The 122,337-nt window shown below is 39.3% G+C and overlaps 5 protein-coding genes across 7 annotated transcripts; 3 read left to right on the top strand and 2 right to left on the bottom strand.

The window, feature by feature from the left end:
* The first annotated feature begins 7,550 nt into the window (after positions 1 to 7,550).
* On the top strand, positions 7,551 to 8,620 carry LOC128739884 (uncharacterized). Its single transcript, XM_053835386.1, has 2 exons — positions 7,551 to 8,131; positions 8,197 to 8,620. Exons 1-2 carry the CDS (start codon positions 7,551 to 7,553, stop codon positions 8,618 to 8,620), a joined length of 1,005 nt encoding a protein of 334 aa, XP_053691361.1.
* A 14,343-nt stretch (positions 8,621 to 22,963) lies between these two features.
* Positions 22,964 to 23,806, bottom strand: LOC128743438 (uncharacterized). Of its 2 annotated transcripts, none has more exons than XM_053840012.1 (3): positions 23,739 to 23,806; positions 23,280 to 23,672; positions 22,964 to 23,221 (listed from the first exon to the last, which is right to left on the bottom strand). In XM_053840012.1, the coding sequence occupies exons 1-3, from the start codon at positions 23,760 to 23,762 to the stop codon at positions 23,057 to 23,059; spliced, it is 582 nt and encodes a 193-aa protein (XP_053695987.1). In that variant the 5' UTR covers positions 23,763 to 23,806; the 3' UTR covers positions 22,964 to 23,056. The 2 variants fall into 2 exon arrangements, with proteins under 2 accessions (XP_053695987.1, XP_053695988.1); XM_053840013.1 differs by having other exon boundaries at positions 22,964 to 23,218.
* A 7,512-nt stretch (positions 23,807 to 31,318) lies between these two features.
* Positions 31,319 to 101,453, top strand: LOC128742174 (trichohyalin). 2 transcript variants are annotated; one of them, XM_053838431.1, is made up of 8 exons: positions 31,319 to 31,851; positions 58,910 to 58,939; positions 80,846 to 81,114; positions 82,652 to 82,878; positions 99,090 to 99,413; positions 99,475 to 99,608; positions 99,665 to 101,220; positions 101,287 to 101,453. In XM_053838431.1, exons 3-7 carry the CDS (start codon positions 80,920 to 80,922, stop codon positions 101,191 to 101,193), a joined length of 2,409 nt encoding a protein of 802 aa, XP_053694406.1. In that variant the 5' UTR covers positions 31,319 to 31,851; positions 58,910 to 58,939; positions 80,846 to 80,919; the 3' UTR covers positions 101,194 to 101,220; positions 101,287 to 101,453. The 2 variants fall into 2 exon arrangements, with proteins under 2 accessions (XP_053694406.1, XP_053694405.1); XM_053838430.1 differs by having other exon boundaries at positions 99,665 to 101,453.
* An 814-nt stretch (positions 101,454 to 102,267) lies between these two features.
* Positions 102,268 to 103,039, bottom strand: LOC128743784 (uncharacterized). Its single transcript, XM_053840450.1, has 3 exons — positions 102,893 to 103,039; positions 102,635 to 102,736; positions 102,268 to 102,573 (listed from the first exon to the last, which is right to left on the bottom strand). The coding sequence occupies exons 1-3, from the start codon at positions 103,031 to 103,033 to the stop codon at positions 102,268 to 102,270; spliced, it is 549 nt and encodes a 182-aa protein (XP_053696425.1). The 5' UTR covers positions 103,034 to 103,039.
* Positions 103,040 to 114,927: 11,888 nt separating this feature from the next.
* On the top strand, positions 114,928 to 117,903 carry LOC128739883 (uncharacterized protein DDB_G0271670-like). The gene is made up of 2 exons (XM_053835385.1): positions 114,928 to 115,398; positions 117,202 to 117,903. Exons 1-2 carry the CDS (start codon positions 114,928 to 114,930, stop codon positions 117,901 to 117,903), a joined length of 1,173 nt encoding a protein of 390 aa, XP_053691360.1.
* The last annotated feature ends 4,434 nt before the right edge of the window (positions 117,904 to 122,337 follow it).

Raw genomic sequence — 122,337 nt, 5'->3', positions numbered from 1 at the left:
ACAAACTTAAGCTGGTAAATCTACATCGGCTGAAAACTCGGCGCCTGTCATATGTCAGATTATCTCAGATGTGTTCGTTGACGGCTTCCGACCGATAGGATGTAAGTTCGAACCCGGGTGAATAAAAAAGTATATGGCAGGCTTGATCAATTTAGAGTCAACCAATGATTTTCTACTAAAGTCTCTTATTAAATTATAATATATGCATACAAAAATGGCCATGAAAATAGCGAAACCCACAAAATAAAAAAAAATACTTCCTGCATATTTTTTTCTTTTTGCTTGTCTAAAAGTTGAACTGCTGTGGAATAAACGTAGCTTCAGTGTCATCAGCAGAAGTTTAATAAACATATCTATACGTACTGAATAAACATTTTACTATACGTTGCTTAACAGTCATACAAACGCATCTTCCACGCCCATATTCAGCACTGTGCTGCTTAAATTCTCCAAAACCAACTGTATAAGCATTGAACAGAGGTGTTTAGACATACTTGAAAAGCAGCTATACAGCATGTGCTGAATAAAAGCTGTCGGTTAAACGTTTAATAAGCAAAAATTGTTCCTTGGGTATACCAATTTGATATCTGTGCTTGGGAAGTAAGCCAAAACAAGTGACCAAGTTCCCTCATTTCAACAAGATTTCTTAACACCGCGGTTCAACCTAGACCATTTTGATGTCCTTGCTTGGGAAGTACGCCAGGGAGAGTGACAAAGCCCCCTCGTGCCAACAGATTTCTTACGAACGCTATTAAACCTAGTCCAATCTGATGTCTGTGTTAGGGAAGTGTGCCAGAAAAAATGACACAAGTTCGTTGTCCCAACAGATCGCAAATTCTTTACTGCGAGACGATTAAATCTCGGCGAATTTGATATCTGTGTTGGAAAAATGTGCTACAGCTGTAGTGTTCGGTTATAATACGGCTCTGTATGAATACGCATGCTTGCCGTTTCATTAGAAGTGTAGTGAAAAGATGTGCTGTTGATAAAATAGGATTGAATTGGTAAAATCCTTTCAACGTGGGAAACCATGGATAATAAAAACAATCTTTAATTTCAGTAAGGTAGCAGGAAAGTAATAGTTTGTGTTCCTGATTTTGTTAAATTGTTTTCAAATGCACAATCTTTTGAGAATTGAACGTATGCAATGTTACTACTTTGATAAATGTTACATACAACGCATGTAGCATGTTTATATGTTGCATATAGCATGTATACATGAAGAATCGAATGATTAAAAGCATGAATACATGCTACTATCACTACAAAGAGACTTACGTAGTCCTGTGTCACCTATGTATGCGGTCGTGTCTTGTACACAACCCCTCTGATTTTTTCTTTCTCTTTCCTGCATACGCGTTGGATAGGTCGTCTGCTCGATTGGAATGACACTGACAGATAATTATCATTCCAATTTTGACATTGTCGCCACTCTGTATATAGTCACTCTACATTGTACATGTCCCACTCATTGGTTTTGGTACTTTTGGTTCTGGTGCCTACTTAAAGGTTTATTTATTTTAAGATTACTGAAACTAATTAGAAAGCAGTTAAACACAGCCTTTTAGCTATAATTTAGCTAATATTAGTTGTTATTTTCTGTAAACTAGCTGGTTCCAAATTGTCGCCGTCTATGGATGTTTAGTCCGCAAAATTTTGACAATTTCACACTCCTGGATGGTTCTAGTTCGCTATATTCGTGATGACTGATGACAGTTAAGGAGAAATGAGTCGTCATTGTCATTGTATGTACATTTCAAAAGCAGTTTTTTTTTGTTTAGCAGAAATTCTGTTCATAAAAATATATTCTCTGTGTTCAGATTAGCAAGAAGAATGCAGTGAATGCATTTTTCAAAACAGAACCCTTGATTTGGGCCCAAAAACTGCTTCCGAAATCGAGCGTTCCCCACACTTATCAAATTTTAAACCTAACAATTATATATAGAACTTTTCATGTTACTTAAAACATTACATTTATTTGCTTGAATATAAATATCAAAAGAAATTTTTTATTTATTATGAGGCAGCCAAGTAGCCGGCAGGCAGCCATTTTTTCGATGCCAACATGTTAGCGTTAGCGTAAACGAGATATCATATATTCGCCACTCTTCACACAAGTTAGCTCTTCATCTGTCAGTGGGGCCCACGACTCCTAGGCAGAGATGCCAGAAGTGGAGACATGTCTTCGTTTAGAAGACACTTTGGTTACAAAAAAGTGAAATGTCTTCGCTTGAAGACATGCCTTCACCATGCAATTTAAATGAGCGGAAAGCCGAAAGAAGACAAATGAAGACATTTTTCCTTATTGATTCATGAAGACTTTTCAAAAAATCACCTGGCGTCCCTGCTCCTGAGCCCGCAGTGATGTTAGCCCTTATCAACGCAAAGCAAATAAAGGTGCGAGTTAGCCGGGAGGCAGCCCACACACTTAAAAATTTTTACCGAACATCGCAATTTTTTGACGAAATTAGAACTGCTGAATATTCGGTAAAAATTTCGGTGATGGATATCAACGTTTTCGAGCCTTTAGTAACGTTTGACATCACCGAAATTTTTACCTAACATTCAGCAGTTCTAATTTCGTCACAAAAATGCGGTGTTCGATAAAAATTTTTTAGTGTGCTTAAAAGATATATGACTTAGAAATTATATTTATGTGTGAACTGCTATAAAAATTATGTTTCATCATATCCTATCCAGCTTTTTACGAGCCATAATGGCGGACGTGTTCGTAATATTTGAGCAGCATTTTTGACATTTCCCTAATACATCGCACGTTTGCTTTCCGTACATTCCTTTAGTTTTACCGTGAATGTGCGGAAAGAAAACGTGCGATGTGTTAGGGAAATGTCAAAAATGCCGTTCAAATATTACGAACACGTCCGCCATTATGACTCGTAAAAAGCTGGATAGTCGAAAATTATGTGCTCTTGTACATACTTTTAATGGAGCCATAAATCTTATTCATGGCGATGCAAATTATATTTATGTGCCTCACACATATTTGTCAGATCAAATTGCAAAAAATTATGTAGTTTCACACATAAAGAGTCATCCGGAGTGAGATTGTGCCAAAAACCAAAAATGTTTATTTGTGAAAATTTATTATATCTATAGAAACTGGTGACCTAAATTCAAAATGATGATGAACATAACATATTTATTCATAACTTAGAGTGGAACACAGATAATATTAGCAAACTATTTAGCCTAAACAGGGTTTTAAAGTTCGCGATCAAAAATACGCGGAAATAACGCTTGTAAAAAATGTCCCGCATAAACCAATCCAAACAAGAAATCGCATCAATTTGCTACTTTGAAGGTAACTAATCATTTACAATGTATTGAAAGGTTTTATGCGTTGGATAAGTATTGATTACGAAAGTAATATTTTTCGAAACTTTGTACTTTTTGAGCTTCACGGGGTAAGATTGTGCCAAGCCATAGTGAACGATCCAATTTGAGGATTTCACATACACAACAAAAATACGTCAGTATACACCAGCACACTCACATTCTTTACTATTGAACACAAATTTTTGACAGATTAGATTGCATCATCCAGTCTGGAGCAAATTTTATGTCACATTTCAAATCCAATTCCAAATTTCATTTCGAGTCCGACTTCCACAGTGAACGTTCACTGAGCTACTAATACACTAAAGTATTGTAGCACCGTAAATACAAAACTTACGGCAAAACTTTAATCAACAAAATTGTAGATAATAACTAATTCTACAAATTTCTACAAATATAACTTTATCGAATTTCGATCGGGTCAAATGGATGAAAATTGAGTCAATGTGATCAATGCATCCCTGCTTCATGCCCGATCTCGTGACCATTTTTAAGTCCGGTTTGAAGTAAGCGGAGAGTGGCGGAGGCGTATGAATCACCAGCTACAGGCACTGCTTGGAGAGATTCCCATCGTGCTCCTGGCGAAAGTTGGGAGATTACGGTGGGCCGGCCACGTCGCAAGGATGCCGGGCGACTGTGCAGTGAAATCCGTTCTCTTCAAGAACCCTACCGGCACCAGGAATAGAGGGGGCCAACATGCTAGATGACTCGACCAGGTTGAAGCCGACTTGTGTGTGTCGAGACGCGCAACCTATTGGCGACGAGTAGTCACATTACGCATCTCTTGCATTTGTCTGATTTTCGGTGTCTATCAAACTACCACCCCAGCCGCAGAAGGTTAAGTCCAAGTATAAGGGCCATATTCTGTAAGTCATCTCGATTGTCACTTTGCTCAACTGGTCTACTTTTGGTATTATGTAAGTCACATCGATACGATTTTATCCAGTAACTTGACTATGGGTCGACCGCTAAAAAGCTGGTGACCCAGTTGTCTGGTAATGACGTGTGGGTTTGTTTTATTTTGGACGTGCATCGGACTGCTGCCCGGTTTTCCTGCAATCGACACTCGACAGTGACTGAGTTGATTCGAGTTGCTCGACATGAGTTACAAAATAGGACCCTACTTTCTACTCCAATTTAAACTTTAATTTTAAATTCATTTGCATCCGAAAGCCTGGAGTTTTCAGCCTAATCGGTCGGTATTTTTGTGGTAAACAAAAATAGATCCGCCATCCTGCGATTAACTGTTTTTTCCGAGCCTTAAATTGTTATAGGTTAGCTTCTGTTTTGCGCACTATAAAGTACACTGTTCACTACTCGTTTTACGTTTACGGACGGTTTACCGAGATTTACTATAGCTATTTGACTTTAGCAATAGCCCGTGGTAGATCAACGGATCTCGGGGTTGCTCAAGGGACTTATTTCTTCCGTCGGCGATAGCCCGATTGGGGTCGCATTGAGTACTCTAAGTCTGAAGTCAGAATGGCTTACTTTATTATTTCAGTGGTTTGCTTTTATAGTTAAATTTTGGTGGAAAATATCGGTAATGCGTATCGATATTTTCCTTATTCTAAATGCATTCTTAAAGCTAAAAAGAGATAGACTACTGGGACAGAAAGATTCTTTGTTCGATACATTTGGTTCTGTAATTGTAATTCGAATCCTTACACCGAGTCACACAGGCCACCGACAGGTCGCAGAGCCAGCTCAGCAGAATGCGTGCACTTGTAAAGTGTATGCATGGCGCTGGTGCTTGCGTTCGGTGCCCGCCGTGTGTCTCAATATGTCGGAGTTGTTTGTTTTGTTTTGACCTGTTGCATAATATTTATTTACATGATGATGTGTATGGCTAGGGTAGAGTACGGATAGTACAGCACGCTAGTTTGCTAAGTAGTGTGTTATTGAAGTCCAGAACCTTTTAACGTCCTCGAGAGCCCCTAGCGGGGGCAAGTCTGACCAATCACACGCTACGGAGCTGGTCATTAGCATGGCGAGTCAAGTTCTACTCATCGTGAATCATTAGTTTGCATCATATAAATAAATGATATTTTTATGTATTTGCCTCTTATTCCGGCGCGGAATAAGATGTGATATTGCTACAACCTCTGGTGAAAACGATTGAATTTCTTGCAAATAAAAAAAATCAATAAAAATATCATTAGGTATTCTAAAAATAAGAAACGGAGTACACTGATTTTTGTATTTAGCATAAGTAAAATTTTCTATCTGATTAGCCAGTAAAAAACTTCTACACTCGCCAATAGTAACGAATAATCCCTTCAATCGCTCTTCGCCTTGGGCTTACGTATCTGAACGGTGCCACTGGTGCTCTTGGAACTGGATACCGTGGTTGGTAGAAATTTCCGAAAAATGTGTTCCACGGTATTTGTGGTGACCGGTAAATTTGTCGGTTTACGGTCTGTGGGCCACGTAGTGATGGTCGTCCCATGAGATACCAGTTTATTAGCACTTTATTACACGTAGAAGGGGTGCTCGTTGGATTCACTACGACCGGTGGTTGAGTTATGACTTCGTAATTGTAGTTGTAATCATCAGGTTCGGTCGTATCTCCATACCCGTATTCGTCTGGATAGCCGTATTGATCTGTATTTCCGTAGTCGTCTGGATATCCGTAGTTGTTATTATCTGTTGGATATTCTTCATAATAATTATCATACTGTCCATGTAACACTGTCTGAAATGGAACATATTTCTCATTAATTATTTTAAATGCAGTATACTGGTGTTAAAATATTACCAGTAGACTAAAACCACACAATAGTATCCATATGTTTCTACACATCTTTTTTAAGATTAGAATCCGAACTGAATTATATGCAGCCAGTCGAGGACCATTTATCGCAATGAATAACTCAATTTGCATCAATTCGTACCTTGAAAACAGAATTTAACTGGCAAATAATTGAAAATTGATGTTATGATAACGAGTTAACGATACTCACAGAATGATAAATTATTGTCGCGTTTGTCTCAAAGACAATCAACCAAACAATGTGTGCAAATGCGATCCCCGTGGTTTTGTGTTCAGCTAGCTGGCATGGAGGTATTTCACTCATGAATTTTTCTTGATTACCATTACCATTAGAGCACGGTGTCAGTTAGCCGCGATGTACGCTGCTGGTCTAACAGACCCGTCGTCGCATTTTCAAACCTGAGCTGGGAGTAACTGTTGGAGTTAATAATACTAACCCCGAAATTGTGCTTTATCCTCCAACCGGTTGCAAAATCTGCCGAAATGGTAGGTAGAATCTAGCCTTTTCTTTTTGCGATGTTATGTCGTTTTGTTTTGTATTACAGAAAATGAAAAATGTGCCAAATAAACGGTATCGAGATTCTCTCAAATATTTAATTGGTAGAGAACGTAATATTCAGAACCCGGAGGCAGCGCATCAAAAGAAAGCCTCGCTATTTCGGATTCGGTCAACCGGAAGCTGACTATTTTTTCTGCATTATACTGATTATACTGATTAAATTTTCAAACAGAAGAATAAATTTAATTTTTCATTAAAAACTTTAATCAATTTATAAACTTTCTTCTTTGTTCAAGCTTTTGTAACATCCTTTAAAACATCATATATCACATATTGGACTCCAGAATTACAATTAAATACTTTCTCCAACCCCCCCAATCACAAAAAAATATGCCCACGCCACTGAGGTAGTCATAGTCATGGTGTTGCGACAAGCAAATAAATCCATATCGATGTTAATAACATAGATGGAGTATCAATAATACCGCATCTAATTAATCAATAAATATGAAACATGAACTCTCTTACCTGTCGATTGTCAATGCATTCCTTCTTCGTCCTCGCCGATAATAACGTACGTGACCATAATATTTATAGTTTTTGAAGGGAACAATTAGAATACTTTTTAAAATGCATATTAAAATAATTATAATATTAGATGCGTTGATTTGGAAGTTGTGTTGGGGGGTTTGGTTCCAAAGTAGGTTTGGTGTTACTGGTTTACCTGACAATCATACACACGGTTTGCCGAACCGACCATTAAAAGTAGGAATTGTCGAATTTAGACCCTTCACGATTATTGAAGAGATCGACGGGAGTCCGGTATATTCTGGATTAGAAGTTACGTACATTCGGACGATTGCTGAGCGACTAAACATCACGATTGAATTTTTCCGGCCTCCTAGTGATGAAACGTGGGGTATGCTAAAGGAAGAGAACAGCACCGGATTGATGGGAATGATCCAGTCGAATGAGGTAGATTTTGGCATAGGATCAATAGATCGTTCGCTGTTACGAAATACAATACTGCAAGCTGGCGTGGCACATGTAGACGATATAGTGGTGTTTGCGGTTCCATCTGGAGTGATGTATCCAACTTTGAAGAAGCTGATAAGACCATTTTCAACGTACACATGGATTGCAATTATTGTAGTGGCACTTGGGATGTCTTTGATTTTGGGAGTCCATTTCATTGTGCTCCCGGATAGATTGAAATTCAACAGGATTAAAAGACCGGTTCTAAATGTTTGGCAATTATTATTAGGTGGCGTACTTACCACTACACCACAATCGAGTTTTTGTAGATTAATAGTAATTGGATGGATTCTTTCAACGCTAATTTTAAGAACGTGTTATCAAGCAGCATATTTTGAGTACCTTCACAATGGTGTTGATCTGCAACCCATTCTTTCGCTGGAGGATATAGATAGTGCAGGATTACACTATTATATGTACGATATAACCAGACGACTTTTTGTTTGCTGTCCACATATTTTGGAAATGTAACATATACATTTATAATATCATGATAATCTCATTCGAAACTTACAGAAATTTGTAATTTCAGGTCCAAAACAATCTCGGAAGGGACAAATGGACATGAAGTATTAGCCAATATAGCGGACGGCAAATTAAAAGGAGTGTTTCCTTTACCTCTTCTATATATTGCCTATTTTAACGAGAATAGACAGGGAAAGGAACTAGTCTACATAAGTAAATATGTGATCCAGAGCTATGCAGTTGGCATATATTATCCGAAGAATTCATCTTTGGCGTCTATATTTAATCCTATTATTCTTCGAATCCATGCGGCAGGATTAGCTCGATTGTGGCGTAAGAAATATGGACACGTCAAATATTTCCATAGTACTCAGTTCAGATCGCTTGGCATTCAAGCGTTCATTGGAACATTTAAAATTTATGTAGTTTTATGTGGAAGCTCGATTATTGTGTTTGTTATGGAAAAACTTTTTGGCAGCAAAATGATGTAGTTATCGGATAAGCACGTATAGAAAATGGTGCTAAGGTTAGTATTATTAACAACATTTAGTGCTTCTAATATTAAGTTTTGTGAATTAGTAAAAATTTTGGATTCATGCATCTCTGTTTTACTTTTGTTTTGCGGATATCTCATGCTGTGTCAAGAGTTATTTCCATTTAACTTAATTTTAGATTGTTTTATACCAGGTTGCTCCAACTCACGGCAGCCTATTAACTTTGGCGCGATATGTGCAGTTTCATAGAGGGTGTCCCACATTAAATTGTAAAACAAAAAAAAAAACGCTGTAGAAAATTACCTAGTTGACCGATCCTTTTCAAACTCTCAAACAATAGAATATAACCCATTAGTAAGCTTTTAGCATATTTATATCGTATGCTCGCACCTATCGCTTAACTCCACTCATTAGGTTCTGTACAACATCTGGCTGCAGCTTCTTCTGTACGGAAACCCACTTTTTCTTCATGCTTGGGATGCTTCCGTACTGTTTGCTTCATAATAGCTCAGTGTTTTCGATGAGCCTTAGTTAAGATGGGTTGGAGGGGGGGGGGGGGGGGGTCCATGTACTTGACTGCAAAAGTGACCCCGGTGGCTTCGTACTACTCCAGCACATCCTTTGAATAGCGGCACGAAGCTAGATCCGACCAGAAGATCGTAGGGCCCACGTGTTGCCCCTGTAGACACCCCTTGAGGTAGATCTGCCCGTTTGCAACGTGAGCAGATCGCTTGCCAATTCACTTATTTTTTGGTAAATTTTGAAAGTTTCTGCTTCCTAACTTCCTCCGGGACATCAAATTAATGCTGGGCGGTGAAGAACAGTAGCCCCAGAAGCTGCCCGAAGTCCGCCTTGACGTAAGTGTCATCATCTATGATGAGACACTGAGACTTCGTCAGCATCTGGGTGTACAGTTTCCGGGCCCGTGACTTTCCAACCGTATTTTGCCGTTCGTCAGGATTTGGAGCTTTCTGCACTTTGTACGTATGCAGTCGCTCCCGGTCCTTCGCTCTCTGAACGAAAGACTTGAACAGATTCAACATTTTGGTCACATTCCTGTCCGAAGCATTGGGATTCCGTTTAAGCTCCTTCACGACACGCTTGTGATCCTGATCACTAAAAGAAAATTCATTCTGATGTTTTCCCGACGTCCCAATGAGAGAGTTGAGAATTTTCCAGGTGCTTGCCCAAAATCAATTCGCGACGTTGCTTTTCGTAAAACTGACAGCGATAAAAATACAGTGAAACAATACACTCTAAATCACTACTACTCAAAGTTCCAAGAGAAAATACCCAATGGGTAATTTTCTATAGCGTTTTTTCCGTGACGCGATTAGATGTGCGACACCCATTTTCCGGTCCTCCCTCTGTGGAGGTTTTTGGCGTCCTATTGAGCCCCTAGAAGACAACAGGTCTAATGAATATTTCGTACAGAGCCAAGTTCGTGCGGCGGATTGATTTAAGCAGCTTCATTGGTTTATTCTTAGGCCGCTTGACATCCTTCCTTCGTAGTGAATTCTGTATTTACCAACAATTAGGCCTCTTGCCAAGGCAAGTTATGACAATGGTACTGGCATATTAGAAAACTCGACGGTCCTGTGCCACCGTAAACTACAGTAGAAGCTGAAGAGGAAGATCGAAAGTAAAGTGGCATCATGGTTTCGCGCTTTGAATCGGGTGGTCGGAGCAACCGACAAAATGGCGAAGAAGTACGTGGCAAAACATGGACATTTTTATGGGGAAGTATCCGTCAAGGCCAGTCATTTCTGAGCAGCAAGCAATCACTCAGCAGAAGCGGCTGAAGGTACCGGTGAAATCCATATTTACGGCGAAGTGTGACGTCCTACTTGACGCTAGACATCAACAATTGGCCAGGGACCAGGTACTTTATGTTCTCTAATCCCCGTACCAATGAGATAAGTGATAACGTTAAATATAATTTCCACACCAAGTTCCCAAAAGAAGGTACTTCTGTGGCTGACGATTAACGCGAAGGAAATATCCAAGCCACAGTTTGTTTCTTCGCGCCTTGCGATGAACAGGATAGATATAGGTACAGTACGAAGTTGCCGCCTTCATCAAGAAGTATCACGCGAAGGAGGATGTGATCTTTTGACCGGACTTGGCTGCGACCTATTTTGCCAAGAAATCACTGGAGGAGATGGACCGGCTGAAGATAAATATTGTACCGAAATTATGCCTTGTATCCGTAAGCCTTGCATCCATATGCCTTGCGTCTAGCATTGGGCGATACTGTATCTGTATCGAAAAAATCGATACTTTTGAGCCGATACATCGATATTTTGGATCGATACTGAGCGTCCCGATACCGGCCAGTATCGATGCTAAAACGACGATATTTGTATCGATACCTTTATAGTAAATGCTAGAGAAACTAAAATACTTTACTTATCCTAATGCGATGTCCATTAGGATTTCACCTGCATAACAATGTTCCGCCAACAAACTCGATCCATGGCTGTCCGCCTCCAATTTCTCGAATGTCCCACACTTTCCAGGACTTGCTCCATATGGTCTAACCGTCAAGCACGCTGCGTACCTCTGCGCCTGGTACCAACCGAATTCGAGGCAAACATCATTTTTACGGGATTGTTTTCCGGCATTCTCACAACACGTCCCGGCCATTGTACTCTTCCAGCCTCAGCAACTTTCTGAATACTAGGTTGGCCGAAAAGCTGCGCCAGCTTGTGGTTCATGTTTTTCCTTCATAGACCGTACTCACGTACACCACCAAAGATGATCCTAAGCACACGACGTCCAAAAGTGATCAGTCTCCGTCGAGCATTGTCCACGTTTCGTGCCCGTAGACTATCGGGCTTATTTGCGCTTTGTACATGGTACATTTGGTACAGGGATGAAGCTTGCCAGATTTTAGGGTCTTGTAGAATCCGTAGTAAGCACGACTTCCGGTAAGAATACCTCTGCGTATTTCTCTGCTGCAGATGTTGTCCGACCACCTCGAACTCGTAGAAATTAAAATAAGAGGTGTACCTAATTAATGCGGCAGCTAATTTTTTTTTTTCGATACATAAACTCTGCAAAAATAGATGCATTCCCAGTTCCAGTCTTAAATCAAATTTTAAGTAAAACTTCAATTTCAATTTGAAATCTAATTTAAAGTCGGATTTCTTGGGTGATGTAAAAAAATCAAATTCAATTTCAAATCCTATTTCAAGTCCAATTATAAGTCCGATTTAACTCCAATTTCTGGCAAAGTTGTAAGTATAATTTCTAGTCAAATTTTACATCCAATTCACTATTAGTTACTAGTAAAATTTTAAGTTCTTTATTATGTCCTATTTCAAGTTCAATTTCATGTCTCATTATAAGTCCTATTTCATGTGTAATTTCAAGTCCAATTTATATATTCTAGTGAGAATTGGTCCAAACTTGAGTTTAACTTCGCGTCCAATTTTAAGTGTGATTTGAAGTCCAAATTCAAGTTTAATTTTAAGTAAAATTTAAAGTCTTACTTCCAGCTCAATTTAAAGTAAAGATTCAAGTTGAAATTGATTCAAACTGAAGTCGAATATCATTTGATCATCAATATCAATTTGACGTTCAATTTTAAGCATAATGCCATGCTCAATTCTAAGTTAAATTTCAGTTCCCATTTCAAGTTCAATATCAAGTTTAATTTCAGGTTCAATTTTAAGTAAAATTTCAAGTGCAATTCCAGCTCCGATTTTAAAATTAATTTCAAATGCGATCAATTAGACAACTCACAAGTTGCTGAGTGAAGCTCTGCTTTCCTCAATGGAGGTAGCTGTCTTGGCACTCGAAGATGGATGTGGTTGGATACGCTAGACCGTCAATGAAGTCGCAACTGCGTTGTTAAGTGAAGAAACCCTGAGTGCACGAAATAACTTTTGACGGAGATGAACTGGAAGGGGTTGATGAATTCATAAATTAGGGATCTCTGGTAACCGCCGTCAATCATACGAGTAAGCAGATTCAACGACGCATTCTAGCTAAGTCAGGTCTACTTTTCCCTTCGTAAGTCATTTCGATCAAGGAGCATAAACCGTACGCAAAATATAAAAGCACTTGCTAGCGCTTGGCTGAGTGGTCGATTTCTGGTCGGCCCGGCCGGTTTTTCACTTGCAAAGCCGGTGACCGATCAATCTGGCAAAAAGTCGGTTTACCAACTTAAAAAAACGGATTTATTCTTTTTTGTTCGATTTTTTAAATTTATTTTTCATTTCCATCATTCCACTAGATTTTCTAATAAATTTTGTAGCAATCCTGAGCAATTCGTTGCAGTTTCCGGTCAAAAGAGTTTAAAACCGCAGGCCTGACCAGTCCGACATCAGCTATTATTTCGTTCCTAACGAGACTTCGTATGAGAACGAAAGAGAATCAACAGTAGTAAAAGCACACGCATATAATTTTTTAAAAAATTAAGCTAAATAATAAACAAAAGTGTGGTTTTCGTTGCACCCTGTCAGTGTATCGATACTGATATCGATACCAGTGGTATCGATACCTGCCGCCCGATATTTCAGCGGGATCGATACCTTTACAAAAATTGTATCGATATTCGAATATCGATGCTTTTCGCAGTATCGCCCAATGCTACTTGCGTCTGCTTGTGTCGTGTCTCATCTTTTAACTGTTCTTTTATTGCTTTACTGTATTGTATGCCGTTGTAAGGTTGATGAACTTGTAATTTTAGGGTAAAAGCAAAGCAAAACAAGGCTTTGGTGCAATATTCTGTATTCGTAGCTTGAGGCAAATGATTTTCACCCATTGTTCTGGTCTCCTTTCTTTCTTGCAAATTTCGGAAATAACCCAGTACAATAATGCTTGGATATTAATCGCCAATAATGTCAACCTTCACTCTGATGATAATGGTCAAGAGATTTACGGGATTTGCTACAACAGCAAAGTTTGTTATGTTTTTTTGGTTTGACTTAATCATGTGTTTGAGCGAGTGGTAATTTAATGGCATGGATATGAATCAATTTTGGTTTAACTTGTTTTTTGAAGCCAAACCCTTCAGCTCGATACACTAACTTGTGACTCTGTTTTACTAATATTAGACTCTACCAGATAATTTCGTTAAAACGATTAATATAAATTGAATTTTAACTTACATTAGCCTTGAGAGCGATTTCTTTATGAAAATAATAAAACGGAGAATAGCCGGTGATTTAAAAATAATGAGCAATACGATTCACTAGTGTTTTGCATTTTAGTTTCTGTTATAGTGTGATGCAGTATTCCGTATCAGTTGTACCTCTGTTCGTAGCATCGATGGTGGTGTGTTGAAAATATCGTTTTTAAATAGGCAATATAACATTTTATTTATTTCTTTTTTCATTGAATATAGATCCACCAACAAATCACTATCGCATCGTACATCCCAACTTACAACGGGGTGCTAAGAAGATATGATAAAAGTGCCATCAATACATGTGCGATGGGAAACGTAATTAGCCAATGGTACAGAATTCCGAAAACAAATTATTTTAACAATGTAGATGGAAGTTATTACTTTAACTCAAATTTTAATGACTACAATACACCCTGCTGGTGGAAGCGATACAATGGTGGAGGGACATCTTTCGTCGACTACAGCAATGTAGGATATCCGTTCAACTATGATATGCCGGGATGGAACAGGAAGAGTGCATGGAATGCGTTTGGTTATTGTTATTATGATTGCTACCCTAATAATTATCGAACAACCACTAAGACCGATTACAGTTACATTAGACAGTGGCAGCATGTATATGGTTATGATGAATATTTCTTTAGATTATATGCTTGAACTTTGTCAATAAATCTATTGTTTCGCCAGTTTCATATCTGTAGTGAGAAATTATATATGTATCCCAGTGATGGCCAACTGCGGCCCGCGGGCCGCATGTGGCCCTTTGAGACGATTCGTGCGGCCCGCGGACTGATTTGAAAGATGGTGGACTTACGAGAAATTTTTTGATAACATAGGAGTCCCTCAGTTTAACCGTTATGCCTCGCGCATGTTGTGAATCTGAATGCTTTGCGGTTTAAATATCATGGTGATTCCTAGAAAATGGTTTTTGTTGTCACCTATTTTGCATTTTGTTATGCACAGGAATGGCTAGAGATTATTGCGGCCCGCGGCATTCATCGGCGATCTGATTTGGCTCGCACCATGCATATACCTGGGCATCACTGATGTATCCGATTTTTTGTATCTTAATGGGAACAGCCACGTTATTGGCTATTTATCGCAAGTTAGCAAAGTATTACTTACTCGTGATGACTATAAAACTGTGAGAGACGACCTGATAAGGTTGCACAATGAGGAATAGCGTGCTGTCCCAAGTATGCTTTTTCCAGCCATCATTTTGCAATTTTCATCGGTCCTGGTCAATAACGGAGTAGCAACACACGAGCGGTATCCTATACTTATGCTTATGACTATAAAACTGTGAGAAATGAAAACAAACATTTAAACAAAACTGCTGCTGAATCATACTGATTACTTCTAAACCACCTGCTGGCAAGTTTCTAATATGGTGATTTTGATATAGCAGAGACCAAAATATATTAAAATATTAATTTCAATCTTTTAATTTATTTATTACTTTAAGTCTTCGGCCAAGGCAGTACAAACATATCTTATCTTAATTTTAATATTTCATTCTAAAACCTAATTTTACAAAAGTTCGTGGTTCACTTCAGTCGAAACAGCCGATAACACAAACGCAAAGGATTATTTTGGCCATATGGAGTTCGATGGGCCGCAGTCCAGAGGAGAACTCAACTTCGGAGAATGCGACGGGGTACATTTAAGTTGAAATGAAATAAAAAAGAAAACTTTCCAATTCAATTCTAGTATTTATATTTATTCGTGACAGACTTTCAGGCTTCATCAGTATCTGTTTTCCAACAGCCTGCAAGTCGTTGGCGAGATACGTATCTGTCACGAATTAATATAAATAGTAGAATTTAGTTGGAAAGTTTTCTTTTTTATTTAATTTCAGGTTTCGTGTTCTACTAAGACGCTTCAAAAACTTCAGTACATTTAAATTTAATTTCTCCAATAGATTGCTTCAGTCCAGTATTCCCATCAGTAGGTCAAAGATGATTAGTCTCTGAGGAGTTCGTCTTCTCTCAGCAAGCGTGCTTATGTTTATCAATCGACAACGATTTTCGTAGGCAGAAAGACGCAAAGGATCCTGCCACGGTAACTGACGCAAAGCAAATTGAATGGAAGATCACCAGCAATCCGTCGAATTGAATATAATTGCGTCATTTGAGTTTCCATCAGTGCATCTAATCTATTTATATAAGAGGTTTATGTCTGTACCGAAAACCAGGACTCTGACAGGACGTCATAAGAGGTTTATAGCTAACTAAAACAGGCCCAGGACAGAACATCATGCTTTCGTAGCAATGGGTTGTATTTTCAGTCACCTCAGTCACTGGTTGATTGCTAGACTGCTCGACTGGACTGGTCGCTTAGACTGCTAACTACTCGATTCGACTACTTGACACATTTGTTCGACTTGCTACTCGACCCGACTGCTCGACTTAATTGCACGATTGAACTGCTCGACTGGACTGTTCGATTCGGCTGCTCAACTGCACTGCTTGACTGGACTGGATTGATTCAACTACTCGACTAGATTGCTCGTCTCAACTGCTTGACTTAACTGTTCGATTTGACGCTTGACTCAACTGCTCGATTCAACTGCTTGATTCCACTGCCCGACTGGACTTCTCGACTCAACTGCTCGACTCGTCTTGTCTACTCGACTAAACTGCTCAACTAAACTACTGGACTCAACTGCTTGACTCAACTACTCGATTAGACTATTCGAATCGGCCGTTCGATTCAACTGCTCAACCCGATTGCTCCATTCAACTGCTCGACTAGACTACTCTATTTAACTGCTCGACATGACAGCTCGACTCTTCGATTCAACTGCTCGGCTTTACTGTTTGATTCAACTGCTCGACTGAATCGCTTGACTCGACTGTTCGACTAGACTGGTTGACTAAACTGTTCAATTCGAGTGCTCGACTCAAATGCTCGATTCAACTGCTCGACTGGACTACTCCATTCAACTGCTAGACTGAACTGTTCGACTGGACTACTTGACTCAACTGCTCGAATAAACTGTACGACTGAACCGCTCGATTCAACTGCTCAATTCAACTGCTTGATTCAACTGCTCGATTCGACAGCTCGACTCAACCGTTCGACTTAACTGCTCGACTGAACTGCTTGACCCGACCGCTCAACTGGACTGCATGACTATATTGTTCGATTCGAGTGTTCGACTCAACTGCTCGACTCGTATGCTCGATTAAACTGCTCGACTGGACTGCTTGATTGAACAGCCTGATTTAACTGCTTGATTTGACTGCTCGACTCAACTGTTCGACTCGAATGCTCGACCCAACTGCTTGCTCGATTGCTTGATTCGATTGCTCGACTCGCCTGCTCAACTCGATTGCTTCTCGTGATATCATATGGTCGGTGTTAAATCAGACCGGACCAAGTCGCAAAATTTTAAAAAATGAGTTAATGACAGCAAACGATCAAGAATTTTCTAAGGAACATTTCACTCTAATCAGACTACATAAATGTTGCAAACAGCCAGAGTTATAAGATGATTTCGAATGCAGTAAACTTTGCGTTTTTCTCGAAGTCAGAATTTTGTCACTCGGTTCTGTCTGACTGAACACCGACCATATGAATCGGTTCGCGGCAGACGGTTCAGAGCCTCTTACACAAAAGAGCCATATTGCCCACCTATAGAATCAGCACAGTGGAGGTAATGTTTTTATTCATATAAATAAAATCCAATGTGAGCATAAAAACTATTTGTTTCAGTTTCCGGTTGACTCTTTTATGTACAACACCTTAGAGCTATTTTATGCAATATAAGAACTCAAAGAACTAATACAAAGATTAAACATCTTCGCAAACACTGGCTAATGGAATGTATCCGCAGTTTTCTGAATTCTGAACAGCCATTTATATTTTCTAATAATTAAGTTCATTTTTCATTCTGATATCCATGTACATGTGCATTATTTAAACTTGCCACGACCAAAGTTTTCACTGTACAGTAGGAGGTGCTTGATGAGCTAAAACAAAACAAATCATTAGGATAACATATTAGGCTTACCTGGCCGTGTGGCTCAGCCCTCTGCCCAAAATCGCAGTTTTGAAATCAGGCAGCCGGGAACCACGTAGCATCGCTACTTAGCTACTCAATTGAGCATTACCGGGCATGGTCGCGTGGAGGCGCTAGGTAGGGGTTTGAGATAGCAAGAGCTATGTTGGTCGCTTTCTTGTTTGCCTTCCCCATTTCATACTCCGTACGAAGCCAAGTACAGCATAAGCTTTTAACATTACTATACTGATGTGCTCGTTAAATTTCAACTTGGTGTCAAGTGTATCTTTGATAGAGCTGCAACGTTTCATTTCACTTCCATTCATTTGACATGTAAAATGTTGAGGGTTATGGAGGCGGTAAAAAGTAATTACCTTACATTTGGATACATTTACCCCCATACCGTTTGTAACGCACCAATGTACAAAGTTATTTACAGCACGCTGTAGAGCATCTCGATCAGGAGAACTTGTGATGGTACGAAAAAGTTTGAGATCGTCGGCGTATACTAATTTTTCGGATTCAAAGCTATCAGAGATATCATTAACGAATAGTACGAAAATTAATGGCCCTAGAATGCTGCCCTGAGGTACACCAGAAGGTATATCGAAAGTGTACGATTCAGTTTCGTTAAGATTTACAAAGGCAGTGTGACCAGTTAAATACGAGAGTATCTTAGCAGTGGGAGGCAGCTTAGCAGGGGGGCGGGGCAGCTTAGTAGGGGAAGTAGCTTAGCAAGGGGGGCAGTTTGGCATAGGGGGTAGCTTAGCAGGGGGGAGGTTGCTTAGCAGGGGGAGTATCTTAGCAGGGGGGTAGCTTAGTAGGGGGATAGCTTAACAGGGGATAGCTTAACAGGGGGGTTGGCTTAGCAGGGGGAAACCGAAGAAATTCTCCTTTTTATCATTTTCAAGTGCTCGTATCCGATGTAAATTCTAAGTAATGAATTCTTTTTTGCGGTTAAAGGAAATAACCGAGTGCGTCGGTGTAAGGATAAGGAAAACAAGGAAATAAGTTAAACAGTATGTGTCTAAGATTGCTGCCTTGTGGACGCCAGATTGATTGCAAAATTCAGTAAAACTTGTGTCGGATTTATCCATTTTTTATAAGCACTACCAACTCAACTGTACTTTAACTCGTCTGTCTCCAAACTAACCAAAGTTGATGCACTTCAGATCCTTCTCCGTCATTTTCAGTGTTCTTGACAGCTTAGATGCTGTTCTCTCTTTTCTTTCGCTTTACTCTCACACATTTTTTTCATATACAGTCAAATAGTCCATCTCTTTCTATCTTGAATTCAAATGGAAGTATATGTACGCTAAATCGATATTATCAAATTTGGATATTTATTAAATTAGAATTGTTATTCATTTTTTTTTACTTTTTTTTTTATCTAAAACATAGCGGTGTTAATGCCTTTTTAAATTATTAACATATATTACCTACAACTTGAAGGTTAGTTTTACTGAGAGGTGGCGATGAACTATGTATGGTTTCAACCAGTTAATACCGACCTGCTACCGACATGAAGGACAAAGGTCAGCATAGCACTCAGTTGCAGTTTCACTAGGATATCTGCCCAAGTGACAATGTAAGTCACTCTTATTGCGAATTTTGTAACCAAAAACCAAAAGTCATCATAAGTGTTATAAAAATAAAGTTTTTGCTTGGGAGATGGACTTTCTTTACCGCAAAGGAAATGGAAAAAATCACCAGCACTATGTCCAATGCCATAAGGGATACACACAAAAACCTGACATGTTTAAAGGCAAGAAGAGAAACTTGACCACAAGCGAGTATAACATGGGGAAGGCAATTAATATTTCATATTACCTTCCACTGCTTAGTTCAATAGCGGAACTAAATGACATTTATTTTGGCTCATAAATAAAAAAATAGAGTTTATGTAAATTTAGCTAATATGTTTTTGTAATATTTATATATATAGGTATAAGTATATATTCATTCACTCACTATGCATAGGATTATGTATTTTGGACATGCGTTACGCGTACTCTATTTTGGACATTTCCATTTGATTTTGCCGTAAATGGGCAAAATAGAGTACGCGTAACGCCTGTCCAAAATATATAAATCACCCTAGTAGACTTCATATAATCACTTTGTTTTTTCTTGAAACGTTAATTTCTGCAGGCCACTACACAATACCAAAGTTGTGGTAATGATGTTTTGATATAATCCATTGCTAAAAATTTGCGGATATACTAGAAAGGTTAACTTGTATTTCCTCAATTACTGACAGTCATATCATAGAATAGGCCCAAATGAAAGTTTGCAGTAGGACAATTTAAAACTCGTTCATTTGCCATTTTGGTTTAATTTAAGTCTTCGGCTCGAGCTATCTCGCAGTAGTGTTAATCTGCAATTGAATTTGGTAAAATGAAGTTGAGTTACATTTTTTGGTCTGTGATATATGTATTGAATTTAGTGCATCTGGTGCTTAGCCAATATGATGACGGAGACTATGAATACGAATATTACTATGAGGATGAATTGGATACTACTGTTGCCTTACTAACTAGTAAGATATCATTATATATAAAGTATTATTTTAATTGGACACTTATAGCAAATAATAGGTACAACTTACGTGTTTCATATCTTTTAAAATAGAAATAAAGTAAGCTTGACAGTTTTATTTTTTCATTTTAGCGACAATCATAAAATCACTGCTTGTATTATTCTAGTTTTTCCTGTAGTTTAGTAGGTGAATGAATATATGTAATTGTTAAATGCATGCAACTAAATTTGATTGCGCATTTTAATTCGTAATATATTAAAAAATTTAAATAATAGAAAAAAAATAAGAAGAATAAAATTTTTATAAAAATAAAAAGCATGAAAAATCGGGGAGCCAAAAAATAATTTGTCGGATATAAGTCAAACTTTTTTATATAAAATCATTGGGCCTACAGAACTCGAAAAATGAGTATTAACTACAGCTTACAGAACTGGAAATTTCGAACAACGGAATTACCGAAAATCAGAAACAAAAATTTTGATCCGATTTTGTCTTTCTTTTCGTAGGGGTTTGCATGAAAAAAAAAAACGTATACACGTAAATACATTTCACAACACCTATTTACAAAAAAAAATTCATTCTGATAATCGAGTCCGACCTGTATATAAAAGGCAAGAATAGATTCAGTTTTCACGTTTAAACTTTAAGTAAAAATGTTTAAAACGTAGTTTTTTTTTGGTCGAATAAAAAAAATCTCTAGTTGGCCAACACCGGAGGCCCAAAAGCTTTTTAAAATATTTGTAATGAACTAACTGACTTGAAAAGTCAAAGATAAACACAAGAAGACATTACGGATCGGAACAAAAACTACGGTTGAAAACTCAGAACATAGAACTGTAAATCACTCTTACTAACCTTAATCATACAGCTTCGAAGTTGTACTGCTGTAAAAACTTTGTCGGACAGGACGGAAAGTATTGAAGAGCGGGCCTTATGCGCCTACCATCTAAAGGGTATTTCGATCAAAATTCGGTTGACTTAAGCATATTTCTTTTAATCGTGCATTTATAAAACCTGAACATTTAGATTTTGACGTTTCCCAAGGACTATTTTTATTGTATAATGGTGCCAGTTGCACGGGTATTTGTTATCCACCTTTCCGCGTGCGTAATGGCGGCTGGTGGGTACAACTTTCGGAAAATATTAGCATGCCTTTGGCAACTTTATTCACGTCAAGTTAACAGTTTCACCCTTGTTTGTTGTTGTAGAATTATCAAGTGAAGCGTGCGTGTGCGGAGTTGCCAAAAGCAAAGTGTACCCACTAGTCGCCATTAAGCGCGTGAAAAGGTGGATACTATAGTTGAATAAGTAACTCTTAAACAAAAATGTTTGTTAGGTTGCTCTTCAATTATCGAAATGGTGGGAATAAAGTATCAAAATCTTCTTCGAACCTCATAAAAATTCGAACTGCGCGCATGTCGTATTGGCGACATCGTTAAAAGTGACCAAATGCAACCCCAGTGTTCGAGAAGCATTTGTCGATAGACAGGAGGCATGTAACAGGGAAAGTTCGAAAGCCGGACGCCATCACTACTTACTTGAGTAATTCTCGTTGCAAAGGGGCCACTACTGATACGAGGTCTTCAAATTTGGAAACTTTCAGGATAGCACTTTCAAATGAAGTGAAAAAAATTAGGCGGCCATGTTGGATTATAACAAAAATTCGCCATTTTCGCCATGATCCCCCCAACCGATTTTTATTTTAAGACCACCACTTGAAAGCTGAGAAAAAATGTTTTAGACGTTGAATCGAAAGGTTATCGAAAGGCTGAGAAAAAATGTTTTGATTAGACGTCGAATACGAAAGGTTATGAGGGACAGAGGGATAACTAATAAATAAATGGTTGATCATCAAATAGAAGATATCAATGCTAGATAAACTACGTGTTAGAATAAGCTTTCTTACTGTTTTGTTCTAGCTATAATTTCAATTTCAGTAAATCGTAATGCAAATATAATTTAGGACAAAGATCATATAAAATCAATGCAAAGGATCAATAAAAAAATATATTGAATGTATCTTTCTATCTCTCAACAGCCACCACAACAAAACTACCTGTTACTACGAGAAGAGGTAATTTACAAAATACCCCAAGATCGCAGTGCAATTCAAGGTCCTGTGCGAGTTATCGTAAGTTGTTGTTGTATTTCTTTTGCCATAGTAATGTAATTGTAACTTTACGAAAATCTTTAAGAAGAGTATGGGCTGCCAAATTTTGTTGTCAACATTATTGCTGGATTGTATGGCCTACAGAGCACGTCGCCGAACTACAGACGCAACAACGTAGGGTACAACTATAACTATAATTCGGCCTATTCTTCAAGATACGGACAACCATTTCAGTACTGGTATGGAATACAACAGGGTATGTATTTTCTATGCTTGCTTTTATGTTGATATGTTTACAAATAATACTTCAATTTAATATTTTAGTGCCCAGAAGAGGTAGCGTTATGGACTACGGCAACAGCTACAACAGAAACCAACCTAACGCGTTCTATACAGACTATTATGACAGTTATTATGGAGGTAGAACACAAGTCAACTCAGGAAGAAGACAATCAAACAGGGCTGTGTTCAACTTTATTTTGCGTGCCCTTGGTTCTAACAGATAAAGCAGGATTTTAGTAAAGTTCAACGTTATATTATGTACATCCACGTATACATATACAAACAATGCCGTACAATAGAAGTATCGTCCTTGAAAATATTAGAGTATAAGTTCAAGAGTGGTATCCAATTGCTTGTCATCTCTAATGCAATTCGTTAATCTCCGATGTTGCCTCAAAGGCGAGTCGTTCTGCTTCGCGTTCTGCTGCAATTCTGGCATGCTCTTGCGCAATTTTTTCGTAAAGAGTAAAGTGTCTGTCCTTGGCTTTAGTTACTGCTACCGTATCCCGAGGTAGCGACACTTCCTGCTAACGATAGAAATATGTAAATTGTAAAATGTAAATCTTTAAGTAATTTTTTTACAACCTGTTGGATATGTGGATTGGCTCGTTCCTCTGCGATCTTTGCATACAACGCATAATGTTTTTGAGCTGCTCTATCAACAGCTTCTGTTTGCTTAGGATATTTTGGAGGATGACTCAACCGCGGATAGAATCCATGAGCGTCTGCAACATACTCGACGGTTCGCACTTGATGGCTCGGATCAACGTAGGAAAATGAACCCTGAACAACGCCGCTACCATCCGATGACTCGCTGTGTGTCCGATCTATATGTCCCGGATAGCGGCCAGCTGCATAGCTGAAAGCATACGGTCTCGGAGGCGGCGGAAAGGTGGTTACTTCCTCTTCGGTCACAACTTCGCCTAGCACATGAGACACGTCGCAATGCACCTGGGCTAGCGAAAATACCGCAAAAACCTGACGCGATTAAGTATTGAAATACTTTATTGATTATATCACTCAAACAACGAAATGCGAACTTACGGTGCTCAAAAACAGAGAATGCATGCTAAATAGATGTCAGTTGAATGCAACACAGAAAATCACTCCTTTCCACATCAAGCTGCTCAAAACTACTGATTGGGTGGAAAGCAGAAAAAAGTGTTGGAAGGCCAAGATATACTACAAACACCTTATGTAGATGGGTACATGTGAGCAATATTATACTGCGAAATAAGCCGAAGTTAAGCTGTTTGGCCGAGCGCTTGATTGCGTAGCTTATTTTTCCGTTTATTCATGAAATCAGCTGCCAGATGATCCCATAAAAGCTTGCTTACCATAAAACGATTATTTGTAAAAACTAAGCTTTCACGTTTTGTTAAAAAAAAGGAAGTACGATTTGATTAAGGACTCATAAATTTTTATCACAGTTTATTTTCAAGTTATTGTAACAATTTTATAATATTTCGCTTTGTTAATTTCTAACAATTAGGTATACTTTTGTGTTTTCACATAGAATCTGCATACTTGCAAAATCATGCTAGTGGTGATTGAAATATGCGAATCTATAGATGGATTCTTAAAATTATCTATTCATCTGGAAATTGCGTTTCTTATTTCATTTACCCATTTTATTTCACTTGCTTAATACGTTGAACAGCTTGATATTGTGTTTCTTTGGTGACATTCTGATGAAGGTATCAATTAGTTTGGCGTAGAAAAGTATTTAAATAATTAGAACTAAATGTTGCAGGTGTGATGTAGTCTTCTTCATTGTTGTATAGCTTGTCATAACTCGACTGTTTTGTTTTTGTGCAAAATGATATTGATATATGAAGCATCGATCCTTTGCATTGCCGACCGAACGATATTGAATTCACTGTAGTCAAATGCGCATGAAACCATTGAAACATATTTTAGTTTCAAATGGAAGAAAAATTACCGCGAAATCTGAACATTTTCATTTAATCCTAACTATTATCAAACTAATTCCAATTTTTTTAAAAGAAAGTACGCTTAAAAGGAGCTTAGCTTTTGATTTTGATTGTAAATAATTGCGTACAACGCCAGGTAAGAAATATAGTCTAAACTCTGTTTTGTTTGTTCATCTAAAGTTCACCTCAGTTTTTTCCAATCAGATTTATCACAAAATTCAAATAAGGAATGTAAATGATTTTTAGGCATAAACCGCTACGTAATAATTTAGGTATTAACCTAAAGCTTCAAAATCAACCTTGAAATCCGTTCTACGATACTCCGTTGGTTCCCGGCACGTACCGCCAGCAAGGAACTATTTTCTAGAGGGCATTCACGCGCCCACCTGCCAGTATAATAATCGCTATTCTGGTATCCAAAAAATACAAAATATATTTTCAAATATACCTTAACCAATAACCAAAATACCCCAACATTTAACTATAATTTTAGCATCTGAAAAAAATCTACGAAAATCTATTATTTTTCGGTTCCAGAGTAGGATTCCCCCTTAAGCAAATTTCTAGTTTTATTTCACAAGCCATTTATGAGGTCAAAAAAAATCCCACGGCGATCTGGAATATCTCCGGGAAAATGGAACCATAATTTATCAACTTACTAGCTGACCCGACAAACTTCGTATTGCCACAAATTAACCTGTGTTGTACATAAATCATGAATCTCGGATGATCTTTGTCACTATCTCGAGTTTTGCAAGCCCCCCAGTGGGCGGCGCTGCCGACGGCGGGTCACCGGCAACACTCGCGACCGGCTCGTCCTGAATGATCTAGTGTTACTATAGATAGTTTTTGTGGTCTTGTTATTGATTAATGTTTTATGAAAGAGTCTCGAATTTCTCGAGTTGGATTAGTTTTTGAGTTTCGCAAAAATTTCTGTTTTATTTGTATGAGAGTCCATATCCACCTACCACAGGGGTGAGAGGTCTCTAACTATCATAAAATAAATTCAAGACTCAAAAATTTCCTACATGCTAAATTTGGTTCCATTTGCTTGATTAGTACTCAAATTATAAGGAAATTTGTATTTCATTTGTATGGGAGCCCACCCTCTTAAAAGGGAAAGGGGTCGTAATACACCACAGAAAAAAAAATTCTGCCATCTAAAACTCTCACATGCCAAATTTGGTTCCATTTGCTTGATTAGTTCTAAAGTTATGAGCAAATTTGTATTTCGTTTGAATGGGAGCCCCCCCTCCTAAAAAGGTAAGAAGTCCTAATTCATAATGGGAAAAATGGTTGCTTCCAAAAACACCCACATGCCAAATATGGTTCCATTTCCTTGATTAGTTCTCGAATTATGAGGAAATTTGTATTTCATTTGTGTAGAAGCCCCCCCCTCTTGAAGTGTGGAAGGATCCTAATTCACCGTAGAAAATATTTTTGCCTCCAAAAACGTCCACATGCCGAATTTGGTTCTATTTGCTTGATTAGTTCTCGAGTTATGGGGAAATTTGTATTTCATTTGTATTGGAGCCCCCCCTCCTAATGTGGGAAGAGGTCCTAATTCATCACAGAAAAAATTCTTGCCTCCAAAAACACCTACACGCCAAATTTGGTTCCATTTGCTGGATTAGTTCTCGAGTTATGAGGAAATTTGTATTTCAGTAGTATAGGACCCCCCCTTCTAAAGTGGGGAGGGGTCCCAATTCATCATTGAAAAAAAAATTGTCTCCAAAAACACACATATGCCAAATTTGGTTCAATTCGCTTGATTAGTTCTCGAGTTATGAGGAAATTTGTATTTCATTTGTACAGGAGCCCCTCCTCTTAAAGTGGGGAGGGGTCCTAATTCACCATAGAAAATATTCATGCCCTAGAAAACTTTCACATGCCAAATTTGGTTCCATTTGCTTGATGAGTTCTCGAGTTATGAGGAAATTTGTATTTCATTTGTATAGGAGCCCCCCCTCCTAAAGTGGGGAGAGGTTCTTATTCATCATAGAAAAAATTCTTGCCTCCAAAAACACCTACATGCCAAATTTGGTTCCATTTGCTGGATTAGTTCTCGAGTTATGAGGAAATTTGTATGGAAGCCCCCCCCTCTTAAAGGGAAGAGGAGTTACAATTCCCCTTATAAAGAGGGAGAGGTCTCAATTTACCATAGAATAAATTCTTGTCACCGAAAACACCCACATGCCAAATTTGGTTCTATTTGCTTGATTAGTTCTCGAGTTATGAGGAAATTTGTATGGAAGCCCCCCCTCTTAAAGGGGAGAGGAGTTATAATTCCTCTTATAAAGAGGGGAGGGGTCTCAATTCACCATAGAATAAATTCTTGTCACCAAAAAAAACACCCACATGCCAAATGTTGTTCTATTTGCTTGATTAGTTCTCGAGTTAGGAGGAAATTTGTATTTCATTTGTACAGGAGTCCCTACTCTTAGAGTGGGGAGGGGTCCTAATTCACCGTAGAAAATTTTCCTGCCCTCGAAAACCTTCACATGCCAAATTTGGTTCCATTTGCTTGATTAGTTCTCGAGTTATGAAGAAATTTGTATGGAAGCCCCCCCTTTTAAAGGGGAGAGGAGTTACAATTCCCCTTATAAAGAGGGAGGGGTCTCAATTTACCATAGAATAAATTCTTGTCACCGAAAACACCCACATGCCAAATTTGGTTCCATTTGCTGGATTAGCTCTCGAGTTATAAGGAAATTTGTATTTCGTTTGTATAGGAGCCCCCCCCCCACTTAAAGTGGGGAGGGGTCCCAATTCATCATAGAAAAAAATTTTGTCTCAAAAAACACACACATGCCAAATTTGGTTCCATTTGCTTGATTAGTTCTCGAGTTATGAGGAAATTGGTATTTCATTTGTACAGGAGCCCCCCCTCTTAAAGTGAGGAGGGGTCCTAATTCAACATAGAAAATTTTCTTGCCCTCGAAAACTTTCACATGCCAAATTTGGTTCTATTTGCTTGATTAGTTCTCGAGTTATGAGGAAATTTGTATGGAAACCCCCCCTCTTAAAGGGGAGAGGAGTTATAATTCCCCTTATAAAGAGGGGAGGGGTCTCAAATTACCCTAGAATGAATTCTTGTCACCGAAGACACCCACATGCCAAATTTGGTTCTATTTGCTTGATTAGTTCTCGAGTTATGCAGAAATTTGTGTTTCATTTGTATGGGAGCCCCCCCTCTTAGTGGGGGGAGGGGTCTCTAACCATCACTAAAACCTTTCCTGGCCCCAAAAACCTCTACATGCAAATTTTCACGCCGATTGGTTCAGTAGTTTTTGATTCTATAAGGTACACAGGACAGACAGACAGACAGACAGACAGACAGAAATCCTTCTTTGTAGGTATAGATTTTTTTCATCAAAGGCCAATCTAATGTGGTTCCTTTAAGACTAATTGCATAAAAATCGAATGAAAATAAGTGGAGATTGAACCAAAAGTGTAACTGCAAGTACCATCATTTTTGATGTTGGGAACGTAAAGGTTAATTTCCAGGATTCGTCACAGTTTGTAAATGGTGCCTTAGTTGCGCCGTTCTTGAGTAATCGAAAAAAACAAACCGTGTAAAAGAACTTTAGTGTATTGCGGTTCTAAGCAATCTTGTTGATGAGCCGACTTATCACTTGTTCTGGAGCACTTTCCTAACACAGACATCAACTTTTATTATTTTATTACACTTTGCTGTATAACAGCCTTTTGATTGGATATTGTAAATAGGCTTCCTAAATTTTATTTAAACTGTTCTGGCCAGTAGTCAGCGGCAAGCAAGTATTGTAAGCACTCTAATTGGGTTAGCAGTGAAGTAGCCGTATATTTTGCCAAAGTAGTAGTTGTTGGCTTGCATTTGAATTGCATTGGCAATGTTTATTGGTTACTTATTGGATGGACGCATGGTGCCGCTCGAGTAAATATGTTGGTACAATTAGTAATGTGGTTTTATGAATGTTCAATTAAATTGGAGAACTTCGGAAATACGGTCGCCATTCGCTTTCTCAGGGATGTTTGTGTTTTCATTAATGCATAGACGGCTCTTCTGTCTGGTATACTGTTTTACATAATAATTAGCGAGGAAGTCGAACTTCTTCTTGTCGGCTGTTTCTACATTCATGCCAATTCGCGCATCGTCCTGTTCCGAATCATCAAGGTAATAATCTCTAGTAGAAAATGTGTCCACAATGTTATGAATCATCCGAGTTGCTTTGAAGCTGTACCTTTATGAAATAGTGGTTCATACTTGAATCTTTGAAAGCAAGTTCCAGTGAGTATTCGATTGGGTACTCCACATTTTCATCGTATTTTTTTTGTTTCTTTAAATGGTAGTTTCCATCGATTATTAGTTTACCTCTGATTTGGTTGATGAAATAGAAATCATTTAACTAAGCACGCATTGACTGTTTTTTCGCAAACTGACTGGTTTATAGCTTAATGCTAGTGTTGCCAAGAGGACTTTATTATGTTTGTATTACATTTTTTCAATTCAATTAATTTTTACCTTGACTTTTGGGTTGCGTTTTATAGCACGGTAGATAACGTTCAATGAAAGGTAAAATAAGGATCGGAATATCTTCGGCAGAGCCATAGCGTGACATTGTGGGGCCATTGGTGAAGTCCCGGTTTGGCGCCCCTTCTCTCCAAGTTTATCATGTTTTCGATTTATTCCTATAATCGTGCATTATTTGTATAGCACTTGTTATTCAGTAGTGATAACGACGCCCTAGTGGTCGGATGTGCAAGATTTTGGCAGCGTTTTGATGTTTGCAAACAGTTCTACTCGGTTTATTTTTTAACATGTGTGCATAATCACTTCTAAAATCGATCAGCGTCAACTCGGGAGCTGGTAAAACTGTTAGATTACCCTAAAAGTACTGTGACGCGAGCTATTGAAAAGCATAACGAAACTCTCACGACTTCCTGCAAAGCGCAAACCAAGCAACGTATTGGAGTGGAACCCTTGATCATCAACAGCCGATCTTGTTGATTCTTGGATCAGGGCCAACCGATCCCACCCAACCGAAGCCTCAAAAAATAACTTAAATACTTATGTGTCCATGTCCGCCGGTCCGGCAAAACAAATGGAAATCAGAGATCTCTGCTGACGATTCGGCTTTTATCTGTCACCAGGACAGATTCTCGTCTACAGCTCGGATGTCGTTGGCTAAGCTGCGTCGCCATGAGCCCCTGGGTTTGCCCTCTTCTGCGCTGTACTTGTGGATTCAAGTCGAGTGTTTCTCTGCTTCTCGTTCGCTCGTTTCCTCAAGGTGTGCCCAATCCAATTCCACCTACGTTCACGAATTTCTGTTGCTAGGGTGATTTGTTTATTTTGGACGGGCGTTACGCATACTCTATTTTGGACATTTCCATTAGATTTTGCCGTAAATGTCCAAAATAGCGTACCCGTAACGCCTGTCGAAAATATATAAATTACCCTATCGGCCGTTGATAACATCGACGATGGAGTTCCTTATTGGATATCAGGCCATCATTTATCAGTTGTCAGCTGTCATCAGAAATGACAGTGGCCAGAGCCCGGGCTCGTAGGTTGTATGACGAGGCGCTACCGAAACGTGAAACTTAATGCGAAAGCAGATTTCAACCTAATCCCGGAAATTCTGAAAGGCTTCTGTTCGCGGTTCTTAGCAGATTCAAATTTGTTTTTGTGGAAAAGTTCGCTAGAAAATTCATGATTTTGTGCAAGAGATCTGTTCCGATGGCAACCAACGTTTCTGTGACGTAAAAAATGGAATTTACATTCCAACAACGACGTGTTATCATGACACAACGACAGCTCATCCCAAAAGAGCTGGATTCTCTAGTTTCGTTCAATAGAGAAGTATTGAGCGATAAAGAAGCGAAAGCTGAAGATGAAGGAAGCGGTCACTAGCGACATTGGACACATGAAGAATTGATGGAACCAGCTGACCAAGACCAGTTTATTGCAAATGTCGCAAAATTTGTATTTTTCTAAGAAACATTTCTGTTTTCCAACAACATTCCGTTTTTAATTTCGATAATTATTTTGTCCATCACTGATGAAACTTTGAACTGATGAAACACTGATGACAACTTTTGACGATCCCTCTGGTTTGATGATATGATTTGAAACAATCAAATTTTTCTAGAGAGTAAAGTCGTTTCGTTTGACGGCATATGCCTTCAAAAGTGCAGCTCAAAAAAGCAATTCGCATGGACTGTACTATCCCGCTGTGTGGCGTTACTCACTGACCGGCATCGAAACATCTTATAGCACTCCTTCATGCTGTCAGTTTGCGTTCATTCAAGCATTTCTCACAGCAAGACGATAGTAACGGGTGGCAACTTCACCTGTACGATCCTCAAGGTAATAATGTTCACTCGATTCATGGTTTATGATCGCGCGCGGGCTCACACATATAGCTGGTATAGCTCATTGTGGATTTCGGTGGGTTTGTGTCGGTCATTTACGAACACACTTATGCTGGAGGCAAAGGTATTTTTATGATTCTCACCACCACAGCAGTTGGTCTACCGCAAAACCAGTTTTCTTGAGGGTTGCCTGGTAAGATGTCTTGTTTTTTACGACTGCGTGAAAGAAAAAAAAAACTCGAAAAGAGTCTTCGCGCTACACCTTTGCAGTTTAAGTTCCATTTCACCAGCAGTTGTTGTGTGGTTGTTGAACGGTTCAGGCATATTTGAGATCTTATTCTGCTTCGTCGGGCCTTTTAGTATGATGTAGTGCAGCGAGTGATGTTTTTAGCAGAGGTCAAATCGACCAGCTTATTAGTGCTCATGGGAACTATGCTCTAAATTCTTATTGGGATTATCAGGTGTCATTGGGAAGTTGAACGAAAAGGAAAAAGAGTTACCAGGAAGTAAGTTTCCGTTGCAGAAAAAAAAATCATGTGTCCTTCACATTTACTACCAGTGCAGTGGTTTGTCGTGTAATTACAGTTATATTCAAATACGGTTAAGCTGCCAGTTAATTCGTGTAAGAAGTGATCGTCACCAATTTGTCTTTTCTGGGATAGTCAACGTATAGAGAAGAAAACGTTAAAGCATACAAAAAGAGCATTGCGCATAGCAATATTGTAGTGTGGATAACTATACAAACACCATTAAAAGTAGTCCACTAAGGATTTTTTCTGAGCAATTGGAATTTCTGCTAATCCATCTGTCGTAGTGTTCATAGCGGTTGGAACGGGTTAAACTATGATGCTGTAAAGGTGGCCTTAAAGGTGAGTTGTAACTTTGCAACCATTTTAGAGCTGAGTTCGGACTTGAATAGCGTTTTGAGTACATTCCACTTCATGCTAGATTATGCGATGAATGCCTTTCGGCTGAATGGAAGGCTAATGGCATGAGAACATATTATATGTGGTTGGATTGCGGCTCAATGAGGCAATCATTCGGATCGTTTGTCACATCTCACATGTGAAATGTTTAAGGTATATTCAATAAAGTCAACAAATCTTGCAACAGTGAGGCGAAGAATGATTTTAAAAACATTGCCACTTGAATGGTTCTTGCAACTTTACGAGCTGTTGGTTCGACTATATTTCAAGATGTTACCAACACTGGAAACGTGTTTCACGCAAACTGATTTCACGGCGTGTTTACGCTGCGTGACAATTTCCGAGTTGACCTTGTTGCTTCTGCAATTAGTAGCATTGAGCTCCTACGACGCTCTCATTTTAGGCAAGATGTTCGTCGCTTTTTATGTGTTCCGAAGGTTTTTGTACCTGCAAAACCGACGCCTGTTGTCTTCTCGTGTTAATTATAATTTGTTTCGGATTTGGTTGCGCCCCAATTTCTTTCGACATTGATAAAAAAACGTCGCCATCAAACAACAAGAGAATAATTAAACAGTTTAACGGAACTGGTAAATCAGGTCATCAATCAGTCTCGATCTGCCGTGAGAAATATCGGCGGGTGATGGAGGCGATTGTGTCGGGATGTGTTACGAGTCTGTAACTGAACAACTAAGGTGTGCTAAGATGGTATAAATCGCGCATTACTTAAAACTATCACGAATTACCAACTTTGTAAACCATTAGTTGGAGCCCAGCATACACATTGGGTTTGAAATTTGTATGCAAATTTATATAGGAAAAACAGTTTTTCATTATTCTTTCATGAAAGCCACATTGCTTCAGCATACGGTACTTGAGGGTTTCCATTAAAAGTTATGTGCACTCAAGTCGCGTTTTTCGCGAAAAATAGTCGCGTCAAAAACAAACTGCGTAGAAAAATCTCATTGAGTCCGAGTTCAATGATTTCCTCTCCGTTTCGGTTTCATATTCCTAAATACAAACTGTATTGGGTTTGTAAAAAGAGCATACAAATTTGTACAGCTTACCCTTGTTGGTCAATTATGATAACTTTCTCAGGAATGGCCGAATTGGTTGGTTGTTTTTAAAGAAATTCAAATAGCGAATGGGTTCATTCAACCCGGCTTAAAACTGAATGAATTTTTTCTTTCGAATAGAAGCAAATGAACATCAAAAATTTATACAGTTCCAATCCGGATTGAATGAACAAATTCGCTAAAAGTTGGGGCCATTTCGTTTTTGTTTCGTTTCGTCGTTGCTTTCTAACATCTCTTTCTTTAAACAATCATGGTTTTGAACCATCTAGCCTATTTTAATATTTTTGTTTCTGAATGACAGATATTTCAATGAACTTTAAAGAAAAAGGCTTAAACCAAAAGTTGTTTTGGAACTACAAAAGCTGTAAAACTATATTTTTTATTTTTTATGGTATTTCTATGGCTTTTAAGGGTCATACCCTTTATTTTAATTTTGCATTTTTTTCTTAACATACCAATATCAAACATATAAATTTTAAGTTTTTGAGATACATACCGTAGTCCAGGGTAGTTCACTTTTGCGTGTAGCGTTTATGTGCGACTACGAAACTAAAAGAGATTTTAAGGTTGTTCGCACTTAAATGAAATCTCGTGTCGAATTGTCAAAACTTGCGTAAAAATTGTGAGTAAAAAAACTTCCTTCTCTTTTTTCTGCCACAAAAAAAAAACAAACAAAGCAACTTCGTAGTTGCAAATGGTAGCTCAAACGCATTTGTTTGTTTACATATTTATTTATTTATACCCAGTGCCCTAATGGAGGAGACTGAATTACCTATTTTCTGGTGATGTTTATTCATTAAATCGTTTTCGTTTATTGGTTACCCCGGACATTACCCCGAAGGGTAAATTTTGTTAAAGAAATAGAGTTGCTAGGATGCAAAGGAGATGCAGGAGATGGTGTCTTGTTTTTACTTGCAATGAAACAGAGATTTGTAGTTGCTAAAAGTCGCATCGCTTCTACATTCTACAGATCTACGTGTGTTATAGCATACCGTTTGATTCTGATCGGAGAATTTCTGATCGAAACTAATCCGATCGGTATGCAGAATAAAGGCAAAAATTCGTGTCATTACAGATAAAAACCAAACACCAGGTGTTACCATTTCATTCTAGCAACTATATTTCTTCAAAAAATCGTATCTCAAGAACTTTTGGTATGCTGTGAAAAAGAATTATCAGTTTTCTAGAAATACTATCAACAATGGGGCCTGTGTGGTTTTTAAACCATAAAAAAGAGAATTTTTTATATTTTTGCAAGCATAAAAAAGCCTTAAACTAAAACTTTTTTGAAAAATTCATTTAAAAATTTATTGTTTGGTACAAAAATCATTAAAATCAGTTCAGTGGTAGGTACAAAAGTTATAAATTTTTAAAGAAAGAAAGACTGACAAAAAGTCACCCTAACTCAGTGTACTCTAAGTGTCAAATAAAAAATGTGAGGTTTGAAATTTTCTTAAAAGGAACAAGTATACAAAATTTGATCACTGGCAGTTATAAGGAGGTAAATTATAGAAACATAATTTGTTTATTTGTTATGTTTTTTATCTAATTTTAACAGACAGAGTTTTCTTAAAGTGCCTGAATGGAAAAGTCGATTTTTGTAGTTGCGCTCTCTAGTTTCCTTCACGTCAGAAGGCTCGCAGTGATAACCTTCTGATAGTGGTAAGTAAGAAATGGTCCACTGTATCAGTGACCGGCTTAATACAGTAAGGGAAAATGACTGTGGAGGGCGCCCTGGTACTCCACAGGCTCCGCTGCGGCTGAGTATTTATAGAACCCCCTCCACCATTCATCACTCGGCACGGGTCGCGTCAAAGCTTGCATTAGGGGTTTATCCATTCAAGTCTTTACGTTATAGCCACGGATAACAGCTATTAAAACCATCCTTCTTTTAGGGGCTTTGGACCCTCTGCTATGATTCTCAGTAGCTTCAGGTTCGTTCGAACATGCCTCTACAGAGATCTGACATTTGCAGGCGGAGTTATTTGGAACTGAAACTTTACTTTACTTATGTTAAAATTTGGAACTTAAACTTTACTTTCTCCGGATCATCCTCAAATTTCTTTGGTAGAATGAACCGGTCTATGTGACTGTTGGATACAGCATGGATGCTAAACAGCTTTTCGTGAAAGAACAGGCTCATTATTTTTTCCTTCTTCAACAAGGAAAGCAAACTCTTCGAACGAGTAATCAAATAGCGTTTCGCTCTAGCTCTGGAAGATGCATTCAAGTCTTCTTTGATGATTCTTCGCATGGATTTTTAGAAATTTCGACTTCTTTGTCAAAATTCCTTATGGAACCAACGTAGAGTTGCGAGCAATTCTTGCATGAATCGATTTGATCACGTTTGGCGTATGTGCAAACCGAGAACTTCCACCGCACAGGATTATTCTGCAGACACTTCTTGATGCGATAAACTGTGGTCAAATGACTTCTTTTTGAGCTTGGCAATCTGCTTCGGTGTCTTCTGGGCGTGCAGCAAACTCGTAATCCCTTTTCATGTATACATTTTCACAAAATTACAAAAAAATAATTCCGATGTTTTGATGCAGCACTTGAAAGCTGCACCCTGTGGTTCGACATTTTTCATATTGTGTAGCGTTCTATATTTGCAACATGATCTGCTTCTTCGTTAGGTTTTCAATTCAACGGGTACCGCAGACAGCAAAGTCTTTCCACGTTTAACATCGTTGGGTTACTTTTTTGGGAATATTTGAAAATTCAGTACAATCATCTGCGGAAATGTCATTGAAAATATTCGTCGTTGATTCTTGGTGACATGACATTTAGCGACAATGCACAAAAACTGTTAGAACTTGCTGCATATTTAAACAATGTTCATAATGTTGAAAACAATCAGGTGTGACGTTTCTGTTTTGTTTACATTAGTTTTGCACCTTCCCGCGATATATCACTCTATTTACAAAATGTGTAATGCACTGTTAAATATTCGAGATGAGCTAACGTAAGTTTAAGTTAATTTCAACACAATTACAATAATTGTTAACCAGTAATCGTGTTTATTTGGCTCTCATATTCTACTTGCTCCACTTATTGAAAGCTTTACTATTCTTGTCAGACACTGGAAATTCGCGATTTTACCATACAGTTGAATCAATGATAGAAACCGAAACGTTCACATTTTTCTGTCGTAAAATTAATTAATTCGAATATTTTTACTTACCTTATTTTAATACTAGCTGATTGCCCGATCTTACTCAGGGCCCCTGACATCTATTATTGTAACGAAAATATTCATAACAAAACCCTTTTTCTTCATTTGAATGTGTCTACTCTCTTTATCAGTTCCTTTGCTGTTGTCTCCCAAAGCAAAGCATAGCAAAGCTTGGGTGTTAATTCCGTTATCGAAATTTGACCTTCTGTTTTTGTACGACAGACTTCGCAACCAGCTGTTAGAATACACGACAGTGCGGGGTCAGTGCTACGATCCTATTGATTCTAACAGCCTCTCCCAGCCGAGATTTGAATATACGACTACTGGCTTATTAGACCAGCCCAGCGTCTTACCTCGACAGCAACTGGGAGGTTGCTGTTGTCTCTCAGCCACTTGTAAATCTGTCTTTTTCTCGGTGATCCCTATAAATCAACACAAAGCCTTTTTTCCCTCAATACTGATTTCTTTTTGTCAAGGAACATCCCAAATAACAATTCTAAAGCCACTTGGTTTTACTTGAATTTTATAAAAGTTTTATTGCGGTATTAATCATTACCTCTGGGTTTATTGTGGTATTGCGCAATACCAAGAGGATACGAGTCCAAACACACTTGTAGCTAGCTAGAAAACCATAATAAAACTGCTAATAAAGCAAATTTATTGTGGTTGCTTATATTACCACGTTAAAACTTGTTGGTTGCACCACGTTTCTTATAAACTTACCATAAGTGTGGCGTGGCAATACAAAATGGCGCACCAATCAAAATTGATCTTATCGCGGTTACTTGTCAAACCTCAATAAATCTGTTATTTTATAGAGCTATTGAAACGGTAACACCCTAACCAAACAGTTTTTTGCTGCTATTATGAAGAATACCAAGGTTCAGCACCAAAATCATTTTTTCATGCGAAGTCTTATTGTCATATTCTAGTATTTTGTTTTCGCTCATCAAAGCAAAGTGTTTTGCAGAAATAAAGTTATTATCAATCGGTTTTCCTGTCAGAGGAAGTAACTAAAATGATTTTGCTAGAAATTGAGACTGAAATTGCTTAAAATTTAATAAATATTCTATGGGATATTTTATTCTGGTCGCTATAAATCAAATCGTTCAGAATGATCTGTCAGTAAAATTTAAACTTTTATGATCACGGATATATTTTCAAGTTGACAACGTATTTAGCTTTTGCCGGAAAAGCGAAAAACTTTTTAAAATTATGGCGATAGCTGTCAAGCAGCGAAAGCCTAACCGGTTTTATCGCTGCTTTCAGCAGAGCGTCATACGACTACTTGAGTTTATAACCTGATTCTTATAGCGGTTATGAAAACATTCTGAGGAGTGGGCCATTTGGTCAGTAAGCAGTTTTATAGCGGTCATCAGAAAGTTCTGGTGGAGCTCTTAGTTTTATTAGCGGTTTTATGAAATTGGTCATGAACGTAATAAAACTTGGAATTGTTACTTGGGATGTGTCCTAAGTTTGATGAAGAACCGTCCGGGCGGTTTGTAGTTATGGCCTCCTTCCCTCTGTTAGGGAACCCCTTTTGTCAACCCCCAGTGCTGTTTTCCGTATATTAAGGAACATGTGTGCCAAGTTTGGCGTAGAACGGTCAAGGCGTTCTGGAGTTATGGCGGAACATACAAACAAACATACTCACGCTTTCTTTTATATATGTAGATACAAGGCAGATTTTGATATATGGGTGGAGTTGAATAACTAGTTTACTTGAGTTTTGTCGGAGCTGCGCCTTCAAGCGGCGTTTGCTTGTCAAAAGAGCCAATATCCACATTTAATTGCTTTACAATCTTTTTCTACAGAAAACGTAGAAATTAACTTGTTTTATTTTATTGAACATGCATACAACAATTTTGAGAATCTATGGACAACTTACTCAGTGATCAGTGTACTCCGATAATTGTTGCTCTTAAATTTTTACGACCAACAATTAAAAATTTTCTATTTTTACGACCAATTGAAAAGTTATGCGAACAAATATGTTTTCAATGCAAGCGTCGGTTGACGTGCGGCGTAGAAAAAAGTGAATTGTAGTATTACTCAATAAAAGAAAATTAGTTACAAATCCTTTCAGCTGGATGTGAAACTATTAAAATCATGTATTCGTGCACCTCTGTATATAATTGAGATTTTCTTATATCATTGATTGCAGTAGTTATCGGTAAATCAAAGCATTCATTGCAACAAACGTACTGAAAAAACTACAACACTGTTTTTAACACGACATACACTAATACAAATACGTATATAATTATTTTTTGTTTTAAAATCATTAAATGAAAGAATAAAAGAAATGTCATTATTTTATGATTAAAAAGTGTTTTCGTTTTCTTGTTTTGTTTTCTATGCGATATAATTGCGTATTCAGTTAAAATGCCATTTAAGTACATGCCGAGGTAGTTTAAAGTCTACTCAAGTAACCAATAAGCATTTACCAATGCAATTCAAATGTAAGTAAATAAGCATTTAAGTCACTTTAAATGCTACTTGAAAACGGTTATTTTACTGCTAACCCAATTAGAGTGCTGACAGTGCTTATTAGTAGCTGATTAGTGGCAAGAAGAATTTGTATAGAATTTTGGAAGCCAATTTATAGCAGCTATGCTATGCAGTCGAAGAGCTAATAGACAACAACTTGCTGTAAAAAACGCCAGAAATGCGAATAAACGATTGACCGTTACCTAGTTACCGTAAAACGGGGTATCATTGGTCATTGGGGGTAACATTGATCAGTTGAGGAAAGTTGGCAAAAGTTCCTTATTTCACATATTAATGCGAATGGTCCATTCGATCAATGTTACCACGATGATCAATGTTACCCCGTTTTACGGTACCTCGGTATTGATTGCATGAGGTTTAATGGGACAAATTTTTGCGCAATTTGTACGATAATGGTGTATAGTAAAAAAAATCGATTGCAAAGTTGCCAAGCAGGTTTGTAAACATTTTATTTCGATGAAAGCGTTGCTGAGTTAATGCACTGTCAAACGGTTCTACAAATGAAATTAAGACCACAAATTTCTACAGCTACATTTTGCTTTTATTTTGTTTGAGTGATTATTGGATGAAACTAAAAAAAAAATGCAAAACATTTTTAGCCTTTTAAAACTTTTGACCTTTGTACATAAAACACAGTCAGAGAAAAAAGGAAAAGAAGACGAAGTTTTATCTTATGTTTACTACCTCCTTTTATTCCTCTTTTTATTTTTTGTAGGCTGTGTTTCGTTTACAAAGATCAAAAGCTATAAATGGTTTTTCCAAACTTCTACCAACAAAACGAAACATAAATTTTGTATGAGATATGAGATTAGTTTTCGAGAAAAAGGTACAAAAAGTTTGAAAATCGTGCTTTTACAGGAGCGGCGTTTGATTATGTTGAGTTTGTATCGCGCCGCACTGGAATATTTATGTGTACGATTGATTTTAATTCACTTCCCGTGGTCGGATCATTACAAAATTAGTATCAAAATAAACGAAAAAGTCTGTAGAATTTAAATCTGAAATGAAAAATCACGATTTTATTTCAAAATTTTCATGATTTATGTCCCCTTACATGTACGTGTACGATGCTGGCCTAACAAGCCAGTCGTCGTATGTTCGAATCTCGGCTAGGCGGTGCTTGCTAGTTAGAGTCAGTAGGATCGTTGCACTAGCCCCGTAATTTTCCTGTACTCTAACTGCCGGCTGCGAAGTCTGTCGATAAAGAAGGGTAATGTCCAAAGACGGTATAAACCCAAGATTTTGTTTTTACATGTTCGAACAGTTTAAGCAGAGACAAACAGACATAACACTCATTCTCCCATTCTCCGTACGCTGTAACAGTAATTTGAAATTAATTGTTGGTTGGGAATGTCTCCTCCTCGTCAAAGTGGCGCGTTTTAACGAAAGAAGGGGAGTACCCCATAAAAAATATTTGCTTGTTCGAGGAATACCCTGTAAGTTAATATTGGGGAATGTCGATGGTGCTAATGTTCAGGCAAAATATGCGTTACGATAAATTTTGTTGATTTTTCTTCCAAGAGATATGTCTGTTTATCTGTGGTTCAAGGTTAAAGCTTTAAACCTTAATTTCAATTGAAGTGGTGTGATTGGGCTGTAAACTAAATTCGATTATTAAAATATAGCTGTAAACTTAATTCAATAAAATATGAGGTCAGTTAATAAGCTTACATTTTTATTGCTCTCTCGATTAAGTATTATTTTTCGACTGAGACTTTTTAACTTTCGGTTAGTAAAAAAACGACGGCTACCCTTTCAAACTACCGCTCGCAATTGAAGCACTTGTGTGTGATTATCTTTGTTGCTGAAATGACATTATGGTAGATTATAATATATGACAAACACGGTGATGAGAAATTTTGCAAAACAAACATTCAATTCGAGCTATTAAAAGTTATTGTTCGCTCTGTATGCCCTGTAATAGCAGTAAAAATCTCAAATGAAATTACAAAATTGTTGTTGTGGCGATGCAACGTAGTAATAATTGCATTGTTGCTCCATTTGTAATTTCCTTAATATCGCCAGATGCATTGCTTACTGGGGCATTAAAAGTATATCGTTTATTGTCTAGGTTGATTTTTGATTTAACGAATGTTATTAATGAGAATTTGCAACACATAAAAGGTCTTTCAAATAATTGCATCCCTGTCTGTTACCTCATAATGACCTATGATGTAGCTAAATGGACGCTAAATGGAATGTCGAAGTTGATAAACGATAATTTGATCTAGTTATGAGTTTCATATGTTTGAGAAGCATTCTAATAAGATTTGTTATATTTGTTGTTATGTCAATTACTAGCAAAACAAAGATTCTTATAGTTGATTTATAACTTTTAAACGTCCATTAATTTTTTCTGAAATTGGCTTAGCGTAGTATCCGACGAAAGGAGTGTTGCTACTTCGACTATAACTGTAAACTTACAAGTAAAACGTTTAGAATTCAATAAATGAGAAGTCAAGTTCACACGCGCTAACTCGTTGGCGCTGGAGACCTGCAAATTTTATGTAGGTTTCAAAACCTTATTAAACTATTTTGTATAAAATATGTAAAAAATAGGAACAGGATAATACAATACACACGGGAAAACAGCAGCAGCAAACAACTCATGCATACCAAATACACAAATATATTAGACATAAATCGAACACTGTAGAACTCAAGACTGGGCATAGTATAGGGTTCGCATATACGCTGCAAAGGACGGTACTACTAGAATGCCCAGTCTTAAGTTCTGCAGTTACTTCAGTAGGCACTTCAAATCACGAAAAATCTGGAGCGTCTAAAACACCACACCAAGCGTCAACATATGAGCTCTTGCCTCGGAAAGGCGCAGCAACCCAGAAGGGGGAACTGCCAAAGCTCCGACTCCTGGTCTGCGAGTCGTGGAGTGGGCACGGAAGGCCTCTTTTGCTTCCGAGTCCCAGGGCGTTGTGGTTACGGAGGAGATTTCGGATGTGTGGATTGGCCTATCACAAAACGCACCTTTTCTGGTTAGTTTATTCAACGTAAACGGACGGGTGGTTGCCGTTGGCTACACGTTGATTGGTCTTTTTTGGCGTGGCCAGATTTTACTATGGTCTGGTTACGTCTAGTGTGCCGCAAAACGGGTCACTCGACGCTTCGCCGAGGTTCGGTGAGGTTATGTTTAAAGCTGCTGACTGGATAACGTTCACCGTGATCCCGTTTCCATGGGATTGGTGTTTGCAGTGTTGAATAATGGTCCAGGAGTCCCTAAACTGCTGTCGTTAAGGACTGGATAGTCCACGGCGCTGGTCAATCCCCGAGTCGCTGGTGCGTGCGAAACGAGGATGAGATGAGCGGCTTTGGTAACGTCTGCCGCGAGCCCGTTTTAACTGACTGGTTGTCCGCTGTGCTGATTGGGCCCTCCAGGGGGAAATAGTCTAGTCCCGGAGGTTCAGTGATGACGTTCCAGCTCGTCGAAGAAACTTGAAGAACCCGTGCTCGTGTTAACGTGGGCAAGCCACTCACCTAATAACGTCTCGCCCAAGCGAAAAAGGTACGTTCGCTTCGATGTCTCGATCAGCACTCTCGAGCTGAGCCTCGGTTCGCCAGCTCGAGATCGGCTTTTCGGCAAAACTCTCCACACAGCCGACTTCCTGGATCAATTCAACAGTTTAGTGGAATGGCTCACCGCCGCGCCCTCTGCATGTCGAAATGCCGACCGTGCCGTATTCACCATCCAATACAATCCGATTTTAAGCTATCTGTACATAATTAGGGCCCTACATTTCCACACAAAATAAAGTTACCGACGAACGGTAACAAACAGTATGATGCATAGTCGATCATCCTTGGAGTATTCCAGGAATCCACTTGGCAAAATTGTGACACAAGCGAGGTCCAGCTGAAGTTGTTTGCACTAGGAATAATATCAACGATATCAAATTCCATACACCCGCAACCTCTCCTGCTCCTCTTTACTCCCCTCACAAACCAACGAAAACGGGCCCCACCTAATGTCACTCGCCTTAATGACGTAATCGTAGAATTCTCCATTAATTTTTTTTTGAATTATTACCAAATAGCGCTTTTTAAACCATTTTAGAAGCATCCATGTCGGAAGTTCTTATAGGAAGTCAGGTTTGATTGAAATAAAAGGTTTGCCTGCATCGGCTCCGCGTTTAAAAAACAATTTTTACTGTCATGTTAATTGTTTTGGCTAACTACAGGGAAAATACAATGGACAAAATCATCAATGGGTAAAATTCCCGTAATCACGCATAATTATTATTAACATGTAAACCAGGTTGATTGTGTGAAAACGCATATATTTAAAAAACGATGGAACAACCGTGACGTAGGTAATTGTAAAAACTTGTATTTTTGTAGTACAAGTTTATAGAAAATTTTAGCAAGTATAGCAGTTGAAACAGAAACAGCCGATAGTTAAGTGTTAAGTGTTATGTACAATGCTGGGTGATAAAATTAATAAACAAAATAGTGTGATCGATGTGATTTAATATGTTCCAAATGAAGAAATGTGGCCAACCCTTGCATTTACCAATTACGGCCATTTTGCTTCGCTGAATAATGCTGTTTATTGATAAATTGTTTAACCAATTTCTCCATTAGACGCTGGTAGGTAACTAATTTTCCCAAGCTTTTGTTACAATTACCCGTGAAACGAAAAAAGCTGTTGCTACTGGAGGATATTACAGCATTGTTTCGCATAGCTCCCCGGTTCCTATTACGCGGCGTATACATAAATCTGAAGCACCGGGCTCAGATTTTTTTTTCGGTTTGCCAGAGATTGTGTTTGGTTGGAGCTGAGGAAAGCAGACGAGCAAACTACGAGAAAGTAAACAACACACCTGAGAAAAATGAATCAAGAGAGTTCAATGATCACGTAGGAAATGAAGCTGCAAACAGATTTGAAATGAATCTTTCGGGTAGGCTGGCCTCAACTGTTTGATGAGATCATGAGGCAAAATAGTTACCTATTACCTGCAAAAATCAGAGTTCATATTAACCATGTTTATTGATTTTTTTTCGCTTTCGGTATCGGCACGAGCGAAATTAGTGCTATTTTTAATTGATAAGAAATGTACTTTGAAATGTTAAAGTATATCGCTATGCCTTCAATTTAAGTCTGAATATATTCAACTAACAGTGAAAGTAAACTTTTATTATACTGTCATTATTCAGATTGTTCAACCTTTGTAATCTATGGGATAAGATATTATCTTATACAAATAGGACTAGACAATGTTTTAAATCGCTAGGGTGTTTATGGTTGGGTATTTAATTTTATAGTGATAACTTCTTAACTGCCGATCAGACATTAAAATGGATCAAATTGTGTATCGACCTTTTTACTAATAGACTTTTTAAACGCCTATACGGGTGTATGATTTCGTTTTGAATATTTTAGTAATTCGGAAATATTTATGATAAAACACACAGCGAAATCAGTCAACCATTCAAGACAGAAATTTAAATTAATTTTTCACGACGACTGAATCGTGCAATGCTAGGTTCATTGACTTCATGCTGAGTTGTTTTTTAAGGTTTTTAACTGACTTTATACAGTTTTGTTATTGAATAATAAAGATGAGTTTATAGCAATTCACAATTTCATTTTGGATAGCAAAGCAAAGCCATGGGTATAAACGTCCATCAGAACTTGACCCTTCTTTACCGACAGACTTCGCTTAGAGGCCGGTTATTAGAGTAGAGGAAAACTACTGGGCTAGTGTAAAGATCCTATTGACTTGATAGCGACTCCCCAAGTTGAGAATCGAGCTTACGACAACTGATTTGTTAGACCAGCATCGCTCTCCGAAGCTTCAAGAAGGTTCATCATTGCGCGGTTATTTATTTTACGTTACTACGTTACTTACGTCAAATCTTTTTGATGAGTTTGGACAGACAATAAAAGATTTTGCGTTATTTTTATAGTTGCTATTGTTGATTTTATAGCATTTAGTACTAAAGGGTGTCCACGGTAGAATTGCAACACACAAAATTAATTCGCAAAATTCGAGTTTTCATCCGATTGTCATCAAACCTTCAGGGCATCAAATGAAACAATTAAATTTAGTTTTAGCGATTTTTTAAATAAAATTTTACCTCCGTATCCGAATGCCCGAAAATTTTCCTTCGTCCGAACCAAAAATCACAACAGTATTGTGTAGAACGGAATGTACAAAACCATTATTAGACCGGTAGTTCTTTATGGACTTGAAGCCGTGACGCTGCTTACGGAGGACACACGCGCCCTTGCCGTGTTTGAGCGGAAAGTGCTGCGGACGATATTTGGCGGAGTACAAACTGAAAGCGGAGAGTGGCGGAGGCTTATGAATCAAGAGCTACAGGCACTGCTTGGAAGGACACCCGTCGTACATCTAGCAAAAGTTAGCAGATTACGGTAGGCCGGACACGTCGTAAGGATGCCGGACGACAGTGCGACGAAAATAGCCCTCTTCAACAACCCCACCGGCACCAGGAACAGGGGGGCCCAACGTGCACGATGGCTCGACCAGGTCGAAAGTGATTTGCGACTTCTGAGACGACTAGGAAATTGGCGACGAGTGGCCCAAGTGGCTTGAAACAGCACGAGCCACCCCGGCTTTATGCTGCTGAAGAAGAAGAAGAAGAAGGCAACTAATACCTAGACAAAAGAAGAAGTATACCACAATAGATCAAAATAATGGTCGCAGCGGTCAAATCTTCCGACAAAAAAAAAAAGAAGAAGAATTGTGTAGCTCACTTTTATTGATTGCGCATGATAGTCAACAAACTAAAAAAATCGGGCATAACTAATTTTACATCGTGTGTCTTAAAAAACGTGGACATTTGAAATAATTTGTATTGGATAGAATTAGAATAGGCAATAGCGACTAAGCAGTACCAGACCCTGTTTGTCCTGAAAGCACGATTTTTGGTGTGGGAAATGTAAAATAAATTGTTTACCGGAAGTTGATTTACTGTGTCCGCACAAACGTATATCTATATACGATAAATAAAATACATAATGCTCTACCAAGCGGGTACCGCAAAGCTTAAACACTTTTTAAGCAGACCTAGAAGAAGAGATTTTAATTAAGTGTGGAATAATTTTACAAGTAGTTTGCATTCAGCGCACGTACTTTACGTATAAAAAGGAAGGATTAACCCGTTTCAATGACGTTGTCGTGAGTCAAGAAATTCTCCCAAAATAGATTGACCATGGCTACTTTTTTCCAATTAGAACGCTGTCTACTATCACATACCTATGAATTTCATTACTACTCAAACCACATGAACTCATGGATCATGGTTGAATCGTGTGCACGACCTGAAATCATAAATATTCAATCATAATAGCCATACAAGTTAGAAGTCTCTCTACTCAAATGGAAAGCAAAAGAAGAATGGCTAGACTTGACTGATTTTTGAAAAAATTTACTTTGTTTCTCTGAAGGTATAGAGAAAGGTAGATGTGCATGGCAGAATTTCATTCGCTGATGTATCAACCGTAATATAAACATTCAAGCAGCCAGCTGGAACGACGGCATCTTTGCTAAAAATACGTTAAAAGCTGACTTGCCGCAAATTTCATTAACGTTTTGAACCAACAAGCTATTAATGTAGTTTCTTTCATATCATTTATAGCATAAAATATAACGTTATACATCATATCTCATGCTGTGCTAGTTGCATAAGTTTCGTGGAAAATAAGCTGAAAAAACTAACCTTAGTTCAAGATAGTGATATGTGAGCCGTTCTGAATTATAGTGGTCTGTTGACCATTTTTATCGAAAATGAGATTTTTGCATAAATCGTATCCTTTTGGATAGATGTACTCTGCAAACAATAAAAATTTCAACACAGTAAGTTTCTAACCTGCTTTTTTTCATGTTGCATTTTTGGCATGGAACAGAATGACCATTCGTTCCGAACTATAGTGGTCTATGTCTATGTTAATAAACGATAGGTATTCGAACATGTTTTGATTTCAAAACTACATTGATTAGCCGCGTTAATTTATCTGGAAACTCGTTCTCGTGTATTAAGTTTGTTTGCGCTCGACTGTATCGTATGCTGCCCTGAAATCCACGGAAAAATGATGCGTGGGGATGTTGTACCCCCGAAATTTCTGGAGGATTTGTCAGAGTGTGAAAATTGCATCCATACTTGACGAGCTCCTATAAAACCCGCTAGGGACTGCCCTACGAAATCTTTTGCTATAGGGGACTGACGACGTAAAAAAACTGGGAGAGCATTTTGTGTACGACGTTAATAAGCGTAATACTGCGGTTATAACAGCAATCTAGCCGTTCGCTCTTTTTATAGATAGGACCAAACCTCCGGTAGTTTCTCTTCTTCCCAAATCCTGGAAATTATGCAATGAAGTGCCGTTATTAGTGGTTTCTGACCGTTTTTGTAGAGTTCTGTTGGGAGCCGATCTTTTCCTTCTTTAGCTGTTCGATTTCTCACCGGATCTCTTCGAGATCGGGAGCCTGAACGCGGTTTTCATTTACAGGCACCCCTGGGTTAACTTCCGTTCCGCCTCGTTCTACTGAGCCGCCATTGAGATGCCCATCAACGAAGAACTGCTTCTATCTGTCGACCATCTCGTAGTCGATAGTAACCAGGTTTCCCTCTCGTTGTTTCCACTTTTTCCGTGGTCAACTTATGACTTTATCTACCAGCCGAGAGCCGGGGTGCTTACTTACTTACTTAGGTGGCTTGCCGTCCTAAGACAAAGCCTGTTGAACGAAGTTTCTTCATGTAACTCGGTTGAGGGCTACCGCTCTCCAATTCCTCGGACACCGAGTACTCTCCGCCAGATCTCGCTCCACCTGGTCTAACCATCTTGCTCGCTGCGCTCCTGGTCGTTTTGTTCCTACCGGATTTGAGGCGAACACCATCTTTGCAGGGGAGTTGTCCGGCATTCTTGCAACTTGCCTTGCCATCATATCCGTCCAGTTTTAGCCACCTTCTGGATACTGGGTTCGCCATACAGATGTGCGAGTTCATGGTTCATCCTCTGCCTCCATACTCCGTTCTCCTGTACGCCGCTGTACGATCGTTCTTAGCACTCGTCGATCGAAAACTCCGAGCACTCGCAGGTCTTCCTCGAGCATTGTCCATGTTTCATGCCCGTAGAGAACAACCGGTCTAATAAGTATCTTGTACAGGGTGCACTTTGTACGGGGGCTTAGTCTGCTCGACCGCAATTGCTTGTGAAGCCCATAGTAAGCAAGATTTCCGCTGAAAATACGCCTCCGAATCTCACGGCTGGTATCATTGTCCGCCGTTACCAGTGAGCCAAGGTAGACAAACTCATCGACTACCTCAAACTCATCGCCGTCGATCAATATACTACTGCCCAAGCGGCGTCGGTCGGCCTTGGTTCCGCTGGCCAGCATGCACTTAACCCAATCTTTTCTGCTTCGCGCTTTAGTCTGGTGTACAGTTGAGTCACCGCCACAGATGTTCTGCCGATATCCATGTCATCGGCAAAGCAGACGAATTGACTAGATTAGTTGAATACTGTGCCCCGCGTGTTGATATCCGCTCGGTTCATAACACCTTGTAGCGCTATGTTGAACAGCAGGCATGAAAGACCATCACCTCGACGAAGCCCTCTGTGTGATTCGAATGAACTTGACAATCCACCCGAAATCCAAACACAGCACTGTATACCATCCATCGTAGATTTAATCAGTTTGATGAGCTTCCTGGCGAAGCTGTTCTCGTCCCTGATTTTCCATAGCTCTTTTCGGTCGATGGTATCATATGCGGCTTTGTAGTCAACGAACAAATGATGCGTGGGAACTCTGCATTCACGGCCCTTTTGGAGGATTTGCCGCAGTGTAAATATTTGATTCGTTGTAGACCGACCTTCGACAAAGCCGGCTTGATAAGTTCCCACAAATCTGTTCGCAATTGGTGATAGTCGGCGGAGAATGATTTGGGATAGGATAGCATAGTTCTCACAGTTCAACTTGTCGCCCTTTTTATAGATCGGGCAGATAACTCCATCTTTCCACTCCTCCGGTAACTGTTCCGTATCCCAAATTCTAACAATTAATCGGTGTATACAAACGGCCAGCTTTTCTGGTCCCATTTTAATAAGCTCCGCTCCGATGCCATCTTTCCCAGCTGACTTGTTGTTCTTTAGCTGCAAGATGCACAGTCGTCCGGCATCCTTGCGACGTGGCTGGCCCACCGTAGTCTCCCAACTTTCGGACGGTGTACGATAGGAATCTCTCCAAGTAGTGCCTGCAACTTGCGATTCAAACACCTACGCCGCTTTCGCCGCTCTCCGTTTGTACTCCGCCAAAAATAGCCCGCGACACCTTATTAAGCGTCTGGTGGAAGGAAACTTAGGCCCGACTTCCAGCTTAAATGCGTTGATGAATCTCCTTACTCGTATTATTGTCGCCGGTGACCAGAGATCCCAAATATATGACCTCATCAACCATTTCCAGTTCATCGCCATCAATAGTCACTGCATTAAATAGTTTTTACAAGCTTCTCGTTCGCTTGTGGGCATTCCCCGTCGAACCAATCATTTTGTTCACTCGGTGTTTTTCACCTAGCCCCTCGGTTGTGGCCTCATTGACAACCTCTTTGACAGGCCTCCTCTGGAAGCTGCAAAATTTGATACATCGCTTTTCGCTGACCGTTATCGTTTGTGTCGGTGTCCCGGCTATGAATCCCGATGACCGGTCTGCACATCGCTTCCCTCCAAGCTCGATGACGATCTTGATGTCCCATGGCGAATAGTTGTCATACGTCGCCTTCAGCTGCGCGTAGAAAGTTCTCATCGTCCGGTTTTTTCTCCGTGTGGAAATGCACGTTGTTGATGGTATAGTTGTAGAAATGTCCTTTGACTCTCAACATAGATGCCAGATATACAGACATTTGTGCATGCATACATTTGGGACCCCGTCATTTTCTCCACAGTGTTTTATTCTTTCAGTCTAATTTTTTCTGTAATATCTATACTTTGTGAAGTACTTTAATGTTCAGGAACATTGGTAGAACAATATCTCACAGGAACTGGAATAATTGGTGGGTCCCAAATTTTTGCTTGCACAAATGTCTGTATATCTGGCATCTACTCAACATAAACATCCTTTCGTTGATGGCTTTCCAGTGCATTACGCGATTTTGACCCGTCGGGTAAAATCAGGCCTTGCCGTCGCGCATCTACGCATAATCACCTTTGTAACAGACTTCCTGCAATGCCACGATGCCGAATCCTTGTCCCGCTTGCAAGATCGATTAACAAACCATAACAGTACGGTGTACTGATTACGGGTAGTTGTTAAGGCCGCTGTGATTCGAGCCTATTCAATCTCGGTTTTACCACTCTGACTTCGACGATCATCTCTCAGATTGCATTCGAAATTCACTTCTTTTGCGCACTGCGCACTTATCCGAGTGTTTCATAACTAACCGGTGATGCCGGTCCATTACCCCGCGATAGGTGGCAGTTCCGAGACTCGGGATTTGCGTTGTTCAACAAAGACTCTTTTCTTTTTAAAATGTACTCTGCGGCAAAACCCATAATATTTGAATATACATATGTTGTGAAAAATTGCTCTACCTCCATAAATCTAATGCCATGCACTAGCATTCTAGTTTGAAAAGGCTTTGTTTAGTGGATTTATGTGCATTTTGACAAAGCATCCGACAAAGAGCTTCGCGAAGAAACATTGAAAAGGATGGAAAAGCTTTGTTTTCGTCACTGGCTCGTCTTGTGTTTACAGTCATATCTATTGGACAAATTAGCCATTGTGTAACTAGGATCGGTCGAGTCAGATAGTTGTTCAATACCATCTGGCGTACCACAAGGTATTCACCTTAGTCCTTTAATTTCCATTCTGTTTGTACACGCCGTGAACTTCGCGCTCATCAACTTGTGAAATCATCAGCCCGTTATTCAATTACGCTGTTTAACAACCAGATATTCAAAAATTAGCCAGTCTCTGTGTCTTAAAGGGCATGGAGATGATTACAACTGATTGCAAGACCATAAACTTTTCCAAAGAATGGATGTAGCTGACCTATGACTATATATTTTAGATTGGATCGCGTTACATCGATAAAAGACTTGATAGTGACGCTGAACTGAAAACTTTTGTTCAACGACCACATCAAGGCTTTTGCTATGCTTCGTTTCATCCGTCGTAACGCACTCCAATTTTGTGACACGTACGCTTTGAAGAAACTGTATTGCTCGTTTGCATGAAGCATCATTGAATACGCTATCTAAATCTTGGAACCTTATCATCAAGTAAATAAAAAAATCTTAAAGCCGTTTATTAAAGTATTTGATTTTTTTTGTAGATCAAACATATTGAATATCACAGCAAAGAATATTGTATGTTAAATAAAAAGGTTTTCTATATACTACTTATATAATTATGTTTACTGTATCACCCCATTTACTGTTATTTCATCATGCCCAAGTGCCTGTGGCCCTAGTAAAGCCTAACCCCAGCGAATAAAATGTGTGAATCAAAAACTTGTCTCGCCGGAAGTACAATTCATCGGAAAGCACCCTTTATGGCCATGATTGGCGTAATTCCGCTTTCGGTTGTTGTCTCCAAGTCGCAAACTAAGAGGTCGCAAGCAACTTTTACTGTTTTCTCTTTCAGTTTTGCATCTTTTTTTTATTTACACCACTCTGCAGTTTATACTCATTGCTGCCGTCGTTTTATGAGTTGCTTCCATGTTGTTACTAGAGACCTGCACTTGTATCTTTGCCACTCTCGGCACGTCCGGTCCGGTTCGGGAGTTCCTACATACATACATATCGTTTGCCGCGATCATTTACGGGCAGCACCCTGTACACCAGCCAGGGCACTGTCGACTCACCAAGTGAGAGGGAAACTTTCTTTCGCGGCAACCGCAGCCGGTACTGGTGGAACAAGTTACCAAAAGCTGACCACGATACGCAATATCACTTGCCGTTTTGCCTCGGTTGCCGCCTTTGCTGGCCACAGCATGTGGCAGACAAGTGCACTTTTTGTGCTGTTATAGTAAAACTTGCACCATTTCTTGAGTCCATCTCAGGAATGCATCTTGGTCGGACAGCCTGGCAATACTTTTGCTTATTTTTTTGAAGTGGAATTTGTGTCCTCTTCATCTCGGTAAAGCTTGGCCAGTGCAAAGTTATTGAAACGATTTATTGATGATACCTGAAAATGCTCCGAACATTGCAATACTGTTGTAAACAAACGTTTCCTGCTTTTCATCTAAATTGTATAACAAAGAAAACTCTCGCCTGTCGTTGCATCGATATAAATGGTGCAGAGCATTAATCGTTAAATCATTTAGTTGAAGTAATTCGATAGTCAGAGATGTTGACTAATTAACATGAATGATCAGAGTATTTAAAATCTCTGAGTATTACGTGATTGAAGTTAGTATGGTTATATCAACGAAGAAACAAGATTTGAATATGAAAACTGCTGTTAATTAAACGAATGGTAGGTAGTCGTTGTTATTAGTAAGGGGCTGCGTTTTCATTTTTTTACATAAAAAGATCGTGAAATGAAATAAATTTTGGTGCCATTTTATCTACTTTCGTATGTATTCAAAATTGCAAATTCGGCTGCATTTTGTGGAATAATAATGATAAATACATTATGGTCTAACGTTATCAGCTTTCTACTTAATTTGACTATAGACAGGCGGATGTTTGCGGCACAAACCGCTGAACAAAGCGCTGCCGGTTTTCGAAACCGGTGTGAAACAGTTGCTTTGTTAGGCGGAAATTTTTTCTTGACAACACTCCATTTACAACACCTTAGGTTTCTCAAGTATTCCACTAATACAATCACCGTCGGTGGGTCCTAAATAATTGAGGTGCGCTCGGGAAATTAGAAAAATGACTCATGATTATATCGCGCGAGTTATAACACGGAGAATGGGACGAACCGACAAAACAATGCCTCAGAAGAGGCCTAATCGAGGTCACCACCATTGAAAGTGTTTAACGAGAGTGAATGAAAGAGATACAAGTAGACACACGCCACACGGAAAGAGAACTAGCTTGACGAGTGCATGCCGCCCAACCCTTGGCCCGTCAAGCTGATTGTGCTTTATCAGCTCCAGTTTTTATGTTAATTAGTGGAGTCGTTACATGTTTTGGTTTAAAACTACGTAAACATATCGTACGGAAACTTACCTTTTATTGCTGTTCGGTACCTTTTTAGATAATTTGCATAACATTAGTTACCGAAAAGCTACTATAAGGTTTATTAGAAGTTGTTAGTAACATCAGTCTGAACTTATCATAAAAATAACCGAATCCAAAAAAAAAAAAAACAATCATAAAGAAAGTAATTTAGTAATCATTTTACTCACATTTAGTAAACGAGATAACGATTTCGACTACAACAGTGAATTATTATAGTTAATACCAGCACGGTTTGATATCGCATTCAGGATGGAAACATTGTGTCGCCACATCCCTCAAAAGGTCGAACGACGACGTTCAACTCCATCCACTCAGGAGGACTCATTGAAAGCTCGTCCGGTCAAAAAGCAGGTGAAGTGGAACCGCGCCCCAAACTGGCCGTACCTGCCTTTCACCTGTTTGTGAATTCAGCTGTGCTGGACAAACGCCCTCCTACGAGAAAGTAATGCGACAACCAGTCAGCGGGTCTCCAAACTATCGGCACGAGAGGACAGCCCCCTGTGCTCAGGTCGGAGGCAGGTTTGGCTTGTGCGGCCTTTGTTGACGGTGCAATTTCGTTTCTCACATCAAGCGTTTATTGACCGGAACCGATTGTTGCAACGGCGCGGACGGCCCGGCCGGTGGCGGCGTGTCCGTCGCAGTAGCGCTTACTACTCCGACCGTACCGTTTCGGAAATCTCTGTCATGACTTCGGTTGCATTATGCATTTTTTCGTGTAATTTACGACCGGAATGACCTTACTGATATTGAATTTTATTTTCAAGTGTGAAAGTTAAAGGACATTAAACTCTTCAGTCTAGCTAGCGGTTGCGCTTCGTTTAATTACATTTCTCAACCAATTTGTTCAGCTTGGTTGATGCTTTGTGACGAATGAATCGTGGTGCTTATTGGTTAAAATTTCACCTTTAACATACACTGTAGATGCATCATTAGACGTTCATTTTAGTCTTTTGTTGCAAGAGAGTGGCCAAGACTGACTTCATTGCATCGTGACAAATTGTCGTGCATCATGATTTTTATTTACGACCAAGATATATAAAATAAATTAAGTATTTCATTTTTTATTTAATAGTTCAATTTCGTTTGCGATTGACCAGCAAAGCATAGCAGTTTTTGTTGATTCATTTTATTCGAAAGCAATTAATTTTACGGCACATCAGCTGTACGTGTTAATGAATTATTTCATGAAATCAAAGAAGACTAGTAAATTTATGTCAGATTGGTTGTGTGTTTGATTTCCCTTTTTTTGATTCGAAATTTAATTATACGTTTACGGCGAACTAATTTTTTATACGTGTAACTAATTGACGCGCGAAATGTGATATACTAATAAAATGAGCATTTAACCAAATGCACCAACATTTTTAAACACATATTCTACATTTTTGAAAAAAGATTTAAATTATCTGAAGTACTTCACTGTCACTATCTTATTCATATAATCTAATAAAGCCATTTCGAATGGCGGCTATTATAATAGCTTACTAGGGTACCGGAGGGTATTTTCAGTATGCTACTAAATTTGGCACACGTTCCCTTTTTTGCTGCCTCTGATATGATATTGCCTTTTTGCCTCTGATATGAAAATATAAATCAATTTTCATTCGCTAGCAATTTGCAGCGTTTTGTTTTTAATTTCAGCCTATGATGCTCTATTTACACTACTACAAATATGCGACGCAGATGCGCCTGAAACTCTTCTATAGTGTTGATACAGCTAGTTTTTGAGTGACATCCACTTGCTTCTGGTGCTAGTGTATATGAACGATTTGATACTGTACACTAGCACCAGAAGCAAATTGTTATCACTGAAAAACTAGTTATCTTCAATGACCCAGCCAGGCAATACCGACACGTTATTCGTTATCCGTTATCACGTTATCTGTCTTTCTTTTGATCTACTTTTGAAGGACAGTAATCCACCGAATATGCCCCTGGGTGTTGCTATTTTCTCATTGTAATTCCTCAGGCTTCTTGAAATAGATACAGCTGGTTTTTGGTAGACGATAACCCTTTGATAAGCCCCAACAATATACCCAAAATCAGCTTTATTGTTACCTAGCTGACCCGACAAACTTCGTATTGCCACAAATTAAACTGTGTTGTACATAAATCGTGAATCTCGGATGACCTTTGTCACAATCTCGAGTTTTGCAAGTTTTTGAGGAGTTCATGGGTGTTTTAATATACAAATTTTCCTCACAGTAAAGTAAAAGACAACTTCCCCCATTGCTTAGTCTGATAAAATAAAGAGAATAGCATTACATCATTACAAACCATTTCGCCGAATACCATTTTGCAGAACACCAATTCTCGGTTGACCACAACGCGGAATATAGAGTTTCGCAGAATATCATTTCGCGAAAACCCTTACGCGGGATGTACCATTTCACGGAAAATCTTTTCGTAGAAAGTACCATTTCGCAAGGGTGACCCACCTGAAGGAAAGTAATAGAGGTCAGTAGATCTAGGAAAATAAATAAACCTAGATAGAGGTGATCTCTACGGAAGGCTGCCCCCTCCGCACGTTTTATGAAAGAGTCTAAAATTTCACGAGTTCGATTAGTTTTTGAGTTACGCAAAAATTTCAGTTTTATTTGTATGAGAGTCCTTATCCCCCTACCACAGGGGTGAGGGGTCTCAAACCATCATAAAAAAATTCATGCCTCCAAAACACCCACATACCAAATATGGTTCCAGTTGATTAATTAGTTCTCGAGTTATGAGAAAATTTGTATTTAATTTGTATGGAAGCCCCCCCTCTTAAAGAGGAGAGGGGTCATAATTCCCCTCCTAAAGAGGGGAGGGGTGCCAATTCAGCTTAAAAAAAATTTTGCCTACAAAAACACCCACATCCTAAATTTGGTTCCATTTGTTTGATTAGTTCTGGAGTTCTGAGGAAACTTGTATTTCTTTTGTATGGGAACCCCTCCCTCCCTCCTAAAAAGGGTCCTAATTCATCATAGAAAAAATTCATGCCTCCAAAAACACCCACATGCCAAATTCGGTTCCATTTGATTAATTAGTTCTCGAGTTATGAGGAAATCTGTATTTAATTTGTATAGGAGCCCCCCTCCTAAAGTGGGGAGGGGTCCTAATTCACCACAAAAAAATTCTTGCCACCAAAAACCTTCACATGGAAAATTTGGTTCCATTTGCTTGAATATTTCTCGAGTTATAAGGAAATTTGTATTTCATTTGTATGGAAGCCTCCCCTCTTAAAGGGAAGAGGGATCATAACTCGCTCCTAAAGAGGGGAGGGGCCTCAGTTCACCAACGAAAAAATTCTTGTCTCCGAAAATACCCACATGTCAAATTTTGTTCCATTTGCTTGATTAGTTCTCGAGTTATACAGAAATTTGTGTTTCATTTGTATGGGAGCCCCCCCTCTTAGTGGGAGGAAGGGTCTCCAACCATCATAAGCACCTTCCCTGGCCCCAAAAACCCTTATAAGCAAATTTTCACGCCGATCGGTTCAATAGTTTTCGATTCTATAAGGAACATACGGACAAGCAGAAATCCATTTTTATAGGTATAGATTGTGCAACTAAGAAATTATGGTGGCGCACGCGCAGTGCCACCTATTGAGTTATTCGATGGATTGCTTTATAACTGTTACGGTTTGTACCGTGCCGGTTTTTTCGTCCTGCCGGATTTTCAAACAACACAGACACCACTATACGAAATGGGTCTAAAATAGCCGCAGCAACTTCATTTTTTCTCACGGCTATAACTCAAATTCAGTAGCGTTTTATTAAGACCAAAATGCACTCCGATATTCAGTAAATGTTATTCTATCAATTGGTATAAAAATCTTGTCTCGAATAAATTTTGCTCAGGCCACCGCTTAATGGGCTGAAAATACCCACCGGTACCCTATGTGTTACTGCGATTGTTTACAGCGTGCTGTCTGTACCAGTGCTCGAAAAAATTGAAAGCCCAGCATGAAGGCGAAAATAAAAAATATTCAGCGTATGCAGTTTTACCCCCGGTAGTATTCTTTTACCTGTCAACCCATAGACATTACTACTGAACTACTGGCAGTGTTTGTCTTTGTCAGTTTTCTACCCTTCAAACAATTCATTCATAACCTGTCAGTCAATTTATTACTCTTGACTGATGGTTTTGATCTCAAAGTTTAGTTTTTTAGACTGCCTGCTTTTTGAAATCAACCAAAACCTGGTTAAAGAGAATTAATTAAAACTTCGGATCATTGTTCACGTATATTGTAATTTAGTTTGTCATTATCTGTAGTTCAAAATGACCGTGTATAACGTGTATAACACTGTAACGTCGGAAGCGGTCTGCGTTATAACCGGGATAATTCCCATTGATATCATTTTGGTGGAGGACAGTGAATATTATAAACGGTAGCACATTAGAGGAATAAGAAAAGTCATGCGAGCAGAGTCATTATCTAGTGACAGCAGGAGCGAAACGCCGGGACTAACGGCAGATGAATGTAAAGACTAACACCGGTTGTCTCAGTGTAGAATATAGAATAGAAAGCACAGAGTAGTGCATGTCTATCTGACGCAATTGCTTTCGAGATATGGTTGCTTCAGACATTATTCACATCGATTCGGTCATGCAAGGTCACCCTCTCCCTGAAGTAATACCGATAAGGTGGTGCCAGGCGGGATTGAGGCTGGAGACTCGAGTAGGGTTTTAGTGGGTCTGGATCCTCAGTAGGGGGGTCGGGATACCAAACCCCACTCCCTGAGTTGTCTTCTCAGGTGTCTGATAGCAGATTTCCCTGCTCGTAAAAAAAATGCAAGGTCACCCTTCTGTCCGGAGTGCGGTGGTGTGGAGGAAAAACCTAAGCATGTGGTCTTTGAATGGTCCAGGTTTGAAGTTAGGCGGACGGAGATGCTTACGCTCAACGTAGATAACATTATCGAGGTAATGTGTCTAGATGAGAGTAGTTGGAACGTCGTCAGGAGGTCGATTTCAAGAGTTCGGTCCTATTTATTTTCAACAATCTGATTTCTCGGCGAATCTCGTCAAGGTTGGAGGCTAGGACACTACTATAGTTCCCGAGCTGCTGCTTCCGATTACTTGCGAAGATTTGTACTCTCACCCGCGTTACACAAGATTACAAGATATGTATCTAGTGTGCAACACTCGCTCGCCGACTGTTGGCTGCTCAAGAGTTTTGGCCTGGTGAGCGGGCTGTACAGAAAGATACCACGACTATGCTCTCGCGAATCTGTGGATAGCCGAATGTATGCACACAGCACAGGTGGGCGTTTGTCGTACGTCTGCATCAGTAGAGTAAGCGTTGGATGCTATGCCTCTCATATTTGCTTGCGTGACTGTAGGCGTCCTTTGCTTCTCGCTCGATTTGCAACCTTAGTTCTAGGCTGCTTACCTTTCTACCTCTTTCCATTATATATCCACTTTTGAAGTGCTTATTGAGGAACTGCCTCCCCCCCCCCTCGACCCTCACGTTAACGCTCATCGATCTTTGGTGAATGTCTCCCTCATGGAAATGCTTAGATAGTTTTTTAAAGCTCTTTTTTCCGCTGTACACTTGCTGGCATCAGCCGTTTGTCTGCGCCGTTAGCGGAATATTATCGATCGTCAAGTTCATAGTGTTGGTAATGATTAGAGCAAACCTACACACTTGAAAAACTCGGCAAAATGTGCCGAGATTTGGATAGCCGAGCGTTCTGTAAAAAATTCGGTGGTGTATTTCGACGTTTACGGATCTAACCAATCAGGACACTAAAGTAGAATCTAATATCCAAAAGACGTACCCGGAAGTTGAAGAATGAGGTTTTTGTGAAGTACGTAGGATCCTTATCCTTATGGACGACGAAACGTACGTGAAGATGGATTATGGGTAGCCACGGGTCGGGGTGATGTCCCAAGTAAGTTCAAACTCGTTTTCGACGATAACCGCAAGAAAGTTTATGATCTGATAAGGTATTTGCAGCTACCAACAAAAACCCAGGTTTCAAGTCTATGAACTTCAAAATGTACTAGTAAAGTTTTGGTCTGATTTGACATTTAAATTCTAAATAAAATTATCAAAAATTTTAGCTAATTTTTATATTTTTATTTTATTTCCAGAAGCTGAAATCCTCAATTTATTGTTGAAAGGTAAGTCTAGTTTTCGACTATTATTTTTTACTTTCGACGGATCGTTAGAAAGTTTTTTCACTTTCCTGACACAGCAAGTTTATTAAGTTTTCGGAACGGGTTCCGAGTATTCAGCAAATTGGCTAGCAAATGAATAGTGTGGATTTTTTTTCTGGTAATGTGGGTACGTCGTAGGACATGAAAATTGCACAATTAGCCAAATAAAGATCACTTAGAAGAAGCGTGACCTATAGCCTTCAGACAATCCCAGTCTAGTTTTAAACAGTCAGTATTCGAAGCCGAAATCGAATATTGAGGTGTTAAATCGACTGCAGTTTAACAGCTAAAAACATTCACACGACTAGATACGAAACCGGTTTGTTAAAATCAAAAGTGGTTTGTTGGTAACGTGGTCGAAATAGTGAAACTAATCTGGAAGGCCTCTGTGACGCTTGAGGCTCCAGAAGAGGAAATAATTTTAGAGAACGCACCTTGTTGTTCAATAGTTTCGCAAAGAGCCTACCACCTGTTGGGGTTTTCTATCTTGTTCAAGCGTGACCAAATCTTAAAGTTTACAACGGTCAAAGTACGATGGTAGATTTGTTGGTTGGTCGCCCCATGCCCCATGGTAGGTTTTTCAAAACCAACCACATGGTGCACCATTTTAAAACTTGTTTAATCTTTTAATTCTAGGTTAGCTGATAAAGCACTAGATTAGTAGTACTGGTTATCGAAGGTTTTTGAGCTTATGGTATAATGTCATTAAATATGCACTAACACGTAACAAGTTGCTCGCAGCGTAACGTGAGATTATCAATGTTACAGTCCATAATATTCCTGCTGACAATCAGCTAATAAGGCGGCTTCTTAAATTAGCTGGTAGTGGTGAGTAAATTTTGCTGTCGGCATCGGTCAGCCTAGATGCTAAGAGCATTGCGATTATCGAAACATAACTTTCAAGTCACTTCAGAAACTAAAACAATAAGTTTTTTTTATAAATTTTATTATTACAAAAGAGTTTTCAATTCTTAAGTTGAATCGAGTTCTGAGTATGAATCTATTACGATACTCCTTAAGAATAGATGTTTTATCTCCATTCAGTCTATTGGCGGTTCACTAAACGATCAGTTGAGCCAAGCATAATAAAATCAAATAAAAAAAATACCACAAAGCGATCAGCTGCTAAGAGATATACTCAGCACACCCTACACCTCTCAAGAGTATCTTTCACAATTTGTTAAAGGTTAACCATACAGACTACCAAGTCGTAGAAACACTCAGGCAATCCACCTTGAAAGTTGAAACTATAAATGAATGCTAGGCCGATTGATGTATTGGCTTATGGTGTATCGCAAAAGCTGCCACTTATAGTGAGCAAACTGCTTGTGCGGAAATTGCAGCGTCTACTAGTGAAGTCTAAAATGTTATCTGGCACGACCTTCTAGTAAATTAACGTTTGGCAGATCCCCTGCCTGTTTTTTAAATATCTGACCTTCTAAACAAACAATAATATGTGTTAACTAGCGTCAACATAGAAATCGGATTATTTGTTGAAGAACGAATGTTCAATCAGGACGAATATTTTGGACTATTACACCTATTTGATAATGCGTTAATCACGGTTTGCATTCTATCGCAGGAATAACAAAACATTGCTACAAGCCCCGTCGAAGCCGTCTAGTATGCACTTCAAAAATCGTGTCAACAATAATTCCTTCAGTTCCTACGCCATGACATAACTGACTCGGCTTCGAAGTACTCAAAACTGTAACACGACCGAAAGGGGAAATTCAATCAACAAACCAAGGGTATTGGCTGGCGGCTCGCTGCCTCAAGACGATACTTTAGCATACCTAATACGATCGTTCACTGGCTGGCTGACTGCCAAAGATAGGGCAAAGTTTCACCTTCCTTTAAGATAAGCTCTCGGAGGAAAGCAAATAACCGAAAGCAGCCAATTCAATCATCCAGCGAGCTGACTTCAGCGTCGATTACGTGCTTTGTCAGTTCGAAACCGAAAAAAAAACAGCACCAACATTAGATACACCGCGATACAGTTTCTCAAGATCATCTCATCTTCAAGTTTGCGTGCATGTATCGAAAATAGGAAAAGCGTTCAAATCGAAACGATTTCCGCCGTACCACGATCGGATGGAGTTTTATATATACTTCTGCTTACGTAGTTGCAGATTCATCGCAGCATAGAAAGACGAGTTGGATTGGCAGGATTGCCGACAGCGTTAAATTGTTTCCATCAATACAGGCAAAAACATGGCAAAACAAGATAAAATAATAGCTTGTCAATCAGACCTTTAGCCGTAAATTTCACAAGATAATTGCCTAACACGCATTCCCCTCGATTAGTTAGCACTGTTTACTGTTGAGACATTGATGGCCGGTCAGATTGGAGCGTAACTCCTAGGAAGTTATTCGTTTCCGTAATTTGCAAACTATATATGACCGTTTCAGAGACTGTGTGCAGTAGCTAGTGAACTTTGCCATTTTTGCATCCGTGATGATACGGTGTGTATGTTATTCCTGTCTGACTTTTGACAGCGTTATTTTTGAATTATGCTTAGATGTCCGTGTTGATATGTTATTCGATCGTGACACTTTCACTATGCTAATCTACAAATAGCTATGACATTTAACAGATGCTAAATTGCCTCAGTTTCTGCGTACATATCAGTCGAAAATGTCATCCATTATTGAGTGGGGAGAATGGGGTACTAATTTTGGAAGGGCTGAGAGGTTAATAAGATTTGGCACTGGACTGATTGGTCTCAGAATTCCATTTTAAATTCATGGAATTCTATTTTCCCGGAAAACGCCAGAGGATATTTTCCAATTTGCTCTGACACCGCTTATTTCCAACATTCACAACTCTTCAATAAGTATCGTAGAACAAAAATTAATGATTGAAAATGTAAATAAAAAAATTCTCAGCAACCCAGAAAAAATGTTAACTTTCATAGTTTCAGGAAGCCATATCAAAAAAAATAAATAAATAAATAAATAAATAATATTTCTGTCAACTAACCTTCTAGCGACAAAATAAATTTATTGCTCAAAGCACTGAACAATGCATTCTATGTGTTGTATTATTGTTTTGATCATAATTTTCACTAAATACTGAGATTTGGTTGAAAGTTACTTCTATAGTTTTATTTTTTCGCCTTGGAGTTTTCAAATATTTATTAGATACTTCCACGCAAAATTTAACTAGACACGCATGAAATACTGACTCACCGCTCGAGTTCTTCGTTTTAAAAAGAATTGATGATTATGATGATAATGCATTCAATTAATTTAATTTTGATCATAATCGCGTAACCCCTGCAGTCGTTTGTTGACACGAAACCAAGGCAGCAAGCATGGTTTAGTAGTAACGCTAATTTCAATGATTGAGTGCCGTTTTGATTAAAACTCAGAACAGTCTCAAACTTTGAACACTCCAGACTAAAATGCTCGTTAGTATCGCTAATATGATAAAATATTATGCTTAATGTACACCAACGTATTCGCTAGAATGTCCTCTATCCGGTGAGGAGGCTCTCTCAAAAAGTGGTAGTGAAATGAAAAAGTTCTATAATCAATTTTTATAACAGCAGACTTTCCAATATACGAAGCGGAACGGTAGAAGAAAGTAGCAAAGCCCGTGGTGTTCATCAAGCTTCATTTGCTGTTTTTGCACAGTCCAATATGCTTGTTTGACTCAGCGCTTCAGCGAAACAGAATTCGAAAAAGTGGTGTATAGGCCATTTTTAGAGTTGATTACTATTTACAATATTGTTCAAGAAAGTATAGTTTTAACTTTTGTATTTATGGTGCTATCGAACTGTTATGTCATTGCACACTGGTCCAAAAACGAACGTTAAGTGGAAACTTACTTTTGCGGCTAAGCGATTTATAATAGCTCCCTACAATGTTCAGCAAAGTTGTTCAACTCAAAAGACTGAAGTTGTTCAAAAGACAAATAATGCGAAATCTCTGCATTTTATTCCAAAAAAGACTAAAAAAACACAGGAAAAACGTTAGAACTCGTTATACGTATGAGTTTTCAACATACAATGTTCTACAAAAATATGTCTTTTGATAAGATAACTAACTTTGTAAAACATTATGATGCAATAAAACCATTGCATTTGAAGTAATCAGCGAAAAAGTGATTTTTGAGAGGTATTTTTATAAAACACCCTGTAAGTTAGAAACGCCTAAAAGTACGCCTACTATGTCTTTGGCAAAGCTACTTATATAATCTTTAGCTACAACTTTGTCGAAGAAATTATCCTTCTGTCTCTTTCTTATAACAAGTTATTATGGATTATGTGTTTACAACCCAAACTGAGACTTAGTCGTTGATTTCACATTAATTGTCTTTTAGAGTTGTACAACTTTGCTGAACATTGTGGGGAGCTATTTTTAACCACAAAAAACTTTCCACTTAATTTTCGCTGCTGGACCACTGTGCATTGGTAGCAAAAAGAGTGCTGGAACAACAGAAGTATCCATGTTTTAGTAATAGTGACAATGCATGATCAAAAGTTTTGCGTGAAGATTCATAACTATTTTATATAAAATAATTCCAAGTTATCGGCAGACTAATGCGTCACAATCCCATGAACAAGAAAATGAAGAATGCACACATAGATGGCACACATAGATATTTCAAAGACAGAAATTGGAATTTCACCATTGCTAGAACATCTTCCACTATTACAGGAACATATTGCTGTTGTAGTTGAAAACAGCAATAACCAGTATTATTGCAGAAAGGCATATTCGCATTCTAGCAGCATAGGGCCGTGGTGGCTCTTGCCGTTTAAAGACTTCCTTTTCATTTTACTCGGTCCTGGGCTTCTCGTCGCCAAATCGTTGAGCGTCTCAACACACGTAAGTCGGCCTCAACTGGGTCGAGCAATCTTGCACAATGGGTCCCTCTATGCTTGGTGGCGGTGGGGCTCTTGAAGAAAACGAATTTTATTACACAGTCGCCCAGCATCCTTGCGACGTGGCCAGCCCACTACACAGTGGGACCAGTCTAAAAAAAGACGGTTCAAAGTATTTTCTCGCCTTTCCTGACGTTTTTGAGCTTAGGTGTCTTAGGAGAAGTTACTTAAAATACTCTTTTGCATCTTTTTACTTCTTCTTATAATTTGATATTAAGATTAAGGGGATAGCACACTTGAAAAAAATAACTTTTTGTAAGAACTAGATGGCAAGTTCAAGCGTTCAGCAAAATTGTAAAACTATAAATTTGATCAAACTTTGCCGAAGATGCTAGCTATCGACGTGATATTATCGAAATACATAAGCCAGAAGCTATAAATATCGTATGTTGCTTTATTTGCCTTATAAACTGATTTCAAGTAAAAATTTTATCATCTTTACACCTTTTTCGTTAATAGGCACTTACTGGCAGCTATAGTTGGTACCGTTTGAACCGCCATAGAATATAGTAGTAGTGTGCCTAAAAATCACCGTCGGGTCTGCTTGGGCATCTTGGATTTTCCACCAATCATTTTGGTGGTCCCCAACTTTCGCCGGATGTACGATGGGTATCTCTTCAAGTGGGGCCTCCAGCTCGAAGTTTTTATGCCTACACCACTCTCCGCTTTCTATTTGTACTCTGCCAAAAATGTATGAGCTCATCAGCTACTTCCAGTTTATCGCCGTCAATGATCACTGTCCATGGGAGACGAATGCTTTTTACTCTAGAGCCCCTTCTTATCAAATATTTTCGACTTTTCGACGCATTGGTTTGTAACCCAATCCTCCTTGCCTCCGTTTTTAGTCTGGCGCAGATTGCCTCGGTGATCCCAAGGTTATAAGTAATGATGTAATGATGTCGAGTAATGATGTCGAGATCGTTTGCGAAGACTGGGAGTAGGCTACTTTTTGTCGTTTGCGAAGACTGGGAGTAGGCTACCCTTGTCGCTACTCTCTGGGACTTAAGGACTTAGGGAAGGTACTCGGGAGTGCCCGGAAACACACGTTGCATTTCACTTGCTTCAGCGAATCTTTGATCAGCTGCGTCAGTCTGTCCGGAAAACCGTTCTCATGCATTACCTGCCATAGCTGGTCGCGTTCTACTCTATCGTATGCTGCCCTGAAATTCACGAAAATATGATACGTGGGCACTTTGGGCTCCTTGGAGGATTTGTTGGAGAGTGAAAATTTGATTGGGGATAGACGATGTAACAAAATCTGGGAGAGCACCTTGTAGGCGGCGTTGATTAGCTTAATATTGAGTTTAGTCCGTTCCGGTGGCTCTAATATTATTCAGTTGTCCGATTTCTCGCCGGATCTATTCTAAGATCGGGAGCTGACACGCTGTTATCATTTTTAGGCTCTCGTAGATTAACTTGTCGACTACCTCGCGCTATTTTGTGACCAGGTTTGACTCCTCCTCCCTGCACATAGCAGCTTTCGGTGTGCATCCTTTACGAGATTGGTTCGCCCTTTTGTAAAACCTGCGCGTTACATTAGCCCGGAATAGTTGTTCTAGCTTTTCACAATCTCTGAATTGGAACAATGGACCTTTCTGGATTCTCTTTTTTGTTATTTATTTTCTATTAAAATTAAAATTTGTTGGGCTAATATGAAAAATCGTTAGCATATTAAAGGGTGTGCATGGTAAAATTGCAGCACACAAAATTAATTCGCAATATTCGAGTATTTATCCGATTGTCATCAAACTTTCAGGGCATCAAATGAAATAATTAAGCTTGAAAAAGCAAAGCTTTTAGCGTTTTTATTTTACTAGATTTCGCATCCGTATCCGAATGCTGGTACTGTGGCCTTAGCCCCATCCATGAGATCTTGCACAACCTCAAAATCAACATGGTTTGCATATTTAGCCATACTTTCTTCATTTCTTTAACTGTTTTGACTACTTTAGGATGTTTCAGAAGATTCTGTTTCATAATAGCCTAGTATTTTTCGATTGGCCGAAGCACCGGTGTATTTGAGGGGTTATGATCTTTCGCCACGAAATTGACATTATGTATCTTATGCCACTCCAACACGGCTTTTGCACAATGGTATGAAGTCAAATCGTACCAGAAGGTCGTAGGACAGTTGTGAGACTTCAGAAGAGGAAGAAATCGCTTTTGGAGATAATCTTTCGAACACACCTGTCGATGTTTATGGTACCTGGGATCGCAAAGGTCCGCTTTCCACATGAACAAATTGCTTGCCAAATCAAGAATTCCTTGGCAAAGTTCGACATTTTCTGTTTTTGGATGTTCTCTGGAACATTAAGCTTATCCTTCGCAGTAGATAGAATTTGGGATTCCCAACATTTTGCCGATGACACGATGTGACATATTCTGATTTTCGATGTACTTGTGCAGAATTTTTTCGCAAACGAGCTGTTCTTTCGACGGCATTTTTCTTATCTTCGCGCATCTGATAAAAGGACTCACACAGTATAAACAATGCCCTTTGAATTTTCTCTATTCAAATTTTCAGTTGATTTTACCCAACGGTTCAGAAGTTAGAGCAGTTTCAGTGTGTAGCAATTTTACCGTGGACACCCTTTAATACAAAAGAGTGCTTAAATACATAAAATAACTATCATTTTTTGTATATATATTTACCGCCTATTACTGGTGCTTTTATCCAACATCTTTTCTTCCAAATTCTGCATTTACCAACAATGAAACTTTTTGACAGGGCTGCCAGGCCAGATATATGAAGGGTACTGACTCGAGGTGCGCAATGAAGCCTGTTATCCATGGGCTTATAATTTGCCTTGTTTCACATCCTGGTTCTAGGAATGAGATTGGTGATGCAAAGTTGTAATTCTCAGGTTAACATAACGCATAGATGCATGCACACCCTTCCGTTATATTGAACTCTTCTTTACCGATGCTGAAGCCCCGGAGTCGGTGATAAGAATAATACTAACTCGTGGTGTATATAACCTATTGGAGCCTATTGTCAAAGGGCAAATTATAACTAGTTTTCGTACTTCCTGACTCTAGAGAGCAAGATTGGAAAATATAAGAGCCTAAAGAAAACACCGACTTTCAAACACGGATAATGAGCAGTTTGCTAACACTATTCAATATCGATAATGTAAAAGTACTAGGTACGGAATACGAAATAACACTTGGATAATAGGCCGTATGAATAAAAGCGTTTATGCGTTTTTCAAAAGGTTAACACAGGAAAAGCAAAGGAAATAGTTTTATTCATACGGGTTTATATTACACGATAGATCAAAATATTGGACGCAGTGATATTGCCCATAAAAAAATATGATCTTCAAAAGTTACAGAAACCGAGAAACCGGAGACTCGATGTCATAGTTTATAATAAATCCATGATTTGGTGTTCTTGTGCTGTCCAGGTGGCACAGGAATATTGTTATCATTTTGATTGGCTTATTTTAAATACTTTATTGTCGATAACGTAAAGGGCGAGTTGATTCGGGTTTTCTGCATACTGAGTATTATTTAGACAAATATTAAAAATTATGTTTTCATGTAGAAACCACTTCGCCACTGTCTGACAGCTCCATGGACATTAAAAAAAATCAGAAAACATGGTTCCATAAATTGGCGCTCGTAAGTTCGGACCCCGAGTCGCAACACAGGATCCTAATCAATGCAATTTAAAGGTTCTACTTGAATTTTCATGCCTCTATACGTCAGCCATTTGGGTGAGGTATTCTTTCGCGATTTATTCGAAGGATACATTACTGCGCAGAATTTGGAACATGAATAAAAAATCTGTGCCTAAATCTGCGCACTACTGCGTCGCATTTTTCCAACGAAAGCAAGGCATGCAATCACTCTTTTTGTCTAAAACATGACCAAAACTAATTATTCTTTCTAACTATGCTGGATAATTTGATCATTGTAAGGAATTTCGATCATAAATTTGTTAATTTTCTAGCATGACAGTTTTAGCGTTGGCGCTAACGACGTTGTTTTCTGACATATAAAATACTTTTAGTTTCAGTTTAATTTATTTCGCTATCAAATATTATGGCCCTTTTGTGAATAATGGCGTAATTTTCAATAGGCATGTATAAAAAAATAACTCAATGGTCATAGTTATGCGCAATGTTGAAAAATACATATATTAAGAAAAATGCGCAGAATTAGGAGCTGCGCTGAATTAAGAGCGATCACGGTACTCAGATTTGGATTCGGATTATCCTTTGTTTCTCTCTCCGGATAGTGGAAACCTCCTGATAATCGTGTCAATTTTATGTAGGTATATTTTTTGTATGTGGTATTTCTTGGCATTTTTGATTATCAAAAAATGCTTACAGTTACTGATTCATTATAATAAATTGCCTCCCCAAAGTCAAATATCCTTCATAAGATTTTTTTCACATTGGGGAGATGAAGGTCAAGATAGGGTTAAGTCTATACTAATATGTTAACTGTATAGAATTGTTTATTATGATATAATTGTTTTAAATTGTTCTTTCATAGAACTAAATAAAGCTATTTATTCTTATCAGTTTACGATGCATTTAAAAAACCAAACAAAATATTATAACAAAATGCCTAGATTATCTATGGGCTCGCAGTGAAGCTCACTTATAAAAAGAAATATTTTGACTTTGTTGAAATATAATAATCACTACGCCGGGACAGACCCCATGTACAATAATAATTGTAAGCATTGTGAGCCAAAAATAGTATTTTTTTATACAAAAAGACTTGAATATTACCGTGAACGCAGGTAATTCCGATCAGTTCCTAATTACGATCATTCAACCTTAATAGCAGATTTTCAAAAGATTGAATTCATAGTTCAAGGACAAGCTTTGAACATAAAATTTCTTATTAACTGTGTTTTTTGATTCAATCTTTTTAAAATCGACTACTTTACTTGAATGAACGGAATTAGGAGCTGATCGGAGTTACCTGCGGTTACTGTATCTGTAATGATAAAAAGCGTAAGAAACCTTCGGGAGACATCTAAAAAAATTTGCGTCCGACCTGAAGGTACCAATCTTTTTCGCTATTTGATGTACCTACCTAGCTCTAATATTGTATTATTGATTGTAGCTGTTGCCATTAAGAGTCGATTTAGTAGTTGTTATTCTTCGCTTTATGGGAAGAAGCTTTTGAATTTTCAGGCAATGTATTGCATTCTGCTTGGTAAGTATAGAGCAGTGGTGCCCAGGCACAGGCGTGGTGCGGGCCAAATTAGATCGCTCCATGAGTCCGCGGGCCGCAATGACCTCTGGCCATTTCTGCGAATAACAAAATGTTACATAGGCGGCAGCAATAGCCGATTTTTAGGAATCACCACTAGATTTAAACTGGAAAGCAATCCGATCTACAATATGCACGAGGTATTACGACTGATCTGAGTGACTTCTGTGTAATCAAAAAAAAAAAAAAAATTAAGTCCGCCATCCCTCAAACCAGTCCGCGGGTCGCACGAAACATCACGAAGGGCCGCATGCGGCCCGTGGGCCGCGGTTTGGCCATCCCTGGTATAGAGAGATTTTTTCATAGATTTCAGCTGATATCAACAATTTGTGTGGGGCGCGTAATTGCATTCCATCGAAGAAATGCATCGCTTTCGGCACTGGAAAACTGTGCCAGCAAGTGACCGGCAGTGCATCGATTGTTGGGAAAATGCTACCTTACTGATGTCTCGATGTCGAAGATTGCAGCATCGTATACCGTACGTTCGGCATAACAAGATTAAAAGTAAGCCTCCAGGCTATCAAATTCCTCTGAAAACATGAATATAAATTTCATCGCCAGACAGGCTACATCGCCCAAGGCAGTACAATCCCATGGAGAGTGAAAACGTGCAAACCCTGTTCGGCAACCGGTCATCTGCAAGCGATTTTCACCTTGATGGCCTCTGCGGTCGCACAGGTATATGAGCACTCATTGTGCGTGTAAAAAAGCAGCACTGTAATCAATGGGCTCTTGTGGATGCTTTTAGTGAAAAAAGAACAGCAACAAGCGTGTAGCGATTCGAAAATGACAGGGTGGCGCAAAAGCATTCCGCAGTACCCATATCAACCGCCGCCGACTGCACCCTAATGGTAGGGCCCGATAATGAGATTTAAATGACATCGGGCCGGATTGAGTGGCAAATTAATGCAATAACAGTCATTATCCTTTTGCTTGCTTATGAACCACACACGTGTGTGTGTATGTGCTTGTGTCACCAATGTCATGTTCAGGGATAGGTTTATTATTTGCTTTCTTCTAGTTTTCCTGCAATTTTCCACCTCAAGGTTTATTACCGTGTGTCGAGAGCAGCTATCATGCACATATTCCAAATATTTTTCACAGCTTGACATTAGAAAGTAACTGGCTTAATGTTTCATTAAAATTAGTTGGTCCTTTACAAGTTGCCGTTACTGAATGTTGCAATTTACTACACTATAAAACCACTGCCATGCATACCTACCGCTTACAGGGTAGTCGTGATGGGGGGCGGGTGAATAATAGCTATCGTTTTATTGACGATGTAATCATTAGCTGTTTTGCTCACCCGCAATCGTGATGACATCAGCTGGTTAGAGGTTAAATCAAAAGCCAATTGAGCAGACAGCTCGCCACTTGCAGAATAAACTCATCGACGCCAGTTATTCTAGCATTTTTTTTGTGACGATGTTGTGAAGTGAAGTTAAGATAAGAATCATCATTAATAATGGTAATTCAATATCAAACGAGAAACAAGCCAAGCATGCTTGAGTTCTGTGTAATGGATTTTGTATTAATTAACGTGAAGATTTTTACCTTTTTAACGTTTTCTGTAGACAGATTGATATTTTATGATATGAATATCTATAACGTAATGCAATGATATTGGAAATATAATAACTATATAACAAACATGGTCTATCTTTCATATCTGTAACAAACTGCTAAACCTAAATTAAAAGATATACATATTATGTTTATAGCAACATGAAATCTACAAACATCTTTTACAATGCACTTTGGAGAAGTGAAAAGTGAAATATTATTCTCTGATCATGGTATTTCTTTTGACAAAGAACTAAGTCATAAGAAATCGTGATTTGAAAGCTTAAGGCGGAACCGAAAGTGGCTAACGTTATTGTGTTAGTGCGACAAACACTGTACTGTACATCTCATGTGTTCGTTTAAAACCTAAACGTTTATTTGAATATTGCATTAGTATTGGTAATATATGTCAAATAGCGGAGCTTGCAAACATAAACAGCTGATCCGCAGCCAACCGCACTGACTACAAACATCCCGAAAAAGGGTTTGTTTTCTTTATCAAGGCATTCTGATTCGATCAAAATTAACAGCAGCAACTGAATAATGCGTAGGATCACTAGGATGTTTAATTAATCCGCTTGCATCGGATTGCGTTTTGCGTTTGCGTTTTGTTTGTTTACTTCACTCTAAGCTCATCGATGCGGCGAAAGTTGAAAGCTCTTTAAAAGCTCATTGATGTGACGAAAGTTTGATACTGTGTTGCTGCTTTTTCGGAAATCGCTAGTTCAACGAAATATGTGCGTAACCAAATATCTATTAACTAATTCCAAATTATACATTGGTCGCTTTTATGAACACGTAATGATCGATATGTTCAGTTAAATTTATTTTCCATTAGCAATTATGTTTTGCTGAGCGTTTATTGATACATAGCAGATCGATAAATTGAATTACAAGTTTTAGGAAATTATAACAGCGCTGGAAGCACTGATTAAGTGACGAAAGCGTGCTCTGCCAATACAGATGCATTTTTAAGGCGCAAAACAATACATGCTTCGAATGGTAGCCATTTATCCAGCCATCTTTGAGCCACTTTCGGTTTCCCCTTAAAGCTTATTCTGAATGATACTAATTGAAGGACAAATTTCTTCATGTATTTTCACGACAGTCACCATGTGCCTATCGGAAATGGCAAACACCGATTCAATAGGAAGTAAGATGGCACACAAGTGGGCATATCACTGCAACAGCAGTCGTTATTTCACGACAACTGAAATCTGCTACTGCCGTAAAGAGACTTTACTAGTGATAATCTCTGGTTCAGCAGTTTAGATTTTCAATATTGTGCATACACACCATTCTATCGAAGCCAACTGGGTGATAGGATACAGTTTCGTGTGGTGGTCTTTTTGAGCGTACTGTTTTGCGACACAAACTCACACTCATCAAGCTCGGAAATACACAAACTTATCCATCACTTGTGGTTCGTCGACTTCAACGATTACCGTCCACGCAAGGTGCGGGTTCTTCTGCTTTGGGAATCTTCCTTTCATGTATATACTCTTCGACGAATCTTTCTAGACTTCACTTGCAATCTAGCACAGGCCTCCACCTATACAAAATTTTTGGACATAATATCCGAGGTATTTTGCAAATTTTAAGAGCTGGTTGCCACTAATAAAAATCGTGACCTTCTTTTCGATGTCCGCTTTTTGGATTATAGGGTACGGGAGGGTATTTTCAGCAGGTTTCTAAATTCAGCCTATTTGCCTTTTCTTTCGCCAATAAAAACACTTTGCTGACATACAATTTTAATATGTTATTACTATTTTCTCAAGATTGTAAGTAATCTACTATTTTTTATTCAAAGAACGTTAAAACCACCTGTTCTTCCAGTAGAACTAGGCCATAGGCCGAAAAAATGGAAAATACCCTCCCGTGCCCTACCTTCAATAGCGATGTTAAATAATATACATTCTATGCCCTTGTTGCAACCCGGTGGGTGATTCGAAGGAACTCGAGACTTACTTATGTGTCCATGTCCGTCGGTCCGGCAGAACAAAGGGATGAAATCAGAGATCTCCATTGCTGACGGTTACCTGTCATGGCTTTTACCTGTCGCCAGGATAGGTGCTCGTCTACAGCTCGAATGTCGTTGGCTAAGTTCCGTCGCCATAAGCCGCTGGGTCTGCTCTTCTACGCTGTCATTGAGGACTCTAGTCGAATGCTTCTCTTCAGATCTCGTTCCATCCTTTCCTCAAGGTATGTCCGATCCACTTCCACCTACATTCACGAATTGCTATCGGCCGTTGATGGCATTGACGATGGAGTTCCTGATTGGAAATCCAGTTGTCAAGCCAGGCACGAATGATACATTGCAGGCACCGATTAAAAAATACTTACAGTTTTTGGGTTTTCCCCGCTGAGACGCACCACGTTTCGTAGGCATTTAATGTTTAAGTTAAAAAATCGGGGTTTCGTGTGTAGATTGATCTGGTTTGAGCATCAAATGTTTTGCGGACCTGCAAAGGCACCCCTGGCCTTCCTAATCCGTGCGGCTATATCAGACTTAGTACCACCATCGGCCGTTGTTTGGGTACTGAGATATTGAAAGGCATCAATCTGCTCAACTTGTTGTCCCGCTACTGTGAAGTTGGGGGGATTGTCAATGTTCACTGCCATACCAATACCAGTTTTTGCTACATTGACAGTTAGACCTGCTGGCTTAGAGCTCTGGGAGAGGTCATCTAACTTATTCTGCACATGGTTTCGGTGTTATGCGACCATGACAATCTCATCGGCTAAGTCGAGGTCATTTAGTTGCTCCAACGTTAGAGGATTCCAAGGCAATCCTCGATTTGGTATATCGTCAATTACTCCAACTAATATCTCATTTATAACGATGAGAAACAAAAGCGGTGATTAGATGCAGATAAGGTGACTCACACCAGCAGTAACCCTTATATGGTTGGACAAGTCGCCTCTCGTGCAAAACCGTGCACGAGAATGCTTCGTACCGAGCCTCGATGAAATGGACTAGTTTATCTGAATCTCCTCTACGCCTAAGTGCGCCCCAGATGGTTTTGTGGTTGAGCGTTGACCAACGCTCTTTCGAAGACAACGAACACCAGCAGAAGAGATTCTAGGAATTCGTTGATCTGTCCCAATCTAATGCGGAGTGTTGTGATATGGTCTACACATGATCGGCTACCATGGAACCCTGTTTGCTGCCGCCGGAGAGTAGCGTCGATCTTCTCCAGAGGTTACGGAATGCACATGTTCATCCTTTGCCAGGCCGAAGATACTCGAGAGTGAACCCTCAAAATATATATGTAGCACATCATTCCTAGCTTTGATCCACTGCGTCAGTTTATCCAGAAAACCGTTTTCGTGCATTACCTGCAGACTGCGTTGAGAATGGTGATCGCTCGGTAGTGCTCATAATCCAACTTTGGCCATCCTAACACCCTCCTTTCATTTCTCCGGAAGTAGTTCTGTTTCTCAGATCCAGATTTTATCAGCTGGTGAGGTTGCCAATTTATCTTGATAAACTTCTCTCCGGTGCCATCTTTGTTGGCTAGCTTCGTTGATGTCGTTTTGAGCATTACGACGGTATCGTTAGCTTCGCCTATTATGGGAGTTGGCACATCTACGTCATCTACCGTCACGCCAGTATTTGTGGCTTGAGTAGCACGTTCCTTACAATTGTGTGAAAGATTTGAGCTTAGCCTGCCTTTGCCATCTGCTGTGTTGACGTAACCATTTCTTTTGTTGTATTGGTGTTACGCCATTTAGGCGTTCATTGTAGTGCTGCTTCCAGGTTTCAATCACTTTATGTTCAGCAATCAAGATCTCCCACTTCTACTAGCAGCTCTTTTTGTTAGATCTTGGCATTACACCAGGGTAGTGCTTCAACCAGTGCTTATTTACCGCATTTTTAATATCTTTAGGTGCTAGTTGAAGCCTCCCAATTGACTTCGAGGTATGACGCTGGGCTTACAAACTAGTCGTCGTATGTTCGAATCTCGGCTGGAAGAGGCCTTAAGAGTCATTAGGATCGTAACACTAGCCCCGTAATAATCGTACACTCTAACAGCTGACTGCGAAGTCTGTTGAAATAAAACAGAAGGACAAGTTTCGAAAACGGAATGTAGAACCTAAATTTTGTTTTGCTTTGCTAGTCGAAATATTTAGATCTCCTTACTCACACTCGTACATGGAAAGATTCGTCAGATGATGTGCGTTGAATCGTCTAAAATGCAGTAGTAGTAGTTAATTGGAAGTCCCTGCGTGCAACCTAGCTATTTGTTGTTTGTTTCGGTCAGTTATAGCATTTTACTTACATTGGCAAGTGCAAGAATCCGTTGGCGGTAGATAGGCGATGGTTCGTCCAAATTGAAACGGTCTGTAGAGTCCGATTTGCGATAGAATGTCTGGAGCATGATTGTTGACTGTTAAGAGCTTGCCGACTAATAAAGCTTGCGAACCCTGTCTATGTCGATTTTGCGTGTATAAACCTAAGAGACGACATCGGTCTTCGTACGGCGTTAAATATTTTACCGATTCCTCCAGGGAAGATGGCGAAGTGCATGACGAACAAATTTTCACTGTACGTTTTCTAGTCTAGCGGCTCAGATAGGCCTGTGTGGGTTCCAAACGATGCTCACAAATTCCAGTGCCAATCGTCCAATAGAACAATAGAGATCTTTGAAGTAAAGTGGGCCATCGAATTCACCAGCGGTCTTGAATATGAAACCAAGACCAGGGCTTCGACCGATCCTTTTTTTCTACCGCAGTCCCACCAACGCGCATTCAAGTTCACACCGTCCGTTTAGTGATGGAATACGAACGCTATGCATAACACAACTGGCAGTTTGCTCAGTCAAACGCCGATGGCACGCAGTAGTATGAACGGATTCTAAAGCTTTTTAACATTTTCGTTTCGATCAAGTTGCCTTTACCGTTTGGAGCAGCGAATGACTGCAAAACAGTCAAATGACTGGCAGTCACCACGCTTACGAAAAGCAACCGCACAATCGTATGATTCAATACTACAAAAAAAACAACCACTACATGTGCATGGAAGAAGTCGGTCGGACTCCGTTCAATACAAACGAATATTTTGCTTGCGTCGGACCGACGTCCGGGTGACAAACTATTACTGTGAGCAGCCGATTTGGAGACAAAAAGAGAAACGAAAAAATACGTCACCGTATGCTTCCAGTCAGTTTGCAGTTTATATTCTCAAAGCGCAAAGCAAAACGGGAGATCGACTGTTTGCTTTTGCAGAGATGCCGCATGAATTGTAAGACGGCAGCAGCGCAAGCGGCATCTTGACTGAATTCAAAAAACAGTCAAATGATCGTTCAAAAAGCGGAGTTTGAATGCGGAAAGTTCGCATTCACGGCAGTCACATTCAACTTGCGATCCCTTTTCAAGCCCTGACCAAGAGTACGGTTGGACTTGTTAATTATGGCAGAAATGTAAGACTTCATAGTGAGTTTTTCGTCAAGTAGTACTGCAAAATCATGTTCCGTTCCAAACTGAATAGGTTGGCCCTGGAAACTTTGTATGAAAGCTGATGACGTTTTTGTACTGATGACGTAACATTTCTCCACACTCAACAACAATTGATTCCTTACGTACTAGTCACTAAAGAAGTGTAAGAGATCCTGTAACACTGACTGCAGTCCTCAATTCGTCTGGTATGAAATAGTTTCAAGCCATCAGCGAAGAACCACCAACCATCATTGATTAGTAACGCAGCTTACTCACAAGAATAGCATGAATGATGGTATCAAAAGCGGCTTTCAAGTTAGTATAAAATGTATCAACTTACGCTTTGACACCCATACTATTTACGCAGAACGATACAAAGTTCACCCAATTGTTACTACGGATTACCCGGAAAAGAATCCATGTTGTAGTGTGCCTATATAAATCTGGCTGGTTGCAAATAACGTGTCTTTCATGACAGTCTCGGATACTTTGCATTCAGCATATAGGGTGTTTATTTCTCTGTAGTTTACGATGTTAGATTTGTCTGCCCTTTTATAGATTGGGAACATGCTTAAATTTTTCCAAGATGCCGGAAAGTATTACTGCTGCAGCGATAAATTAAAGATGCAAGTCAATGGAGATAGCAGGTACCCAGAGCAGTGATTCAAAAGCTGTAGCTGTAGCTGTAGGAATTATAGTAGGTCTAGACGAAAACGACGACTTGACGCTTCCAATAGTGGATGAGACAGAATGGTCACTGATCAAAAAAAAAAAAATATCCAGAAAAACTCTCTTCCGAGGAAGGATGTCCGCTACGTAGGTTGCAAACCAAATGAAGAATGTGAAAAATCACAGCACGCCTTTTTGTTAGCTCAGGATAAGTTCATTTGCTTACATCATGGCATAACCGAAACAAGCGCGGCGCGAATGGATTCTGTACGCTTGCAATGAAAATTTCGGATCATTTGCCCGAGAGTTGGCTGGACTGTTGAGTTATCCTAAATCCACGGTACGCTGAAACAATTTGAAGAATATCCGACCATCGCATCGGCAGGAAAAATTATAAAAAAGTAAAGGCAGCGTAACTTAATTTGAAAGTGATTTTTTTTTTCAGACGGAGCCTGAAGTTGTCATCGAGAGACGTGGCGATAATGAGAGGAGTTTCCCAATTCCATGTCCAGAAAGTAAAAAAGACGACTGCTTTTAGAAGTTTCTAGGCACGGGTTGTACCGGACCCGTAGCAACGCCAGAAACGATAAAAAACCGCCATAGGTGTTTACTGCTCATGTTGCCTCGTGATTGATCTTAAAACCTACTGTAAGGCCGAAGAATTTATAGCTTTATAGAAGATAAAGATTTTATAGCTTGGTCGATCGTCAAGTTTGATTGCCGTTTTTGACCCAGCTTGTGTAGTTGTCACTATCAAGGATGGAAAAAATCGGTTTTAGCGATCAAGATCATAGGAGCGATCCGGTTCAGATTCATTGACATCACTACTTGTGAGCGACAAATACTTTGTCGCGATCTGTACAGATTATGATAAACCTCATGTCAGATCATGTTCATTGTATGATTGCGATGAGAAATATAACAGGTACAGATGACTGGTTGTGTGCATCGTATGAATCACAATACAAATAACATGAGTGACCCTTTTCTCGCAGCTAGGTAAGATGCAACATTGTTATCGACTGCTGAGACTGTTTAGAGAGCAAAATCTCGTGATCAATACTAAAGATTCGCTGTTTGTTATGATCTGTACGGATCGTGATCTGTGCGTGTGGCAAAAACTTACAGATTTGATCAAAATTCCTGATCCCTGCACTATTAAAATTTGACAGTGGTTCGCTATAGGGGGAATACGGCCAAAGCCTCAGATGTAAGGTCTATTCAGAAATACTAGTTGAATCGATATATGGCAAACTGGGCGACGAGAAGGAGTTCAATCGAAAATGAAACCCCGTAAGAATTGTCGGTCAGACGTCGTCCGACACAAGCGAACCTTCTGCTTGCGTCTGTCCGACGTCGTCTGAATAATTATTACAGGGAATTTGGCTGACAAACCGGTGCGAAAATAACTGGTGCAAAGCATAAAATCCAGTGTAATGTATACCCAACACATTTGAAATAAACAAGATTTTCGTATCCGAAGTGTTTTGTGTTCAACCTAAGTACAAACGGTTTGAGAGTGCGAGGTACAGCTTAATCAATGCCTAATAATTTGCAATGGTCAATAGTCAAGCGTCAATGGTGTTGACACAAAATCATGTTACGTGAGAAAATCATGCTGAGATGACTTAAGGTAGGATTCTTCAATATATACCTAATCATAAATGGCATGTGAATTCCAAGCAGAAAACTAATCGATCGTTAAATTCTGAAGCGTCGCGCTCTCTGCTTTCGTAATAAGCTATCCAGCGGCACGTGGTAAAATTCCTTTCGAATGAAGCCGATAGGCACGTTTATTAATTGCTATGTGTATATCTATACAAATTAAAATCGTTCGGACATTATGCAATTGTAGCCGCAGAACCGTACCGCACTTAAACGCGCGTTTTGGGCTTGGTTTGGCCTGAATCGGTGGTCGGTGCGCCGCTGCTGCTGGCGTTGTGCGAACGTTCGCGGGTTCGCATAGCCGTAAACCATGGCTATTTTGCTGCTCGCGCCGCGCATGTTTTACTGTGATGGTCTGGCTGGCTCGGTGCGGTTCATGTTTTGGGTTCGATTTCATCAGAGCGACCATTTTCTTATGCGACTTATTCGGTACGCGTCAGGTGCCGCGCCGCTCCTGTCGACCGGCCCGGCCAGCAGGTATGTTGTTTACTTACGTGTGCGTTCTAGTTGTGTTTTCATTAAACGACACGTCTTCGATTAGGTGCTGGATCGTCGCTGTTGTACTGTCTTGGTTAATTGAGCAGTACAAGAAAGTAAGCTTCAAGCTTCGATTGATTATGAAAATCTTGTGAATCGTCCATTGCAAATAAACCGTTTTTGTGCCAAAACATTTAATATTTTGTGAACCAAATTTGTTTGATAATATTTGAAGGATTCACGTTGGAGAAACAGAGCATAATAGCAATGTTTGTGTTTGTCTGTAAAACATGGAATTGGGGCAAATTGCGTTTTATGGTTTTGCAATAATCGTTATGGAGGACTGGTATCGGGCATGTTTGGCATCCTCGACAGTGCTGTGTAATGAATGGAGTGTAGCAGGTTGCTTGCTTTCGTGTAAAGTACAATTTGTACCATAACTAGGGCTAACTTTAAAAGTTTTGTTTAAATGGTTAACACACATATATCACAACAATGGACAAGACTCGTTGCAGATCTTGTTTGGGATATATATTTTTTAAATGAACTATTGCATGAACATCACATGTGCGTGTCGCTCCTATATCTCAACAACTGAGTTGTGATTTTTTTTTAGTTTAATTGCTCGCATTTCCCTATGAGTGTGTTGAGCAACCTAATGTTTTCTACCGATCGGTAAATTGTTGGCTTTGTTTTTTGCAGATAAACCAGATTTTCTCAGGCCACAATGGACCGAGTTTTACGATCATGAGAATCGTTCATAACAAATGGTTACAAATAAAGGGTTACTACTTTGCTTGCCGTATTCAAAGAGAGGGCTTACAGTGACCTTCTGCTTTTTTTTAACCAGACCATTTTTTCTATGTTGCGGTAATCCGACAGAGCACAGCATAAGAGGTGTCTAATTTCTTTTGCCTGTGTTCCTCTTGCGAATGTTTTGTGAATAATCTGCAACCTCAATCACCAGTATTTAAAATTGATTATATTGCTGTGCTTTAAATGTAATGAATCATATAAAACTAAATTTAGAATTAGTTTTGGGTATTTTTATCGTAGCAGTGAAGTTTAAAATCACCACCACCGCGAAAAGCGTGGGAGAATACATAAAACGGTGACGGGCTTCCTGTTGGTTAGTTAGATTGTTGCTGCCGTAGTTTTAGATGAACTAGCAGTTGCAAAATTGTATTTTGGAGGACAGGTTCATCATCATTATCCGCGGCACGATGGTCAAACTTTTGCGCAAACATAATTTACAATCTGCGGAGGTTAGATTTGGCGCATAGATCAATGAACAGCTACAGCAAAGCAAAATAAACTACGCGGCTGACCTCTTCATAAAAACTACTGAAGGCGCATGTGAGTGCAAGTAATTTACGAAGCATCAGTGCATCTATTTATTCTTGAGCAATATCAGATAATTTTGACAATAGTCGATTTTTAATTGATGAAAGTTTCTATAAAACTATTTTTAGGTTAATAATTCGATTACAGCTTCTAAGTTATTGTTTTTTGCATCGAAAGTTTTCTATTACGAACTCAGTATAAACAGGAAAAATAACTTTCCAATGTTTAAAGCTATCTAGGTAAAACATTTCTTGCTAGATACCTACATCACAGCTGCATCGTTGGCATCAATCGCGAAGTTGGCGTAAAATTACTACAACCAGGCGGAAAAATAAACCTGCTCATTCCAAAGATGAAAAGGAAAGATCGAAGCAAAAAAAAAAACGGTTCATCAGAGCAGTGGCCGCAACTATGACGATGTGAAAATTCGATTACTTCGGAACCGCGCCGGTACAATATGGTGTGATTCGGTAATAGTGTGGCTTTGCGCATTTTTCGCCCGTCCGAATGCTCGATAACATTAATTATCACCTGCGTGTGTGTCGGTTCGGATTTATAATTGTTGTTTACTTTTTTTTCATTTCAGATCATGTGATCGGCTTGCTGATGCGCTAAATTTGCCGGGTACGCGTTGGTGTGTGTGTGTGTTTACCCCGAACCATGGCGCTACGATTACGTAAGGATGTTCAAAAGGCGTCCTACTATGTGTGGTTCCTCGGAGCACAGGAAGCGAAAGGACTCCGGGGTTCACGGATTCTATTGCCGATAATCCCGAGGCTGATCGAGAAGTCCAAGGAGCACGAACCGCTTAAAATCACCTTGCAAATATCTCACAAGGGATTGAAAATTATTCAGGTAATTTTTATACATCAAACTGATTTTTTGATAAAATTTTGTCGTCACATAAAAAAACGAGAAATGTTTAAATCCCTAGTAACTAATTTATCAATATACCTCGGAGCTTTCCATGCGCCCCAGCAAGGTATGACACTAACCGCATTGCTTGTTTACTTGCTGACGAGTGATTTTCCTCTTGTAGTCCTTCTCTTTTAGTTATTCCTGCATAAGGATTGTTGGTGTCATACCTTGTTGGGGTGCATGAAAAGCTTCGAGGTAGCAAAGATATATATTTATGGATAGAAGTAAGTGTAAACTTAATTATCTGAACAATTCTAGGCAAAATTAAAGCAAAATTGTAATTGTGTGGTACATACATATTGTACAGGGATGTTGAATCTAAACATACTGTCGATAATTGTAAGCGGTAGGCACCATACAATTGTCCTAGCGCTATCGAAACATCAGTATTCAGTCTAAATTTGAACCCTTTTGAACATCTTTTTAGGTAATTTCATTTCTATAATGAAAAATCATTCGATTTCATATTAAAATGACTTAAACCGAGCTCTAGTAAAAAAAGGTCAGCAATTCACAGAGGGATATTTGAAAAATTGTTAATTTTATCCCAAACAGATTAAAACAGGTCATCAAGAATGTAAATGGTCCTACAAGGTAGTAGTTGAGCGAGAAAGGACATTTGTTTCAACTAATAGTTAACTGTCCGAATACTTTTTTGACTGCATTTTTAGCCAATTCAAACTATATGTACTCTATCTTCAAAACGGAAAGCTTTTCCCCGAATTTTTGTTGTGCATCTAAATATGCCTTAGTTAAACATTGTTTTGAAAAATATGTGGTTCCATTCTTTGCAAAAATACTGCGCAAAATTACTAAAAGAAAAATTTATGCGCTGCTGTCCTAATACTTTTTTGGTTGACTGTAGTTTTCCCTTACCAAGGGGAAAACTGGTAGGCCCAAAATAGAAGTAGACAGAGAAATTATTTCTGCAGCAAAAAAGAGACCTTAGTGAAAAAGTGACAAAATCATCAATGACTCATTATTTACATAGTTGATTATTTTCATTAAAATGCGTAGTCATAGTTATGATGACCCGCCTGGACTTGTTTGCTTGAATGTAAGTGACTTTCCTCAACAGATGTTTGAGGAGACAACGTGTTGTTTACCACCAAGTTGACAATAAACTTTTGATAAACTTTCCGGAAACACTGTCAAAGTCATTCTAATAATAGAATCAAAATAAGTATCAGAATCAGTCCCAATGTATTCGTCGGTTGCATTTGTTAAAGCCGATATCGTCTAGTATCGTTTCATCAATAGTGGTATCATTCATAAATATTCAAATGAGGCATTCAGATACTGCTAATTTTTTTGCGAATCTCCCAAATATCAAAATTTTGGAGGTCAATGCAAATGATAAAAATATCGAAGTTGAGTTTTTTATTATGTTACAAATGAAATGAAACCATTCCTGTTAAAATTCACAGCACGATTTTATTAAAATATAGCAATTATTGTTTCGATCTTGTTCCAGGGTTCGGCTAAGCATTTCATTCCCCACGGTGCTATAACTTGTTCTGTCCAGGCAGAGGATATTGTAGCGTGCATTCTGTTGCTGTACAATCCGGCCACCAAGTGTCCTCTTCACGTGCATGCATATCGGTGCGATTCGGAGGCAACCGCTCGGGCACTGAACGACCAGCTGCAGATACTGATCAATAGACCCGACAATCAGAAACGCTTCGCCGAGCTAGAAACTAGGTAAGTCCTACATGGTTTTTCTCACACCTTGTCTTGATTTCGACAGAGGGCTGACCAAATCAAGTCGCGCGAGACGAAATCAGCTAATTATGTAAGCCCGTCTCGTTTCGGCGATGCTGTTAAGTGGCTACGGTGACATTCGCTAGTTTGAGGTATCATTCCGTTCGAACGATCGTGATCTGAGATCATTCGAATTCTTCGCGGTATGGCGAGATCGGATGAATGATGCATATCTTTTCTAAATCAACATCGTTCAACATCGTACGACTGATCCGCGAGCGCCCAGCTGGTGTGAAAATAATACAAGACAGTCTGCCAACAGAAAGTATACCCCTGGTCGATCCGAAAGTTAATTCTGTTATTTTACGACGGCAATAGAATACTATAAAAGTTAAATAAATTGGGTTGAGTAAACAGTTATTTTTGACAGAGAAAAAGCTCAATATAATGGACGACCGCTAATCTGCGTTACCTATTTTTTGATTGGATGGCTATTCTGTCGCTCATTGCAAGTCGCTTTCATTTCAGATTTGTTTGTCAATAGTGAGTTTTTCTTCAGAAATAATTAATGTATCTCTATCTGCAGTACGAATGATTAACAGAAGACTGATACCCGTAGCTCGATTAATTCCGGAAACTCAATCCTGTTCATTTTGGATTTATTAATATTTACTATTTCAAGTTGCTTCTCTAATTAATTTTGAAATGTATTAAAATTCTACATCACCGATATCAATATACCTGTATTTCACATGTCTGAGAGTAATTAAGCAGCATAAACATTCCCATCTTTCAAATATAAATTGATTTCTCCGATCCTATTATTCCAATATTGATATTCCATGTTATAGCCTGTATCCATTAACGGCTCCTCATCTCTTCATGATTGAGTGAAACGAAATCTCTATGAACTATGTATAGTTTAGAGTATATCTTATATCGATTACGAAACTTTTAACATGGTACTAGCCGTTCACCGTGTTGTAAGTAAATGTTCGATAAAGCTATCTTGATCACTACTTTCGGCGTATCATTCCTTTCGTAGGTAAGTTTCTATCGCAGCTTATGTTCGCACACAAACCTTCGGAGTGCAGTCTGAAAGGTAAGTTACCGGGCGATAAAACGTTGATGAGGAGCTGCTACGTTATTAGTTTAATTGTTTTTTTTTCGCTAAACGTTAACAGCGTTCAAGTATAGTACACCTCTCGATGCCCGATTTTGGGGAGAGCTTACAAAACCTGACGGCGAGGTGGGCTGGAAGATAGAAATGCAAAATACTTTCACTTTTATTTCACTGGCCGATGGGAAGGTAGAAATCTAGTGGAAACGCGATAATGGAATAATTGTCAGGTTTTATTCGAGTTAAGTTGGTAATTTTCGAGTTGTTGTTGTACGCATTAACTTGATCAGTTATTGCTGATCGCCAATATCAGTAGTAATTAACCGACAGAGATATTTCACGGTATTATGTTGTGCAATATGGAAGGTCAACATTCAAATTCGTATTGAGTAATTCGCTTTACCTAATATTTTTTTAGAGTTCAGCAAACTGTATTTATTTGAACCCAAGTGACCGATCTTATTGATATTCAATTGACATATTGTGAATTATTGAATTGTAACTCTAATTTATTAAACACAAAGCACACTTCAAATTGTGACCGGATACTCCGGATAGCAAAACGTTTTAATTTCAACACATGTACATTGTTGATTAATATTATTGGTCACAGGTGGTCTAACCGAGGCTCAAACGTAAGATACCGTGGAGACATTCTCATGGTACGTTGATCTCTGGAAATTTGCAATTCAATTTAGTACTTATTATCACTGGCTCAGTGGCATCATGGCATGGCAGTGTTCGACAATGACAATACAATCAAGCAACATTCGTCGTCGATGACGCAAGCTTCCTCTTAAGTTTTGTTCATTGTTATTCCGCTTTGCAGTCGACCATCACTGACAAAGAGGGAATCCTCTGCAGAAGTTTTACTTTCGCATCCGTCTGAAGAAATTACATTTTCCAAACGAACTTGTTACTTTGTGGTGAAACGGTAAGTCAAAATACAGATATTTACTTTCAATCAAGCAAAAACCCAGGTAACCAATAAGCATTAATATAAGCAGTAAATCAATCGTTTATTAGCATCCCAGGCGTTTTATACTGCAGGTTGCTGTTTATCAGACTTTTGACTGCATAACTGTTGTAAATTGGCATCCACAATTCTATTTTATTTCTTCTTGTCGGTAACTAGCTGCAAATAAGCAGTATAAGAGGGCTAGCAGTAAAGTAGCCGCATATTTTGCCAAAATAGCATTTAAGTAGGATTTAAGGCAACTTAAATACTTATTGGCTTGCATTTAAATTGCATTAGAAATGCTTATTGGTTACCTGGGAAGTTTTTTATATACGGGTCTTTCCGTGTCAATTTAGGGTAGGGAACCTATTTTAGGCAGTCTAAACGGATCACTGATTGTTTTATGGGTTAACTAAGTGGGGGATATCAGCATACCAATCTTCTTGTTATTCTAAGTTCTTCAAGCTGTTACCACTAAAAGTCACTATTATTAAGCTAAACTTCTGATTGTTTACATTAAAAATGAAGACACTGGAACTAATTAGTCGGAACACATTTTAATCACTAAGGTGCTTTTTTCAGCAGTCCAGAAATTCACTGATATTTTGCCAACCTGTCCCGAGTGGTCGTGGGTTCGAATCTTAGTAGAATCAGGCCATTCGATGTTAAGTGACTTTAGCATGGGTTTATTCCCAGGGCCCTCCTTATTCTTCCTTCTGCATTCTGCATTTACTTACAATGCCTCTTGCCAGGGCAAGTTGTAAGAGTGGTACTTGCTTGAGGTGCGAATGAAGCCTCTTGTTCGAGGGCAAATTATAGCTTGTTCCGCTTCCTGGTTCTAGGAACGAGATTAGTAATGCATAAGTAGTAAGAAACACATACATACACACATACACACCCTCACTCTGTGCTGAACTCTGTTTTACCGTCCATGAAGCCTCTAGCCGGGACTGGTTATAAGAATGATACTTGCTCGAGGTGCGAATGAAGCCTCTTGTCCAAGGACAAATTGTTACTAGTCTCCGCACTTCCTGGCTCTAGAGCTAGATTGATTGAAAATTAATAAGAAGCGTAAAGGGAAAAAGGGGTGAAAACACACCGTCACTTTAAGCACGAATAATAAAAGCAGTTCGCTCACTCTATAGCGATACTGCAAAAACAACGAAGTGCGGAACAACACCTGGATAAGATCACAATAGATCAAAATCTGGTCGTAGTGATAATACCCACATACACACAAAAAAACCTGTCCCAAATTAATACTGTTATAAGCTATTTCTTATCGACAACACAGTAAACTGTGTTCGGCATAGAGCTGTGTGAATTCATAGTTCATTTTTCGCCTGCACACTTTGTTCTACTGTACGTTACTGGAGATTGTTCTTAGCACTTGACAACTTCCAAGGTCATCCTTGAGCATTATCCACGTTTCATGCCCGTAGAGAATAACCGGTCTAATGAGCGTCTTATACAGGGTATACTTTGAACGAGGGTTCAGTCTGTTCGACCGCAATTGCTTGTGAAGCCCACAGTAAGCACGATTTTGATGGAGGGCTCCGTAGCCGCAAGGTAATCGAGTCTGCTTTAACAAGCGAGTGGTCGTGGGTTCGAATCTTAGTAGATCAAGCCATTCGATGTCAAGTGACTTTAGCATGGGTTTATTCTCAGGCCCCTCCATTTTACCCTTCCTTCATGCTGAATTCTATATTTACCCTCTGAAGCCTCTTGACAGTGCAAACGTCCCTCCTATAGTTAAGTGTACTGGTCAGAGGTACAAATGAGTCCTCGCCAGGGACGGCTATAATATGGGATAGTACTGGCAGCGAGGAATAAAAGTGGGTAAAGTAGATTAAGCTTTGAAGGAAGGGTAAGCCCCAATACACACAAGCACGCATAAAGTTTAATAAAGCATATCGCTCATTCAATAGCGATTATAGCAAAAAGAAATGCAGTGTAGGTCATACAGCAAACACCCGGGCGATATCACAATAGATCAACTACACTGGTCGCAGTGATGAGTCCACACATGGAAAAAAGCACGATTTTCGCTGATAATACGCCTCCGAATTGCACAGCTGGTGTCATTGTCCACCGTTATCAGTGAGTGAGCCAACAAGATAGACTAAATTCGTCAACTACCTCAAACTCATCGCCGTCGATCGGCCTCGGTTCGGCCGGCTAGCATGTACTTTGTTTTAGGCAATCTTTGATGTTTCGTGCTTTGGTCTGGTCTTCTGTTCAGTCACCTTCACAGATATTCTGCCGTTAATATCCATGTCATCGGCAAAGCAGACGAACTGATTTGGTTTGTTGAAGATCGTGCCTCGCGTGTTGATAGACGCTCGGCTCATAACACCTTGCGGCGCCATGTTGAACAGTAGACCTTGAAGAAGCCCTCCGTACGATTTGAATGAAGTCAACAATGCACCCGAAACACAGCACTGTGTGCCATCTATCGTAAATTGATTGATGAGTTTCCTGGGGAAGCCGTTCTCGTCATGATTTTTCATAATAGTTTTCGGTCGATACCCAGGTAACCAATAAGCATTACCAATGCTATTTACATGCAAGCCAATAAGCGCCTTAATTGCTATTTAAATGCTACTTTGGCAAAATATACAACTACTTTAGTGCTAATCCTCTTATAATGCTGACAATGGTTGTTACCAGCTGATTACAACAGCTACGCATTCAAAAAGCAAATATACAGCAGCGTGCTGTATAAAACGCCAGATATGCTAATAAGCGATTGATTTACTGCTTATGGTAATGCTTATTGGTTACCTGGGTAGTATCATATGCAGCTTTGAAGTCAACGATCAAATGGTGCTTGGAAATTGACGATCTTTTTGGAGAATCTATCTCATTATAAATATTTGATCTATTCTTCAACGAAGCCGGCTTGATAAATTTCCACAAATCTGTTCGCAATTGGTGAGAGTCGGCAGAACATGATTTGGGACAGCACTGTGTAGGGAGCATTGAGAACGGTGATCGCACGATAGGTCTCATACTCCAACTTGCCCTAATGCATCGGGTAGATGACCCCATCTTTCCACTCCTCCGGTAGCTGTTCTGCATCCCAAATTCTAATAAACAACCAGTGCAGACAAGTGGCCAGCTTTTCTTGACCCATTTCAATAAGTTCCGCTCTGATGCCATCATTCCCAGCCGATTTATTGTTCTTTTGCTGCATCATGACGTTCGCCAGTTAAGTTAAGTCATGTTAAGACAGTTAAGGACTTCGCCTATCGTTGGGGCTGATATCTCTTCACCGTTTATCGCACAGCACGTTTGTTGCCGTAGCGCATCTGCGGTGTTTCGACGTACACGTCTCGAGTTTCACGACCATGGCTTCCACTGGGGCTGGTTATCCGATTACTACTAAAGTTGCTCGTATCCTGGTCCCAGCCTGGGAACGCTAGTAACTTACTTAGGGGAATTGTGTATAACGTGCCCCCCTGGCCAATGTGCCCTCCCTTCGTTTTTCCCTAAACAAGCGAAATTAAAATACAAAACCACCTAGAAACCATAGTATTTGATGGAACTAGCCTACTATGCAAGTATGACAGTTGCTACATGCTGTAAAAACAAAACAAAAATAAATTTGTTTTTGAGCAGCTTCTGATGTAACTTTTGACATCGTTTCCATAAGCTATTTTCTTGGCAAAATCTGCAAATAACCCGTTGTTGCGATTCGATTGCGTGAATTGAACTTCAAAAAGACATCCCTGCCAAAAATTATGGTATGAAACGCTTGATTTGCTTTAGCATTTAATATTTTATCAAATAAGTAAAAGCAGGCCAAAATGCCCCACTTGCGGTGGTGCAATTTGCCCCCTTGCAAATATGGCTATAAACATAGGTAAACAGATCTAAGTTGAAGTTAATTGCCATTATTTAATTCAATTAGTATTGTAGAGTAACCGTGGTGGGAATAATTTATTACCAACGTCCAAATTCCAGGTAATTCAACTACGCGGTGCAAAATGCCACAGCTGCAGTATAATGTGCCCCATGCAAAAAAGAAAAAATGCACCAGAAGGCCAAAACTAGGTTTATTTAATATAAAAATACGATATGTTAAAAACAACGGAAATAGGTTTACTTTCTACAAAATAGAGTTGGTCTGTCACTGGTAGAAATACTCAAATTACCGCATTGGACATATTATACCGCAGATGGGGCATTTTACCCCACGGAGACGAGAAACAAAACATTTAGGTGCTTTTATTAAATAATTCCTAGCATATTTATTACACAATACTAAATGAAATAAACAATTGCAATTGGTTTTTAGCTCAAATACCAACATATACTCGTAGTTGTGACGTTAATTTGGGGATGCATAATAGGGATTAATCCATTTATTCTTAGGGGGGGCACATTATACACAATTCCCCTACTTACTTACTGGCCCATATATCCGGCAGAAGCAAGGGATGAAATCAGATATCTCCACTCCCCACGATTACGCACCATGGCTTTCACCTGTCGCCAGACCAGATGCCATCTGCTAAGTAATGTCGCCATGAACCTCTGGGTCTGCCTCCTCTACATTGAACTTGAGGATTCCAGTCGACTGCGGATCTCTTTCGCTGCTTTTCTCAAGGTATGCCCGATACACTATTACACTTCCACCGACGTCCTCGAATTCCTGTTACTCTCGGACGTTGACGACATCGACTATGGAGTTCCTCATTAGATATACAGTTGTTTGGCGACCAGCCACGAATGATATATCGCAGGTAGCGATTAGGAAATATCCGAAGTTTTTGCGTTGTCTCCGCTGAGATGCGCCACGTTTCGCAGGTGTACAGCAATATGGATTTAACGTTAGAGTTAAAAATTCTGGTTTTGATATGAAGAGGGGTTTGATTTGGGCACCAAATATTTCACACACCAGCAAAGGCACTCCTGGCCTTTCTGATTGGTGTGGCTATATCAGTCTTGATACCACCAGTAAGGTTACTGAAAAGCCTCCACCGCTCATCCTGTTGTCCTGCTATTGTAAACTTAGTGGGATTGTCAGTTTGCACTACCATAGACTTAGTTTTTGCTACATTAACTGTGAGATTAGCTACCTGAGAGCTCTCGAAGAGGTCATCTAACTTACTCTGCATATCGATTCGACGTTGGGCGAGCTAGATAATGACGTCGGCTAGGTCGAGGTCCTCGCCTTGGTCTACTGTCAATCGCTCTAATAACCCATCCATACATAACGATGAGAAACAGCCGCGGTGATAAGATGCTGCTTTGTTTCACGCCAGTTGTAACCCTTATAGGTTCGGACAAGACGTCATTGTGCAACATTTTGCACGAGAACACCTCGTACTGAACATCGATGAGATGGACTAGCTTATCTGAAACTCCTCTACTCTTAAGCCTAGTATCCAGCTGAAAAGAAAACAGCTCAAGAAAAAATGCTGGTATTTACCGAAGAAATTTTGACAACTGCAAGGCAAGCAATTATCTGTCATTTTTTCTTGTGGTAATAATTGCGCCGGATATTATTCCGTACGGAAAAGTGACGTTTCAATTCACTAGCATGTAAAACTGCGCCATCTGAAAGTAAAACAATATTTCTTGTGAGGTGCATACTGGTAAAGAAATCGCAAACGGAAAATCTTTTCTTTAGCATTTCTTGGCCTATCTTTTTGCCTATTTCTTTTCAGGTCGATACTAGGCTTTAGGTGCGCTCAGATGTTTTCGTGGTTGAGTCGGTCAAATGCTTTTTCAAACTGTAGCTCAATGTATTATAAAACATCCGTACAATAGTAAGTACTCATATGGCTAACTGGGCTATATTTTGCCTTTGGCAAGTGTACTTTTTATGAATAAATGAATAAAAATAAAAAAATGATAGTTGGGGTAAAACTATTATTTGTTATGCTAAATTACCAGTTGAAATATATACTGTATACAGTAGCAGCTGATTGTTTTATTGCTATAAGAACAAATCATTGAAAGATAAAGCAAGTCTTTATATAGGTAACAGTAATAATGCCCGAGCATAATGTTTTTTAAAGTTGAATGTTCATTCGAGATTCATACAATTGCCCGCAGTATTGCGTGTTACGTGAAATAAATTTTCAGAGTGGCCAACTTCAACTGAAGCAAAGTTTAAACTTCCACGCCTCTGGCTTCCGAGAGACCGTTTACATAGATAAATTCAATTCATCGTGTCAAGTGAAAGAAACCACAAAGAAAAATGCAACATATTGTTTAATGAAATCAGAACACCTCGTGGATAAATCTAAAAGCATGCATTGCGGTGATCACAATGAAGGAACAAAATCGGTATGACTTGCTCTTGCAGGTTGAGCTGGTTCGAGCTACCTGAAATGAATCCATTCGAATGTGAAACAATTACTCAAATGCTTTACCACGGATTGAGAAACGGACGGGGTTTACACGGTGGATGCCAGCCGCAGCCAGCAGCGAACGGTTTGACTGGCAAGTCATTTGCGTTTGCGTTTGCGTACTCTGTAGATGAGGGACAAAAAACAACGACACGATGAATTAATTCGGTCGCAGCATACTCCATTGTGTTATATCCAATCTGCTGACAAATCGAGGCCACCATCACGACGTCGAACAACACTAGCCAAGCAGAAGACGTTAAGTCAAGCTTAGGGCTGACTATAAAGGCACGAACCCAGCAACGCACCCACGATTTGTTGTTTTTTTTTCAGGTTACCCGCTTATGTCAAGTTCACAGTCCATTGAAAGTGAACGAATTCTCGCGACCTCAAAAGTTTCTCACCTAACGTGTTATTATAATCTTCTTATCATGTTATCACTGTCAACGGCGTCACCATCATCGGTGAAAGTTATTCTTATAAGCAGGCTTTACTCACTTGCTTTTCTCCCAATTTCATAATTCCAACTAGCCAAACCAGTTCCTACCTGACATCAATTAAACGATAGTTGCGAATCAAGATGCGTTGCGTAAATTGTCGTCTTAAGTGACACTAATTTTTCCCATCACCACGCCTACCAGTCGATCAATTAAGTATCGAATGCCCATTTTAAAAGAAAACGCAACCCATGAATAAACAATCCTCGAGTGGGTACTTTCTCAGACCTATGTGTGAATGTAAAATAAGTGGAGTGACAGTTATTTTCTGCATGTCTACCATAGCTTGATTGAAGAGAAACGTCTTTCTTTAAAATATGCTTATTGATAACAGCTTTCCTCTTTGCAACCAAAGATTATATTTTCCGATATATTCGGCGTTTCTTAGAAGTACCTATGTTATTAGCGGCACTTTCCCCTAAATTATCAACTATCGTGGGAACTTCGTTCCCACCGTAACATCCGGTACAAGTTTGTCTCTTTGATCGCGTTAAAATTACTCATTTATCGTACCATTTGACAAGCCCCTGACAGGAAGCCATATTTGTGGGACTAGATTCACAGCTCGTTCTCTAGACACTTCACACAAAGCTGAAACTAAGAAATGTTCACCTAAATTACAGCTGATGTGTATATGCCTCCCGATTACTTCGTTATCCGAGGCAGGATTTGTTGATAAGCCAAAGGAAAAGTGGACCAAAATTTAAATTTTTTTTTAAAATATAAAAAAAATTATTCTGTGCAGCAAATCTTAAAGAGACGTGTTTTATTATTTATTTTTCAAAATGTATTGGGGTTTATGTTTTAGTGTAAAACCATTGTTTCAGCTTTACTGCTTACCATTACTTATTACTCGAACTTTTTCCCAAACACAGCCATTCAGCCTTTGCTTCTTTTGGGGTTTAGTCACCGTAACTGAATTATTTATCATAAACAAATCTTATAAATATTCTTTGCATCAGCTGTTTTCCCAGTTGTTTGGCAGCCAAATTCAAATTTTTGCTTGAACTTCTTTTGCAGTTGGCCCTTCACAATTGACCAATATTCGTCAATCGGCCATAGTCCCGAAGTATTGACTGGATTCCGCTCCTTAGGGACCACAGTAACGTCATTGTCTTTGTGCCGCTGTTTGCCCGAACCTGAATAATGACGGTTTGCGGTAGAGCCAGAAAAGGCAATCAACCTCATGTTGCTCCAGACAAGGCAGCAAACGCCAACCGAGAAACTTTTATTTTGTAGTCTTCTGGGGCACTCTGTCGATCGAACAAAGTAAGTTCTTGTGCAGGATTTTGAACAAAAACGACAATGTACAATGCAGTCGTATTTAGTAAGCCTATTATCATAGAGCTTTTCTAACGCTTTTTTGGCTCCAGATTATGATCCAACACAATTTGTATTTTGAATTTGTACTGCTTCCGTCTTGTGGTGACAACTTGAAGATTTATTCGAAAAGAGTCACAACTTTCGAATTTGCTTTTAACTTCCTGCTATTGACTTGAAGGATGGTCAGACGTCCAAAATCATTATAGGATAATTTAAAATAATTCAACAATTCAGCCCACTTACAAGAACAAGAACTACAAAAGTCTGCTTTTCAGCGAAATTTTGATAATAACGGGTGGCAACTAAAATTTGTTTTGTTGAAAAAAAATTAACGAACATTTGAAAACGGCCCATAATCGACTGTTCGGCAAAACTTCCGTTTGATGTCGGAGCAGGAGCGTTGAACGGCCGTCATGTCATTTTGCGAATGCAATTTTTGATTCTACTAATCGATTGTTTTGCAATTCGTGACTCTCCAGTTATTTTTGTACACCGAGGAGCTTATAATCCCAAAGAAATCTTCGATTGGGTGACACTGAAGCAGATTTTTCAGGTTGTGGTTTTTAGGTAAAAATGGGATCGAATGGATATTTAGATATGGGATATTCAGGAACGATTGTGTTTTTTGGCGTAATGCGATGATGCTTTATCCGGCCAAAACAAAAAATAATGCCAGGCAGAGGAGATAGAGAGAGAGAGCGAGCTAACACATACACACTCTCATTTCATTTCTCTTTAAGCTTGTTTGTTACTGTGCATAGGACCTCGAAAAAATTCCAAAAATTTAGTTGCCGCCTGTTATTTGCTCGTTAGTTTTACTTGATGTGAAATTTTATGTCATTTTAGTTTTAAATAATGCCATTCAACTTCAAATGACCGCTACGATTTTTTGCACTGTTTTATTCTAACGGTCCAAAATTAGATATTAGTTATATATTAGTATTAGATATATATTAGTATTTCGGTTGATGTGGCCGCCATAGTGATCCAGATTTTGTATTCAAGGCCTTGAATTGAAGCTGGTTTATTGGTATATACTTTAACACATACACATATCCGCACAAAGGATAGGTTCATGGTGCCATGTCGCAGGATCTTGGTGGCCAATTGAATAGTCTCTTTGCCCATTTGTTGCATAGAAAAGGACCTACTTATTACTTTACTCTAGTGGCGACGGTCCGTTATCAATCCTGCACCAAACGACCTCCAGTACTGTCGGTCCTGAGCTGCTGTTCTCCAACCCCCTTGAACACCAGCTGAACGCGCATCGTCCGCCAAGGGGCACATCCATCGGGTGCGGTGTCTGTCCTGACGTGTACGGCTACTTCCTGGTTCTCTGCTGAAAATAGTTTTAGTAATAGTGACGTCGGGCATTCTGGCTACGTGCCCAGTCCACCACAGCCTGCCACATTGTGCTACCTTCACTATATCAGCTTATTGGTATACTTTTGGTTCAAGCGTCTATGCCACACTCCATTTTCCATTTAGCCAACAAGTATTAATCACAGAATATTTCGTTCAAAAACCCCAAGCACCCGACGATCAACGTCAATGATTTATGTCCGTAAAGGGCCATCGGGAGTATTAGTGTTCTGTAGAGTGCCAGATTTGTGCGAATTTTCAAATTACGAAACTAGCAACGTATATGAATTCCTCCACTTCATTCATATCTACTTCATTCATATTCATAACTAGCTCCATCTCGGCACCAACACCATTTGGACTCTCGAGTTCCCTACCAGCAAACATGTACTTCGTTTTGGCGGTGGCCTCACACGCTATTCCAACACATGATTTTGATCCATCCAGCGTCCCACGGATCAGTGTAACTCGTTTCGTCGGAAGACAATGCTCTAGCATTATCTGCCACAGCTCATTTCGTTTGACTGAATCGTACGCCTCCCTAAAGTCCTCGAACGGATGATGCGTCTGCAAGTTGTTCTCCCGGAACCGCTGCCGGTTTCAGTCTACAGCATAGGATACGGGAAAATATCTTATAGGCAGAATTGAGTAATGTAACGCCTCGATAGTTTTTATACTGGAGTCGATGATCTGTTTCGATATTATGGCAAATGAGGCCATCCAAACACTCGTCTCCTCGGGCATTTATTCTTCCTCTCAGAACTTGACAATGATCCGGTGGATTGTCACGTACAGCAGTTCACTCCCCGTTTTTAGAAGTTCAGTCGAGATACCGTCCCAGCAGCTTTACTGTTTTTCAGTTTACTGATTGCCTTGTTAACATCCTCCTGTGTTGGTGGCTCTACAGCTTGGCTATCGCTCACAATTCTCCTTCTGTTCCTGCTGATCTTCGTGTTTATCTTTTTATTCATCAACGTCTGGAAGTGTTTCTTTCACCTGGCTGCTACCTCTATGTTGTCAGTAAGCAGGTTGCCGGTACTATTATTACTGTGCATTGCACATCACAGGCATGGCAGAATTCCTGCGTCTCACCGTTTGGAAGAAACTCGGTGTGTCGTTGCTGGCGAATCTCTCCTCTGTGCTGGCGAGCACGTGCTTCTCGTACACGCATTTTTTTAGACGGTGGGTTCTTTTTTCTGCAGCTCGAGTCTCTCTATATTATAGTGAGCATGCCGATACCATCTATCTCGCAATTGTTTCAATGGCACCACCGTGGAGGTTCGTCCACAATCCACTTATATCTTCTTCCTTTTATTCCTGCTGTTCTGCGATTCGTTCATCAAGCTTTCTGGCGTATTTCGCTGTCACGTTACCGCTGGATGTTAAAACGGAGCATCATCTCAGTGTGAGCCTTCGCCGCGTTCGACAACTTTGCGCGACTATTACACACGACGAGATAATGGTCAGAATCGATATTTGGTCCCCGATATTTGAACCGTACATCGAGAACATCCCAAAGGTGTCCACTGTCGACCATCAACCATGACATGATGGATCTGAGAGCTAGGGTCTCCATTTGGATGCATGCAGGTGTGTTTCTGAATATTGAGACGTGGGAAGTAGATGCTACAGAAAGCCATTCCTCTGGCTGTGGCAATATTCATGAGCACGTCCTGAGGCATCGTTGGTCGACAGATGAAGGCTATGTCTTCCAATGACAGGACGGAAAACTTCGTCCCTCCCGATCTGCGCATTTTCATCTCCGATGATGATTTGCACGTCATGTTTTGCGCACTCTCTACAGGTTCTGTCGTAGAACTCTTGCTTAGTATCATCATTTGTCCAAAGCGTTCAATACTAAGTTCACGTTTAATTTCAAATCCTATTTTAAGTCTAATTGAATTTCAATTTTAAGCTCAATTTTAAGTTCTGTTTCAAGTGCAATTCCACGTCTAATTTCAAATCCTATTTCTTAACTGATTTCGAGTTCAATTTCATATTAATTTAAAGTGCACATTCAAGTGGTGTTTAATTCCCAATTTGGAAGTTTTAACAACTCTAAACCGTAAGGCCATAACCTGTAAGCTATACGTTCCTCACAACAAACAATAATTTTAGGAAAAAAAATTGGCAAAAAAGCATTCTAAAACTTTTACAAACTCTTTTTGTATCTTTTTAACGGTAGCAGAAAGTAATGAAACGAAGATATTGATAGGATCCAAACAGAACTGGACCAAGTGTGCTAGGCAAAGAGCGGAATAATGAGGTAGGGGAGGGTCGTTGAAGCAACGCTTAAAAAGTTGTGTGAAGGTATAATTGGAGCCAGGGGCTTGGCCCTGGGTGGTTTCGAATCCGGTTATAATTGACTGACACCATCCTGGTTGAATCCTATCAACATCTTTGTTTCATTACCTTTGACTATCGTCCCATCTGTTGATTGTAAAAAACTGCCGTTATAAAAAAATATTATATGAAGTCAGACCTTCATTAAAAGGTCAAGACAAAAAACAAGAGGTTGGTTTAAACACTTTTTACCAGCATTCGATTTTTTTTATAAATGTCAAATAATGTAAAAGTTCGCTTATCAACGTGTCACATGATTAAGATTGACAGCTTCAGCAATAATAGAAATACTCTTGTTATATTTGCATTCTTAAAACATGAAATTAAATCGGCTTTTAGTAAAATGCATGTCATCCAGTATTCTTCTCTTCCCAATATAAACGAAATACTTTTTGGCAGCTATAATTAAAATCAAGCTTCTCGGCTCACCTTGAACTACCTCGATATTGGTCAAAAAAGCACTCACTCATCGTAAATTGAATTAGCACCAAACTCTTAAATTGCTCGGCTACGAAATCTGTCGAACGGAAGGTCAAGTCTACTGAAGGACGTGCTACCCAGGCTTTGCTTTTATGATTAAAATTCTCAACGAAAACATGTGTTAATATTAACGATTCTGGTCAATCGATCGTTGCAAAATGAGTTTGTATCTTCGTTTGCATAAATAATCTATAAAAGCACATTATTTTAGCACTACTGTCATAATACAAATTAACACTTTGATTCTTAATGAAGTTTCTGGAAGGTTGTAAATCTAGAGGCTGTAATAAAACGAATGCTCAAAGAGTAAAGCTAAATCCACACGATTCGAACCGTTAAATTAGGAGTCAAACAAACAAATTAAATAAACAAAGGTGTTATAATTTTTCGTGTCAATAAAAATTGTGTTTTGTACAGATTATTGGTATATCCAACGTTGGGGAAGATTTTGTTATACTTCTTTTCAGCGAATAGTTCAGAAGATTCGCGTTTTTTTCAGTGAAATACAGTCCAAAGAAATGGTGACTTCATGTCCTTTTTTCCAGTTTCGGCTTTCTCCCTCTGTAAGCAATTACTTGGGGTTTTCCTATCAAAAAGGTAAACCCCAATTTTTTTGGCAAAGTTTGACTGATCATCGAATCGAAACATGTAAGTTAAGATGATGTCTTATGACATTTACGCAAATTCAATTGAAGGCCGCTCCCTTCTTGAATGTTTTACTCGATTCTTCTTGTTCGTAAAAAATTACATTGCCCAATTATAAGTTTCGATTATCTCACTTTGCCAGAAGACGGCCGGCACAGCCGTAGGGCTTGATTGATTTACATTTACGTTAATTTCAGACAACTTTCACAGAGCCTCATTCGACATTCCACAGAATAAGCGCACGCATACATGTTGCCGGCGGTATGAGTAACGTCATAAGTTCACCCGAAAGCGAAAGTTTTAGCTCGTCAAAATAAATAAATAAATTGATCTGACGGGCATTGGCGACTAAAAGGTTTCACTCTTCCTTTCGTTGAATCAATCTCGTTTCGATTGCCATTCCCTTAAAGGGTTGGCTCGATTCGAGCATTCTCGGCAATACAGGTTTTATTCCGTTCGACATAAGTGTATGCGCTCGACTAGCGACTGTTGGCGACTGTTATAACAAACCCAATGAATGTCATTTACTGTAATAATAGTATTCAGTGGCTTATAGCTTTTTACCATTAATCCCGCATTCCAACTCATAAGATGGAATTGTTATAGCCGAGCGATTTGGGTCACCGGAGGTATTTGGGGAAGCTGTGTGTAAGCCTGCGACGAAGGTATTGTACAACGGGTTGGAGGATTTTCGGTACACACAGAAAAAAATATTTTTTTCGGATTATGCTTGTTTAATACAAAAGCTTTGAATTCTGGTGTGCGACAAAAGTGACTTTCTGGTTTAAAGATATATTGGAGAGTTTCCGACTCCACTATACAATTAAAAAATGCTCATAAAACGACATTTCGACCGGTGCCGCTAAAAACTGTCTCGTCACATGAAGCCGTTAGTCATGGGAGAAAGAGTAGATCAGGTGCAATCATTCGCGCGCTTTTCTCAAGTTCCTTTTGCTTGAGCTATACCTTTTTTGGTTGTTTATTTATGAGAGGGTATAACTAGCGATTTAGCATAGCGATGTGACTGTGTCGCTCATTCATCTATTTGTATATTCTGATCCATAGCTTTCACATTTCTCTCGGAAACTTGTTTGACCAAAATCGTCTCTCTTGCATTTCAGACTGGGTTTACCTGCGCAATTAACAACATCAGTGCTGGCTGCGGCTCCAGAAAGAAAGCAATCGAAGCAGCAGATGCCGAGACGATTCGATTCGCCACGTAGATTTGACTCATCCCACGGAAGTGATACCGGTACTAGTACTCGGGAGTCGGAGTGCAGTGAAGAGCAGCAGCATTCTCCTTCCAGTCCTTTATCGCCAATTTCTTGCCAGTCTAAACTGTATGACTCATTGGCCGCCGAGTTGCGGGAAAAGCTGAGTGGAGGCGTTCCATTGCTGCTACCGGCCAAGGATTGTGATAAGTCAACAGGAAACGATTCGAGGAGGTATAAAAGTTTTGCCATTGAGTTAAATATTGGTGAATTTTTAAAAAACTTTGATTTCTAGATGCCGAAATCCTTGCATCGTTGGATCGGTAACATCGGTTGGTAACAAGCAAGGTGTTTCATCCCGTGGATCATCCGGCATTGGATCCGATTTGGCTCCCAGCCCAGAGCGACAGGATGCCCATAGTTCTAGTGGTAATACGTAGATTAGATTCTCATATCTTATACCAGCTAATTTGTACGATTTTCAGAGGAAGAATGGGTGAATGAACCAGAAGCTTCTATGATTAGTTCATCACATCAACGTGTTTCGAACGCTAGAGCAAAAGAGAGATACGTCGAGGAGCCAATGTCTCGCATAAGCAAGTATCGCGAACCTCCAACGACTTACCTATATCCGAACGTCCGACAAGACAATCATGCCCGATTCCAACGTTCTTCCAGCAGAGAAGAAGATAACAGTCTTCGCGGTTCTGTCAACTCTCGTGAGGAGGAAGTGAAGCCTATTATTACAAAACCAACTCCGTTGCAAGGTCGCTTCCGCGATGCATTCAATGGTGAACCATTTGCGGTCGAAGATCGTAAGAAGAAAATTACGATTGATGACAAGCGCTACGAGCAAGAAGAATTTCGACGAAAATCTAACCATTCGGACAGATATCACGAAAATGAGCAAGAAGAAAACTACCACTTCAAAAAATCATCTCCTGTTGGTGGAAAATACTACGATGGATATGAGCACGAGAAAATCCATTATCGCGAAAACCTTACTGATCGCCAAAAGTATCGGGAGATTATTTCCGAAAATTCAAAATATTGCGATGAGCCTCCCAAACGGGTAGGTTATCGAGACGAATATAGAGAATATTCACCCGAAAGAATGCATGGCAGAGGGAAATACTCACCGACCTATGATGATCATCGAGATTTCAAGATAGAGCGCGAATTTCGCGATCGTGATCATCCTAGAGTACTGTCAAACAGAGAACACCATTACGTGCGTGATGATAGTCCTGAAGATCGGTATAGAACGGGATTTAATGATCATAGACCGTATAGAGGAAACGAACCCGTAGGTTATCCCGATGCGATTGATAAGAATAGCAAACTACCATTCAAATCTTCCGAGGAATCGAAACGTATCCGGGATAGGTATGATGACCGATGGGAACGACAGCCCATGTACCCGGAGGACAATGCAGGTGATGATAAATATCGAGATATTGCAGCTCGCTATCGTGAAGACATTAGAAAGTCGCCCATTATGAAGGCTTCGGATTCTCGAACAAAATCAGTAGAAATCAAAACAAGCTCACCAGAATCTACGATTCGTAAAATATCGCCAAAAGACAGATTCCAAAATGCCAAGGAAAAGTTCCAGCAAATGGAACGTGACCGACACGAACAAGAACGTATCGAACGTGAACGCCAAGAACGGGAACAAGTGCTTCACGCAAAGCGGGCGGCTGAGGCTCCCAGGAGAAGTTCTCTTGAAGCGGTGGTTGTGAGTTCACGTGACAGCAATGATTGGAGCTCTGAAGAGGAAGAGATTTCGCCTAGAGGACATATACGGACATCTAATAGTGTTGGTTATCGTGAGGTAGACACAGGCGATCGCTATCCGGCAATGGATCGTGAACCAATGCCAGCTCGTGTAATTCCCGCTAAAAGTCTCGGAAATCTGAACAAAGGCTATCGCCATAGCTACGCCGAACCAAGGGCTCCACCAGTTTCACGAAGCAGTGGACGGGTTGGACTAGCTGCGGTTAACCCCTATTGATTCCGCACATGTGCTGATGTAAAAATGGTATGTCTACTTTCGTTCGATGGCCAATTGTAATTATAAATGTGCTTAATAATCCAATTACTACAGTATCGCTCATGTTGGCCTTGCGACAAATTGAACTACATAGTGAATATTATTTAGCCTGTGCTCACGTAGAATAACGGAATACTTGCATGTTTTGAAGTGCCTTATAGCAATAATCAGATTATAAACTTAGAAGTGTCTGCTGTAAACCTGGAAGTATTGACAATAAATGATTGAGGAAAATAACTAAACAATTTGTCTTATTAGAACAATGTATGGGTTATTTTTATTATTCGGCGGCGCGGCTTGTAATCTAGGTATTTTTTCATCCCAAATTCCATATTCCTTAATGATTGTTGGTTAACACTCTTAAGGTACAGGACCGTTACAAAATTGTACGCCATAGCGTAGAACACTTTCTACGCATAAATCAAGCATCACTGCAACACAAAACACAGTTTGATGACTTTGATTGCATTATAATTTTATTATTTTCGTCTTAAACTAACGTTAACGTTTCTTTTAAGTTTACAATGGTTTCAGTAGATAATAGTTAGTTTCAATAAGATACAAGACAACAATAACATCTAGCTTTTTTGTAAGTCATTCCTGCCAACGATTAGAAAATGTTTTATCATTTTCAAACAACATCTGTACATGTAGCGCAAGCTAGTATCACATTCTGATTTGGTGTTTCCGATCACTTCACCTGGCATATTTTTTCGATGATGTAGAGTCACTCAAATCAGGCAATTTTCATTGTACCAATAGATTCATTGTGCTCATTAACGGTTGCCGTTAAACTTGGAAGACAGCACAAATACGTGGGGATTGATTGTAGAGCATGTCGATTTAGCGCCCAAAATTCGTAAAACTAAGCTAATTGCAAGGATTAAAAAACTACGAAGCCTTCGCTGATTAAGCGTACTTTCAAATAAATTGTAAATTCTACAGTAGGTAAGTAAGTATAGTAGAGAATATATAAATAAGCGTCAGTTCATTATTAGAAGTTCATGAGATCCAATGCCCTTATAAGAATAATCCTTACTTCGTAATCTTCTTCATCTGATCGGTTTGGTGCTTCATGGCATACGTTGCATTATCAGCTTTTGATAGTAACGAATCCAGTTTGTCAAGTTGTGAGGTCATTTTTTGACCCATATCCTGTGCAGCTGATTTTGCGATCTTGGCATCGGAAGCTGTCTCCACATCTTTCATGGTATCCAACGCGTCCAGTGCGTCATTAATTGTATTTGCAGAGGCTTCTTCCGTAGGTTCGTTGGACGAGGTTCCTGCGTTGGGAGTTGATGGACGCATTTTTAACAAACTAGTAAGGCTGCCACAAGCAACCTACGGAAGTCAAATATCAACATTATATTCACTATGTAAAATATTGAATCCAATAAGACACCTTAAATTTGTTTATTCGTTGCTGCGTAATTGAAAGTATATTGTTCAATTCGTCCATTTTCCCAGTAGTACCCTTCAGTTGTTCATCGTTCAAGTCAACCTCCTACAATTGGGTAAAAAATTATTGCATTGAAAGCCTGCAAGATTTGCTGAAACTGTTTTGGCTTGATTGAAACAATACCGATCCTGATGAGGCTTATCGAAATTTTAGGCACACTACAAAACCCCAATGCGGCTAATTATCATATATTGTACTAACCTGCATCTCTTGCGTTAATTGTTCTTCCTGTTCAGCTTCCTTTCGAAGTTTCATATTAGCTTCGAATTCTTCACGATTTGGCTTTTCGACACCCAACAGCTCAGCCCGCATGCATTCATACTCATACGTGCCCTCAGCCATTTTTGTAACAATGAAAATAACAGTCTTTGTGCAAAAACGTAAAGTTTTAAAAATCAACTATCTGCATCTGCTGATGTATCTCAATGATTTCAATGTTTCGGAAGAGTACGTTCTTAAAACAGATAGCGAAGGAATGATGTGATTGTCAGGATTATTGATTTTCGAGTATGCTAAGGGTGGAACCGGTCGTCAAAGTATCCTTTCGTCGATAACCCCAAACGAAACATGCGCAGTAAAAAGATTGTGCTCGACAGTTTGAAAATACCGCTTTCAGAAAGATTTATTTCGGCGTATTAAATGTACCTACTGCCGGCTATCAAAAGTGTATCGCAAATCTTATGTTTTGCTAACAAAATTTGTGATATCAATAACTTTCAATTATTCAATCATCGATTAAACCTTGCGAATTGCTTTCATTAAGCGATTAATTTCGAGCATTCTTTTTGATCGAGTATTTGTTTTTGATGTGCAATCGACATTATTTTCAGAGTTGGCAATAAGAGTTTACAACGAGAATTGAAAAAATCTAGAAGCCATTCGATCTAACAGATGCATTTTTTGGGAAACATTTATAGGGTTTTGTTCCTCATTGATGTAAAATTTTTAATAAGATGTGATGTAGTGAACTTTTGGCAAAGCAACAGAAACGGAAATATGGCAAAAGCTGTTTATCTGGTTGTCTGGCACACAATAAGGCCATTGTTGGGCAGCCGGGCGAAAAAAAAAACAAAAAACCAATTCTATTCTGACTATTCTTGTTTTATGTAGATAGGTGTCACAATGACAACTTGCTAAGCGTAGCTACCTATTACCGCCCCCATTCTTTTCCACTCTTTCCCCTCCTTTCCCAAAACAATTTTTAATTACTTTCCCCTACCGTTCCTCCATCAATTGTAAAAACCATCGTTTCAAAAAAATATTAATATTAATGCCTGACCGCATTTCAAGGTCAAAGTCTAAAACACGAGTTTGGTCAATTTCATAGGAACGGACTAACGGAGCCTTTTTCCAAAGAGCCGCGTTGAGAAACGCGGACTAATACGCTTACGGACGAACAACGTCACACGCAGGACGCAGTACCTTGCAAGTCGTAAGGGGCTGCATAGTGTCGTCGTCCTGAAAGTAAAAACAAGTTAGATCAAAACTTCTCGGTCAGTGGTTTCTACAGTTGACGGAGGAAGAGGCACACAATCTTTGTGTCTAAAAATAATCCTAAAAAAACAGATAGGTCGCTGCATTAATAAGGGGGGTTGCGCAGTCTTCTTTTGACCAGCGCCTCTATGGTTCAAAGGTACACGGGTACCAGCGAGCCACACGCAGGGATGCCACATATAATTCTGGAAAATTCTTGGAAAAATCTGACAATCTGTACGGCGAGGAAAAATATCTGTGCAAAAATCTGTCCAATGCAAAACAATGAGAGTGAAAGAGATAGAGAGTCATTTTGCTGACTATTTCCGTCTCTTTCACTCTCATGTAAAAGCTCAAAAACCTGTTGAATCTGTGTAATTTGGCGAAAATCTGTAATCTATGCATCCAGATTCTGTACAGGCGATTTCTTTCAAATATCTGTTAAACACAGAATAATCTGCGCATGTGGCAACCCTGGCCACACGCCCTGGCAGGTGTTGTTGGTTCCAATCCGGTTATAATCTCTGATTATAGCTTGGTTCGACTCATGCACCTTCCAGCATTGGACAAAAGATAGGAGTCACAACGACAACTTGTTAAGCGTAGCTACCTATTACCCCCCTTCCTTTCCACTCTTTCTCCTCCTTTCCCAAAAAAATTTTCATTACTTTCCCCTACCGTCTTTCCATCAATTGTAAAAACCATCGTTTAAAAAAAAATTAATTGTAAACAATGGCCGAAATAAGTAGGCTGAAACGTTAACTTAAAATATATTTTTTCAAGCGATTTTCACCGAAAAGCATCAATTAAAACAAGACGAAAACATTGTAAACAGTTTCCTCTTAGAAGTAATCATGTCGAATCATATCCCGGTAATCATTAATATGGATTCCAGATGGTGCTCGTATACACTGTGACCAAAAAAATCGTAATATACTTCCGTTCATTGGGCATGTTTCTGATTTTCCCACCGGTATATGTACCTTTCTACAATCCAATAGAAAATATATTTTGAATAAAATAATATCATAAAGAGAATAATATTCAAGATCTAAAAATGAAGGTAGCTCAAGTTATGAAATCGTTTTCAAAATTAAACATGGGTAAATTGTTCAGAAAATGCATCGATATTCCTGACGGTAAATTTGATCCATCAATTGCGGTTCAGGAGGTAATAACTGACGTTACTCAAAAAGAAGACAGTTTAAGCAACGCATCCAATAATATATTCGTGTGTTCTCTGCATATTCTGCACAGTACTCACGAGAGAAGACTTCCAACTTATACTTGTCAAGTGGTTTATCTGTGGCAAAAATGTATGATTTACATCACAGAATAGCACAAATATTTGTCACGCCGTGAATTACAACACATACCGAAAAATATTCAATGCGTTTAACTTTAGCTTTAGGAAGCCCAGATCAGAAACATGGGGATAATGTGATAAATTCAACACTTTAATTAAGATATTGTTGAAGATGAAAGGGAAAAGAGAGATAAACACCAGGCGCAAGCCAAGATGATGCACGATTTAAAAAAAAGATGTTCAAGAAGCGAACAAGGACGCAACTAGGTGTGCATTCTGTTGTCGACAACTATATACGCTCAATTTAACTAACATTCAGTGGTCAAAATAATGCACGTTATTTCTTATGGTACGGGAATAGCTCGCTGAGGATCCCAAGGAATCGGATCTTGGCTGTTACGTAATCTACGCACATTATTTAAGAAAATAGATCCAAATGTCAACCCCCCCAGCAAAGTCATCAATCTGTTTTCAGACAGATGTAGCGGACAAAATCACAATATTTGTGGTATGCATGACGTAACGTTAGCTATGCTTAGTGAGAAATGCATGAGAGAAGGATACGATTTGATCATTCGACACAATTTCATGGTAAAGGGACATTCACACATGGAAGTCGACTCTGTCCATGCGGATATTGAGCGAGCAAAGAAAAGGAACACCATGGACATTGAGACGCCACGTGATTGGGCGGTATTTATCTCCCAAGTAAAAGGAAAGCACCATTCAATGTTATTGAAAAGCAGCACCCCGATTTTGTTTCTCTAAAAAATCCGGCTCAACGATACAAACTTATATATTATTATAATATAGATATAAGGCACACTCTAAAATGGACGAATCAGCCAATCACATGTAAGCACAATTTCTTTTACTTTTATTCTAGAAAAGAGTGACCAAATCTTGCCATTCCAAATGGCCTGGAACCAGGTCAGGTTTATTACGATGAAACCTCGACCTGTAAAGGTTAATAACTACATTTACTCTTCGATCGATTTTGATCGAAGACGAACTTGATGTCTTGACAGTAAACAGCTTTATAAAAGTCTAAAACTACCCCATCCCATCGATCTATGTTATCATTTGATTATTAAAGCAAGACGAACCTATTTGAACAAAAAAATGTATTCAAAATCATAATAATAAAGAGTACTTTCAACTATTTTTGAAGAAATTCACCATATTAAGAATGATTATGACAATATTATTAAAAAAGTTGATTTACAAAATAAGCTTTTACCGAATGTTAGATGCAAATACAAATCCTCTGTGGGTTAACCCGAAAAAAAATTTACATTAAATTTTGTAGTAGAATGCATTTACAACAGTTTTTATTGTAAACATTGAAACTTATGGTAAATTTATTGTAAAAGTGCCTCAATTTCTAATTTTATTCATATTTTTGTTTCTCATTTTATGCAATTGAATTGGCCGTATTTCATCACAAATTTACTGCCTTTTTTAATTATATTTTATTTTTTCGTCCCAAAAAATTACCATAAAAAAACGAAAACTTGTACTGTAACATAACTTTTACGATAACAACCCGTCATTTTGATGGTAGAATTTCTCAAAACTATGAAAGTTATGGTGGACAACAATAAGTTTGATGGTTTAGTTATCTTTTCTGACGATAAATTTGATTGTTTTTACAGTATTTTGCATCCTACTGTTACAAGAATTTTTATTCTCGTGTTATGGTTATTTTTTTCCGGATTTCACAGCATTGATAGATACCGAACGTTCGGTTGTTGATGTTGAGATATCGGGAAAATTTTACCGAATTCGGTGCTTTTTTTAATTGTGTGGGTTTCTATAAAACAAAATGCCGATAAATTCGAAAGATTCCATTCCTTCCAATTTTATTGCACACGTTGCAACCCCTGTAACAATACTGAAACTAAAGTGGCACTCATAAGCTTTAATGTGTAATAACTGTTTTCATAAAAATGTAAGTAATTTGCTAGATTTTAATCAATAAACATCAAAACCATTATTTTTCCACCGGCACGTAATCAGGCTGAATAAAATAGCAGCAATCGCTTACGCGCATCCGCTTTTGATTATGGTTTGGAAAACATACAATTATGATCACGTTTACTTATTCTAGCAACTAAACAGCTGTGAATATGATGTCACAGAACAATTATACTTCCCAAGCAACAATGTGAGTTTTATTGTACTCTTATGGCGGTTTTCATGACCAATTTTGGTCTTAAATGCCATCATAAGAGTGTAATAAAACCCAAATTGTTACTTGGGTTCTTTTCATTACGAAAGAACACAAAAATTCCCCTCTAAAATGACAATATTGATTCATATTTTCATTCACTAGCAATCTGGAGCGTATTGCTTTTAATTTCAGCATATGATGCGTTATTTACACTACTACCAAGATGTGATGCAGTTGCCCCTGTTCTTGCCCACTCTTCTATCGTGTTGACATAGCTTGTATTTAAGTGACAACTACTTTCTTCTGGTGCTAATGTATATGCACGATTCAATGATACACTAGCGCCAGCAGCAAGCTTTTGTCACTGCAAAACTAGTTATCTTCAATGAGCCGGTATCTAGGTAATACCGATACGTTATCCATTGGTCTCTCTTTTGATCTGTTTTTGAAAAGCATCTAATCCCTGTGCAGGCTATTTCGGCCGGTCGGATTTAAAAAACACAGACACCACTATAGAAAATGAGCCCAATTTAGCCGCAGCGACTTCATCATTTCTCGCGACCATAACTCAAATTCAGTAGCGTTTCATTAAGACCAAAATACATTATTCTATCAACTGGTATAAAAATCTGGTCTCGAATGAATAGAGTTTCAACGTAATTCCTGAATATTGTTTAGGCTACCGCTTAATGGGTTGAAAATACCCTCCCGTACCCTATTTCCTCCTTTCTTGTGGTTCGTCGTATTACGACCTCCCGCTGGAGCATGAAAAATTGTTTCGCTAAGAAATGTAAATTCCGAAATATTTTGTCTGCCCTAATATGTACCTGTACATAAACAAACAAGAAGTATCAGTTTCATCTCATGTGAAAAATTTGAGAACTTGCGCATATAATTCTTAACCGCTTAGTTGGTTTCGAGGTACGATGCTGGCCAAACGAGCCAGTCGTCATATGTTTGAATCTCGGCTAGGCGCTGCTGCTAGAATGCTAGATAGAGTTAATAGGATTGTTGCACTAGCTCCGTAACTATCCTATACTCTAATAGCCGGCTGTGAAGTCTGTCGATAAAGAAGAGTCAAGTCTTACAAAGACGTTTACGCCCAAGGCTTTGCTTTTGCATATAATTCTTATAAAAACTTGAACTGAACTAAAATATGGATCATGTTTACGTATGATGAGGGGGGTCCGTCACCCTATTCAGGAAAATTGTGAATAAAATTACTGCGCTAAAATACAAACGATTGAACAAAACTTTTAGAATTTAACACGATATTTTTATGTCAAATAAATGAAAACGAGGACGCGTAAACATGTAAAATATCTATGATTTTATTGGAAACAATATATTCCACGATTCACATTTGACATCGTAAACAGAACAATGACAGTGGACGACATCCTGTTGATAAATTTTGCGCGTGTTCAATGCTACTGCTACAGTTACTTAGTATTGGAATAAGTTTAAAATTAAAACACATATAGGTAGAATGGATTCTAGCAAGACAAAGTTGATGATATCATAGGTTTTAGATTCAAACTAAACGCTGTGAGTCACAGTACGAGTTATATTTACATCACCAGTTAATTATCACTACCAATTTCATTATCTACATGTACGAACCACCGTACCACACATTCCGATTGTTTTTATCATCACGGGCCATCTGCAGTGCCCTTAATTCCTTAAGCTTCGAATTTCGCAGGTACCACAAATATCCAATCACGACGATTGACAGGGAGAACAGGACAATGAATATAATCGCCGTCACCATCCAAGCGACATATTCCTGGGTTGCCGTGTATGGTTCCGCCATATTCACCGGTTCGCTCCGTTTGTCAGCTTCTTCTGCTGTCAGTGTTGCTTCAGTAGGTAGAGGTTCCGCCAGTACCATGTGTAACTTTCTCGACGATGCGCCAACAGGACAGAGACCACGAAATGAGAATAGTGTTATCAGTACGATGGTACTTAGAGCCGAAAACGATGTCATGGTTGTTAGCGGAATGTAATTCGCTCGTAATTGGTGAACTTTCAGATGCCGAAAACGATACTGCGACGGGAACGTGAAATCGACTATCGATACTGATTTCGCCGTTCGGTGGTGAGAACCTTCCAATGTGTAAAAGATAACGCGCCTTAAGCTACCTTCGTCTAAGATATAAAACTGATAAATTTATAGATATGTTGATCTGGGCCTCCAAATTCAGTTGATATAAAGGGTACGTTTTGCAATAGTAAAACCGTATGTATGACATTGACCATTATTAGATTTAATGGCCAATCAGACCAATCATAACAAACTCATATTAATAGGTATCTCTAAAGTTTATTTATTTAGGATAACCATTTATTTAGTTTTAGTCAAGTTTTTTAACACAAAGAAGTAAACAAGCCATAAATTGTCGGTTGTACAATACTTATTTCTAGGAGATATGTAAAATAGCGTTTGAATCAGATTGATGTTTCGTTTCATTAATTTAGAAAATTCTCTAAAATAAAACAGTTGAAATATTGAAACATCGGATGGTCTATTACTGGTTATTGTACCTTAATTATTGTGTATTGTATTGTATTGTGTATAGTGATTGTAAATTCATGAGTTGATACTCACCAGCTGAACTGTGTTTGTGGTCAACTGAAGGACCGCTTAAGAAGCGTACACAGGGTGAGTCAGCTGAATTTAAATAAAACTGAAACAGTAATTTATGTGCAACAAATCCTCCGATTTTGCTCGGAATTCAAAATTATCCTACGTTTATATGCTGGTAGAGCTTAAAGAGGATGCTCATGTACATGTGATATGAAGTGGTTGGAACATAATACTGGTAATGATGGAGTGTGAACAAAACACCGACAATGATAGGGTGCAAAAAAAGAAATGCTCGAAGCCTTTATTCGACTCGTTCGTCCAGGCTTTTGCTGTCCTTACTCGATGTCGCTTGTTCGGTCTTCAAACTAAGGGACAGTTCCTAAATTTCGGCAATTCTAAAACATCGGTAAATCAGTCTTTTCCATACGAGAGACCGCCGATTTCGAGGGGGGTTTTACCGGCCACGCTGCCTTGTTTCCGCTGATGTAGCATAGCGCATGTATCCAAACCAGGGCTTGAAAAGGGATCGCAAGTTGAATGTGACTGCCGTGAATGCGAACTTTCCGCATTCAAACTCCGCTTTTTGAACGATCATTTGACTGTTTTTTAAGGTGAAATTAGTCGTCATCGATTCTGCCAATATCAAAAGCAGTTTTTTTGTTCGTAACAAAAATTCTTTTCATGAAAATATATTCGCTGTATTCAGATTGGTAAGAAGAATGTAGTATTTACTTTTTTATAAACATAATCCCGCTTTTGGCTCCAAAAACTGCTTCCGAAATTGGACTCTTCGACGAAAAGTTAATGACTGCTAGTTTCCCGTTAAATCCAGTCAATCTCCCGCTTGCGCTGCTGCCGTCTTACGATTCATGCGGCATCTCAGCAAAAGCAACCAGTCGATCTCCCGTTTTGCTTTGCGCTTTGAGAATATAAACTGCAAACTGACTGGAAGCATACGGTGACGTATTTTTTCGTTTCTCTTTTTGTCTCCAAATCGGCTGCTCACAGTAATAGTTTGTCACCCGGACGTCGGTCCGACGCAAGCAAAATATTCGTTTGTATTGGACGGAGTCCGACCGACTTCTTCCATGCACATGTAGTGGTTGTTTTTTTGTAGTATTGAATCATACGATTGTGCGGTTGCTTTTCATTAGCGTGGTGATTGCCAATAATTTGACTGTTTTGCAGTCATTCGCTGCTCCAAACGGTAAAGGCAACTTGATCGAAACAAAAATGTCAACAAATTTTAGAGCGCGTTCCTTCTGCTGCGTGCGATCGGCGTTTGACTGAGCAAACTGCCAGTTGTGTTATGCATAGCGTTCGTATTCCACCTCTAAACGGACGGTGTTTTGTCTTCCGGCCACTTGTGTAGCTTTCTTTCTGGAAATTCCTATTATGCAGAATGAAACAAAACCCCTTTTCCTTATTTGGACTTAAAAACTTGCTTTACTGCATAAGCGAATATGCTGCCAATTTTTAAAGCCATGAAATATATATATTTACGCAAGGGGAATGACAGAATACGGCGGAATAAAATATTTTGAGCGGGTCTTACTTTTTTCTATACGAGTAGGGAAATCTGCTGAGCACCTTAAAAGATACAGTACTATCAGACACCTGAGAAGACAATTCAGAAAGGGGGTTAGTATCCCGACCCCCGCCTAGTGGGGCGTGAGGATCCAGACCCACTAAAACCCTACACGTGGCTCCAGCCTGCATCCCCCTGGCACCACCTTATCGATATTACTTCAGGGAGGGGCTATTGTGCTTAACGCACTCTCTTAGATAACTACTGGACTATGGTAGTTAGGCTGTTTATTCGCCGTTGATCGGCTCTCTAGCGGTTTTGTAGCTCAAGTACAATCTGGATAGCAGCCGCATTGACCACTCCCCAGACGTCCGAGTTGGAACACATCCTTTGGACTAAGTTATCCGGAGTAGTGACCTGTCCGGTAACTGCCACCATGTTACTTCTCGCGCCCGCGAAACGAGGGCATATGAAGAAAGCATGTTCTGCAGTTTCCTCAACATCCACGCATTCGGGACAGGCGGGGGACTTCGCATACCCAAACTTGTGCAGATACTGTCTAAAACAACCATGCCCTGACAGAATCTGTGTCAGGTGGAAGTTGACTTCGCCGTGGCGCCTGTTGACCCACCCGGATACTACCGGGATAAGTCGATGTGTCCACCGGCCTTTTGTGGAATTAGACCATGCTTGCTGCCATGTGGTCATCGAGGCCGATCTTGTGGTACCCCGTATGCCTCTAGTTCCACGTTAGTTGAAGCACTCTACGTCCTCGCTGATGATGATGCCAATAGGCATCACACCCGCTAAGACGCAGATTGCGTCAAATGAAACTGTGCGATACGCACTCGTCACTCTCAAGCACTTGAGACGATAGGTGCTTTCCAGATTGGCTAGATAGCTTTTGGTACCTAACGCCGATGACCAAACCGGCCGCCATACCTGAGTATGGACTGGACCACGTTGGCTAATAGCCTTGGCTTGCTGCCATATACTGCAGAGCTATTAGACATCATACGAGACAATGCCGAATTAGCTGTGGAAGCCTTCTTGCAGGCATAGTCGACGTGGCTCCCGAACTTGAGCTTGTCTCGACCATGACTCCCAGGAGTTTTAAGGACCACGTTGACGAAATAGTGTCCCTGACGCTGATATTTGCTTGCCGCACCGGCATGCGGTTGTTCACCACGATAACCTCCGTTTTATGATGCGCTAGCTCCAGTTTCCCGGATCGCATCCAATCTTCAACAATGCTTATAGAGCGGGCAGCCGTCAACTCAACCTCTCTGATAGATTCACCGTAGACTTCGAAGGTGATGTCGTCCGCAAAGCCGACTATCACCACCCCTACCAGGAACTTTAGCTTCAACACCTCGTCATACATGACGTTCCACAACACCGGGCCCAGTTTGGAACCTTGCGGAACCCCTGCGGTGATTTGAACGCACTTCTGACCCTCCTCCGTGTTGTAGCATAGCACACGATTCTGGAAATAATTTTCCAGAATCCTGTACAGCGACACCGGCACTTGGACGTTCCGAAGCGAGTTAGCTACGGAGTCCCAGCTGGCGTTATTAAACGCATTTCTCACGTCGAGCGTGACAACTGCGCAGTCTTAGTGACAGACAAGATGGCATCCACCATAGATTTGCCTTTTCGGAAGCCGAATTGGTTCCTTGACAGACCCTTTGTACCCTCAGTCTACTGTACGAGTCTGTTAAGGATAACCCTCTCCAGCACCTTGCCGGCAGTATCGAGCAAACAGATCGGCCTATAGGACGAGGGGGCACCCGGATGTTTTCCCGGCTTCGGCAATAGGACCAGGTTCTGTCGCTTCCATCTGTCCGGAAAGTGGCCAGCTTCCAAGCATCTACTCATTACTGCCCCGAATAATTCGGGAGCCTCTAGAATACCCGCTTTAATGGCCATATTTGGGATACCGTCTGGCCCCGGTGCCTTGCTCACCTTTAGGGATTTAGCGAACTCAATGAGTTCTTCATTCGTAACCGTTACTTCCTCCCCGACCTATAAACCGCTGTCGTCCACGTTACTTTGGATGTTCGGCACGGAGGCCTATCATTCTATGTTATGGTCTGAGATGTGATGGAACATCGGCCGTGGGACGACTCAGCGGCCTGGGGCCAGGGCCTTGACTCGATGATCCGCTCCAGCATCTCTGGCGATTGCTCTGAGGGTGCTATCACGCCCTTGGTCTTTGCGATTACGGCCCTGTAGGCATCACCCCACGGGTTCGGATTGGCACTAGCACATAACCTATCAAAGCAGGCTTTTTTACTAGTTTTTATCCCACTCTTAAGCGCTGCGCGTGCAGCAACAAGTGCTACTTGATATTCAGCCCTGCCTTCGTCCGAACGAGCTCTTTGCATAATTCTCCCTGCACGAAAGCACGCTCCGCGGAGTTTCGCTATTCCATCTGTCCATTAGTAAGCCGGTGACCTCCCATACCTAGGTCGACCTTTCCGTCATGGTACATGGTGTCATGGTGGTCGACATGGTAGCGTCACACGCTCGCGATGAGCGGGTCTTATTTGTACTATCTAGTTTGCAATAAATATCTTGAGTCGGCCAGTGAACTATCGTCAATAAATTATGGCTGTTTGACGTATATATTACAACACACTTGACTTTCTACCAGACTATAACAATGGCCTACAATACACTGATCAATGCTTTATTACTGTTGTAAAAATTGCATTCGCTGCAAGTCCAATAGTAAGAAGATTGCAATGAATTAAGCATCTTTTTCGATTCAAAATAAATAAACTTATGGTAATGACACCCGCGACACTGGTAAACACTCAATGATTTTAGTTAACCCACAATATTTAGTTATTCAAATTTGATTCTATTGTGAGAAAAAAGTTGACCAGTGTAATATTTCTAATTTACAATGACATCGACATAAACAATTAGACACGATTTCTCGAAGAGTTCTGCGTCGACTGCGACCAAGAGTAAAACTTACTATTATTTGCTATTCGCTGCAATAAACGATTAATATATCTTGTATCAACTGATAAAAAAGCTCAATGAATGACAATTGATTGACAGGCCGTTTGTAAACGGTCATACAATTCCGAAAGAGCAAGTTCGAAATCAGTCACGATTTATAGGTTACAAGCGCAAAACTCAAGGGTATCACGAAATGAATAGCCCTCTGGAAAGGTGGCTACTGGTAACCGGCGTCATAATTAGCTTCAGTGCGTGCATTCTGACGGAGGATGTTTCCTGTTCAAGAATTGATTTCGATCAAGCAACATTAACATATTTGTCTCGTTGTTCTTATACTCAAGAGTTTACCGTGAAACAGTATAGCGCAACAACAGTGTTTACTCCGTATCGAGATTATGCCGAATATTACCTTTCGGAGGAGTGGCAAGGATTAACGTGTGGCGAAACAGTGCAAAGTTTTAGTGTGAATGAACAAACTGAGCTAAGAATGGTGTACAATTTGGTTTTTGATTTCGGTGCTTCACTGGAGGTTAGAGTGCTGGATTTAGATCGAATTGATAGCGAAGGAAACCCAATGGTCGTTATTCGATGGAAAACGGAACAGGCTACCCGTGGTTGGGGACTGTTCCGAGAGAAGATGGATAAAACTGTCAAGCGTGCCAAGGCAGGTTGAATTTAGTTTTTCGGGATTTGGTCAATAATTCTGAACATTGACAATTTAAGGATTCACTATTGAAATAAGAATCAAGTAATGTATTATTTCTTAATCAACCAGAAAGTTTGGATAGCAATATTATTGATAGTAACTAGCTCTACAAGTGTTCTGTGCATAATATTTTCAAATTCTGCTTATCTGAGGTGATACAATGAGTATATTGAGTAAAATCGAAGTAAGATGAGCGGGCCAAAACTGGATTCGACAGCTCTTAAAGTAAAGAAAACGGTCCAAAGTGTCCAAAGAGATAAAATTGTAAGATTTTGTAAGCCATGTATAAAAGCTATTTCGAGAAATTACCGACTCATCAAATTATTCGCGTGATAATTTCATTATTATGCCTCCCAGTTGGCCTCGAGGTATGACGCTGGCCTAATAAGCCAGTCGTCGTATGTCCGAATCCCAACTGGGAGAGGCTGTTTGAGTCAATCGGATCGTAGCAACTGGCCCTGCAATTGTCCTGCACTCTAACAGCTGGCTGCAAAGTCTGTCGTATAAAAACAGAAGGTCAAGTTTCGATAACGGAATGTAGCACCTAGGCTTTGCTTTGCTTTACTAATTTCATTCTAAAGCGCTTTGGATGGCATGTTACGTTGTCTTGTTGAGTTATGACGTCAGAGTCGATGTCGGGAACCAATAATCAATCTTACTAAATGCATTGCCTGAAATAATTTGAGTTATTTCTAGTCAGAAACACGTATCATAATTTTGAGTTGCATTACCCCCTTCAGAAAATATGAACAGTTTTACAAAAGTACTAAATCTCGAAGAGGAAACATTCGTATGTTTTTTTTTGCTTTTTTCAGTTGTAAACATGTGAAGCACATCGTTAGACATAACGAAGAGCATACCAGATATATAATTCCACTAAAATGTTTCTTGTATATTGTTCTGTTTAATAAATTACTTTATTCTAAAAATTATCTGATTTTATATAATCTGATTAATTTGATTTAGCGAACATGATCAAAAATTGATTAATTCTTCGCACCGATAAAGCCGTCATTTCAATTTTGGGTTTAGTTGGGAATGTTTTCGTATTCTTCGAAGTGGCACTTTTTAACTAACGGGAATGGGAATGCCTCATAAAAAATATTTGATAGTTCGAGGGATACTCCTATTGCCATTTGATATTTGGGAATGTCGATCATAGATGCTACTAGTGATCAGGCAAAATGTTATGTCTGTTTGTCTGTGCTTTAAGTATGTTGATTGCATCTTTCACATTTTGCCACGAAAATGAAAGTTATCAGCTCAACTTGCATCATCTACAGACAACATAATGATTACACTACTAGTCAGTGATAAAATAGATAAAGTAAGTAACTGATTGTGTGCTTGAATGGTAGACTGTATGATAAAAGAAGAAATCAACAGTTGATATCAAGGTGAAGGTCTACAGGGCCACCAAGATATGCACTAATAAAAAAAATAAAGCAAAGCCTAGTTAGTTATTGAATTCCGTTTTCGGAACTTGACCTTCTGTTTTTATTCGACATACTTCGCAACCAACTGGACAATAGCAGGGCTCTAGCGGTTGCCCGAGATTCGGACATTCGACGACTGGTTTGTAAGACCAATATAGTACCGTTAAACCCTTTAGATCGACTTTCCTAATTGCAATTTCGACCTCAAATGGTTGTTATCTACATTTTATAGTACGAAAATTGTATCATATGCAATTATTGACTAAAACTACATTATAATAAGAATATTGTGAACCAATAGCAAAAATATTATTTTCTCTTGCAGATACAAATCGAAGCTAATATGAACTCAGGTAGTGATGTTGCCATTGAGTACTTCACTGTTTTTAATTACGAAGTTGAAACGGACGAATGCAACAGCATAGATGAATTCGCCACAACAACGATTTTACCTACCACTTCCACTACTTCTGCTTCTAGTACTACTATCACTACCACTACATCTACTACAAGTACTACAGTGATGTTGACTACCACCACTGCTAGTGAATCTTCATCTAGCTCGCCTTTTACTACTACCGCTGTTACTACTCCAAGCGTTCATCCTACTACTAGAAGCAGTAGTAGTAGCACATCGAGTACAGCAACAACCAACATGTTCACTAGCAGCACTGCTGAGCAGACTTTAGAAACCGACATATCTACCAGCAAACTAACAACTTTGGGCTCAACAACAAATTCTCCAAGATATGAAAGCACATCTACGGTAAGCCAACTGATAACTTCAACACTGGACCCGCCGGTCACGGAAGATCTCCTAACCGTGGCCGGTGCGACGGATTGGATATGGATTGGACTAGCAGCAGTATTTGCCTTTCTGTTTTGTCTTGCCACTGTCAGTGCAGTATACATCTATGCTATGAACAGGAACCTTCAAAGAATTGGTTTGCAAATAAAAATGAGACACAAAGGTGAATCGTCTTGCACTAAAAATCGTTTGCCCTATAAAGTTCATAATTCATCGTAGTCTCATTGTAACATGTGTAATGGAAATTACAATACGCTATTGCTTTCTTCTAATAGGTATTGGTTACTTTAAGGAACACAAAAAGAAAAGTTCTTTTGGAAAATTATTACGGACAGCTTTTCTGTTTTACATATTCAACGCCCTATTTGCCAGTTCCAGTTCCAAAGATATTCCTCCAGTAAGTACCATAAAACTCAAATTAAGCATGTAAAGTGTTTACGATAAATTTATGTTTGTTGATATTATTCTAAATGTGGTTTTATTTGAGAGTTGCAATGATAAACTTTCTCGGAATAATTTTTGAGCTTTTGCTTGCAGAGTAGTTTGAACTATGGCAGATTGCAGTTGAAAATCGAGATAATCGAAGTGCGACATTCGGTTTAATTCTTGTTCTGTGTGTCGCAACTACGTCACACGTGGTGCGCTATGATCGCACATTTATGCGCTATACAGCGCACCACGTGCGACGTAGTTGCGACACACAGAACAAGAAAAAACCGAATGTTGCACGCCGATTATTATGGTTTTCAACTGCAACAGCAATATCTAGATACACCCTATACACCATGGTTTGAACATCACAAATGAACGTCACCGAACGAATGATCATAGTATATATTTGGGCGATTTAAGCTTGCAACCAACTGTCTAATACATCGGCTGAGCCTTTCGATATGCATTCAAACACAGTTGTGTTTCTTATGGTACCTATACGGAGTCGTTCTTTCATGACTTCCATAAGGGAACATTTAAAACGCAGTCTAATGATTTTCAACAACCTGCTTCTAATGTAACACTATTTTCATTTTGTATAGTGGATAGGCGACATGTTTTAATTTATACCTCCTCTTTCAAGTGTGTTACGTAATTTTTTAATGGTGTCTAACGTGTCTGGTGCCTTGCTGATGTCCTATGGGCGCTCCTGGCAGGCGGGCATGCCGCATGCCACGGTCCTGGGCATGATGTGAATGTAAGCCTTGCTGCAAATAATAGGGGAGACTGACTGCAGGTTAAGAAAATTCTATTATTTTTAAATGAATGTAAATGGGGCTTCAAATCTTACTTTAAACATTAAACCTTCGCTTATATTTTAGTTGATTTAGGAGAAACTAGATGGATTTTTTTTGTTAGCCGAGTGTGGCATAACAAAGTGATGAAAAAAAAATTAAGGTACCCCGGGGCAAGTGGGAATACGGGGTAAATGGGAACGGAGCTCATAACTCTCTTCAACCTAATTTTTGCCAACCGAACCTTTCTAGAAATGAAAGATACAACTCAAATGCATGTATTAAAATTATATATTATTTATAACAGGCATTCCAAACGTCAAAATTGGACTTTAAATTTGAGCGTTATTTTCAATTTGCGTTGTAAGTTTGACGCACCTTTCTATAAATGATATTTTGGCCACAGGCTTTACGTAAAACTGTATGTTTTTCTGACAATAGGTAAACATAATGACTGTATTAACAAATTACACTCGAAAACTAGTTGTTTAATTTAACAAACGGCATTAAAAAAGTGGGTCGAAATAAGGTCGGCACTTCAAAGCACCCGGGGCAAGTGGCACCTATTAAAAATAAAGTGTTTCAGCACATAACTTCCTGTCTTAATACATTTTTTAGATGAACTACCGAACATTTTCAGTTCAATTACATAATATTTATACCAGTAAAGCTTTAAAATAAAACCGAAAAGGACTAATCCAAGATTGGGGCCTCTTGGCCCAATTTGCACAGCTTATGAGGGAACAAACAGTTTGGTCAGATTTTGTTTACACATAAACTATGTTAATTGAATTTGGACAGGCAAATTTGATATAATTAAGCAAATCTGCAACTGGAATTGAAACAATAAAGTGTTCTGGTTATTGTAGCGTAACTATCTCTTATGAGTAGCTCTACCGAATGGCCATGGTAGAAGAAACAGATCAAAATCGTATTTTCGAGCTATTAAACAACGGTTAATCCTAAATTACGTCTCGCAAGAATTGGATACAAGGACATATTCAACTATATTTCATTACAATAATGCTTTACAGCGTAATTGCTCACGATCAGTGTTTTATATAAATTACTAGCTGACCCGACAAACTTCGTATTGCCACAAATTAACCTGTGTTGTTGTCACCGGCAACACTCGCGACCGTCTCGTCCTGAATGATCTAGTGTTACTATAGTTAGTTTTTGTGGTCTTGTATTGACTAATGTTTTATGGAAGAGTCTCGAATTTCTCGAGTTCGATTAGTTTTTGAGTTTCGCAAAAATTTCTGTTTTATTTGTATGAGAGTCCATATCCCCCTACCACAGGGGTGAGAGGTCTCTAACTATCGTAAAATAAATTCAAGACTCCAAAATCTCCCACATGCCAAATTTGGTTCCACTTGCTTGATTAGTTCTCAAGTTATAAGGAAATGTGAATTTCATTTGTATGGGAGCTCCCCTCTTAAAAGGGGAAGGGGTCGTGATTCACCATAGAAAGAATCTCTGCCATCTAAAACTCGCACATGCCAAATTTGGTTCCATTTGATTGATTAGTTCTCGAGATAAGAGGAAATTTGCATTTCAGTTGTATGGAAGCTCACCCTCTTAAAGGGGAGATGGGCCATAACTCGCTTTCTAAAGAAGAGAGGGGTCTCAATTCACCATAGAAAAAAATCTTGCGTCCAAAACCACTTACATGTCAAATTTGGTTCCATTTGCTTGATTAGTTCTCGAATTATGAGGAAATTTGCTTTTCATTTGTATAGGAGCCCGCTCCCGTCTTAAAGTGGGGAAATCCATAGAAAATATACCATAGAAAATATTCTTGCCTACAAAAACACCCACATGATAAATTTGGTTCCATTTGCTTGATTAGTTCTAGAGTTATGAGGAAATTTGTATTTCGTTTGTATGAGAGCCCCCCCTCTTAGAAAGGTAAGGGGTCCTAATTCATCATAGAAAAAATGGTTGCCTCCAAAAACACCCACATGCCAGATATGGTTCCATTTGCTTGATTAGTTCTCGAATTATGAGGAAATTTGTATTTCATTTGTGTAGAAGCACCCCCTCTTAAAGTTGGGAGGGGTCCTAATTCACCATAGAAAATATTTTTGCCTCCAGAAACCTCCACATGCCAAATTTGGTTCTATTTGCTTGATTAGTTCTCGAGTTATGAGGAAATTTGAATTTCATTTGTATAGGAGCCCCCCCTCCTAAAGTGGGTAGGGGTCCAATTCATCATAGAAAAAATTTTTGTCTCCAAAAACACCCACGTGCCAAATTTGGTTCCATTTGCTTGATTAGTTCTCGAGTTATGAGGAAATTTGTATTTCGTTTGTATAGGAGCCCTCCCTCTTAAAGTTGGGAGGGGTCCTAATTCACCATAGAAAATATTCTTGCCCTCGAAAACTTTCACATGCCAAATTTGGTTTCATTTGCTTGATTAGCTCTCGAGTTATGAGGAAATTTGTATTTCATTTGTATAGGAGCCCCCCCTTCTAAAGTAAAGAGGGGTCCCAGTTCATCATAGAAAAAAATTTTGTCTCCAAAAACACCCACGTGTCAAATTTGGTTCCATTTGCTTGATTAGTTCTCGAGTTATGAGGAAATTTGTATTTCGTTTGTATAGGAGCCCCCCTCTTAAAGTGGGACCCCTCCATTATTTACCACAGAAAATATTCTTGCCCTCGAAAACTGTCACATGCCAAATTTTGTTCCATTTGCTTGATTAGTTCTTCAGTTATGAGGAAATTTGTATTTCATGTGTATAGGATCCCCCCCTCCTAAAACGGGGAGGGGTCCCAATTCATCATAGAAAAAATTTTTGTCTCCAAAAACACCCACATGCCAAATTTGGTTCCATTTGCTTAATTACTTCTCGAGTTATGAGGAAAATTGTGTTTCTTTGGTACAGGAGCCCCCCCCCCCTCCTAAAGTGGGGAGGGGTCCTAATTTACTATAGAAAATATTCTTGCCCTCGAAAACCTTCACATGCCAAATTTGGTTCCATTTACTTGATCAGTTCTCGAGTTATGAGTAAATTTGTATGGAAGCCCCCCCTTTTAAAGAGGAGAGGAGTTATAATTCCCCTTATAAAGAGGGGAGGGGTCTCAATTTACCATAGAATAAATTCTTGTCACCGAAAACACCCACATGCCAAATTTTGTTCTATTTGCTTGATCAGTTGTCGAGTTATGCAGAAATTTGTGTTTCACTTGTATGGGAGCCCCCCCTCTTAGTGAGGGGAGGGGTTTCTAACCATCACTAAAACCTTTCCTGGCCCCAAAAAACCTCTACATGCATATTTTCATGCCGATTGATTCAGTAGTTTTCGATTCTATAAGGAACATACGGACTGACAGACAGACAGACAGACAGACAGACAGACAGACAGACAGACAGACAGACAGACAGAAATCCTTCTTTATAGGTATAGATAAAGTCGCCCGTT

This window comes from Sabethes cyaneus, chromosome 3 (genome assembly GCF_943734655.1).
Source record: "Sabethes cyaneus chromosome 3, idSabCyanKW18_F2, whole genome shotgun sequence".
NCBI lineage: Eukaryota > Metazoa > Arthropoda > Insecta > Diptera > Culicidae > Sabethes > Sabethes cyaneus.
The sequence above is the reverse complement of the archived record's forward strand: the minus strand, read 5'-3'. Positions and strand labels throughout refer to the sequence as shown.

What these genes read in the sequence shown, in the direction of transcription:
- LOC128739884 (XM_053835386.1), top strand. Translation starts at nt 7,551, where the DNA reads ATGCTAAAGGAAGAGAACAGCACCGGATTGATGGGAATGATCCAGTCG. An exon ending in TGTCCACATATTTTGGAAAT is followed by an intron (nt 8,132 to 8,196) that starts GTAACATATACA and finishes TTGTAATTTCAG; the next exon opens with GTCCAAAACAATCTCGGAAG.
- LOC128742174 (XM_053838431.1), top strand. Translation starts at nt 80,920, where the DNA reads ATGGCGCTACGATTACGTAAGGATGTTCAAAAGGCGTCCTACTATGTG. An exon ending in AGGGATTGAAAATTATTCAG is followed by an intron (nt 81,115 to 82,651) that starts GTAATTTTTATA and finishes ATCTTGTTCCAG; the next exon opens with GGTTCGGCTAAGCATTTCAT. An exon ending in GGATGCCCATAGTTCTAGTG is followed by an intron (nt 99,609 to 99,664) that starts GTAATACGTAGA and finishes TACGATTTTCAG; the next exon opens with AGGAAGAATGGGTGAATGAA.
- LOC128739883 (XM_053835385.1), top strand. Translation starts at nt 114,928, where the DNA reads ATGAATAGCCCTCTGGAAAGGTGGCTACTGGTAACCGGCGTCATAATT. An exon ending in AAACTGTCAAGCGTGCCAAG is followed by an intron (nt 115,399 to 117,201) that starts GCAGGTTGAATT and finishes TTTCTCTTGCAG; the next exon opens with ATACAAATCGAAGCTAATAT.
- LOC128743438 (XM_053840012.1), bottom strand. Translation starts at nt 23,762, where the DNA reads ATGCATTCTCTGTTTTTGAGCACC. An exon ending in ATTCTCTGTTTTTGAGCACC is followed by an intron (nt 23,673 to 23,738) that starts GTAAGTTCGCAT and finishes TAATCGCGTCAG; the next exon opens with GTTTTTGCGGTATTTTCGCT. An exon ending in CCAATCCACATATCCAACAG is followed by an intron (nt 23,222 to 23,279) that starts GTTGTAAAAAAA and finishes TTCTATCGTTAG; the next exon opens with CAGGAAGTGTCGCTACCTCG.
- LOC128743784 (XM_053840450.1), bottom strand. Translation starts at nt 103,033, where the DNA reads ATGGCTGAGGGCACGTATGAGTATGAATGCATGCGGGCTGAGCTGTTG. An exon ending in AATTAACGCAAGAGATGCAG is followed by an intron (nt 102,737 to 102,892) that starts GTTAGTACAATA and finishes ACCCAATTGTAG; the next exon opens with GAGGTTGACTTGAACGATGA. An exon ending in AACGAATAAACAAATTTAAG is followed by an intron (nt 102,574 to 102,634) that starts GTGTCTTATTGG and finishes TGACTTCCGTAG; the next exon opens with GTTGCTTGTGGCAGCCTTAC.